This window comes from Syngnathus scovelli, chromosome 9 (genome assembly GCF_024217435.2).
Source record: "Syngnathus scovelli strain Florida chromosome 9, RoL_Ssco_1.2, whole genome shotgun sequence".
NCBI classification, from domain to species: domain Eukaryota; kingdom Metazoa; phylum Chordata; class Actinopteri; order Syngnathiformes; family Syngnathidae; genus Syngnathus; species Syngnathus scovelli.
This window is the reverse complement of record NC_090855.1, coordinates 16,652,600-16,769,909: the sequence shown is the minus strand read 5'-3', so window position 1 is coordinate 16,769,909 and position 117,310 is coordinate 16,652,600. Positions and strand designations below refer to the sequence as shown.

The window sequence follows — 117,310 nt, the reverse complement described above, 5'->3', positions numbered from 1 at the left end:
TCACTTATTTCAACACATTCAAATCACATTGGGGACATTCCCAAACTTGCCAAATTCAAAAATTTCACGTTTTCACTTTTAAAATTTGCACAAAATTTTGCAAAATTTCACAAAATTTAGTTTTTCACTTCTAGTTTCTACATTTTTCCACCGATTCAACTCGTTCCAACTTTCAACTGTTCATCTTTTGCCTACCTATTCCACACCTTCCCACTTAGCAAAATTTCCAAATTTTCAATTTTGAAATTCACACCAAATTTTCCCAAAATTTAGTTTTTCCCTTCTAATTTCTACATTTTTCAACCGATTCAACCCATTCCAACTTTATTCACTTTGTTCACCTTATGCTTACCATATTCACCCCCTTCACCCCCACTTCCACAATTCAACCCTTGACCCCCACTTCCAGAGTGGCGGCCATCTTGGATTGACCCTGAAGTGCCCCTATGAACCCGGAATGAACTGGAAGTGCCCCAAATCAAACCGGAATTGACCCCAAATGAACCGGAAGTGACCTCAGGTAAACCGGAAGTGACCCCAAATCAAACCGGAAGTGACCCCAAATCAAACCGGAAGTGACCTTTTTAAACCGGAAGTGACCCCAAATAAACCAGAAGTGACCTCAGCTAGACCGGAAGTGCCTCTAATCAAACCGGAAGTGACCCAAATAGACCGGAAGTGACCCAAATCAAACCGGAAGTGACCATATTTCAACATTAAGTGCCCTAAATACCTACATTTGCGCTAACTTTTGCAAATTTTGCCCGATTAAACCCATTTCAACATTTTAACCCCAAAAGTGAACCTCCTAAAGCTGTTTTTTTCCTTTTGTTCCAAATTTCAAAAAATTTTGGTGCAATTTTTTTTCTTTTAATTCCCATTCATTCTCTATTAGGATTCAAGATTTGCTCTAACTTCTACATTTTTTAACCGATTCAACTTGTTCCAACTTTGAACTGTTCATCTTTTGCCTACCTATTCCACACCTTCCCACTTACCAAAATTTCCAAATTTTCAATTTTGAAATTCACACCAAATTTTCCAAAAATTTAGTTTTTCCCTTCTAATTTCTACATTTTTCAACCGATTCAACCCATTCCAACTTTATTCACTTTGTTCACCTTATGCTTACCATATTCACCCCCTTCACCCCCACTTCCACAATTCAACCCTTGACCCCCACTTCCAGAGTGGCGGCCATCTTGGATTGACCCTGAAGTGCCCCAATGAACTCGGAATGAACCGGAAGTGCCCCAAATCAAACCGGAATTGACCCAAAATGAACCGGAAGTGACCTAAGGTAAACCGGAAGTGACCCCAAATCAAACCGGAAGTGACCCCAAATCAAACCGGAAGTGACCTTTTTAAACCGGAAGTGACCCAAAATAAACCGGAAGTGATCTCAGGTAGACCGGAAGTGCCTCTAATCAAACCGGAAGTGACCCAAATAGACCGGAAGTGACCCAAATCAAACCGGAAGTGACCATATTTCAACATTAAGTGCCCTAAATACCTATATTTGCGCTAACTTTTGCAAATTTTGGCCGATTAAACCCGTTTCAACATTTTAACCCCAAAAGTGAACCTCCTGAAGCCGTTTTTTTTCCTTTTGTTCCGAATTTCAAAAAATTTTGGCGCAATTTTTTGTCTTTTAATTCCCATTCATTCTTTATTAGGATTCAAGATTTGCTCTAACTTCTACATTTTTTTAACCAATTCAACTCGTTCCAACTTTCAACTGTTCATCTTTTGCCTTCCTATTCCACAACTTCCCACTTACCAAAAATTTTCTGCAATTTTGTTTTTCTACTCTAATTTCTACATTTTTGAACTGATTCAACCCATTCCAACTTTATTCACTTTGTTCACCTTATGCTTACCATATTCACCCCCTTGACCCCCACTTCCAGTGTGGCGGCCATCTTGGATTGACCCTGAAGTGCCCCCAATGAACCCAGAATGAACCAGAAGTATCTCAAATCAAACCGGAAGTGACCTTAGGTAAACCGGAAGTGACCCCAAATCAAACCGGAAGTGACCCCAAATCAAACCGGAAGTGACCTTTTTAAACCGGAAGTGACCCCAAATAAACCGGAAGTGACCTCAGCTAGACCGGAAGTGCCTCTAATCAAACCGGAAGTGACCCAAATCAAACCGGAAGTGACCCAAATCAAACCGGAAGTGACCATATTTCAACATTAAGTGCCCTAAATACATACATTTGCACTAACTCTTGCAATTTTTGCCCGATTAAACCCGTTTCAACATTTTAACCCCAAAAGTCAACCTCCTGAAGCCGTTTTTTTCCTTTTGTTGCAAATTTCAAAAAATTTTGGCGCATTTTTTTTTCTTTTAATTCCCATTCATTCTCTATTAGGATTCAAGATTTGCTCTAACTTCTACAGTTTTTAACCCATTCAACTCGTTCCAACTTTCAACTGTTCATCTTTTGCCTTCCTATTCCACAGCTTCCCACTTACCAAAAATTCTCGACAACGTTTTTGTTCTACTCTAATTTCTACATTTTTCAACCAATTCAACGAATTCCAACTTTATTCAGTTTGTTCACCTTATGCTTACCATATTCACCCCCTTGACCCCCACTTCCAGTGTGGCGGCCATCTTGGATTGACCCTGAAGTGCCCCAATGAACCCAGAATGAACCGGAAGTATCTCAAATCAAACCGGAAGTGACCTTAGGTAAACCGGAAGTGGCCCCACATCAAACCGGAAGTGACCCAAAATAAACCGGAAGTGACCCTTTTAAACCGGAAGTGACACCAAATAAACAGGAAATGACCTCAGTTAAACCGGAAGTGACCCAAATAAACCGGAAGTGACCTTATTTCAACACAAAGTGCCTCAAATACCTAAATTTGCGCATTTTTTTGCAATTTTTGTCTGATTAAACCCGTTTCAACATTTTAACCCCAAAAGTGAACCTCCTGAACCCATATATTTTGTTTCGTTCCAAATTTCAAAACAATTTGCCGCAATTTTTTTTTTTTTTTTTAATTCCCATTCATCCTCTATGGGCATTCAACATTTGCTCTAACTTTTCCAATTTTTGTCCGATTCAACCCGTTTCAACATTTGAACCCCAAATGTGAACCTCCTGAAGCCGTATATTTCGTCGGAACCCGTATATTTCATTTTGTTCCAAATTTCCATATTTTCTCAGTGAAGCATCGCTGCTAGCTAGCATTAGCGAAACGTCCAATAGCAACTACCTTGGTTGCAGTTCGGCGGGTACCGACAGAGACTGTTGCTGTGATCGTGTGCGTATTTGCCAAAAAGTGAGTATAGACATTTAAGTGTTACTCCTGTTTAGTGTTGTGCTGTTTGTCTGATCCCAGATTGTTTTGTGTGTGCGCCGTTTGTTTGGTAGCTTCGGCGATGCTTCACATAAGAAGTCGTTCTCATTACAATCGTTTGAGAATCAAGAAAGCCATGGTTTATTTTCTCAGCGAAGCATCGCCGCTAGCTAGCATTAGCGAAACGTCCAATAGCAACTACCTTGGATGCAGCTCGGCTCCGGAGTTCAATAGACGTAAAGAGATTCAACATAAGAGGCGGTTGGTGTGTCGGATTGAATTTTTACGGTGGCGCACGGCGACCGGATATGACGTCATATTGTCGTTTTCTTTTCTCTCGCGTTTACTTGGATGCCACACTTATATCGAACACAATGGTTTTCATTATTCTTAAGCATACTGTAAAATAAATTCATTTTGATGTTTAGTAGACAAACAACGCATCTTGACAACAGGTTGTGTTTCAGTGTCCTATGTTGAAAAATCAATGTACATTTTGGGGTTGATTGTTGCGTTGGAAAGTCAAGTCACTACGCCAAGTCTCGCGTGAGTTATATCCGCGTATCGCGATTGTAGCAGCCCGCGCGCAGTGGTAAGTCACAGACGGCGGGTATCGACAGAGACTTGCTGTGATCGTGTACGTATTTGCCAAAAAGTGAGTATAGACATTTAAGTGTTACTCCAGTTTACTGTTGTGCTGTTTGTCTGATCCCAGATTGTTTCGTGTGTGCGCCGTTTGGTTGGTAGCTTCGGCGCGCTCCTTTAAGTTTTCTTCGCATCACACGAGTAGCCGTTACGTAGCTCCACTGCGGCTAACGGTCGCCAACAAGTATGTTTTCATGTCTCGATGACTTATGTTTGGTGTGTTGTCTCGAGTACTTCATTTATGTTTATTTAGTATGGCGGAACCGTTACGTGCAGTAATGTGATGTGTGCCGTCTATTAGTGTTGTGTGACGTCAGAAGTCGCGCGTTGACTTGTGTTTGTTGCAGAACCACACACACACACACACACACACACACACACACACACACACACACACACCACCCACCCACCCCCACACACACATACATAAAACACATCCCACACACCTTTTACACGCTTCATACCATAATTGTACACAAGAGTCACATTCACACACCCAAAGACTCACCCATGAACACTACTATATGAACACCTGCTCTCATATTATTATGACAAAACGTGTGCCTTTGCCAATTTGCCTGTATGCCCTTATGATTCAGTAAAGCAATCAAAACCAAACCACGTCTTCCCTCCTGTGTTCTGACCGACACCTGGGGCTGAATAGAGCATAGACATCCCAGCCCCGGCCGAACACAGTCCTCAGGCTCCCTAACATAGCCAATGGCTTATTATTCTATATTTTTCCAATATTTTATTTTTATTGCTGCAGTTAACATAGTATTTGTAACTACAATGTATTTGTTCACAGCATTGTACAAATGTCAATGAAATGTATGCATAGAACATTTTTTCTGTTGTCGTTGCTGTTTATGAATGAATAACACAACTCGCCATCCAAACGTGAGGTGAGATTATAAATCATGAAGGGATTAAAAGTAATCATATGGCATCATGCTGACATTTGAGGCTGTCATGAGATTAAAAATCATGTCTAAATTTAGATATAAAGTAGACATGTACTGGCTTTGAAAAATACTGTGGTCATATAACAATGATTCAGTCAATCAATTTTATATGTTATAATCATGATAAAGCAATTCTATTTCAGGTTCCTGTGATGATAGTTTTGAAACGGTGATTAATTTTGGTCACTCAATGTCACTCTTTCTGTATTTAGTCAATGGCTTGTTTAATTATGATTACTCTGCTTATGTATTTTGTATTGTGCTTTTGGTTAAGTACTGAGCACTGAAGTTCAAAATGCAGGTGTCTTCTCTCATGCCAGATGACAAAATTACTTATACCTGATCTCATACAAAAGAACCATCCAGGAGCACATGATTTGTGTCGTGCACACCCATTCTCAATTGTGCGTTCTTTGTAGTGTTGAAGTTTAGTATAAAGTTAAATAACATTAAAAATATTATGATCAATTGTCATTAGTACTACAGTTGTGCATTGTGACTACTGTATAATTAAACGCTGTTTTTGACTAGTTAGGAAATATTGACTTTCAATCTCGACACCGTGACTTAATCTGGTCGTGATGATGTTGAAATCTCATCCCAGTCTTGTCATTTTTTTCCTTCTTGCTCGATTATCCTAGGAAGTCATTGTAAAAGTATGAACCAATTACATTTGTATATTGAGCTACCACTGTCTCCCTGTATGTTAGCAATGCTAACACCTTGATCAATGCTTCGTTTTTTCCATCTTGGTATTTTCAACTCAGTATTTGTAATCATAAAATACAATTCAAAGCATTGTGGAAATGTCACTTAATTATTTTTTTCCCCTTTGTTTTTTCTTCCCCTGCAGGACACAACTCAACTTTCAAGGTTAGGCATGATTCAGTCAGTCAATTTTATGTTATCATCATTATAAAGCGATTGTATTTCTAGTTCCTGTGATGATAGTTTTGAAACCGTGATTAAATTTGGCCACTGTTCCTGTATTTTAGTCAATGGTTTGTTTAATTTTGATGACTATGCTTATGTATTGTTATTGTGCTTTTGGTTAAGTAGTGAGCACTGAAGTTCAAAACCTAGGTGTCTTTTCCCATGCTGGATGACAAAATTACTTATACCTGATCAGATACAAAAGAAGCATCCAGGAGCAAATTATTAGTTTAGCATTCTTTTATGTTATGTTTGGGGGTCACTGTACCATTTACACTGGTACATTGAGGTAACATTCTATACTGTAAGTTAGACATGCTTACGCCATAATCAAAGTTTCATTTTCTCCATCTCATAAACTCTAGTGCGACAGAAACCATCACTGTACATCATTAGATTGTGCCATAATATTTTCAAGATGTGCTATACCACCCACAAATTCATTTGTAACACATTCTTCTCACTAATAAGCCTCTTGTATAAAAGTTAAAACTACAGTTAAAACAGTTTTGCGTCTGATTTTTCCAATGTTTATGTAATGTCTTCTTTTAATAAATAAATTACTCAATTAAAATGTACTTTTGCTTTGAGTTAGTTGTAAATTGAAAGCATGACTAATTACATAGTAGATTATTGATATATATTTTTTTTTTCCTGCAGAGCTCCGTGACCTGTGGTTCTGCGACGCTCCGTGGACCTGTATTTCTGCGACGGTCCAGTGACCTGTGGCTGACCCCCTATACCCTCTCTTGTGGCTGCTCTATCTTTTGTCTTCTGTCTTCCTTCTATCTCACATCCTTGAGAACCTGACATGCCGAGGAAAGGAAGGCGATCCCAGGCTGTAAAGTTGAGCTGGGAGCGACGTGCCAAACGCCGTTGCTCCCCTTCACCAGTTACATGCAGTGATCCAACCTTACCTACCTGGCATAATGACTACGAACGTGCAAATACTGCACTTTTTGAAACTCCTGACACATGTGCCAATACTGCACTTTTTGAAACTGAACATGGCCTTGAGCCACATTTTGAAACTGAACGTGGTCATGATCCACACTCTGAAACTGACAAACGTGGCTATGATCCACTTTGTCAAACTGAACGTGGTCATGATCCACACTTTGAAACTGACAAACGTGGCCATGATCCACTTTGTCAAACTGCTGAACGTGCCCTTGATGCACATTTTGAGATTGATCATCAACGTGCCTATATTGCACAATTTGAGACTGATTCCTGTGACACTGGGCCTGACATTCCCGCTGCAGCCATGGCTTCTGTGCAACCTCATTTGGTAACGTATGTGTTGGCATCTCACAGCCAAGCTCATCCGAGATATGGAGAATTCAGAAACAGTCAATGTGTGGCTAACTCTGTTACATTTCTGGCTTTCTTACAGGAGTTCAATCACCTAACCAGCTCTGACCTTGATGCTGTTCTTAATGTTGGCAATGAACTGTATACATGTACTGTTGCTGCATTGAAAGCCCAAGGATGCTTCTTAGACAGATTTCTCACGGCTGATGAACTTCCAGGGATTGTGCGTGGTTTTTCTAAGCAACATGTCTTAATAAAGAGTCAGTCAATGGGTGGTTTGTTCACCTCTTTCTACGGAGATGAGCTGTTTCTGAACCTTCGTGACAGACTCCAGTGCTTGACCTCAGAGGTCAGTTATGCGCTTCTGATTATGCGGTTAACGTGTATTGCTGTTTTCCGAGACCACCAAGGCAGGTATGGATTTTTTGATCCCCACTCTAGAGGACGAGATGGCCTCCATGCTGACAATGGCACAGCGGTCATGATGCTCTTCACATGTTTGTCCGACCTGATCGATAAGTTGACGGAGGTTTATACAAGCTTGAGATGCTTTGGTAATGAGCCTTATGAGCTTGTACCGATTTGCTTTGAACCTGTTGAAGTTCCCGTAAGTAACCATGAGATGGCGCCATGTACACAGTTACCTCCCGTGATGAACATCGATGACGCTGCCGCAAGCAAACCTGTTGCTGAGATTGTCTCATGTGTTGAGACGAGCGAGACTACACCGTGTTCAGGTGAACGTCACTACCAAGAATTTATCGATAACGACAGTGAAGTGGTTTTCCCAACAACAGGTAAACAGCTGCCAAATGTGTCAAAAATTACGAAATCTAGTAGGAGAAAGTTCCAACGACAAATAAAAGCACAGGAAAAGTTAAAAGAAAAATCTGAAGTCAGACGTAAAAAACAGGAACTAAAGAGAATGATGAAGAACTCTAAAGAGAAGGAACAGTACAGTCAAAATGCAGAGGTAAGACAAAGGAAATTGGGTTATATTACAACCCGTTATCAACAGGACAAGCGTTTTTGTTCCAAACAAAAGTCCTATTTTACACAACGTTGTCAGACGGATCATGAGTTTAAGAAGAAAAACCGTTCCCGTTTCTCACGTCGTTATAGGACAGATGAGTGTTTTACGATGAGACGACGCGCTTATATTACAGAACGTTACCGTGACGATGTTGGGTTTAAGAACAGACAGCGTTCTTACATCACAGAACGTTACCGTGACGATGTTGGGTTTAAGAACAGACAGCGTTCTTACATCACAGAACGTTACCGTGACGATGTTGGGTTTAAGAACAGACAGCGTTCTTACATCACAGAACGTTACCGTGACGATGTTGGGTTTAAGAACAGACAGCGTTCTTACATCACAGAACGTTACCGTGACGATGTTGGGTTTAAGAACAGACAGCGTTCTTACATCACAGAACGTTACCGTGACGATGTTGGGTTTAAGAACAGACAGCGTTCTTACATCACAGAATGTTACCGTGACGATGTTGGGTTTAAGAACAGACAGCGTTCTTACATCACAGAACGTTACCGTGACGATGTTGGGTTTAAGAACAGACAGCGGTCTTACATCACAGAACGTTACCGTGACGATGTTGGGTTTCGAAACAGGCAGCGCTATTACATTACACGCCGTTATTTAAACAACCCTGAATTCCGATTCAAACATCAGGAAATCATGAGGCGCATAATGAAAACAAAATCTGATTCACTGAGGACTAAAACAATACGCAGAGTAAGTACGATTTTACAAAAATACAAAGTCATAAACCAACTATGTAGGGAGCGAAATGACTGTGTGATTATGAAAGCTGTTGAGCTATTCAAAGCCCAAATTAAGAATGGCCCCACATTTGTCTGCACTGTTTGCCACAGAGCATTGTTTCCGAACCAAATACGCCCTTGTCGACGTAGCTTTTATAAGAAAAACAGACACGTTGTTGCAGGTTGTCTCACGGGACAATTTGTCCATATTTGTGATGATGAATGTCAGGCCTCGTGCAGCGTACCAGCTGAAAGAAAACTGGAGTGGATATGTCACACTTGCTTTAGTCACCTCAAAGATGGTAAAATGCCTGCACTTGCTGTTGCCAACAATCTCACACTCTCTGATATTCCAAAGGAACTGTGTGGATTGAACATACTGGAGAGACACCTCATTTCAAAATGCATATCATTTGCCAAAATCGTACCTCTTCCCAAAGGTCAACAACGAGCCATTCGTGGAAATGTGGTGTGCGTGCCATCAGAAGTACAAGAGACGGTCAATGTCTTGCCGAGACTAAGAAGTAAGTCACAGATGTTGAGAGTGAAACTGAAGAGACGGCTTTGCTACAAAGGTCATCAGTTTTTTCAAACTGTCACTTGGTCCAAGCTAATGAGTGCTCTGATGAAACTGAAACAAGTTCATCCACAGTACAGAAACATAACTATTCGCGACGATGCGGACCTTTGCGACCCAACCCTCACTGATGATGAGAGCAGCTCCGATGAAGCGGAAATGAGCGACAGTGAATACAATGAGGAAGCTCTGGAGGAGATATACAGATTTGAGAGTGATGCTCTGTGTGGGATGAACAGTGACTCACAAGATAACAACAGTGGTAACAAACAGCAACAAGAAAATGCGGAAGACGGTGATCAACCAAATGGTGGAGTGATACTTGAATCATGTCTCCAACCAAATGATGTGTCAGAGGAAATTATGAGTTTTACAGAGGGCATTTACTGTGTTGCTCCCGCAGAAAGAAACAACCCAGTAAGCTTTTTCAAGACTCCCAAACTTGAGGCCATGTCTTTTCCAGTGCAGTTTCCCACTGGTCAAAACACCCTTGATGAAGAGAGAGCAATAAAACTCACACCAAGCAAATATTTCAAAACGCGTCTGTGTTGTGTGGATGAACGTTTTGCTCGAGATACAAACTACTTGTTCTTTGCCCAGTTTGTGACTGAAATTTACCAGGCAACGTCGAGCATGACAATACAGCTACGCAAAGGTAAGCCTTTTACCAGGGATGGTCGAAGGATAAACAATGCCATGCTTCAGGACAAACGTGAAGTTGAGAAATTGGTGCGCAGCAAAGATGCTGTCCGGTTCATGACACCACTGAGAGGTACGCCAGCCTATTGGGAGAGAACCACCAAAGATCTTTTTGCAATGATCCGACAGCTGGGCACACCCACATTCTTTTGCACATTTTCTGCTGCCGAAATGCGTTGGGAAGAGGTCATCACTGCCATCAAAGCACAACAAGGTGAAGTAGTGAATTTCGCTCAACTTGACTGGGCAACCAAGTGTGAGATTCTACGCAGCAATCCTGTGACAACGATGCGCATGTTTGACAAACGTGTGGAAGCTCTGTTCAGAGATTTGATCCTCTCTCCGGCGCAACCGATTGGTAAGGTCGTCGACTACTTTTACCGATTAGAGTTTCAACACAGAGGAAGTCCTCACATTCATTGCCTCATATGGGTTCAAGGTGCCCCTGTATTTGAGGAAGCCTCAGATGGAGCCATCTGTCATTTTGTGTCTCGCTACATCTCGGCTGAGCTGCCGGACCCACAGAAGGAACCGGAATTGTACAAAAAGGTCACAGAGGTTCAGATGCACAGCAAAAGTCACTCCAAAACGTGTGTCAAACACCAAGGTGCAAATTGCCGCTTTGGATTCCCCAAACAACCGTGCGATGAAACAATGATCATCAGACCTGCGCCCGTCGACGACGACAATCGAGATCAACACAAGGAGAATCGGTTGGCGTCAAATGCCAAGCTTGTTCCCGTGCTAAGTCTGCTGAATGAGCCTGAAACGTCATCCCTGACTTTGCCTCAGCTACTAGCGAAATGTAAGCTCACCACTGACGAGTACATGAACTGTTTGCACATGACGGCCTCGTCGAGTTCTGTTGTGCTTAAGCGAGAACCAAAAGACTGCTGGGTCAACAACTACAACCGCCATTTGCTTCTTGCCTGGGATGGAAACCTGGACATCCAATACATCCTGAATGCCTACTCTTGCATCGCATACATCTGCAGCTACATCAGCAAAGCTGAACACGGTTTGAGCCAATACCTGAAATCGGTTATCGAAAACTCCCGCAGCGCAAATGTCAATGAGAGCGATGAAATGAAGCAAATTATGCAAGCGTACTCCAAGAAAAGAGAAGTGAGTGCTCAGGAATGTGTCGCACGTGCATGCGGCTTGCATATGAAACAGTCCTCCCGCAGTGTGGTATTTGTACAAACGAGTGACAATGCGCTGAAAATGAGTTATCCTCTCTCACTCCTTGAGGGCAAAACGCAGGAATCTCATGAAGTGTGGATGACTGGCCTGCCGGACAAATACAAATGCAGACCTCAAACAGAGGAATTTGAAGTAATGTGCTTGGCTGATTTTGCATCAACGTGCAGAATTGTTTATGGCAAACAAGTCAAAGGTAAGAATGTTTTGCCTCTGCTGAACGACATGGGGTTTGTCCAGAAAAGAACAGAAAAACCTGCGGTCATCAAATACTGCAAATACTCAGAACAAAAGAATCCGGAGGAATATTACTGCGCCTTGCTCAAGCTGTACCTGCCTCATCGTGCTGATTGCCAGTTAAAATCTGAACGCTGTCCCGCATATCAGTTGTTTCATGATCACGCCTGTGTACAGTTACCATATAACGACTCTGTGGAGCGTGTGTGCGAAATTGTCAAAAGGAACAGAGAAAGGTATGAGAAACACAGTCGAGACATTGACAATGCCATCCAAGAGGTGGAGGACAGTGGGCTCGTCATAAACGAATGGTGCCACCTGGCTCCCGAGAGTGAGTTGCAAAGACTCGAAAGCGTTGAGGAAATCAACGCAAGAGAGGACCCAAATGACAACGTGGAGGAAAATGTCCCGGACTATAACGTCAGGTCCGAAACAACACAAATGTCCATCGTGACAGAGGCTGCTGCCATCGATCCCGCAGTGTTACGCGACATGTATCGTAACCTGAACCAAAAGCAAGCGTCTGTCTTCTACAAGGTCAGAGATTGGTGCATAAAACGTGTGTGTAGCTCAAAGCCAATTGAGCAGTTCTTCTACCACATCAACGGTGGCGCCGGGACCGGCAAATCGCATCTGATCAAATGTATCCACGCAGAGGCTACCAAAATACTGCAGAGACTACCACGACTGGCTGAGGAGGCCGACATTTCCAAGCAAACGGTTGTTCTCGCAGCTTTCACTGGCACGGCGGCATTCAACATTTCTGGGACAACTTTGCATTGTCTACTCAAACTGCCGAGAAGTCTCAAACCCCCGTACCACGGCCTGGGCAATAAACTGGACGAAGTCAGAGCCGAGCTGTCGATCGCCGAAATACTCATCATCGATGAGATTTCCATGGTGTCAAAAGACCTCTTTGCCTACGTGAATGCCAGGTTGAAACAAATCAAAGGCATCAATTTACCTTTTGGTGGCATGTCTGTTCTTGCTGTTGGAGATTTCTTTCAGCTCCCTCCCGTGAGACAGTCCAAACCTCTATGCGTGTACGATCCCACTCGGCTGGACCACTGGCGTGACAACTTCAAAAAGATCACGCTCACCACCATCATGAGGCAGAAAGATGATGTTGCCTTTGCTGAACTGCTGAACCGACTCCGGGTCAAAGAAAAGTCTGATGAACTGTCGGAACTGGACAGAGCTCTCCTTGCGACGAGGTACACTTCCCCAGAAATGTGTCCAAAGCATATTCTGCATGTTTTTGCCACCAATAAACAGGTGGATGGCCATAACTCCGCCATGCTGAATCTGCTTCATAAGGACATTGTGCAAATTGACGCAGATGACTACAAGAAAGACAAAGGAAGTGGCAGAATGGCAAGGCAAGCTTCCCCTGTGCAAGGCGCTAAGAATGAGCTCCCGGACTCAATCAAAGTTGCCTCCGGTGCTCGTGTTATGATCACACGCAATATTGATGTTCAAGCAGGTCTGTGCAATGGAATGTTTGCAAAAGTTGTCAAATTGGTGAACTATCCAAATGAAGCACGTGTCCAGAAACTTGGGTTGGAACTTGATCATGTGAGTAAGACAGCACGGGCTGCTAACCCTGTGTACATTGACAGACAGGAGGAGAAGCTGAAGAAGGCTGGAGTGGTGCGCCGACAGTTTCCCATTAAGCTTGCTTTTGCCTGCACGATCCATAAGGTACAAGGCATGACAACATCAGAGGCTGCAGTTTCGCTGAAAGGTGTTTTCGAACACGGCATGGGGTACGTAGCTCTGAGTAGAGTGACTTCGCTCAGTGGTCTGCATATTCTGCATATGGATGAGAGAAAACTTCATGCAAATCCAGAAATCACTGCTGCTCTTGCTGAGATGGCAGAGGATTCTTTGGAGAACGTAATGCCCCTCCTTCACGTGATGCCGTCGGTAGATCGGGCAAATCACCTGGTTGTCATCCATCATAACACCGAAGGGCTGTCTTGTCACGTGCAAGATGTCGTGTCTCATCACGAACTGCTTTTTGCTGATGTTTTGTGCTTCACAGAGACACACCTCCAAGGATCAGTGGCCGATGGATGTGCTTGCTTGGAAGGCTTCACAATGTTTCACAGGAACCGAAGTGATTCTTACACAAACTGTCCTGACTTAGCAACAAAACGTGGTGGTGGCGTAGGTATTTGTGTCAAAAGTCACATCGCAGCCCAGGAAAAGAAATACATTCAGGGTGTGACCGACATTGAATTTGTTGTGGTGAAACTTGAAGGTCCCCTCAATGTGTTGATCGCTGCCGTTTACAGGCCTCCAGGCAACAGTCTGCGCACTTTTCTGCCAAGCTTGGGAAATCTGTTGCGGTACCTTGAAGTAATGGACCATCATCAGATCTTGGTATGTGGAGATTTTAATGAAGATATGCTATCTGCCTCATTCAAGCCCATTCTTGATTTGTTTCGCTCAAAAGGTTACACGCAACTCATAACCACTGCTACCACTGACAAAAACACATTGCTTGACCTCATTTTTGTCTCTCGACCTCAGTGTGCTCTTTATTCAGGTGTCCTGCAAACGTACTACAGCTATCACAATCCTGTTTTCTGTGTTTTGACCACTGAAAGGTAAGTCTCAGCTAAATCACGCGGTTCAGCATTTTCGAAAACAACAAGGATGGAAATCGAAATGTGAATGGTGTCGTAAGTGTATAATAATAGTGGTGGGATGCGGTGGGTAATTTGTTGACTTGAGGAGAGTTGGGATCCGGAGTGGAGGTGTCTCATTACTTGACCTCTTTTTCTTTCTCTCGACCTCTGTGCTCTTTATTCAGGTATCGTGCAAACATACAGCAGCTATCACAATCGTGTTTTCTGTGTTTTGACCAGTGAAAGGTAAGTCAAATCTAATTCATGTGTTTCAGTATTTGGAAAAACGAGTACAGAAATCAAATGGCGTAAGTGTATATAATATTAGTGGTGGGATGTGGTGGGTGATTTGTTGACTTGAGGTGAAATGGGATATGGGGCCAAGGTGGCTCAGAATGGTAAACGTAATGTTGGCATTAGGCAGAAAGCCTCACAATTTCCACATGGAAAATAACTACCGACCCATGTGGACAGAGATAGCTGCGAAAACAGCTTTATACTGATAATATAAATTGGTGGCAAACAAAATGAAATCCACCCCAATTTTGTACACTGAGGTTTCTGCTTGATGCTAGCAATAAACCTGTTGCCTGGCTAGCATTACAAATTGAGAAAACATTGAATTGGAAAGTAGTTATCGATGGCAAAGGTTTGCTTGACACGAGAAGCATGCTGCAGAGTGAGTGAAGGGGAGACGGAGAGGAGTGGTCTTTTTAACTTGGATTAACTATTATCATTTTTAAATGGTCCCAGGTAAATCATGTAAGAGTGATAAATGGAAACAAACAGTGAGTAAAGCCATACATGAAACTGTGATTAAAAAGTATCATGAGTAAAGGTGGTCATACATGTAAAGACAAGGAGAGTTGATGTAGCTGAACTCATGTCTTTGGTGGTAAGTTGAGGATGGGCCTGTATGTTGAGATGGAATGGGGGTTGGTGTTGACTCAAGTTCAGTTAAGGGAAGGCCAAGGCTTTTTAAAATTTCTACAAGCCTTCCCTTAACTCGATGTAACTTCTTAAAATTGTACACTTTTTAAATTTTTTAATTAGCTTTCAAAAAGCCTTCCCTTAACTCAAGTTGATTTAAGTTTTAACTTGTAACATTTTTAACTTCTTAAAGTTTTAACTTCTTAAATTTTTAACTTTCTAAATTTTTAAATGTGGAAACTTTTACTTTTACTTTTTTAAAATAACTTATAGATGAGTTAAGGGGAGACTTTTTAACGTTTTACATTTTTTGATTTCTGATTTTACGATCACATTTTAAAGATGAGTTCTAGATGAGATCTAGGAAGGCCTTTTAAACTTTATTTATTTTTAATTTTTTCACATTTATTTATTTATTTATTTATTTATTTATTTATTATAATTTTTCTGCGTCATAATCATGAGGCGAGAACAGAAAACAGACGAGGTAAGTTTCTCATCATTAGACATGTTTTATCTTTCTTTCAAAAGACAGTAAATGCTGATATTTCACTCTTCTGTATTTTAACAGTTCCTTTTATCTGGCGAAAGCAGTTCATCCCAGAATTGAGGCCAGAGGTCGGCATGACACATTACTGTTTGTAATGTAAGTGTAGAAAGTCAATGTTTGTTTTGTTTTTTTAGTTTTTCATGTCGCCTGTGGCTCCACGTGCTCCATTTGTCTAGACAGGAGCTCGGCCACCCTGGGAATCAACCTTGATGAGAACCGACCTCTCGCCAGAGAAATGAATGACATTTTAAGAAGATTCATGTTCTTCTTAACGTTCTATTGACTGAAAGCAAAACGTAAGTAAGCGTCATTCCAAACTTCTACATTTGTAAAGCCAAAAAAAAAAAGGTTGTGCTCGAAAATAGGACACGGGTATGTGAATGTTTTCATGTCATTCACTCTATAGTACAAAGATACTCGTTGTACATGTGCTAGAAGTATGACTTCATTGTAATGTGATTTTCAAAAATGAATTGATTATGATATTATGTTGTAGGACAGCGAGAGCCAAGCATTTCAAGAAGACTTGTACAAGGGAGGCCTGCATCATGGAACACAAACTCCCAAACATACATGACTTCTCCTGATTCTTCTGTGAGTAGCCAAGAAGGAAAATTGTCAGGAAGCACGCTTTAATTTTACTGCTTCTCCTCAACATGAATTGATTATGATATTATGTTGTAGCACAGCGAGAGCCAAGCATTTTAAGAAGACTTGTACAAGGGAGGCCTGCATCATGGAACAGAAACTCCCAAACACACGTCTTCTCTTGATTCTTCTGTGAGTAGCCAACAAGGAAAATTGTCAGGAAGCACTCTTTAATTTTACCGCTTCTCCTCAAACATCTCCTTCATGTTTTTCTAGTATGTTCTTGGGTCTTGCCTGTGGTTCTACATGCATCCAGTCATGCAGACAAAGAACACCTTAGCCTTTAACTGTCGGAAGCTGTCCCTCTACGAAGCCTTATAGTATACAGTCTGTTTTCTGTTCTCATTTATTTATTTATTTATTTATTTATTATTGATTTATTTGTTGTTGATTTATTTATTTGTCTATTTATGACACTGCTTTGAACTTAGACGTTTTAACCGTTTTGAGTTGCTCAATTGTTGGCCTTTCTATATTTTTTTGCCTTAAATTATGTTTACATTATCTTTTGTATATCATATGTACCCCCCAGTCTGACTCGCAGCATCTACAATCATGCTACACTTAAACTTTTTAATAAAAAGAGTTTGATTCAGTTGGGGGGAAAAACCATTATCACATTAAATTATCGATTCAGTGAAACATTTTTTTTTTTTAATTTCTGTTATTTCTTCAGAGCTTCTAAAAGTTATTTATAAAATTTCAAGCATTACATCTTTGATTCAGAAAAAACAATCATACTGTATTTTTGTCCCAAAAAGCACCAACTGTTGTTTATTTTCTTGTGATCGGTTTATCATGTTTTGTGTCGCCAATATTTACACATACATTTGTACACATACAAGTCAAGTCCAATTGATTTATTCTTGTTTGTTTGTTTGTTTGTTTATTTCGAACATTAAAAGAAATACAAGAAAAAAAGTAAAAAATACAGAAAATTATAACTCCATAGTACAAGAGAACATAAAAAAATGATATTGCTTTACAATTTTTCCCTTTATAGTAAATTAATATTTGTTCAAAAGGGAGTAGAAGGAAGCCTAAGCTTATCTCACTCTACCCCTTGTAACTACACATGTTTCCCTTTGATTCTGTCAAGATTTGACCATAATCAAATAGATAAAAATAAATAAATAATTAAATAAATACATTAAAAAAAATATTTAAAATAAATACAAAAGCAACTTAAACAACTTCACAGCATATTACGGTATACCGTCAATATTTTCTCCTTATACATGTTTTTAAACTTAGGTCATTTGTTATGTTTATTATTTATTGAAACAGTAAAACATTTGTGTTTTTTTTTATTTCTGTTATTTCTTCAGTGTTTCTAAAAGTTATTTATATTTCAAGCATTACATATTTGATTTGGGAAAAAAATCTTACTGTATTTTTGTCCCAAAACGCACCAACTGTTTTTTATTTTCTTGTATTTGGTTTATTATGTTTTGTGTTTCCAACATTTACATGTTAATTTCAACACATATAAGTCAAGTCCAATGTATACATTCTTGTTTGTCATTTTTTATGTTTAGTATTTATTGAGTCAGTAAAACATTTTATATTTTTTTTTTATTATTTTTTTCGTTTTGAAGAGTTATTTATAATATTTCAAGCATTATATATTAGATTCTGCCCAAAACAACAAAAATCATGCTGTATTTTTGTTCCAAAAACCACCATGCAACTGTTTTTTTCATTCTTGTTTACAAAGAAAAGTGTAAAGTGTATGTTGACAACTTATGTGATTTGTTGTATAAAAGAACCTGTTTTGAATGACATTACTCATAATTTACATTTATTGAATTCCTTCTTTAAAAGAAAATAGGTCTTTTCCGTGTTGATATGAAACTGTAACTAAATGCTTATGTTTTATTTAAAGTCTGCATGTTCATTCATTACTTTCACACTACTCACTAAATATTTTAATGTCATGTTATCATTATTCATCAGCCAATGCATGCATCAGGGCTGAAGTGGGTTGGGATAGTCGGAGGTTTGTTTTTGGGGAAATGAGAAAATTATAGAATGTTGACTATTATATTGTCTTGTGATCATAGTTTATTGTTATGTTGTCTTGTATGTACATTCTATAACTTCATATACTGTATATTGTTTTATCTTCACGACTGCACTAATCCAGTTGCATTGAAATACTTTGAAAAAAATTCGGAAATCCCATAAACTCATAAATCCCATTATAGTTATTACCATTACTGTACAACTATTTTATTACTATCATGACCATATTCTAAAAGATGCTGAAACATGGTCACTCAATCGTATCGTCACGTATCGCGTGATTTTACAGGGACGTGTTTGTCGACGCTACCATTTTTCACGTTTTAAGGGGGGGGGGATCTAAAAGCATTGAGTTCACGTAAATATAAACATGCACATGTTCACTCAAATGTGTAATCATATTTCACACGAATTTAGAGCGATGTGTTCCGCTCTCAGTGTTTTTCTTCTGTGTGTAATAAAGTTTTGACGCTACGACAAAAAGTTACCCTCCCTTTTAAGACTTCGCACAGACCTTTCGCGCCGCCGAAAAGTGGGTGGAGAATAATTGATGCATACGCTCTCATTATCAGCTTGAAGACGAGAAAGGTAAGTGGCCTTTTCAGACGTCTCACCCCCAACCCAAGATTTTCTCACAACTTTATTAAAAACCCTGAGTATATGCTTAATTTTTAACCAGGATTGTTGCGATAGTGCGGAAAGTAGCACTTCCTCACTTCAAACTGAAGTTAATTAAGATCGTCACAGTTCAATTACTGTACTATTACATCTTATTACGCATTAACTGTACATATACATCGACGCAAAATTCATTTAATTCAGTCAACATCTCGTAGTACGCGATGCATAAATGGATAACAACAAATTCCGACCATTCGTGCATTCACATCTTTGGTTTCCGTCGAGCAAAAAAAAAAAAAAAACCCGGCCGCCATTACGAAATGCACATTTAGCAAATGAACTTGTAATTAATTAGTCAGCCAAAAATACACGTTTGTTGTGCGTTCCAATTACTTACGGAGGATTCCTCTTTTTATTGCTCTTGGGTATGACTATTTGCACCTATCGTCCGCCGTTTGCATCTGCCACAATCACAAAATGGACGTGCCACGCCCATGATGCATGCACTTTGCGTTACGGAGTAAGGACATTTCTGGCAAGATACACGACGCGTAATTCATTTAATTTAGTCAACATCTCGTAGTACGCGATGCATAAATGGATAATAACAAATTCCGACCATTCGTGCATTCACATCTTTGGTTTCCGTCGAGCAAAAAAAAAAAAAAAAAACACCCGGCCGCCATTACGTAATGCACATATAGCAAATGAACTTGTAATTAATTAGTCAGTCAAAAATACACGTTAGTTTTGCGTTCCAATTAATTACGGAGGATTCCCCTTTTTATTGCTCTTGGGTATGACTATTTGCACCTATCGTCCGCCGTTTGCATCTGCCACAATCACAAAATGGACGTGCCACGCCCATGATGCATGCACTTTGTGTTACGGAGTAAGGACATTTCTGGCAAGATAAACGACGCGTAATTCATTTAATTCAGTCAACATCTCGTAGTACGCAATGCATAAATGGACAATAACAAATTCCGACCATTCGTGCATTCACATCTTTGGTTTCCGTCGAGCAAAAAAAAAAAAACCCGGCCGCCATTACGAAATGCCCGTATAGCAAATGAACTTGTAATTAATTAGTCAAAAATACATGTTTGTTTTGCGTTCCAATTAATTACGGAGGATTCCCCTTTTTTATTGCTCTTGGGTATGACTATTTGCACCTATCGTCCGCCGTTTGCATCTGCCACAATCACAAAATGGACGTGCCACGCCAATGATGCATGCACTTTGCGTCACGGAGTAAGGACATTTCTGGAAAGATACACGACGCGTAATTCATTTATTTCAGACGACATCTCGTAGTCCGCCACACATAAATGGATAAAAACACGTTTTACAGTGTTCTTTTATTAAAATCTTTGATTTCGGTTGTCCCCTCAAAAAATGCACAGGCACCATTATGAAATGTGCTTCCAAAATTATATAGCAGATGACATTGTAACTGAAAGCACTGATATGTACTGACTGAGTAAGATCAGTAGTATTGAATCTTTGCCCAGTGTTAATTTGTAGCAGTCTTGATATGCTACACACTCATGAACTATTGACTTTGTCACTCTGCACTGACATCTGGTGGATGTTAAAAATCATTGCTGGCAAACTCTTTCTTTTCAGTATAACATTTAAATGATTCTGTGTTGTTTTTATTGTACGTGGTATTCATTTATTTTTATCCAATTTGAATATGGTAATGACATCATGTGTAGTTAATAAATTAATCGCAAAGTCAGTCAGATGTATTATAATAGTAATTATTAAATGAATAATTTGCCATTTGTCATCTACAAACTAAACAAGTCAATTTCTCTTTTTTTTTTTCTCTTTCAGAATGGCGACAAAAATGATTCGAGCTAAAGTTGTTGCAATCAGGAATGCTGTTCGAGCGCGGAGCTGGATTTGTGCTGCTGATGGCACCTTGTCCATGCAAGGCCAGCATAATAATGTAACTGTTGCCCTCTGTGACGGCACGAAAGCCTATCGAGTAGTTCTGTTTGAACACTTGGCAGCCGTCGTCACAGAGGGCAACAGTTACATTTTTTTAAACTTTGGTGTCGACGAACGGGGCCTTTTGCTCCTCACTAAACCTGGCTCCAAAATCTTCATCGGGGCGGAGGTGCAGACCAGCCCACAGTTGGAAGAAGAGGCCAGGGCCCTGGTCTACCCCAACTCAGTGGCATCATCTCCTCAGGAAGTAGTGAATAAACTACCTGAGGAGATGGTGTCACTGGATGGCATAATAACCGATGTAAGTTACCTGCACCCACAAATGTACATATACACACATGTATTTGTGTACACCTGTGAAGACATGATGCATGTGCAATAATGTACATGCATCCGCATGCAATGCCCCCCCCCCCACACACACACACACAAAATCATTGAGATCCTCTGTTTAGTACTAAGGTACCAAAAGTTATTATTTTTTTGTCATCGTTAAGGTTGTGTACACAGACACATGACACGTTCATTGTCAAACATAATTATTGTAATTGGGATATCAATTTGGTCCACTTTAGATGCGTCCAATCCGCATGGTGCACCAGAGAGGGAACCAGCTTGCGCCATTTCGGAGTTTGACACTTAAAAAAGTAAGTAGCCATTTGTACTTCCCCTGTTGTAGCACTTTGCATACATACTTATACGCATTTTTAAACTACGCAGGATAAAGCCACTGTCAAAATTGGCCTTTGGCGGGAGGCTAATCTTGTCGAGTTGAAGGTAGGGGGTTCCTTCTTATTCACCCACCTGAGTGCCCGGGCGACCGAGTCGGGAGTAATGCTCCACTCTACAACTTACACAGATGTAAAGGTTAGTAAATGGCTTCAGAGCAGTGGAATTGAAAAGGTGCTTGCTTATTGCTTATTATTCCCTTTTCCAAGAACAACTGGGATCAGGTTCCCAATCTATTTTTCCCATTACAAACAATGGGAATTTTTTTTTTATCCGTTCCAAGACTAAAAAAAAACCGCCTTTTTTAAGAATTTTTTTTTTTTTTAAATTTGCTCATTTTTGTCCCATCGCGCAATTGCAGCGCGCAACCGTAGCGCGCCGCCGACTGCGCTGGTCGCATTATTGTGACAGAGCCTTCGCTGAAATTCAGAAAATATTTTTAACGTCCTGATGTACTTTCCAAAATTGAAGTGTACCTCAGTGCGCAGGGAGCTTAATTTGGCCCGATTGCGCAACCACCCGCAGCATGCCGGGCGCTCACTGTCGCATTGCTTTAAGAACCTCTTTGTGTTTTAGGATGGCTTTAGTGCTCCCACTTGCTTTCTTTGGAGGCATGATTAGGGGTTAATACTATCCTCAAAGTAACAAAAATACAATAACAACTATCAGTCGGCATCTGGGCTGCGCGGTCGGCTTTTCTCTGGTCCTTTCGGCTCACCTCGCGAGGTTCGACCTCCAAATTTTGTTCGACAACCAAAGCAAAAAAAATCCCAAATTTTTCGTTCGAATTCCGATTTGTTCGAGAACTGGGACGTTCCAAAACCGAGGCTCCACTGTACTTGTTTGTACTTAAAAAGATGACTCTTGTGTCCAACCTAATTTATTTGTGATTTCTCACTGGGCTATTTTCTGTTTAACACATTTATTGAAGTCAGTTTCATTTCAGAGTGTTCTTAAGTTTTTATTAAACGCATGTGCATGTTAAATATAGTGTATCTGTAATCTATAATTTCCTTTCCTGAAGCAGAGAGAACTTTTCTCCCATGGTAAAATACTCTCCCACACTGCATTGTAGCCAAGCTTAGTATCCCACATTTAACCAAGCTTAGTATCCCACATTTCACAATGCACTATAATCAACATTTAAACCTCATTAACTGGCAAATTTACCACTAAATGCCTTTTCTGTTAACATTTAACGTATCTGTACTTTATTTTTCACCTTTGGTAAACGTTGTTTTCCATTCATAAAAAATAATTAGATTTTTGTTTTTATTCAACAGGCCTGCAACTCCAGCCTCATCGTCACCGTGTTTGGTATCCTCTATGGGGAAGAGGTGGTGGAGGTTGTATCTGATTCGGGAGAAGTGACAAGCATCAAGCTTGATATCTGGAAACAGACATTCAGCCAGCCCCCCCATATCCCACAAGATGGGATGCCCATATCCGTCACTCGTGTGCAGGGTGACGTGACAAAGATTGCATGTGTGAATGAAGGAATGAATTAATTAATGTTGATGCATAATTGAATGAATTGTTGAAATTAATTGAATCGTGGAAATTAATTGAATGTGTGAAGGAATGGTGACAAATAAGTGTTAAATGTTAAATTTTCTAACTATAAAGGACACTGATGTGTTCCATGTATTGATTTGTTAACACTGAGTATCTCTTTTATTTATTGCGTATTCCACAACTTCACACTTTCCAAAAATTCCAAATTTGCAAATTTGAAATTCAATGAAACTCTCTACAATTTTGTTTTTCTACTCTAATTTCTACATTTTCAACCGATTCAACCATTCCAACTTTAAACTGTTCATCTTTTGCCTACCTATTCCACAACTTCCCACTTACCAAATATTCCAAATTTGAAATTCAACCAAATTCTCCAAAAATTCATTTTTCTATTCTAATTTCTAAAATTTCCAACCGAGTCAACTTGTTTCAACATCATTCTGCAGCATTCCCCAAGTATTTATTCAACTTCTTCACCTTCACACGCAATTTCTTCAGGAATTGCATTTTCTAGTTATTATTATTCTACTTATTCCGCTCACTTTTTTGACGCTTAACTCCTTCCACATACTTCAACCGATTCACTCCGTTCCACTTTTCACTTATTCCAAATATTCATGACACGGCTGCTTACATTTTTTTTGTTCGAAAAATTTTCCGTTTTCACAAAATTCACGATTTTGTGGCATTTTTTTCCCCATTCATTCTTAATGGCAGATTCAACATTTCACATTTTTGTTGTTCCAGTTTGAAATTCACTTATTTCAACACATTCAAATCACATTGGGGACATTCCCAAACTTGCCAAATTCAAAAATTTCACGTTTTCACTTTTAAAATTTGCACAAAATTTTGCAAAATTTCACAAAATTTAGTTTTTCACTTCTAGTTTCTACATTTTTCCACCGATTCAACTCGTTCCAACTTTCAACTGTTCATCTTTTGCCTACCTATTCCACACCTTCCCACTTAGCAAAATTTGCAAATTTTCAATTTTGAAATTCACACCAAATTTTCCCAAAATTTAGTTTTTCCCTTCTAATTTCTACATTTTTCAACCGATTCAACCCATTCCAACTTTATTCACTTTGTTCACCTTATGCTTACCATATTCACCCCCTTCACCCCCACTTCCACAATTCAACCCTTGACCCCCACTTCCAGAGTGGCGGCCATCTTGGATTGACCCTGAAGTGCCCCAATGAACCCGGAATGAACTGGAAGTGCCCCAAATCAAACCGGAATTGACCCTAAATGAACCGGAAGTGACCTCAGGTAAACCGGAAGTGACCCCAAATCAAACCGGAAGTGACCCCAAATCAAACCGGAAGTGACCTTTTTAAACCGGAAGTGACCCCAAATAAACCGGAAGTGACCTCAGCTAGACCGGAAGTGACCTAAATAGACCGGAAGTGCCTCTAATCAAACCGGAAGTGACCTAAATAGACCGGAAGTGACCCAAATCAAACCGGAAGTGACCCCAAATGAACCGGAAGTGACCTCAGGTAAACCGGAAGTGACCCCAAATCAAACCGGAAGTGACCTTTTTAAACCGGAAGTGACCTTTTTAAACCGGAAGTGACCCCAAATAAACCTGAAGTGACCTCAGCTAGACCGGAAGTGCCTCTAATCAAACCGGAAAAGACCCAAATCAAACCGGAAATGACCATACTTCAACATTAAGTGCCCTAAATACCTACATTTGCGCTAACTTTTGCAAATTTTGCCCGATTAAACCCATTTCAACATTTTAACCCCAAAAGTGAACCTCCTGAAGCCGTTTTTTTCCTTTTGTTCCAAATTTCAGAAACTTTTGGTGCAATTTTTTTTTCTTTTAATTCCCATTCATTCTCTATTAGGATTCAAGATTTGCTCTAACTTCTACATTTTTTAACCGATTCAACTCGTTCCAACTTTCAACTGTTCCTCTTTTGCCTTCCTATTCCACAACTTCCCACTTACCAAAAATTCTCTACAATTTTGTTTTTCTACTCTAATTTCTACATTTTCAACTTATTCAACCCATTCCACCTTTCAACTGTTCATCATTTTCCTACCTATTCCACAACTTCCCACTTACCCAAAATTCCAAATTTTCAATTTGGAAATTCACACCCAATTTTCCCAAATTTCCTTTTTCCCTTGTAATTTCTACATTTTTCAACCGATTCAACTCTTTTCAACATCATTCTGCAACATTCCCCAAGTATTTATTCAACCTCTTCACCTTCACACGCAATTTCTTCAGGAATTGCAAATTCTAGTTATTATTATTATTCTACTTATTCCGCTCACTTTTTTGACGCTTAACTCCTTCCACATACTTCAACCGATTCACTCCGTTCCACTTTTCACTTATTCCAAATATTCATGACACGGCTGCCTACATTTTTTTTGTTCGAAAAATTTTCCGTTTTCACAAAATTCACGATTTTGTGGCATTTTTTTCCCCATTCATTCTTAATGGCAGATTCAACATTTCACATTTTTGTTGTTCCAGTTTGAAATTCACTTATTTCAACACATTCAAATCACATTGGGGACATTCCCAAACTTGCCAAATTCAAAAATTTCACGTTTTCACTTTTAAAATGTGCACAAAATTTTGCAAAATTTCACAAAATTTAGTTTTTCACTTCTAGTTTCTACATTTTTCCACCGATTCAACTCGTTCCAACTTTCAACTGTTCATCTTTTGCCTACCTATTCCACACCTTCCCACTTAGCAAAATTTCCAAATTTTCAATTTTGAAATTCACACCAAATTTTCCCAAAATTTAGTTTTTCCCTTCTAATTTCTACATTTTTCAACCGATTCAACCCATTCCAACTTTATTCACTTTGTTCACCTTATGCTTACCATATTCACCCCCTTCACCCCCACTTCCACAATTCAACCCTTGACCCCCACTTCCAGAGTGGCGGCCATCTTGGATTGACCCTGAAGTGCCCCAATGAACCCGGAATGAACTGGAAGTGCCCCAAATCAAACCGGAATTGACCCCAAATGAACCGGAAGTGACCTCAGGTAAACCGGAAGTGACCCCAAATCAAACCGGAAGTGACCCCAAATCAAACCGGAAGTGACCTTTTAAAACCGAAAGTGACCCCAAATAAACCGGAAGTGACCTCAGCTAGACCGGAAGTGCCTCTAATCAAACCGGAAGTGACCCAAATAGACCGGAAGTGACCCAAATCAAACCGGAAGTGACCATATTTCAACATTAAGTGCCCTAAATACCTACATTTGCGCTAACTTTTGCAAATTTTGCCCGATTAAACCCATTTCAACATTTTAACCCCAAAAGTGAACCTCCTAAAGCTGTTTTTTTTCCTTTTGTTCCAAATTTCAAAAAATTTTGGTGCAATTTTTTTTCTTTTAATTCCCATTCATTCTCTATTAGGATTCAAGATTTGCTCTAACTTCTACATTTTTTAACCGATTCAACTTGTTCCAACTTTGAACTGTTCTTCTTTTGCCTTCCTATTCCACAACTACCCACTTACCAAAAATTCTCTACAATTTTGTTTTTCTAATCTAATTTCTACATTTTTCAACTTATTCAACCCATTCGACCTTTCAACTGTTCATCATTTTCCTACCTATTCCACAACTTCCCACTTACCCAAAATTCCAAATTTTCAATTTTGTAACTCACACCCAATTTTCCCAAATTTCCTTTTTCCCTTGTAATTTCTACATTTTTCAACCGATTCAACTCTTTTCAACATCATTCTGCAACATTCCCCAAGTATTTATTCAACCTCTTCACCTTCACACGCAATTTCTTCAGGAATTGCAAATTCTAGTTATTATTATTATTCAACTTATTCCTCCCACTTTTTTGGCACCTAACTCGTCCTACATGCTTCAACCGATTCACCCCGTTCAAACTTTCACACATTCCAAAAATTCATGGCATGCTTGCTACCATTTTTTTTTGTTGATAACATTTACCGTTTTGTGTAATTAGCAAATTTGTGACTTTTAAATCCCCATTCATTCTTAATGGGGATTTCAACACGAGCCATTTTCCCGCGTGGGTTCGAATTTTACAGTGGGCGGAATTTATTTTCGAAAAAAGTAGAATAACAATAGTGTGAAGGTCTTCGCCTTCACACACGCAATTTCTCCAGGAAGAACCAGGACGTTTGAAAACCACACAACTCATTGCACCGTCCCCCAGCTTCAGAACCTCAAAGTGTTTGGTCAAATTAAATTTTTCAAGCAGTGCTCCCATGTCTGTAGGCAAAGTCCTGCTTGATCAAGGACGAGTGTTTCAGTAATCTTTTGTCAGTATGGAGAAGGATTCGCCGAAAGACCTTGTTTTGTTGATGGTTCAGTTCCCTCAATCTATGGAAACGACGGACACAGTAAAGCGATGACACAAAAATGGTGGTGGCTCCTTTCGGCGAATTATCCGTTTTTGTCCAGATGGTTGGCATGAGAAGTTTTTTTTAACCACTCTTCAGGGATGAGATGACACAAAAATAATAAACTGTATTTCATCCATCCATTTTCTGTACCGCTTTATCCCCACGGGGGTCACGGGCGTGCTGGAACCTATCCCAGCTTTTATCGGGGAGTGCTCAATTGGCCTACCAAGCATGTTTTTGGGATGTGGGAGGAAACCAGAGTGCCCGGAGAAAATTCTATAGGTAGGGTGCTCCCTGATCCTCATCTTCATTTTGGTTTTAAATATGGCTATGAGGATGATGTCATGCGTTGTGACTCACATTCTTTCAGCATTCCAGAAAGAGGGCGTAAGGACGCACATCCGAGGTCACTCACTTCCTGTAGAAATCCCCCAACACAAAACACAAGAGCGCCCGTGCACGTGCGCACGCACGCACGCACACACACATGCTCAAACACACACGCACGTACACGAACTTTTTGTCAAGCGGGAAGTAGTTTTATGTCAAAGAAGAGGAAAAGCCGCTGATGGACTGGATGAACATCTGTTTAGTGCTGGTCCCGCTGGCTCGTGGTGTTGGCGATCCCGGCCGATTGGGCTCGTGATGAATAGTGGTCCCAACCGATCCTGCTCCTGTCGCTTTGGTTGATTTGTGGTCCCAGGTGCTTGCGGTCCCAGCTGCAGCTGAAGGAGCTGATGCTGTTGTCAGGACGGTCACCCGGAGCATCTGCAGTGTGTTCTGAAGATCCGCGATGAGGTCCTGGTCCTGGACCTGCAGAAGAACCGGTGAGTGAGCACAGTGGGCTCTACATCATCAGAAAACAAGTTTGGTCCCGTCCTCAGGGACCTCTTGCCCAAGGCGCCAGACGTCTTCATCTATTTGCCCAACGGCACCGGAGTGTCCGTGACGGACGAGCCTGTGGTGAGTGCTGAGGCGCGGTTCTTCTCTATCCGTCCGACTGATGGGGTGACTGGCCTTTTTGTTTGTACCCACAGACGCATTATTATTATCACGGCAATGTAAGAGGATTCCCGAGCTCCGGAGTGGCAGTCAGCACCTGCTCCGGTCCCCAGTGAGTCTTGTGAGTGCTTTGCGCTGAACCCCGATCAAATTTGCTCCAGCGTCAGCGCAGCACAATTGCTCATTGTTCATTCTTCATCGCCGCCCGCCGTCAAGCTGTTACCTTGGCTGCCTTGGCCTTCAGTGGCCACATTGGCCTACAGTGGCCCGCCTTGGCCTTCAGTGGCCCGCCTTGGCCTTCAGTGGCCCGCCTTGGCCTTCAGTGGCCGCCTTTGGGTTTCACAACAGCGCGATTCAAAGCATCCATTTTAGACGCAGCTTCCGGATGGAGAATTGTGATGGGTCGCAGCCCGAGTCTCATTGTTAGCAGAGCGGAACCAAAGTCATCATTGTCACTATGGAACCTCTTCTTCCTCTCCAGCGGCGTGATCGCCAGCAACTCCTGGTTGAGTTTTGAGGTTCAGCCGCAGGAGCTCCAAGGGGCGGAAGATGCAGAGCACTTGATCTTCTCCAGGGCTGGCGCAAACAATGAAGTCACACCGGGCTGCGGCGTTCCGCACGGCCACATGGACACGCATGAGCACACCGGCGCACATGCACACCGCCGGGTGAACAAGGCCCACCGCCATGTGAGCCCGTCAGAGCCGCTCAACACGCTTTGCGCAAGGCAAGAGGGACGTCCTGTCTGAGACCAAATACATTAAGCTGGTGCTGGTGGCGGATCACCAGGAGGCGGGTGAACATTTGGTTGGCCAGTGCGGAGGCAGTGGCGTGCGTCTCATGCTCACCAATCCCCTCCTTGTCTTGCAGTTCTTGAACTATGAGAAGAACAACAAGACCATCATCTACCGCTTGCTGGATGTGGCCAACCAAGTGGACTGGGTGAGGGAGACCTTTGAGTTCGTAACCAGGTCACTGGGACCCCAAAAACACTGTGTGTGTGCGTCAGTACTACCGGCCTCTGAAGGTGCGCGTGGCACTGACAGGTCTGGAGGTGTGGAGCGACCGGGACAAGATCCGCGTGGAGAAGAACCCCAGCGCCACGCTCAACTTTTTACTGTGGCGGAGAAGGGAGCTCCTGCTGCGCCTTTGCTACGACAACGCTGAGCTGCTCATGTACGCCCCCCACCTCAACCTCGCTCCAACTTGCCTCTTGATGATGTCCCGTTGCCTCTCTGCCGGTCGGGCGCAGGGGCGGTGCCTTGGACGGCACCACGGTGGGCATGGCGGCACAGGCGTCCCTGTGCTCCACAGACCGCTCGGGTGGCATCAACGTGGTGAGTTGGGCAACTGACTACCATGTCATGGTCATCATCTTCATCCGCCCGCCCGCCATGCGCAGGACCACCTGGTGAGCGTCCTGGGCGTGGCGTCCACGGTGGCTCATGAGCTGGGTCACAATCTGGGGATGAGCCACGACAGCGACAAACGGCGATGCCGCTGCAACAACGGGCCCCGCGTGGGTGGCTGCATCATGGAACCCTCCACCGGGTTGGCTACTTGCTGCTGACTTGCTCCTGATTTCTGATTTGTTGGCTTGCTTCTGCCGTCTTCCCGCTAACCTTAAACTCCTCCACACACACACGCCAGTTTCCTGCCGGGTCAACAGTTCAGCAGCTGCAGTGTGTCGGACCTGGCGCTCAGTCTGCTGCGCGGGGGCGGCATGTGCCTGTTCAGCAGCAAGTCACTGAGCTGACCAACAGAAGACCAGATATGAAGTTGGGTTTTTTGGTGGGAACAAACATCAAAAGATGCAGGCAGGTATGACATGATGTCATTGCTTGCTCTGTCACTTTTTGTAGCTGCCTGACAAAATAAAAGTCATGTCAAATCTGTTCGAGTAGCTTGCAGTCTTTCAAAGAAACAACCTCTGCCATGGTGGTGGACATCACTAAAGCTGCGGAGATAATAAAAAGTGCAATGAAATTGTAACCCAGGTTGTGTTAAACATTGAGGGTATTTAGTGTGAAGGCGAAGGCCTTCACACTTGTGTTATTCTACACCAGGGGTGGGCAATTCCGGTACTCGAGGGCCAGTGTCCTGCATGTTTTATAGGTCTCCCTGCTGCAACACACCTGACTCAAATGATCAGGATTGTTATCCAGCTTCTGCAGACCTTGCTAATAATCTGACCATTTGAATCAGGTGTGTTGCAACAGGGTGACATAGAAAACATGCAGGACACCGGCCCTCGAGGACCGAAATTGCCCACCCCTGTTCTACACCATAAACTTTATTAGTGTGAAGGCCTTCTACACCAGGGGTGGCCAACCAGTCAGAGACTAAAAGCTACATAAAAAAAAGGTGCCAAAATATTTTGAAATTTGGAACGAAACGAAGACTATGGGTTTAAAAGTTTCACTTTGGAATTCTAAAGTTGAAACGTGTTGAATCTGACAAAAAATGTAAACGTTAGAGCAAATGTTGAATTTGGGTCACTTCAAAGTCAAAGTCAAAGTCAGCTTTATTGTCAATTTCTCCACATGCCAAAGACACACAAAGAAACCGAAATTTTGTTCCCCCCTATCCCACGGTGACAAGACATGGCTCACAACAGACAAACAAGTAAACAAGTATAACAAAAGTGTGCTGAATAAATAATGAATAAATAACACAACAATAAATAAATAAATAAGAGGAGCAGAAAAAAAAAGGAGCAAGTATAACAAAAGTGTGCTGAATAAATAATGAATAAATAACACAACAATAAATAAATAAATAAGAGGAGCAGAAAAAAAAGGAGCAAGTGCGCGTACAGAATCAGAATCAGAAAACCTTTATTGTCATTCTACATAGTACAATGAAATTGGAGACCTCCATCCAGTGCATGAGGTAGATACGAGTAACATAGTCAAGTAATCGACTAGTAGAAAAGTAGATGAATAATCAGAAACAGTAGTGTGGACAAAGTGCAGTAGTAGTGCAGGAGGAAAGTGTCATCAGTGTCGGCTGGAGTTGAGGGCGGCTATGGCTTGGGGAAAGAAACTGTTTTTGAGTCTGTTTGTCCTGGTCTTCATTTGCCTGTAGCGTCTTCCAGAGGGCAACAGGTCAAACAGGGCGGAGCCAGGGTGGGAGCTGTCCGCTGAGATGGCCTTAGCCCTGCTGAGGCAGCGGGTAGTGTAGATGTTCGTAAGGGAGGGGAGAGGGCGGCCGATGATCCTCTGGGCTGCCTTCACCACTCTCTGCAGCTTCTCCCTGTCAGCGGCGGTGGAGCTGCCGAACCATACTACGATGCAGTAGGTCAGTAGACTCTCGATGGAAGATCGGTAGAAGGTCAGCAACAGGTCGGTGTTGAGGTTGTACCTCCTGAGGACTCTCAGGAAGTGTAACCGCTGCTGAGCCTTCTTGACGATGGTGGTGATGTTCTCTGACCAGGAGATCCGGCCAGAGATGTGGACGCCCAGGTACTTGGTGCTGTGGACCCTCTCCACCTGCTCGCCGTTGATGAAGAGGGGAGTTGGCTCAGGGCTGTGTCTTCTGAAGTCTATGATGAGCTCGTTGGTCTTCTTGGTGTTCAGAGCGAGATTGTTCTCAGAGCACCAGTCGACCAGCTCCAGGACCTCCTCTCTGTAGGCTACCTCATCGCCATTGGAGATGAGACCGACCACAGTGGTATCGTCGGCGAACTTGACAATCCGGTTGTGGTTGTGAGCCGGTCTGCAATCATGAGTGTAGAGGCAGAAGAGGAGGGGGCTCAACACACAGCCCTGTGGGGAGCCGATGCTCAGCGTACGGGTGGAGGAGAGGCGGGAGCCAACTCTCACAGCCTGGAGTCGGTTGGTCAGAAAGTCATTAATCCAGGCACATGTGAGAGAGGGGAGTCCGAGAGTGTCCAGCTTTGTGGTGAGTCTGTCCGGGAGGATGGTGTTGAATGCCGAACTGTAATCCACAAAGAGCATCCGGACATAGCTCTGCTGCTGCTCCAGGTGGTTCACCGCACAATGGAGGGCTACGGCGATGGCGTCCTCTGTGGATCTGTTGGTCCGGTATGCAAACTGGTGGGGGTCGAGGTGTGGGGGAAGATAATCCTTGATGTGCTGAAGAACCAGCCTCTCAAAGCACTTCATGATCACCGGAGTGAGGGCCACTGGTCGGTAATCATTCAGGCTAGAGATGGCCGACTTCTTCGGCACTGGGATGATGGTTGAGGTTTTCAGGCAGGGCGGGACGGTTGCTAGGGCCAGGGAGCGGTTGAAGATCGTGGTGAAGGTGGGGGCGAGCTCCTCAGCGCATGCCCTCAGCACCTTGCCGGGGACCCCATCCGGGCCTGCGGCCTTTCTGGGATTCACTGTAAGGAGCACCTTTCTGACCTTGTGCTCCTGAACAGTGAGTGGAGTGATGTCAGAGCTGGGTGGGGGAGGGGGCAGGGCAGGGACAGGGGAGTGCTGCTGGGATGTTCCAAACCGAGCAAAGAAGCTGTTTAGCTCCTCTGCCAGCTGTGCGCCTTGGTCTTCGACTTGAGCGGCACTGCCCCTGAAGTTGGTGATCTCCTGGATGCCCTGCCACACCTTGCGGCCGTTGTTGCTGGACAGGTGGGACTCGATGCGTTGTCTGTGGTCCGCTTTCGCCCGTTTGACTCCTCTCCTCAGCTCAGCTCTGGCAGCGCTGTACAGAGCTCTGTCTCCTGACCTGAAGGCGGTGTCGCGGGCTCTGAGGAGAGAGCGGACCTGGCTGCACATCCAGGGTTTCTGGTTAGGGAAGACACGGATGGTTTTGGTCACAGTCACATTGCTGGCGCAGAACTGGATGTAGCCCAGAACTGTGTCTGTGTGTGTCCCCAGCTCCTGGTGGTCGAACAGGTCCCAGTCTGTCCGTTGAAAACAGTCTTTGAGTTTGTGGAGTGCATCCTCAGGCCAGGAGGTGATGGTCCTTAAGGTGGGTCTGAGTTTGCGTCTGAGGGGGGTGTAGGCAGGGAAGAGCAGGAGGGACAGATGGTCTGATTGCCCGAGGTGGGGGAGGGGGATAGCTCTGTATGCATGTTTGATGTTGGTGTAGACATGGTCCAGGGTGTTCTCACCCCGTGAAGCACACTTTACGTGCTGGTGGAAATTCGGCAGTACAGTCTTTAAGTTGGCCTTGTTAAAATCCCCCGCTACAATGTGGAAGCCATCAGGGTGAGCCCGTTGTTGTTCACTCACAGCTCTCAGCAGGAGAGAGAGTGCCGTGCTTACGTCAGCGTCTGGTGGAATGTAAACAGCAATGACGATAACAACAGCTAGCTCCCTCGGAGGAAAAAAGGCCGGCACCTGACTGCCATGTACTCGAGGTCCGGACAGCAGTGGCTGCCTACGATGGTCGCATTGTTGCACCAGTTTTCGTGCACATACATACAAAGCCCCCCACCTCTGCGTTTACCGGAGTCCAATGTTCTGTCCGCGCGTAGCAGGGAGCGGCTTGCTAGCTGCATGCTAGCATCGGGGATATCCGGGCGCAGCCAGGTTTCGGTTATAATAATCACACAACAGTCCCGGACGTAGTGGTTTCCCGTGAGCTGTAGATCCAGGTCATCCATTTTATGCAGCAGGGATCTGGCGTTGGAGAGAAACAGGCTCGGGAGAGGCGGCTTGTGCGGTTGTTTACGTAGCCTTAGCATTAGGCCAGACCGACGGCCTCGCTTTTGCTTCCTCTCTCTTCTTCGCCTGCGTCGCCTCCCAGACCCGACAACAATCCACGGAGACCCCGGCGGTCTCGCAATCTCGTCTGGGATGTTGTGCTTGCGGTGAAAGTCACTTGAAATAGGTATCCGTGCTTGGTATCCAATGTCCGTGAGCGAGTGGAAAGTGTACAGTACAGAGTGTGCCAAAGAGTGAAAATAAAAAAATATAGGCAAGGAAAAAAGAGCACTGGCGTGGAGAGCCGTAAGCCGCTGCGTCCGTGCGCGCCGCCATCTTGACTCAAGGCAGACATTCCCGAAAATAGCGCAACAGTGCCGCACGCTACGCAGAAGGGGGTAGCGAGTTCAGGGCCCTAACAGCCTGGAGAAAGAAGCTGTTGGCGAGTCTGGTGGTGCGGGAGCGCAGGCTCCTGTACCTCTTCCCAGAGGGCAGAAGGTCAAAGGTTTATTTGGGGCACTTCCTGTTTGTTTGGAGTCACTTGCGGTTTAATTTAGGTCACTTCTGGTTTATTTGCGCTCACTTCTGGTTAAAAAATGTCACTTCTGGTTTATTTGGGGCACTTTCGGTTCTTTTTGAGTCACTTCTGGTTAATTTGGGCACTACCGGTTTGTTTGGGGCCACTTCCAGTTTGTTTCATTCGTCCGTAGGAGCGCTACGTATGCTTCGTCATATTTCCTTGTCTTAGCTTTCGTGTGACTCTCATTTCTCTCATCTCCGTCTCTCTCCGCAACCTTGTTAAATACATATCGCCTGCTCTGTACAGTGTGTGCGTATGTTCCGTGCGCTCTACACTAAAGCGACTACTCCCTGCGCACACTCTTACAATGATACCGCCACTTCCACTTTAATCTAGTACAGCCAAAAAAAAGCATGTTCCCCCCCCCCAGGCATCGCACCTCGATTTGAGAAAGACTGCCTTACACCATCAGCTACTCCTAAGTGTGGATTTCGGGAAATGATTTGGGGGTGCCTTCACGTGGCTTCCGGGAAATGATTTGGGATGCCTTCACGTGACCTCGGGAACTCTTGCAATGGGCTTCAAATGTGACTTCCGTGTATTGGCACTCATATTTTGACGTTTTGGCCAACAAAATTATTGCTCCGTATTAGTTCTGGATTATTACTTCAAACTATCTATGTCCTACCAGTACATAATGACGCAGTCAAGTGTTTGTTCTCGTCGAGTACGTGAGGCGGTGTGGTTCACTCCTTTTAACGGATGGCCTTAAACGCATTAACGAATTTGCCTGGCGTGGCCACTTGACAAGACTGCGCACTTACCTTCTTAACCACCAATTATTGAACTTATTTGCGATATTAGAAAGTGTAGTGTGACTTTGAAGGGCCACCGAGCATCGGGTGAGTTTGCTTTCCTTCGTCTTTAGGAGACGTTCTCGTCACGTTACTTGTCTTTTTTCCTGCTTTCCACTCGTCACAAACTTGTGAACACATTTCTGAAGCTATTTTAAATGTGCATGCCAATAACACGTTTTCATTTTGAAAAAGGACGAAAAAATACGACATGGTGAGGCATATTACAAATTACATTTTTTATTTTGAAAACCGGATGTCTTTACATGATATCGCACTGCGATGTTTTCTCTCTGCGGGCTGAGGCTATTGTAAATGTGTATGTCAACAGCACATTTTTAACTTACAAAATGACAAAAATACAACATGGTGAGGCGCAGGGGCAGATCTAGGGTTCTAGGAGATCAGAGGCTTAACCCAGATTTATTTATTTATTTATTATTCATTTCTTCTTATATACATCCATCCATCCATTTTCTGAACCGCTTAGTCCCCACGGGGGTCGCGGGCGTGCTGGAGCCTATCCCAGCCGTCATCGGGCAGTAGGCGGGGGACACCCTGAACCGGTTGCCAGCCAATCGCAGGGCACACAGAGACAAACAACCATTCGCACTCGCACTCACACCTAGGGACAATTTGGAGTGATCAATCGGCCTACCAAGCATGTTTTTGGGATGTGGGAGGAAACCGGAGTGCCCGGAGAAAACCCACGCGGGCTCGGGGAGAACATGCAAACTCCGCACAGGGAGGGCCGGAGGTGGAATCGAACCCGCACCCTCCTAACTGTGAGGCGGACGTGCTACCCAGTGCGCCACCGAGCCGTTCTTATATACATTTATTTTCAATTTAGTTTTAGTCTAATGTTCTTGTTAGTTCTTTATTCTCAGATGGGTTGTTGCAGCAGATAGAACCCTTTTAGTCTTAAAAAGACTAAACTAAGGCCAACTTAAACTACTATTTAAGTTGTATTTTACAATTTTACACACTATACATGTTTCACAGCAGATTGCGATTACTATACTGTTATTTGTTTCTGCAATGTCAGTTGACACTGAAATGCATTAAATGTTACAAACCGGATTCGGATGAAGTTGGGAAATTGTGTAAAATGTAAATAAAAACAAAATACAATAATTTAAAAATCCTTTTCAACCTACCTTAATTTCCGGTGTATAAGCCGCACCGGTGTATAAGCCGCACCAGCTAAAATTCGGGAATTTAAAAAAAAAATTCTTACATAAGCCGCTCCGGACTATAAGCCGCACGTGCACATACGTTTTTTACAACGAAAGTGTCATGCTGTCATGTGTCGTCCGGATCACTTCCTGTTTTATTGTGTAATTTTTACATCGCTATCTTGTTATAGTATTTCCCTCGGTTCGAGGCGCTTTGATTTCCCCTTTTTTCTCCCTCGGTTCGAGGCGCTTTGATTTCCCCTTTTTCCCCTCATATTGAGGCGTTTTTTGTTACTACTACCAGTGGAGGCAATAAACACATCTTTTGACATTGGAATCTCTGCATTCGAGTCCTCTCCCTGCTCCGCGCCTGACAGAAAGACAGTACACAGAAAATTTTTTAATAACATACATGTCTTTCTAAACATTGCCTGTGACGCAGCAGTAGTACCGCAGCAACACGGAAGTGTGCACGCGAGTTATTAACAAAGAAATACTGGACACAGAAAGCTTTTTTAAAGTTTTAATAACATACCTTAACATTTCTTTCCAAACACTGCCTGTGACGCGGCAGTAATACCGCAGCAACACGGAAGTAACACTGCACTAATAGGGTTTGATTAAACCCAACACAATGTCATCAACATCAACTGCCTTTAGCTTAAAAGCGGCATCATATGCATTTCTTTTGTCCCCCATAATGACGGTTTGTGTATAAAAGCTTCCTTTCAGTAATGTCGGTCTTGATCGCGTTCTGCGTGATGCACGAAATGTTGTAAACACAAACTTGCACGTCTTCTTCGGCGCATTATCTCTCCTTCGTCTGTCTCGCTCTTGCTTCCTGCTAGAGTGCCCCCTGGAGCTCCAGAGTAGAAGGGACCACAAAATAAAGAAAAGGGTGCCGCAACACAATGTCATCAACATCGACTGCCTTTAGCTTAAAAGCGGCATCATATGCATTTCTTTTGTGCCCCATAATGACGGTTTGTGTATAAAAGCTTCCTTTCAGTAATGTCCGTCTTGATTGCGTTCTGTGTGATGCGCGAAATGTTGTAAACACAAACTAGCACGTCTTCTTCGGCGCATTATCTCTTCTTCGTCGGTCTCGCGCTTGCTTCCTGCTAGAGCGCCCCCTGGAGGCCGGAGGCCATAAAAATCCATAAGTACGCCGCGCCGCCATTTAAGCCTCAGGGTTCAAAGTAACCTTCTGAATAAAATGCATTAAAAGTTCACATTCATTACAACTTGTTTTTGGTGAGCAAAATGTCAGAAGAATTGAATTTAAATGCTGATTGATTAGGTTTTAATACAATGCAGATGGTCCAAACAGCGCCACTGCTTTGTGTAATCTCTGAGTCACATGGCAGAGTAAGAGAAAGGGTTTAGAGCACAGGTGTCAAACTCAAGGCCCGGGGACCAGATACGGCCCGCCACATCATTCTATGTGGCCCGCGAAGACAAATTGTGCATCAAATTCGTGTGTCATTACTAGAATTGCAAATTGTCTTCACTTTTAATATCTTTTTTTTAAATATTTGACCAGTTTTTACTCGTCTGATTTGAAAACGAATTATTTGTCAGTTTGTTTTGTAGCTTTTACTGTATATAATAGTGTTAGGAGTAAAAGTGATCAAGTCATCGCAAAAATCACGAAAAAAAATCTTATATAAGCTGACTATAAGCCACAGGGTTCAAAATTTTGGAAAAAAGTCGCGGCTTATACACCGGAAATTACGGTATATTCAATTGAATACACTACAAAGGAAACATATTTAATGCTCAAACTCAAACTTTATTTAATTTTAATTAATTAATTAAATAATAATTAACTTGGAATTTCATGGCTACAACACGTGCAGTAGATGTTGGGAAAGGACATGTTTACCACTTCGTTACATCATCTTTCCTTTTAATAACACTCAATAAACGTTTTGGAAGAGAGGAGACTAATTTTCTTAGCTTCTCATGTGGAATTCTTTCCCATTCATGCTTAATGTACCGCTTCAGTTGTTCAACAGTCCGGGGTCTTCCCTGTCGTATTTTACGTTTCATAACGCGCCACACATTTTCAATGGGAGACCGGTCTGGACTGCAAGCGGGCCAGGGGAGAACCTGGACTCTTTTACTTTGAAGCCACGCTGTTGTAACACGTGCAGAATGTGGCTTGGCATTATCTTGCTGAAATAAGCAGCAGCGTCCATGAAAAAGACGTCACTTGGATGGCAGCATATGTTGCTCCAAAATCTGTATGTACTTTTCAGCATTTATGTTGCCTTCACAAAAATATAAATCACCCATGCCATGGGAACGAATGCACCCCCATACCATCACAGATGCTGGCTTTTGAACTTTGCGTTGATAACAGTCCGGATGGTCCGCTTCCTCTTTGGTCCGGAGGACACGCCGTCCAGTGTTTCAAAAAACAATTTGAAAAGTGGACTCATCAGATCACAAAACACTTTTCCATTGTGCATCAGTCCATTTTACATGAGCTTGGGCCCAGAGAACCCGGCAGCGTTTCTTGATGTTGTTCATTAACGGCTTTTGCTTTGCATGGTAGAGTTTTAACCCGCACTTACTGATGTAGTGACAAACTGTATTTACTGACAGTGGTTTTCCTGAGCCCATTTGGTGATATCCTTTACACACTCATGTTGGTTTATAAGGCAGTGCTGTCTGAGGGATCGAAGTTCACGGTCATTCAGTCTTGGTTTCCGGCCGTGGCGCTTACGTGCAGTGATTTCACCAGATTCTCTGAACCTTTTGATGATATTATGGACCGTAGATGTTGAAATCCCTAAATTCCTTGCAATTTTGCTTTGAGAAATGTTCTTAAACTGTTCAACTATTTTCTCACGCAGTTGTGGACAAAGTGGTGAACCTCGCTCCATCCTTGCTTGTGAATGACTGAGCATGTTTGGGGCGGCTCCTTTTTTACCCAATCATGGTACCCACCTGTTCCCAATTAGCCTGATCACATGTGGGATGTTCCAAATAGGTGTTTGATGAGCTTTTCTCAGCTTTCTCAGTATTTTTTGCCACCTTTCGCAACTTCTACTGGACGTGTTGCAGCCATGAAATTCTAAGTTAATTATTATTTGGCAAAAAACAATTAAGTTTATCACTTTGAACGTTAAATATGTTGTCTTTGTCGTGTATTCAATCGAATATGGGTTGAAATGGATTTTCAAATCGTTGTACAGTCAAACCTCGGTTTTCAACCACAATACGTTCCAGAAGGCGGTTCGAGAAGCGAATCGGTCGAATTCCGAATCTATATTACCCATTACAAATAATGGAAAAAAAATTTAATCCGTTCCAAGACTAAAATAAACACCTTTTTTAAGCATATTTTCATTTGCGCATTTTTGTCCGATCGAGCACCTGCAGTGCACCGTCGAACGCGCAACAGTAGCGCGTCGCCGACCGCGCAACTGCACCGTTCTGGTCGCATTATTGTGACAGAGCCGTCGCTAAAATTTAGAAAATATTTTTAAAGTCCTGATGTACTTTCCAAAATTTAAGTGGGCCTCAGTGTGCAGGGAGCTTAATTTGGTCCGATCGCGCAACCGCAGCGCGGCGGTCGTTCACTGTCGCATTGCTTTAAGAGCGTTTTTGTGTTTTCAGATGGCTTTATTGCTCCCACTTGCTCTCTTTGGAGGCATGATTAGGGGTTAATACAATCCTCAAAGTAACGAAAATACAATAACAACGGAGTCAGTCGGTATCCGGGCCGAGCGTTCGGGTTTTCTCAGGTCCTCCCAGCTCATCTCGCGAGGTTCGACCTCTGAATTCTGTTCGACAACCGAAGTAAAAAAATCTAGAAATGTTTGTTCGAATTCCGATTTGTTTGAGAACCGGGACGTCCGAAAACTGAGATTTGACTGTATTTTGCTTTTATTTACATTATACACAATTTCCCAACTTAAACCGAATCCGGTTTGTATTAATAGACAATCACATTATTGGTAGCCAGCGACCAAAATCAGTCAAAACTTGGCGCATCAGTCTGTTTAGCAGCAGCTGGTGGTGGTGGTGTAGCTGTCCGCTTTTTGAAAAAGCTTCTGATATCCATAATCCCTTGATTGGTAGTTTTATCAGTTTAAAACTTGCCGCAGGGGCACTCGAGTCCTCGACGCTGGCAGGCAGCTGCAACGAGAGGACGGGGGTGGGGAAAACCTTCTATTCTGGGCAGGCAGGCGATAGGATGCTTTCCAACGCATGCTGCCACCCAGTGGTGAATTTTGCCACCGCTCATTATACGCTCTATACCTTGCTCAGAAGCGAGATCCGGGGCTTTTGAGAAAACATCCGGGGTTTAAGCAGCCACCCCCTGTATTCGCCTATGGTGAGGCATTTTAGAAATGGCTATCTTTTATTTTGATAACTGGATGGGTTTACATCAGGGGTCACCAGCCTTTCTTAAACCAAGATCTACTTCCTGGGTACTGATTAAGGCAAAGGGCTACCAGTTTGACACACACTTCTGAAATAGACAATTTGTTCAATTTAGCTTTCACTATGTGTTATTATTGTCATTTCCAGTTCACATGAAAGTGTGATTTTAACAAGAATAGCAAAAATACAGTCAAACCTTGGTTTTTGACTCTGTTCCAGAAGGCGGTTCGAGAAGCGAATCAGTCGAATTCCGAATCTATTTTTCCCATTACAATTACAGTGGAGCTTCGTTTTTTGACCACAATCCGTTCCAGAAGGCTGTTCGAGAAGTGAATCGTTCGAATTGCGAATCATGTTTTCCCCTTACAAATAATGGAATAAAAATGAATCCGTTCCAAGCACAAAAAAAAAAAAAAAAACCACAAAAAAAACCCGTCTTTTTAAAGCATTTGTTCATTTGCGCATTTTTGTCCGATCGTGCAACTGCAGCGCACGCCGGTCGCGCAACCGTAGCGCGTCGCCGACCGCGCAACTGCACCGCGCTGGTCGCATTATTGTGACAGAGCCATCGCTGAAATTTAAAAAATATTTTTAAAGTCCTGATGTACTTTCCGAAATTTAAGTGGACCTCAGTGCGCAGGGAGCTTAATTTTGTCCGATCGCGCAACTGCAGCGCACCGCCGAACGCGCAACCGTAGCGCGCCGCCGACCACGCAACTGCACTGCGCTGGTCGCATTATTGTGACAGAGCGGTCGCTAAAATTTAGAAAATATTTTTGAAGTACTAATGGACTTTCCAAAATTTAAGTGGACCTCAGTGTGCAGGGAGCTTAATTTGGTCCGATCGCGCAACGGCAGCCCGCAGGGCGCTCACAGTCGCATTGCTTTAGGAGCGTCTTTGTGCTTTAGTGCTGCCGCTGGCTTCCTTTGGAGGCATGATTAGAGTTGATGCACTCCTCAGAGTAACGAGAATGTAATAACGAACGGAGTCAATTGGCATGCGGGTCCTCTCGGCTCATCTCGCGAGGTTCGACAACGGAATTTCGTCCGACATCCGAAGCAAAAAAATCTCGAATTTTTATTTCGAATACCGATTTGTTCGAGAACGGGGACATTCGAAAACCGAGGCGCCACTGTAATCGACATTTTATTAAATCCATTTTAAGACAATAAAAACCCTGCCTTTTTTAAGCATTTTTTCATTTGCGCATATTTGTCCGATCGCGCAACTGCAGCGCACCGCCAAACGCGCACCCGTAGCGCGTCGCCCACCGCACAACTGCACCGCGCTGGTCGCATTATTGTGACAGAGATGTCGCTGAAATTTAGAAAATATTTTTAAAGTCCTGATGTACTTTAAAAAATGTAAGTGGACCTAAATGCGCAGGGAGCTTAATTTAGTCCGATCGGGCAACTGCAGCGCACCGTCGAACGCGGAACCGTAGCGCGTCGCCTACCGAGCAACTGCACCGCGCTGGTCGCATTATTGTGACAGAGCCGTCGCTAAAATTTAGAAAATATAGCGTAGCGCGCCGGGCTCTCACTGTCGCATTGCTTTAAGCGCGTCTTTGTGTTTTAGGATGGCTTTACTGCTCCCACTTGCTTTCTTTGGAGGCATGATTAGGGGTTAATACAATCCTCAAAGTAACGAAAATACAATAACGAGTTAGTCGGCATCCGGGCCGCGCGGTCGGGTTTTCTCGGGTCCTCCCGGCTCATCTCGCGAGGTTTGACCTCCGGATTTTGTTCGACAACCGAAGCAAAAAAATCTCGAATTTTTTGTTCGAATTCCGATTATTTCGAGAACCAGGACGTTCGAAAACTGAGGTTTGACTGTAAAATAAATAGATGCAGCTCACTGACAAGTGCCGCTATTTGAGCTAATTTTAGAACAGTCCTGCGGGCGACTCATGCGGTCCTCACGGGCGACCTGGTGCCCGCGGGCACCGTGTTGGTGACCCCTGCTTTACTTGCTATCATGTGGATAGGTACTATTATTTTTATGAATGAAATACAATTTATTTGAAAGCAGTTGTGTGGCCATGGAATCCGCTGTTCATGCCACATGTCCAAAAAAATCGTATGCCCAAAACAATGTACAATGGGCTCGCAGTGCCAATGTTGCTCAAAAGGACAAGCGTGTGTTGCCGCTTTTCTAACGTAAGGGGCTTGTTTCGGACCAGGCCCTCTTGCGGGACTCGCTTGTATTGCGCCCGTGTTGTTGCATTTCAGCATGGCAGCGTCTTCGTCCGTCACGAGTGTGGGTGGCACGCTGATCATCACGCGGGTCGTACGGCAAGATGGTGGAGACGCGTTACAGAGGGACGCGGTGCCAGCTCCGCCTGCTCATGCGGCTCCCGCCGAGAAGGACCCGGGGGATGCTGACCACCAGCGAAGGGAGCTCCAGGGCCTCGGGGTGAGTGCACGCCTTCTGCGAAGCGCCGGGATGCTGTGCCAAACTGAGGCGTGCCTGCGTGCGTGCGTGCGTGCGTGCGTGCGTGCGTGCGTGCGTGCGTGCGAGAGAGAATATTTCAATGCACTAGGCTTTGATGTCTATTCATATGCAAATGAGTTAGGGGTCATAAAATTTTATGACCTTTTTATGACTTGTTATGGTATCATAAATCACCCTCTTTTGAATTGTGGCGGGGTTGGGGGCATCAAGATGGCGCCAGTCGTGACGGCGCCATCTTTGACTGTCGCCATTTTGGTTTGCTGGCGCCATTTTTTAAGATGTGGATATGTACGGGCATGTATTTTTATGAATCAAGACAGGTGTAGCATCTGAGCTAGCTTTGCTACCAGCCCTCTGAGCTACCTTTGCTTCCGGCCCGCACGTGTGAGATTGAAGGGACCCTTTTTGTTGAGAACCCGAAGGGGAGGGGGTGTTTGTGACAGAGTGGGGTGTCACGAGAGGGAGGGGGTGTTTGTGACAGAGGCGGCATTACAGGTGCCAAAGTTGTCTGGAAGAGAGTCGCATATAATTTGAGAAACAATAGCTCAGCCAAAGTTATCTGAAAGCGAGACGCATGTAATTTGACAAACATTACTTTAGAGGATCAAGGGGGTTTTGTTGAGAAAATCACATTGTTACAAGTCACAAGTTATCTGTAATGTAATTTGACAAACAATAGTGGAGTCGGCATTACTGGGGCCAAGGATATGAGGTAGACCCTTTGATGCGTCATCAACATACGGCCAAAGTTATCTGATTTCCCGCGACACGTGAGCCCATAGGCGTGGTCTTATCCCCGCCGAATTTAAAGTTTGGTGTGGACGAGCATCATTTTGGAGAAGACAAGACAAGACAAGCCATCGCTCTGAGCAACGGAGTCGAAGCGCGTCAAAAAGCTGTTTTCGAGAATGGTTAAAGGTAAGTCATTTTACTACATTTCTCACAATAATAATGACAATAATAATAATAACAAATAATAATAATACACTGCGGTTATTTTATAAAACAAGATGTATTGTTTATATAATATTTGCAGACAACATCGTTTTTGCCGATGTCCACGCATCTTTTGACGACGTTTTAGCGCTCAGAGGGCTGGTAGCAAAGCTAGCTCAGATGCTACACCTGTCTTGATTCATAAAAATACATGCCCGTACATATCCACATCTTAAAAAATGGCGCCAGCAAACCAAAATGGCGACAGTCAAAGATGGCGCCGTCACGACTGGCGCCATCTTGATGCCCCCAACCCCGCCACAATTCAAAAGAGGGTGATTTATGATACCATAACAAGTCATAAAAAGGTCATAAAATTTTATGACCCCTAACTCATTTGCATATGAATAGATATCAAAGCCTAGTGCATTGAAATATTCTCTCGTGCGTGCGTGCATGCCTGCGTGCGTCCCTGCGTGCAGGTGGTCCAAGTGGCGGTGGGGCTGCTGTGTGTCCTCTTCAGCCTGACGGCCATCTCGCGCTTCCTGGTTGCGCACGTGGTCTTCTGCGGCGGCGTCTGGGTGAGTTGACGTGTCACCCAACATGTGAAATGTTTAAGCGGCGGAAGAAGGATGGACGGAATTCTACGAGCCAACAGCATAGTCTCGTATTAATTGCAATGCATTTAATTGGCTATGATATGGAGCGTGAATTAAGGAAAACAAAAACGACGTATCCGCGTTCCCGGTTCGAAAGGTAGGACGTAACAGTGCGCTAGTGGTTGAAACGGGGTATTGTGCTCCCAGTTTCAGTGGGTTAAGAAAATAGGCAGACGCTGATAATGGCCATCATTGGTCTCTGACCAGTGAGATGCAACGTGATTGGTCTCGGACCAACGAGATGGAACGTGATTGTAGTACACGCGTCATGTGATGAGACAAAGCCGCGGCCTGTCACATGTTTGCCGTCACGTCACGTGTTGGACTTGCTCCGTCTGCAGTTTGTGGCGTGCGGTTGGGTGACGATGGTGGCTCGCAGGCGGACCTCAGCCACGCTGGTGAGTCTCCATTTGATGATGTGGCGCCGCCTTGCCTGCCGCCATCGCATAGCCTGTTTGCTATGTGGCGCAGATGTGGGCGTGTCTGTGCTCCAATGCTGTCGCCATCCTGCTGAACCTGGGAGGCGTGGCCTACCTGAGCTGGCTGCTGGCAACCCGCTGGCCCTCAACGGACGTCTGCGGCTTGCGCCCGGACAACCAATACGAAGCGTGGAGCCACTGCGTTGCCAGCCTGCGCTTGTTGAATGCAAGTTTGTCGGCGTGTGCGCCAGCTTGACGGCAGATCACGAGGATTCAAGTTCTTGAGCCTTGTTCCAGATCCTGGTGCAGGGCCTGCGCAGCCTCTTCCTGGTTCTGCTGCTCCTGCAGGCCGCCGTCTGCGCGGCAATCTGCGTCTTAACCGCCAAGGCCATCAAGACAGGCTCCCGCTACGCGCCCATCACGGTAAGGTGTTGCCCATCGGCTTTCACCCGCCGAGTTGCCCGAGTTAAAGCGGCCGATGGACAAGTCTCGCATTTGACTTTTCCCAGTCGAAGCAATGAAGCGGCCGCTTCCTGCCCAAAGTCGCCGTGGCCACCCGACCTCACACACCATTGGAACGTCGGATTCCAAGGCCAGTGGACGAGGAGTAACGGCAACGCCGTTGGTTTTCTTAAGACCATAGCCATAGACGTTCCAACATTCCAGCAACATTGCTGCATTCCTACTGCGGCTTTTTTGTTGAAATAAACCAGCATAGTAAAGGAAAATGTGCTTTCGGCAGTTTGCAAACATATTTTTTAAGGTTGTGTTAAACTTATAATCATATTAATATCTAGTATTAGAGTGCTCGTGTGGATTGGTGGGGGGCGAAGAATGTGCAGGCAAACTGCATGAACTTGTTTTCTTGGAAGTGTTGTGTATAGGCCCAGACAGGGAGTACCGGACGAGATAATCTCAAGGTCGGGAATGAGAACAACAGCACGTCTATGTGTCTCGGACTTCGCGGGAAATTCCAACCACCTGACCTCCGCGATAGCACCGACACGGGGAGGAGATGGCCATCCACCAATCATCTCACAATATTTTGCATGCTTTAATATTCATATTGTGTTTCTTTAAAACTGGGCAACCCGGAAGAATGTGTCGTCTTTTGGTGGTCACAAAAACGCACGAGTTTTAGTGTGAAGGACCCGGGACCCAGGCCTGTATTAGTGCGCTTTGTCAGGAATAAATAATTGGTAAATTTGGTCTGATTGATCTACTGGTCTTCTCTTTGACAGAACGAACTCGCAAAATTAGGTGCGCCAGTGTGTGGATTAGGACATAGCAATTTATGTGTTAAGTGTTGATCGCAATTTGGAGTCAGATCAATAACTAGAATCCGTAACCTAACAATAGGCAACTGTCAACCGGCCTCTTTGAGCTTTTTCAAGCCAGGCGCTGCTTGTGTGACCAGCAAGCTTGCTCAAAGAACGCACGCAAACACACTGAATACATTTATGCACATCATATACGCTCGTCAATTGGTGGAAAGTTTGAACGCGGGTCCTAATCTGATGTGCACACAGATTTGCGTTCTCTTGTGACGTGCACGTGCTTTGCCTCTTATACAGCTCTTTATCTTTCATTGACGGATGTGCAAAATGTCCTAAGTATGGAGCGTTTTGAGCTTTGCTCAAAAACCCACAATCCTATGCGGCAGAACATTCCGGAGTGCAACTCTGGCGATGTCCTGTCGGGCAGATTTGTTTACGCCACGACAACTTTTTCCATCCATCCATTTTCTGAACCGCTTAGTCCCCATGGGGGTCGCGGGCGTGCTGGAGCCTATCCCAGCCGTCATCGGGCAGTAGACGGGGGACACCCTGAACCGGTTGCCAGCCAATCGCAGGGCACACAGAGACAGACAACCAATCGCACTCACACTCACACCTAGGGACAATTTGGAGTCTTCAATCGGCCTACCAAACATGTTTTTGGAATGTGGGAGGAAACCGGAGCGCCCGGAGAAAACCCACGCAGGCCCGGGGAGAACATGCAAACTCCACACAGGGAGGGCCGGAGGTGGAATCGAACCCGCACCCTCCTAACTGTGAGGCGGACGTGCTACCCAGTGCGCCACCGAGCCGCCCACGACAACTTTTTAATGGACGCAAATGTCCAGAGCGATGGAGAAGTACACGGCGATCGTTACGCCACCTGCCAACAAATTGCCTTCCGATTTGGACTGGGAAAACAAATTGCCTTCCGATGTGGACTGTCCAAACTTGGACCTAGAGACGCTGATCCATCCGGCGTGCTTTCATGCATCCTGTCAACTATCCAGAGGCGGTCCTGGCTACTTTTGCGCACTGGGCGAACCAGCCATCGCGGCACCCCAAAAAACAAAAACAAACTTTTGGCAAACACCATCCGGTCCGTCAAACAAGTTTAACTTAACATTGATCGCGTCACATATGCGTGCGTCAGGTAATGCGTCCATAACGTAGTGCGTGCACTGTCCCGTTTTTTTTTTTCATTTTTTTCGCGTGTAAATTTTTCACATAACCCAATTGATTACATGTGGATAGGTATTGTTATTTTTATGAATGAAATACAATTTATTTGGAAGCAGTTGTGTGGCCATGGAATCCCTCGCCTCTTGCCTGCTCAGAGCAGGCGAAAAGAGAGGGCTGCTCTTCTGACACGCACGCACGAAGAACGAAAGAACCCCAACACAACACGACTCTCAGCAGAAAATTGACATCACGTGACAATAAGGCCGCCCCAGTGACCACTGGACAGATTTGAAATGGAACTGACTGAGCAAGAAAGCTGGCGATAATTTTTTCTTGAGAGCGCTCGTGCTCACGTGGATTGCGCCCTGGGCGGTCGCCCATATTGCCCATAGCAAAAACCGGCCCTGCAACTCTCATTTTTCACTGAGCCTGTTGTGAATCAAAGGACTTTCAGAATGACCAAAGTATTTGGACTTTCTTCCTTAGTCATAAAGTTCGTCATTACCAGATTTACCCGATTGTGTTCCTTTTTATTTTGTATTTATTTGATCAACCTATAGCTTTGTTTTCAATATTGTATGTCTCATCAACAAATAAAGTCAACACAAACTGGCAAACAAAACGTTGCCAAACAGGACACAAAACGCGATCGATCAATCTACGTTGACAGTGACGATACACTCGTCACTTCCTGCGGTGGGCAAGATGGCGGCGCACGAAGAGCTGTTCGTGTGGGAAGGAGACTGGGGGCTGCCGTCCGTCAACAGCGATTGTTTGGTAGTTTTGGTCGGTTGCCTTTTGTCTCGTTTTATGTATGAGGTTAGTTGCGTTTAGCGGCGTTCACGATGAGAGCTCAGCATGCTTGCGAGTAGATGCAAAATCAAAGCGCCAGTGCGATCGGGAACAAACAAGTGACGATCACGTCAGGATCTTGCTTCAGAGGTGTACCTGAAATCATCCACAGTTTACTAGAGCTGCTAATTTTTTTTAATGAGCCTTTATTTATTATTATTATTATTATTATTATTATTATTATTATTATTATTATTATTATTATTAAGGGCATCAACAAATTCAAATTTGCAATGGCGACCTGGCTGCAAACAGCAGAGTGAACCAAATCAAAACAATCTTCTGTACAACAGTGTTTCCGAAGCAGGCGCACGTAAGCATTGCTGAGCGGGCGTAGTAACATTTCATAATTGACTTCCCGTGTCGTGTGTCAGTTCAAGCAAGTGTCCCCCAAAAGCGTAGATGCCAATGTATTTCTGGGATTTCATGTTTAAACGCCCGTGTGGTGTCCTCGCTAAAACGTCACAATTGTCTGAGACGTCCTGACACTTGTTTGGAGCTTTTAATGTCAATGTTTGGCTTTAGTGTTCGGCAGAGCGGAGTCAAAGCTACCTTTAGTTCTTGTTCTCAACTTCTTCGTCGCGCAGCGCATATATCACTCGAGCCCCAACCATACTTCCCGCTTTGAATTGCTCGCACCAAAATAAAAGCATGGTTTTCAAAATAAGCCCTACCCGTTTGTGGTTTCAAAGTGGGGTCCCCACACGGCAGTAAAGCGAGCCAAAATTGGAACGTACCCGAAAGTGATTACTCGTCTCTGTTGTCTTCCCTCTGCTCTTTTTGATTCCAATGTACGTCACCGTGTCTGCTTTTATCTTTAATGAAATTTAAAAAACGCTGCTTGCGGAGGCTGACAGAAGCTCATACAACTTAGGAGTGCCAGCAGTCTGTGTTCGGAGGCAGCAAACAAAACGAAAACGCCTTTCAATGTTTGCCAAACATGTGTTCGTGGCAGGCGTACGCTCAATTTTCCGGCGCTCCTCTCAAAGTCCACAAGTTAAGCAACCCGTGGAGATGTCCTGGAGGTGAGGAAAACCCTTCGCAACTCCCGCACCCGCCTTCAGAGGGCGCCTCCTCACCTCTCCTTTGCATTCAGGTACCATTCCCGCACTGAGGACTGCCCACAAGGAGGCGCTGTGGCGACCCTCTGACATCATCGTCCACCTCCAAAAACAGGCAAGCAACACAAGGCTTGGTCAGATGCGCCGCGTCGACGGTCAGCAGCAAGTTGACCGTCATTTGTCAATAGCTCAAGGCTGTGGCCAACGACGCGCCGCATGTGCAGAAGCAAAACGAGAAGCATATCGTTGCATTCAAAAGACATCAGTGCCATGGCTTGCCATATCGCGTGCTCTGAAAAAGGATTTGCCACCTTCCAAACCTTTTTTACTTTCAAAAACTTTCCCCGCTTGTCACATCATCGAACACAGTAAATATAGAAAGCAAGAAGTTGCGAGGACTTTGTTGTCGCCATTTTATTATCGGAAAGAATTTCTCCCAACGGCAAATGAGATTTGTCCAAAATGGCTAAGGAGCATTTTTTTTCTTTCAAGAATGTTTTGCAAGAGGATTGCTGAGATTTTCCTGTCTCCTCTCTGCTTCGCTGTGGTTCTGACCCACATTTTCCGCATCAGAACCCTGACCCTTTCCCGACAGCTGGAAGTCATTAACTCGCATGCTGTGCGGACTGAGGCTGGTCATAGCCATGGGGTGCAGGCGGGGGTTTGTTCGTCTGGCAGAAGCGCACGTGGGCGGGTGGTCGTAGTGCCAAGGAGCTGCTTGTGTATTTCTTGTTGCCGGCGTTGTCATGACAACCCAATTTCTTCCTGTTCCAGAAGTACAACGCCGACTTTGACCTGTCGCCGAAGGAGGCCGCAGACAGCCTGGCCTTCGTCGCGCTGGTCCAAGAGAAACTCTCGCCGGCCGTGGTGTGTATGCACGTGCGCCTGTGTCCGTCTGCACGTGTCAATGCGTGTACCCGCTCGCTGGTGCCATTTTCCACTTGTAGCTGTACGCGCTGTGGGTGGAGCCCAAGAACTTTGCGGAGGTAACGCGGCGTTGGTACGCCGAGCATGTGTCCTTCCCACTTGGCCTGGTCTTGCCGGGCCGCATGCGGCGCCAAGTGCTGGACAAATTGCGCCTGCTGCGAGGAGACGCCAGCCTGGATCCCGGGGACGAGCTGGAGAAGGAGGTGAGCGGCCGGCGCTTTTCAGCTTCTTGGCTTTTTTTGGGGAAACATCATTACATCCTCCTCACCAAGAGCCCGGGCTGGCCTGTTAGCATGTATCGCAGCGCCACTTCAAGTCAAGAGGCTCAAAGGGGTTCAGAAAAAAAGGTATTGAGTCATTCTCCCTGCGCAATTTGATGAAGGCTTTGCTAATGGATGAAGCGTTGCGAGTCGATGCGCTCGTTTGCAAATCGTTCCCAGGCTCTCCAAGCAAACTGGTAGAAGCGCTTTTGAAAACTGACCCTGATGATGAAGGCGGCCCTACTTGCCTTCCAGTTGTACGACGACGCCACCAACTGCATGGACCTGCTGGCGCAGCGACTCGGAATGCAAAAGTTCTTCTTTGGAGACTCGTGAGTCCTTCGCCCTTCGGCGCGTCGCTCTCCATGTCGCTGTCCGTGTCGCTCGCTGTGTTGCTCGGGCTTGGTCGTCAGTGATCGACGTCTGGTCAGGCCTTCGTCTCTGGATGCGGTCGTGTTTGGCTGGCTGGCACCTATCCTCAAGTGCGAGCTCCCCAGCGGGAAGTTGCAGCAACATCTCAAGTCACTGGACAACCTGCACGCCTTCTGCGCCAACATTCTGCTGGTCTATTTCCCCCGTCAGGATGCCGCCGTCTGCGTACGTTCCACACCAACCGGGCGCTGTGCTGACCACCGTGCCCGTTTTGCTTTTTGTGTGTCCACAGAGAACAGCGGTCCCCGATTGGGGTGTTCGGCCAAGAGCTATGATGTGGAGCACGTGCCCAACCGGCGCGTCAAGCAGTTCCTGTCGGCGCTGGCGGCAGTGGGCGCCATGCTGTCCTATGCCTTGCTCACCGGCATGGTGTCCGTCCAGCGCGGCCACAAGGGGGCGCTGGAGGGCCGACGACATTCGGCTGGCCCTGAGGACGACGAAGATGAGGACTGACTGTCTTTAGAAGATGAGGACTGACGTTGGCAGACGAGGACTGAAGTTGGAAGACAAGGACTGACGTTGCAGACCGCTTTCGTTGGAGGACGAGGACTGACGTTGCAGACTGCTTCCGTTGGAAAACAAGGACTTCTTCTTTGGAATTTCCCCTGCGTTTCCTTCACGTTTCTTAGCCCCCTTTCTTCCCTGTCTGACATCATCCACCTTTCTTGTTTCCTCTCTTTTGTTGCTCTGATGTTTCCTCTGAGCTCCTGTCACGTTTCCTTCCTGCTTCCTCCATGTTGACATGTGAAGTCATAAGTATAAATTCTTTTTTTTTCCCTTTTTGAGAAATAGTGTCAGTAACGCTCATGGGAGCAGTCTGTACTCAGCTGCACGCCTGACGCCAAAGCTCAGGAATGTCTGCGTGTGCGTGCTGACGAGCTTATATGGAAGCAGTTTGCGTTGAGCTTCATCATCGGAGACAAAATAAAAGCCCTGTATCCATGGCAACTGTGTTGTGTTAATGTTGGAAAGCTGAACAGCCAGCGTTACAGCGTCCTCACCTACGACCCTATGCTGGGCTGATTTAAATTGTATTCATTCTATTTTTTTAATTTTGTTTGTTTCGGCAAGGACAAGACTTGTCGATAAGGTAAGCGAGTTGAAGCAATTCTACTCATCTCGTCCCGACTACAACCAAGGTTTCACTGCCCATGTACAATCAGTCAATCGCGTCACGTGTGGTCCCGCCCCCTTCTCCCACCCCATCACTTTCGGCGGCTGCGCGTTCTCGCAGTCGTGGTCTGTGCGCCCGCGGCTCGTCTTCCAGTGAGTTTGAGAGGATGAAGATGGAAATGATGACTTTTATGCTGTTAATCTCCTTGCTCAGAACGGCGGCACAAGTCCCGGAGCAGCAAGGTAAGACGGCTTTCGTTCTTCGTCGTCATCATTTCTAGAGTGACAGCGGAGTGCACACTTTTACAGTCGTCATGAACTTTGGGTTGTTCGAGAACAAGCCGGCCGGCATCTAGTCGGGCTTTCGCAATCGTTTGGCATCAAGTTGCGCCGCCAACAATGACGAACATTCATAGAGTAACATTGTACTGTAGACCGAAGTGTTCAACAAAATGCTTTCTGGCTCGTAACATCCAAGTTGTGCTTAAAACCAGAGAAACTGCTAAAATGATTCAACGGGGAGTCGCTGATGGAAGCAGGTCGTTTGAGATCGCGTGACGTCATGAAGTTCACGTTGAATGTGAAAAATTCTCACGTTAAAATTTGACTTGCCGACCATCGTGGTCTCTGACGGACGACTTTTCAAAGTCAATTTGCTGCTGCGTAACTCCGCTGCTTTTGGCTATTGCCTCTTAAAAATGAGGCCAGCTGTTTTAAACGAAGACACGCGCGTACCCTCCCTCCGCCGGCGGTCACTGAAGCCGAAGGAATTGCTGCCTTAGTTTGCCAGATGCTGACGTCAAATTTGACGTTAAGTAAACTTAACAATGTGATCACGTCACTCATCATCATGTCAAGTGTACCACCGCGCGATTGGCAAGGCTGGCTGGGCAGTTGCGTCCTCTAGGGCCTTGTTTCGCGGAACAAATTTGGTGATTCTTTTCATACCACAAGTAGCCCACTTTGACTATTGCTGCATTGCAAGTTCACCTCGTCAGGCTCTACTCCAGAGTGCCAATAAGTCCATCCGAAGAAACCACGCACCCCCCCGACGGCATCACCGAGCATTGTTACGGTAACCGTTCTGTCTCCCCGCCAGTGATGGATGTGCTGAGCGCTCAAGACTCCAAGTGGGCGGGTGAATTTTGGGGCAGCACCAGTGCGCCAGCCGATGTCTACGTGGCGGCAGCCATTCGCCTGCCGCCCAAGGTGGGCGGCGGCGTTCTCCTTGGTGTGTATGGGAAGCATGACAACAAGAAGTACCTGGAGGTTGCCGTCATGGCCAAGATCAACAAAGGTGCCCAACTACTTGCTCCTTCTTCCTCTTTGTTTGGTCCACATTTGACTTTCTCTTTGGACAATTCCAATTTGACTTGCTGTTTGGCTATGAGCTGTTCCTGATGGCTGCCTGTGTGCGTGTGCGCAGTGTCGCTCCGCTTCTTGCGTCCGTCCGATGGGAAGGTTCACACGGTGAACCTGGCGAATGCCAACGTGTCAGATGGGCGCCGCCATTCGCTGGTGGTGCGTCTGAGTGAGCTGCGACGCGCCAGCATGAGGGCGGAGCTCTACGTAGACTGCCGATTAGCCGACGCGGCGGAGGGCGCGCCCCACCTGCCTCCCCTCCCTCGGGAGCCGCATGCCGTGGAGATCCGACACGGACAGAAGGCGTACACGCGCATGCAGGTACACCTGGCCCCGGCCCTTAGTGACTCCCTCTTGCATATTTGTGACTAAAGCTCACCATATCGTCATTCATATCCATATTTGTGACGAAAGCTCCGTGATGGTCACCACATCGTGTGTATATTTGTGAAAAAAGCTCCCTGTCCATAATGGTCACCATATCACCATTCGCTTTATGTGGTTTTACTCTCGTCGGCTGAAAGTTTCTGTTTGCCACCAGTGCCGATACTAGTGCTAATTATACCCACACTAGGCCGCCACAAATTGCCCCCGGTCGTCTCGCAATGGAGGAGACTAGAATGAGCAAACGATTCCCAAGGAAATGACAGCGGCGTTTGGAATCCTTCGCTCAGTGCACATTCCCCATTTTCAGCAACAGAATCGCAATCCCTACAGCGCGGTTTCCCGGGGTTCGGACCCCGTGAGCCCCGTTTCGGATGGGACCCCAGTCCCAAATGCCCGATTCAAATGATGGGGACACTCCCACTGCAAAGTTTGACGATGGTTTGAATCGGGCACGCAGGAGCCGGATGGGGAGGGGAGAGCCCCGGCCGCGGTTTGCACCGTTGCGTTTGAGTGATGCCGACTGGTTGTTTGCCACTCAGGGCGCCGTGGAAATCCTGCGCGTGGCGCTTGGGGGCAGTGTGGTTCAAGCCGGCGCCCTGGTGGACTGTCCTTTTCTAGGCGACTCCGCCCACAACCTAGGTGAGTGACACACCCGTGGCAGTACACGTGACTTCGCCATTCTTGAAGCGTAACGCTTTGTGCGAGCGGCTACCTGCACGCTATCCTCGGTGAGTGCGTCCGATCCTCGGTAAACGAAGACGCTGTCATCTGGTGACTGAGCTTTGCTTCCTGTCAGTTGATCACGCCAAAGCGCTGATTGGTCAGATGCTCCTCTTCAATCAGATGCTGGCGGAACTCCGACAGGATGTCAAGGAACAGGTGAGGTACCCTTCACACCAGGGTGACTTGCAACAGAGACCACATTATTGCTTATTCTGGAACAGCCAAGAGTTGAACGGAAGAAGGCCACTGCTACCTACTGTCGTGGGTGTGCAGTTACACGCCAAAAAAATGGCGAGACATGTGTGCGCGTGCGTGCAGGTAAAGGAGATGTCTTTGCTGAGGAACGCCATCCTGGAGTGTCAAGTTTGCGGTGAGTGGGGTTGCCACTCGCACGCTTCGTGGCAGGATGCCACTGAAGCCACGTGTGTGTGCACCCGACCGCAGGTTTTCACAAGGTGCGTTCTCACTGCTGGCCCAACCCATGCCACCGGGGCGTGGCGTGTGCCGAAAGCCTGCACTTCCCTGGCTTCACCTGCGGACCGTGCCCGCCCGGCACCCTGGGAAATGGGACGACCTGTCGTGACGTGGACGAGGTCAGCGCACGCACACGCGCGCGCGCAGGACGATGGCAGCGAGTGACGATGCCGTCCCCGCCAGTGCGAGGCGCAGCCGTGCTTCCGATCGTCGGCCTGCATCAACACGGAAGGTGGCTTCCGATGTGGCCCGTGTCCTCCCGGCCTGCGGGGGCCGCCGGTCTCCGGGACCGGACTGCACTACGCCAAGACGCACAAGCAGGTCACACGCGCACACACACGCATGTCCAAAGGCTTCTGCTGCACGTGTGACTTTCCGGCTTGTGTGTTTCTGTTGGATGTTTGTTTTGTATGTTTGTACATATGTCTCATGTTTGTATTTTGTCTGTGTGCATGTCATTGTGTATTTAAATGCGTACTTAGGTGTTTTTGTGTGTTGCTGTTTTTGTTAGTGCATATTTGTATGCACGCACACGTACGTGTTTGTTTGTGTTGTTTATCAGGTGTGTGTAGACATGGACGAGTGTGTGGAGCTTCCCGACGCTTGTGTGCAAAACTCGGTTTGCACCAACACAGAGGTGAGTCGCCGGCAAGCCACGCCCCCTACCGCCCCCAGCGTTGTTATCGTTGTTGTCTTTGGAATCAGGGCTCCTTCCGCTGTGGCGGCTGTAAAGCTGGATACCTTGGCAACCAAACAATAGGCTGCTTCTTCCGCAGTTCTTGCGCCTCCTTGACCTTCAACCCTTGCGACGGCCATGCCCGCTGCAATATGGAGAGGAACGGCGTGCCATCTTGCACGGTGACATGTGCCTGCACGCGCCCACCACCAAGATGTGCTGCATGTGCCGCTTCTCGCTAACGTGCTAGCGTGTTTGTGTGCGTGAAGTGCAATGTGGGTTGGGCGGGCAATGGAAACACGTGCAGCGTGGACACCGACCTGGACGGCTACCCGGACCGGTCACTGCCCTGCCTGGATAATAACAAACACTGCAGACAGGTCAGCATCCTCCTCGCCGTCCTCTTCATCATCCTGGCATCAGATGACTAACGTTGTGTCCGTCAGGACAATTGTGTCTCAACTCCAAACTCGGGTCAGGAGGACGCCGACAATGACGGCGTCGGAGATCAATGTGACGACGACGCCGATGGAGACGGGATAAAAAATGTGGAGGTGCGTGTGCGCTTTGGACGTGGCTTGTGGTCATGTGACATGCGTCCACATGCCACATGGTCACTTGGGCTCGGTCCGATGACAAGTGTGTCGCCTCGCGTGTGGAGCAGGACAACTGTCGCTTGGTTCCCAACAAGGACCAGCAGAATTCCGACAGCGACTCCTTCGGAGATGCGTGCGACAACTGTCCCAACGTGTCTAACAGCGAGCAGACAGACACGGACGGAAATGCCAGAGGGGATGCCTGCGACCTGGACATTGACGGAGATGGTACCCAAGGGCAATCGGCGAGCCGGGGTTGGGCTCGTATTTTACTTGGCTCGTGCGTGTTTCTGTGCGCGTGCAGGCATTCCAAACGTGCTTGACAATTGTCCCAAGGTTCCTAATCCCATGCAGACAGATAGAGATCATGATGGCATCGGAGACGCCTGCGACAGTTGCCCTGAACTCAGCAACCCGACTCAGGTGCACGCACGCATGCAGCAAGCTTTTCTACGCTGTTGGGGTTTTCATTGAGCATGTTTTTGTTTTTCAGACGGACGTGGACAATGATTTAGTGGGAGATATTTGTGACAACAACCATGACATGTACGACACACGCACACATGCACACACCTTGGCTAAGAGAAGGTGATGACACGGTGCGCTGCATTCAGGGATGGCGACGGCCACCAGGACAACCGGGACAACTGTCCCAACATCGCCAACGGTTCTCAGTTGGACTCGGACAACGACGGCCTCGGAGACGACTGCGACCAGGATGACGACAACGACGGCATCCCGGATCACAGGGACAACTGCAGACTCATCCCAAACCCTCACCAGCAAGACTCGGACAGTAAAAAAAATTGAATGCCACCCCCGAACGTGTGTGCGTGTGCATATTCACGCGTGTTGATGTGCCTTCATGTGAATGTGTAAAGTGAACGGCATCGGCGACGTGTGCGAGCTGGACTTTGATGACGACACGGTCTGGGATGCCCTGGACGCCTGTCCTGAGAGCGCTGAGGTGACGCTGACCGACTTCCGAGCTTATCAAACGGTGGTTTTGGACCCCGAAGGCGACGCCCAGATCGACCCCAACTGGGTGGTCCTCAATCAGGTCAGCCGGCAGCGCCCCACGGCGGTCAGCTTCATCTGTGAGATTCTAGGCCATCGCTAATCTCCTCCTCTTGCACCTCCTCCTCTGTCTTCTTCCCACTCTCTAGGGGATGGAGATTGTGCAAACAATGAACAGCGACCCGGGCCTGGCCATCGGTGCGTTGGTCGCACAAGCATGGAACTCCATTGTTGCCATATTGCAAGCCAATGACCTCTGCGTGCGTGCATGCGTGCAGGCTACACGTGGTTCAACGGGGTGGACTTTGAGGGAACGTTCCACGTGAACACGGTGACGGATGACGACTACGTCGGCTTCGTGTTCTCGTATCAAGACTCGTCAAGTTTCTACGTCGTCATGTGGAAGCAAACGCAGCAAATCTACTGGCAGACGCAACCGTTTAGTGCTGTGGCGAGCCCCGCCTTGCACCTTAAGGTACTCCCACTGCACTCCACTTTGACACAACTTTGTACGCTGGTCTTTCTACCCTGACGGCTCTGCTCTCTCCGCCTATACTCTGTTCGGATTCGACATGAGTTTAAAAGGATTCTGCACGGACTCTTTATTCTAGCCAACTCGTTAGTCTCTGCTGCCGAAAACGGTCCTGGTTGCATGATCCATATGTGCATGTGCCGGTCAGGCAATGAAGTCGAGCACGGGCCCTGGCGAGTATTTGAGGAACGCGCTGTGGCACACGGGCGACACAAGCGGTGAAGCCACACTCCTGTGGAAAGATCCCAGGAATGTGGGCTGGAAGGACAAAACGTCATATCGGTGGCAGCTCAGCCACCGCCCGCAGGCCGGATACATCAGGTCAGTCCAACAACATCAAGATGTTTATCTTGTCATTCACTCATGCTAAGCTAGCGCACTCATCATTAGTCATGGGATACACTGATGTTAAGCTTGGACTCAAAACAAATACCCTAATGCTAAGCTGGCGCGCGGGCGTTGCACTCCACTCCAGGGTTCGTCTGTTCGAGGGCTCTGACATGGTGGCTGACTCGGGCGTTGTGATTGACAGCACTTTGAGGGGGGGCAGACTGGGGGTCCTCTGCTTCTCCCAGGAAAACATCATCTGGTCCAACCTGCGCTACCGCTGCAACGGTAACAATGCTCGCGCCCACGGTTGCAATGTATCGCTAGCACTGGCCTTAGTAGCCAAAGCCTGCGGCAGCCTATTTTGATACCCTCCAAAAATAACGACTGACCTGGGGGGCGTGCCCACAGAGCGTTTTCCAAGCTTTCCCCATCGATTACAGCAGGATGCCCTAGTCTACCATCAGCCATTGCAGGAGGGAGGGGGGTGGCAGTAGCAAGAATTTGACCCAGCAGATGACACAAGCCAAAACCTGACTTGCGTTGGCAGGAATAGCGGCAATGGAAGAGGGCTTTCCTCCTCTCGCTCAGTCCAGGTTACTCTAACAAATATTCCACGCCTGGTTCAGTCTGACTGGGGAAGCAAAATTGGCTGAATGCAAATTCCCACACCTGCTGCAATCCCGTTCGGACCTCCAATTAGCATGAGCTCTGCTGTCGTGCTTCCAGACACGCTTCCTGAAGACTTCCACAACCACGGCCAACAGGTGGTGATGCACGTGCAAGTGTGAGCGGAGATGGGGGACGTAGCCAAAGGTGGTTGGCGAAGCCAGATGCAGGGCCACACCTGAGCCATCGGCTGTCAATCAAAGGACACTCTTGAAGACAAAAAAGTGGAGTGAATGGTGTCAAAACTCCCTTCAAAGAATAAAGCCACAGATCATGTTTGTCAGTCTTTTATTACAAACATCATTTGTGACATGAAAGAACTGAGTGAAATGGCACACACATTGATGGACATATGTGAAGAGCTCACGAGACAACTTTTGAGGTTAAAATAAGCACCCGATTTGATTGACATCTGGTCCAGACAAACACGTAAGATGGGCACCTGCGTGAAGCTAGCCCCCCACCCCACGCAAAATTTAAGGAAAATAGTCTGTTTCGTTTGTGCTGGTTTGTGCAGCAAAAATTTTCGTTTGTGCTGCTATGGTTTTTTAGTTATGAAAGATTTTATAGGTCATCCAGAGTTCACCCAGCCCCCCATCTGCTCAAAATGAACCCAAAATGGTACCGTTCGTTTGTGCTTCATTAATGCTGGTTTGTGCCGCTAAAACCTTCGTTTGTGCTGCTTCGGTTTCGTAGATATTACACATTTATTTTATAGCGATGTCACCCAGCCCCCCATTTTACTCCAAATGGACCCAAAATGGAACGGTTCGTTTGTGCTTGGTTTGTGCTGGTTTGTGCAGCAAAAATCTTCAACTCATGCAAATTTAAGGTATTTCATACAGTTTGTTCTATGTTATCGGACTCTTCTGATATGAATGAAAGGCAGAATTTGTGTTTTTAGTTGTTCACATCTGCCTGAGCGGCTTATATTTGGTTATTTTGTCATTTAAAAAATAAAGACAATTGGGAGAATGAAATTTGTTTTATAACAGTGTGTACTTGCATGAAATTTTTGTAGTTAAAAAATGTCTGAAAAAACTATTGGCCCCCGGGCCCCTTCACTTTATCAAATTTGGCCCTCCTTGCAAAAAGTTTGGACACCCCTGTGGTAGGCTTTCCGTGATTAAGTGAGCATGGAGCACAACCTTGATCGGTTGTGTTTTGAATTAATTTGAAGTCTGCCATACACAGACATCGGGTAATCTCACTGTGGTAGCAAAATAGTGCTTATGACTGTGTGTGCGTGTGTGTGTGTGTGTGTGTGCGCGCGCGCGTGTGTGTGTGTGCGTGTGTTTGTGCGCACTGTCATTTTCAAAATGAGCTTGCGCGTCCGTGCATGTTACGTTTGTTTAGAATTGTGATTGGATAGTGATACAGTGATCCCTCGCTACATCACGGTTCGTTTATCGCGGTTTTACTATATCGCAATTTTTTTTTCAAATTTTTTTTTTTTTTTTCAACATAAAACGTCTAAATTGAGGAATTATGGCACGAAACTTGCCCACACTCGAGCAGAAGGCAGGGAGTGCCCACACAATGCAGTGCGTACACTTGTACCTTTTTATAAAAAAAAGTTATAGTAATAAGAGTTCTAAAAACAGATTTACAGTGTTGTACCTTGTTATAGAAAGTTTTTTTATAATAATAAATGAGTTCTAAAAACATATTTATGTGTGTTGTACCTTGTTATAAAAAAGTTATAATAATAAAAGCTGTTCTAAAAACATATTCGCAGTATGTGTCGAGAATTCTCCATGATATTTATGTTATTCAGCCGTGCTTTGATTTGAGGTAGGGTGATTTATTTTGAAGGCCGATTTCAGGCGATAACTTCCTGTTTTTCGTTCGTGTACATCAGGGGTCACCAACACGGGGCCCGCGGGCACCAGGTCGCCCGTGAGGACCGCATGAGTCGCCCGCAGGACTGTTCCAAAATTAGCTCAAATAGCGGCACTTGTCAGTGAGCTACATCCTTTTATTTTACAGTCAAACCTCGGTTTTCGAACGTCCTGGTTCTTGAATAAATCGGAATTCGGACATAAAAATTTGAGATTTTTTTGCTTCGGTCGTCCAAAAAAATTCGGAGGTCGAACCTCGCGAGATGAGCCGGGAGGATCCGAGAAAACCCGACCGCGCGGCCCAGATGCCGACTGACTCCGTTGTTATTGTATTTTCGTTACTTTGAGGATTGTATCATGCCTCCAAAGAAAGCAAGTGGGAGCAGTAAAGCCATCCTAAAACACAAAGACGTTCTTAAAGCAATGCGACAGTGAGCGCCCGGCGCGCTACGGTTGCGCGATCGGACCAAATTAAGCTCCCTGCGCACTGAGGTCCACTTAAATTTTGGAAAGTACATCAGGACTTTAAAAATACTTTCTAAATTCTAGTGACGGCTCTGTCACAATAATGCTACCAGCGCGGTGCAGTTGCGCGGTCGGCAACGAGCTACTGTTGCACGTTCGGCGGTGCGCTGCAGTTGCGCGATCGAACAAAATTAAGCTCCCTGCGCACTTAGGTCCACTTAAATTTTGGAAAGTACATCAGGACTTTAAAAAGATTTTCTAAATTTCAGCGACGGCTCTGTCACAATAATGCGATCAGTGCGGTGCAGTTGCGCGGTGGGCGACGCGCTACGGTTGCGCGTTCGGTGGTGCGCTGCAGTTGCGCGATCAGACAAATATGCTCAAATGAAAAAATGCTTAAAAGAGGCGGGGGTTTTTTTTGTCTTGAAACGGATTAAAATGTTTTCCATTATTTGTAATGGGAAAAATAGATTCGGAATTCAGCCGATTTGCTTCTCGAACCGCCTTCTGAAACGGATTGTGGTCTAAAACCAAGGTTTGACTGTATTTTTGCTATTCTTGTTAAAATCACACATCTGAACTGCACATGACAATAATAACCCATAGTGAAAGCCAAATTGGCTATTTCAGAAGTGTATGTCAAACTGGTAGCCCTTTTTGCCTTAATCAGTACCCAGGAAGTAGCTCTCGGTTTAAGAAAGGTCGGTGACCCCTGGTCTACACTTAGACGAGACGTCTAACAGACGTCTATGGCTCAGTGGGATAATATATATTCTTCATTAGGAAGGCAGTTTTCATCCTGGAGGTGTGTTTGGTGTCGTTATCCTCCAAGACGACCACTGCCTTCCTAAAGAACCTGAGGGTGAAGGTGATGGACTGGCCAAGCATATCCCCAGACCTAAACCATATTGAACATCTGGGGAGCATCCTCAAACGGAAGGTGGAGGAGTGCAAGGTCTCCAACATCCACCAGCTCTGTGATGTCATCGCGGAAGAGGATTCCAGCGGCGACTTGTGAAGCTCTGGTGAACTCCATGCCTAAAAGGGTTATGGCGGTGCTGGAAAATAATGGTGGCCACACAAAATATTGACATTTGTGTCCAATTTTGACATTTTCAGTTGGGGTGTACGCACTTTTGTTGCCAGCATTTTACACATTAATTGTTGTATTTTGAGATACTTTGAAGTAACTGTTAGAGATTTGCTCACTCCAACTTATTTTGCAAGAACCACACGGGAGACAAGTAAGCCCTTTTAGACACCTGCAGGTGGAGAGTCCATTCGTCGCTGTGTGTGCAGCGATGATCGAATGGAGGTCTGAAACTCTCCCTCCTGTAAGGGCATATTTATTAGGAGAAGCAGAGTGGGGGTGAGAGTGGACAGGTTTGGTGAACCCCCCGGCCTCTGGTCAAATCAGAGCAGGGGCTGTTTTACGATGTTGTGGGAAACAGAACAACTTTGATTGCTTCCTCTGCAGCTGGTCAATCAAGCAGAGGAAGCAACCACTTCATTTTACTGCGTTGTGAGAGCAAGACAAGATTGGTTAATCATTATAGTCTACATTCCAACATAATCCTACGATAAAGATAACCTGGAAAACCCTAACATCAACAATAAATTTACTTTGCTAGCCAAGCTCTACAGTGACTACTTAACATTGGATCAAAGTGTCATTTCTTCAGTGTTGTCCCATGACAAGTTATAATTAAAACATTGTAGAAATGAGAGGGGTGTACTCACTTTTGTGAGATACTGTATGTGTGTGTGAAGATAACGACCATAAATATCTATCGGATGATAACAACAGCCACATTGCATCCACAATCTGGTGATGACATTGTTAGAAGAACCAATCAGAAGCAGAATAACTGGTGCGGCGAGAGCAGCTTCATACGCATGCTTAGCTGCCCGTCAAACAGAAATACACTAATGGGAATGCACTCATGGAAATCCCACCCACGTGTCACGTTTGTGTCAAAACCGCAATCTGGGAGCAAAAGCTAAGAAACGCGGAGCAGAAGCAAAGAATCACGGAGCAGAAGCAAAATGTCAGGGAGAAGAAGCAAATTGTCAGGGAGCGCAATCAAATATTTTACACCATTTCACAATTTTTTTTGCAATGTTGCATTTTTCGGGCGGCTCGGTGGGGCACTGGGTAGCACGTCCGCCTCACAGTTAGGAGGGTGCGGGTTCGATTCCACCTCCGGCCCTCCCTGTGTGGAGTTTGCATGTTCTCCCCGGGCCCGCGTGGGTTTTCTCCGGGCACTCCGGTTTCCTCCCACATTCCAAAAACATGCTTGGTAGGCCGATTGAAGACTCCAAATTGTCCCTAGGTGTGAGTGTGAGTGCGATTGGTTGTCTGTCTCTGTGTGCCCTGCGATTGGCTGGCAACCAGTTCAGGGTGTCCCCCGCCTACTGCCCGATGACGGCTGGGATAGGCTCCAGCACGCCCGCGACCCCCGTGGGGACTAAGCGGTTCAGAAAATGGATGGATGGATGGATGTTGCATTTTTCATGTGATTTTTTTTGCGTTTAGTAATTTGAATTGATATTTTTTGCTTGCGTTTTAAAAAGTTTTCTTTCAATATATTGACACAAAATAAACACCATATGTGCAGAGATCACAGCGGCGCTCCAGCGCGGTCCTCATCTCAGCGAGGTTGTTTTGCTCGTTTTGCTCTGACGGACGTCGCCATTGCTGACACTCACCACGACAGCTCCAGCATGCAGAGTTTAGAGACGCTCGGGCATCCTTCTCAACTGTCACAAAAAAAGCAAATCGATTAACGTGTCAGGATTTGTTGATTCGAGGCTTGACATTCTTGAGTATTGTATTCATAAAGGTGCACGCGCACGCACGCACTCACACACCGTCATATGTAGGAATCGAACTCACGGTATCGCCACACAAGACAGGCAAGCGAACCCCTACACCATCACCGACTGCCTCCACACACATGCAGCGTGCGTGTGCACATTTAGGATTTGTTCTTGAGAACTCGCGTGGAGGATCGCATGACTTTTTCAGTGAGCGTGTGCGATGGCGGCGGCCCTGCACTTATTGTTGTGCGTGCTGGTGACGTGGCCCCGCTCGGGAAGACGAGTCGCCGGCGTGCCGAGAGGTCAAAGGTCATTTCCCTTTATCACCTTGTTGGTCATCATCCCAGCAGGAAGTCCAGAAGCGAGTCACTGGGAGGACGACCTCATGACCCCCACAGCCGACTACGATTACGCGACCACCTCTGACTACGGTAAGGACCCCCCACCATTGACCCTTTCCAGTTTGCGTACCGTGCCAAGCGGTCCTCTGAGGACGCCATCTGCTCTGCCCTCCACTCGGCCCTCACCCACCTGGAGAGAAAGGACTCATATGTGAGGTTGCTGTTCGTGGACTTCAGCTCTGCCTTCAACACCATTGTGCCGCAGCGACTCATCTGCAAACTCGACGAGCTGGGCCTCAGTACCTCCCTCTGCAACTGGATACTGGACTTCCTCTGTCAGAGGCCTCAGGTGGTGCGTGTTGGCGACAAAATCTCCGCCAGCATCACGCTGAGCACGGGAGCCCCCCAGGGCTGCGTGCTCAGTCCATTGCCCTTCACCCTGCTGACGCATGACTGCACTGCGACCTACAGCGACAACCGCATAGTGAAGTTTGCTGACGACACGACTCTGGTGGGTCTCATCACGAAGGGCGACGAGACTCGGTACAGGTCGGAAGTTGACCTTCTGACCACGTGGTGCAGGGACAACAACCTCCTGCTGAACGTCGATAAGACCAAGGAAATGATTGTTGACTTCCGGAAGGGTCACACAACACACCTGCCGCTGATCATCGACGGTGCTGTGGTGGAGAGGGTGAGCTGCACCAAGTTCCTGGGGGTGCACATCAGTGAGGACCTCTCCTGGTCCGAAAACACCTCGTCACTGGCAAAGAAAGCTCAGCGCCGCTTGTACTTCCTGCGGAAACTCAGGCGTGCATGTGCTCCTCAGGCAGTCCTGTCTACATTTTACCGTGGCACCATTGAGAGCGTCCTCACCAGTTGCATCGCTGTCTGGGGTGGTAACTGCACTGAACAGAACTTGAAGGCCCTGCAGCGCATTGTGAATACGGCTGGTAAGATTATTGGTGCTTCGCTACCCTCCCTGAAGGACATTTACACCTCCCATGTCGCCCGCAAGGCAACCTCGATTGCCAGAGATGTGAGTCACCCGGCTCACTCTTTGTTTGACCTTCTGCCCTCTGGGAAGAGGTACAGGAGCCTGCGCTCCCGCACCACCAGACTCGCAAACAGCTTCTTTCTCCAGGCTGTTAGGGCCCTGAACTCGCTACCCCCTTCTGCGTAGCGTGCGGCACTGTTGCGCTACTTTCGGGAATGTCTGCTGTACGCGCACTTCCTCCTTTTTTTTTCTGCTCCTCCTATTTATTTATTGTTGTTTATTATTGTTGTTGTTGCGTTATTTATTCATTATTTATTCAGCACGCTTTTGTTATACTTGTTGTCTGTTGTGAGCCATGTCTTGTCACCGTGGGATAGGGGGGAACGAAATTTCGGTTTCTTTGTGTGTCTTTGGCATGTGGAGAAATTGACAATAAAGCTGACTTTGACTTTGACTTTGACACACAACACACGCCGGTCGCCAAGTTTCTACTTGCATGGCGAGATCCTTTTTTTTTTTTTTTTAAATCATTTTCATTATGTTGATGGATAAAAAAGATAAATGGAAGATGGCGATGCAATACAGACCCTTGCAGCTAGTTAGCGCCGGCATCATTCGCTACATCTGCCCACAAGCGGCAGTCCAAACCCATCTGGCAGCACAAATGCACCATTTTTTGCCAACCGAACCAAAAAATAAAGCAAACGTCAGGGAGTAGAAGCAAATTGTCAGGGAGCGCAATCAAATATTTTACACCATTTCACAATTTTTTTTGCAATGTTGCATTTTTCGGGCTGCTCGGTGGCGCACTGGGTAGCACGTCCGCCTCACAGTTAGGAGGGTGCGGGTTCGATTCCACCTCCGGCCCTCCCTGTGTGGAGTTTGCATGTTCTCCCCGGGCCCGCGTGGGTTTTCTCCGGGCACTCCGGTTTCCTCCCACATTCCAAAAACATGCTTGGTAGGCCGATTGAAGACTCCAAATTGTCCCTAGGTGTGAGTGTGAGTGCGATTGGTTGTCTGTCTCTGTGTGCCCTGCGATTGGCTGGCAACCAGTTCAGGGTGTCCCCCGCCTACTGCCCGATGACGGCTGGGATAGGCTCCAGCACGCCCGCGACCCCCGTGGGGACTAAGCGGTTCAGAAAATGGATGGATGGATGTTGCATTTTTCATGTGATTTTTTTTGCGTTTAGTAATTTGAATTGATATTTTTTGCTTGCGTTTTAAAAAGTTTTCTTTCAATATATTGACACAAAATAAACACCATATGTGCAGAGATCACAGCGGCGCTCCAGCGCGGTCCTCATCTCAGCGAGGTTGTTTTGCTCGTTTTGCTCTGACGGACGTCGCCATTGCTGACACTCACCACGACAGCTCCAGCATGCAGAGTTTGGAGACGCTCGGGCATCCTTCTCAACTGTCACGAAAAAAGCAAATCGATTAACGTGTCAGGATTTGTTGATTCGAGGCTTGACATTCTTGAGTATTGTATTCATAAAGGTGCACGCGCATGCACGCACTCACACACCGTCATATGCAGGAATCAAACTCACGGTATCGCCACACAAGACAGGCAAGCGAACCCCTACACCATCAGCGACTGCCTCCACACACATGCAGCGTGCGTGTGCACATTTAGGATTTGTTCTTGAGAACTCGCGTGGAGGATCGCATGACTTTTTCAGTGAGCATGTGCGATGGCGGCGGCCCTGCACTTATTGTTGTGCGTGCTGGTGACGTGGCCCCGCTCGGGAAGACGAGTCGCCGGCGTGCCGAGAGGTCAAAGGTCATTTTCCTTTATCACCTTGTTGGTCATCATCCCAGCAGGAAGTCCAGAAGTGAGCCACTGGGAGGACGACCTCATGACCCCCACAGCCGACTACGATTACGCGGCCACCTCTGACTACGGTAAGGACACACAACACACGCCGGTCGGCAAGTTTCTACTTGCATGGCGAGATCCTTTTTTTTTTTTTTTTTTTTTTAATTCATTTTCTACTGCCCGATGACGGCTGGGATAGGCTCCAGCACGCCCGCGACCCCCGTGGGGACTAAGCGGTTCAGAAGATGGATGGATGGATAATTCATTTTCATTATGTTGATGGATAAAAAAGATAAATGGAAGATGGCGATGCAATACAGACCCTTGCAGCTAGTTAGCGCCGGCATCATTCGCTACATCTGCCCACAAGCGGCAGTCCAAACCCATCTGGCAGCACAAATGCACCATTGTTTGCCAACCGAACCAAAAAATAAAGCAAATCACATTAAGAACAGCAGGGGATTGTGCGTGTTTTCATGTTTTGCTGAGCACAAATGTTACAACTGTGACTTTTTTGCCACTCCAATAACATTGAGTGCAAATTTTCATGCTAGAAAAAAACATACACACTGTGGTGTTTTGTGGGGGGGGTCTGGAATTGACTGATAACATTAGCATTGAATTCTATCAACTTGAGATGCAAGTGTTTCGAGTTACATGCGCAGTCACAGAACTAATTTAGCTCAAATGCCAAGGCACCAAACGATTCTTTAATCAAAGAACAGGTCACACACACAAACCCACTAAAAAGCTTTACACAAAGTTATTTTGAGATCGATGCGCTTCATATATTGTCATCACTGACTGCCACAAAGTGTGAAGACCAATTTTCTGCTTGTTTTCACAATCAAGCCATGATTGGAATGTAAGGAACCAACATAGCCACAAATGCCTGATTTGGCGCTGCTGTGACTTTGTGTCTAGTTACAGCAACATCTCCAAAGGTCCGAATGCCAAACTCTGTCGAGGAAGTGTGTACACATGTGACCTTTGACCTGTTTAGGCTTCAGGGGCAGGACCCAGTTTAGTGCTCTTGCTGATGTTGGTGACTGTTCAGCTGAGGGTATGAAGAAAAACCTCCCAGTCTTCATTCCAGAACGCAAAGTAAAACTTGTGCACCCGTTGGTCCCTCTCACCTCTCTATCTCACCTATCTAACAGGCCGGCAAGCTAAATAAGTCTATGCGAAAGGATAGGCAAAACGAAAAAAAAAAAAAAAAAAAGCTTGGAGGTGGCAAAGCGCGCAGCGCTCATTCCCACGACCGGCGACTGTCCGGTGAGCGCTATGTAGGCGTCCAGATCGGCGTCCAGTTGCTTCTTGGCCATATACGCGTCTAGGTCGGCATCCAGTCGCTTCTTGGACATGGCCATGTAGCCATCCAGCTGCGCGTCCAGCTCTCTTTTAGTAGGCACTTTGATGCTCCGCCCCCTCGAACAAACAGAGAACTCCAGGGCTCCACGAGCCACTTTTTGGCAGCGACGTCCAGCCAGCCTTCCACTCCCTCCTGTGGAGGGACAGCCACATGTGACTCAGTGTGTGAAGGCTCGGCTCGTCGAGAAGCCTTCACGGACTGCTGTCGTTCATCAACACACGAGAGACAAAAGGCAGAACAAAAATCTGGCGTGCGAGTTGTTGTCTTGGACCTTAGTCTGTTTGCCGCGGCAAAAAGGATCACTTATTCATGAGGTCTGCTTGTTCTTTTGTTTTTTATTTTTTTTAACTGTCCCCAAGTATTAGGCCACTTCGAGGCACTCTCTTCAATTGCGAAATCCTGCATGACATTCTAAGACTAGCACCACAGGTCGGAACGGCTCGTCTCAACGGTGACGGTATATCCGACTACATTTTCCAAGTTTTTTTCATTGCAAGTTTTGGGTTGTTCTTCAGTTTTTGGGTGAGCTCAAGCTCATTTTCCTCTCAGGCAACAAACAAGCCAACAAAATTGGGTAGTACGAGTTTAAATTGGAGAACATGAGAAGAAAATTGCCGAAAAAAACAAACAAGCCGTGCCGTGACTATCGACAATGGAGCTTTTGTCCAGGTGTGTGTGGGGGCGGGGATTAGGATTTTTGTTGCAGAGGCGACACCTATCACTCACTTGGTTTGGTGAGGGCGGCGCGGCACCTGGCTCTCCATCCGTACTTGTTCGGGAAAGTCCAGAAGCCGACCCGCCGCCAGCCCAGCCGGGTCCACACGCTCGCTCGTCTGGCGGGGGATGAAGTCGTGGGCACCGGCAAGAATCGCATTTGCCCCTTCTGGAAGATGCAAACATAGACATAGCTGCTAGCACGGCGTGTCAGCCGGGCCCTCGCTACGATCACACGTCTCTAGTTGACATCCCGAGCTGACCGCCACTTGTTTCAAGCAAAGGAAACAGCTGCTGGTACTCTGTCGATTGCTTTGGTAGACATTCGCTAACAGAATCCCATAATCCAAAACTGACAGCTAGCAGCTAATGCTAGCACCAGGAAAGAGCTGGCCCAGATTGGCCTCTTGGATAACCGCGCGCTTGAGCTCCGCCTGGATGCATGGATGGATGAACAGCAGATCACTGCGCTTGCCATTGTCAAATTGCCTTGTTTTCTGGCCATGTCAGCTCCCGTACCACCCGGCAATGGCTTGGTTTACATTACCACGACAACCAGACACGCCCCCCTCCTCCTCCTCTCCAACTCGTGGAGCTGAGGTGCGAAATGATTGACTGTCACTTTCTGGGTGGTTAATTACACTGAAAGACTCACTCAGGCACATGTCACAAAGAGACACATTTCACTTGTTTTGGTGCAAACTTGATGTGTGGGCGAAAACTCGCCAAATTATTTGTACGCAACACATTCAAATGTCACCCTGAGGAAAAAAGTGGCAGAGAACTCACCGGACTGACTGAAGATGAGGATGCTACCAATAGAAGCACAGACTCGGAAGCGGTTACCACACGGGGCCGCATCAGTTGCCCAGTCAGCACCTGAGAGAAACTAAATCCAAAAATCATGAATTAGGGGGAAGAAGGAAAAAATAATAATTCAAAAAGTTAATACTTCAAAATACACGTGTAACTCACTATTTTTAAATAAATTTATACAATTTATTGTTATTATTGCAATATTTCTCTTATTTTTCTCAGCGTATTCTCCAGGACGTATGGGAACCAAATTCATGTCTTCTCTTTTCGGACCGATTAGTTTGTTTGCTACGTCAAGTTGTCTTTCATCCCTGACTAGATCCTCGACTTGTAAAATCTCTGCATGCGGTTCCAGGGCGGGTCGACAAACTATTAGCAAACAAACGCTGCCCTCGACAAAGCCAGTTTGACATTAACCATCATGCTACACATCCAAGCGCTTACGTACTTTTATTTGCTGAGAGAATTGGGGATCAGATATCACTTACAAAAACAATATTTACAAATAGAGAGGTGCTGTTCAACCCCGATATATATATATATATATATATATATATATATATATATATATATATATATATATATATATATATAATAATATAATTTACGATTTTATGATATATCCTTTGTATAAGTCGAGCTCAATTGTTGCATTATATTAAACTTCAAAATTCAATATGCGAAATTTATTGACGAAATGTGTTCAAATTCCGGGAGGCCGTGCGCATGCGGCTGTTTATAAGCACCGCGGAGGAGATCGCGGCCGGCGAGCTCGCGCACGCCGCCCGGCACCAACGGGAGGCCGGAAATAGCTCCAAGCCGAGCGGATCGGCACTTTATAAGCACCGCGGAGGAGATCGCGGCGCCTCATTCGACTTCCAGCGGCCGGCGAGCTCGCGCACCCGCCCGGCACATCCGGGAGGCCGTGCGCACGCGCCAAGTGGCCGAAAATAGCCCCCGCCGAGCGGATCGGCTGTTTATAAGCACCGCGGAGGAGATCGCGGCGCCTCATTCGACTTCGAGCGGCCGGCGAGCTCGCGCACCCGCCCGGCACATCCGGGAGGCCGTGCGCACGCGCCAAGTGGCCGAAAATAGCCCCCGCCGAGCGGATCGGCTGTTTATAAGCACCGCGGAGGAGATCGCTGAGCCTCATTCGACTTCCAGCGGGCCACGCACTCGCGCACTCGCGCACGCCGCCCGGCACATCCGGGAGCCCGTGCGCACGCGCCGAGTGGCCAAAAATAGCCCCCGCCGAGCGGATCGGCTGTTTATAAGCACCGCGGAGGAGATCGCGGCGCCTCATTCGACTTCCAGCGGCCGGCGAGCTCGCGCACCCGCCCGGCACATCCGGGAGGCCGTGCGCACGCGCCAAGTGGCCGAAAATAGCCCCCGCCGAGCGGATCGGCTGTTTATAAGCACCGCGGAGGAGATCGCGGCGCCTCATTCGACTTCCAGCGGGCCGCGCACTCGCGCACGGCGCCCGGTTCAAATTTTCTAAGTGCAACGCACAATGAGATGCATGAGAAACGGCCTTGGTTACCATCACATTTGAAGCGATGAATACGAAGTTAAATTTTATGACTCGGTGTATAAGTCGAGGTCGATTTTTTTCGGTCGATTTTGGATCGAAAAAGGTCGACCAATACACCGGCAAATACGGTATATATATATATATATATATATATATATATATACACATATATATATATACATGTATATGAAAAATGGGCTACTGGAACAAGACACAAATGGGCGAGATGCGAGAATAAAGGATCTGTTGGAATGCTGCTACTCCAGCAACCCGAGCGAGAGGGGTTACATGCGGAGAATGCGGGAACAATGGCAACTCCGATACCCACAGTCAACACTATCGGCCAAGCAACTAGTAGCTCAATGTTCCAATATCCATGAACGGCACCTACTATCACAGCTCGAGATTGATGAGATACAACACAAATGCCATAGCGAAGATCAACCACAGCACCAGGTCAGAGACGAGTTAAATCCATGTACAAGTCCAGAGGTTGGGTACGAAACCCCAATAAGCACAATCGAGCTGAACGAGGCAGCAACTGACCTGAAGAACAAGATCACGGTGAGAATGAATGCTTGGGAACCTAGATACACACTGCAGAGGCTGAGTGAAGTACCCTCAGAAAGTCTCCTAGAAGATGTGAATGCAGCACTGACAACAATTCGTACGGCTACCATCACTGAAACCAATGAGCTGATATACACCTCAGCAGCAGTGAACCTAGAAATGCTTGGCTACAAGAAGAATGACCATATGCGACCACAATAGTGCCCACCATGGAAGAGAAGGCCGGAGGCCAAAATCAAGATAGCACGGAGAGAAGTGAGCCAAATGACAGAGGCCCAGAAAGGTGCAATGAAAAAGCAAGTTCCCAAGAAATACAGCCAGATGCCCATACCTGAAGCACTCGAAACTGCCAAACAAAGACTCCAAGCCTTGGCCAGCTGCCTAAAGAGGTACACAAGAGAGAATAAAGCCAGACGAATAAACAGGTTGTTCACAACACAACCAGCGAAAGTGTACGCTCAGTGGCAGGGGAATAATAGCAGAGCAGACCCACCAAGGCTGGAAACTGAACAGTACTGGAAGGATATAAGGGAGCGGGAGGCATCACATAAGAAGGATGCACAGTGGCTGGTGGCTCTGAGAAAGGACCACAGCAAGCTCCCTGAACAGAACCCAGTAACCATCACAGCGGCAGACATCCAGAGAAGAGTCTCAGGAATGAAAAACTGGACAGCACCAGGCCCTGACATGATCCACAGCTACTGGCTCAAGAAACTTACAACTCTCCATGAGCGCCTGGCAGCACAAATGAACCAGCTGTTAAGGGATGGGACTCACCCGGAATGGCTAACCCAAGGGCGTACGATCCTGATCCAGAGGGATCCTTCAAAGGGTACAGTCCCATCCAACTACCGGCCAATCACCTGCCTCTCCACAACATGGAAACTGATGTCGGGCATAATATCAGATAAGATCAGCAGGCACATGGATCAATACATGAGCACTGCTCAGAAAGGGATTGGTAAAAATACCAGAGGAGCAAAACATCAACTCCTGGTGGATAGAACAGTCACCCAAGACTGCAGAACCAGACGTACCAAACTGAGCACTGCCTGGATTGATTACAAGAAAGCATATGACTCAATGTCACATACTTGGATCACTGAATGCTTGAGGCTGTACAACATCAATGGGACTCTGAGAACCTTCATCGCCAACTCGATGAAACAGTGGAAAACCACACTTGAAGCCAATGGCAAGCCACTTGCACACGTGACCATCAAATGTGGTATATACCAAGGAGACGCTCTGTCCCCAATGCTGTTCTGTATAGGACTGAACCCCCTCAGCCAAATAATCAACAAGACGGGTTATGGATACCAACTCAGGAATGGGGCCACCATCAACCACCTCCTCTACATGGATGACATAAAGCTGTACGCTAAGAACGAGCGGGACATTGACTCCCTGATCCACACTAGCAGGATCTACAGCTCTAACATTGGAATGTCATTCGTACTTGAGAAATGTGGCCGCATGGTGACTAAAAGAGGAAAGGTAATCCGCACAGAGGGGGTCTCACTCCCAGAAGGAACAATAGCAGACATTGAGGACAGCTACAAATACCTTGGAATTCCACAGGCAAATGGCAAACTTGACGAGGAAACAAGGAAAGCAGCCACAGCCAAATACCTCCATCGAGTAAGGCAAGTCCTAAGAAGTCAGCTCAACGGCAAGAACAAGTCCCTAGCCATTAACAGCTACGACCTACCAATAATCAGATACCCTGCAGGAATCATACAGTGGCCAAAGGAAGATATACAGACCACAGATATCAAGACACAGAAGCTCCTAACCATGCATGGAGGGTTCCATCCCAAGTCCAGCACCCTGAGACTGTACACTAGCCGTAAAGAAGGAGGCCGAGGACTAGCGAGCGTGAGAGCCACTATCCAAGATGAAACATCCAATATCCATAAGTACATCAGGGATAAGGCCCCAACGGATCACGTGCTCAGTGAATGTCTCTGACAATGGGCATCAAAGGAAGATGAGGTGCTGGAGGGACCATCATGGGAGGACAAGCCCCTACATGGGATGTACCACCGAAACATAGCTGAAGTGGCTGATATCCAGAAATCCTACCAATGGCTAGAAAGAGCTGGTCTGAAGGACAGCACAGAGGCACTGATCCTGGCTGCACAAGAACAGGCCTTGAGCACCAGAGCAATAGGGGCCCAAATCTACCACACCAGACAAGACCCCAGGTGTAGATTGTGCAAAGAAGGTCCTGAGACAATCCAGCACATAACTGCAGGGTGTAAGATGCTGGCAGATAAAGCATACATGGAGCGCCATAACCAAGTAGCTGGAATAGTGTACAGGAACATCTGTGCAGAGTATGGACTGGAAGTCCCAAGATCCAAGTGGGAAACACCTCCAAAGGTGGTAGAGAATGACCAAGCCAAGATCCTCTGGGACTTCCAGATCCAGACAGACAGAATGGTAATGGCGAACCAACCGGACATTGTGGTGGTGGACAAAGAGCAGAGGAAAGCCGTTGTGGTTGACATAGCCATCCGAAATGATGGTAACATTAGGAAAAAGGAACATGAGAAACTTGACAAATATCAAGGGCTCAGAGAAGAGCTGGAGAAGGCCTGGAGAGTGAAGACTTCAGTGGTACCTGTGGTCATTGGAGCACTAGGGGCAGTAACCCCCAAACTAGAGGAGTGGCTGAAACAGATCCCAGGAAAAACATCTGACATCTCAGTCCAGAAAAGTGCAGTACTAGGAACAGCAAAGATACTGCGTAGAACCCTCAAGCTCCCAGGCCTCTGGTAGAGGACCCGAGCTTGAAGGGAAAAAGAGAACACCCACGGGGGGTGAGGAAAAGTTTTTTTTTTTGTATATATGCTATATATATATATGTGTGTATATATATATATATATATATATATATATATATATATATATATATATATATATATATATATATAGCATATATATATATATATATATATATATTTATATATATGTCCTGCCACGTGCTGGTAACACCTGCAACAGGACCACGCCCCCCTGTCAGCGGAATCACCGTCACCTGCCACGGGTTCATGGACAGCGCTATATCAGCGCCGCCAGCGCAGACCCGAGTGTCAGTCTGTCCCTTGATGCTGCTTCGCTCATCAGTCCCGAAGATACTGACTTGCTTGACTATTTGAAACCCCCGCAGAATCGTTTGTCCTCTCCAGCCCGATCGCCGCTCCAGCGCCAGCCGTTCCCATCATCCCCTTCTCCAATAAAGTCCGTCGCTACGCACTTGGCTGTACTGTCCGATCCTTAACAGTACAGACTGACCAACGCTATGCAGCCAGCGAACGACGAGGCGGCATTGAGCCGACTGGAGCGAGCCGAGACCGTCATCAGCAGCCTGTCCGCCGACATCCGGCACCTGATCGAGGTTGGTCAGCAACAACAGCTACAGCAGCAGGAGATGGCCCAAGCCCTCCAGAGACTGTCGGTGGCTGCGTCCCCGGCTGTCACGACACCCCCGCACCGCCCGTCTGCCGAGGCCAGGAGGCTCGTGGACGTCCCGGAGCCCCGCCTCGGCAACATCGAGAAGTTCAACGGCGATCCCAAGCACGTGAGGGCATTCGTGACCAATTGTCGCATAATGTTCAGCCTCCAGCCCGTCACGTTTGCGTCAGAAGCAGCCAAGGTCGGGTTCGTTCTAACCCACCTCACAGGCGAGGCGCGGCTGTGGGGTCTGGCCGAATATGAAAGGATGGCCCCAGCTTGCGATTCCTTCGACGCCTTCGCGGAGGAATTGCTCTGCCTGTTCGACCTGGGATCCGCCGCCGAAGACGCCGCCGAGGAACTGGCGACGCTGCGTCAAGGTAGCTGATCGGTCACGGAGTACGCCCTTAAGTTCCAGACGTTGGCCGGCAGCAGCGGATGGAACACGCCGGCGCTCGTTAGCACATTCCTAAACGGCCTTGCTGAGTATATGAAAGACGAACTGGTGTCTTACGATCGCCCGCGAACCCTGAAGGGCGCGATGGACTTGGCGGCCCGAGTAGACCGGCGGATCCGGACGCGGCGGCGCGATCGGGAGAGGAGGTCCCCGCGGAACCCGCGTGGTCTCATTCCTCCGTCTGCTGGGGACCCGTCAACCACACCACCCACCGCCGAGCCCATGGATCTGGGAGGGGCTCGGGTTCCCTCGGAGGAGCACCGTCGACGCCTCTCACTGGGCTTGTGTTTTTACTGTGGGGAGGGGGGTCATCGGGTGGCGGGGTGCCCGTTAAAAGGCCGGAGCTCACGCGGCGTCGGGGGATCCGCGTGAGCTCGACCAGCACCGGCTCTCCCAGTCCCAGCACGCTCACGCTACAGGCACGTGTCCAGCTTGCGGCGGGCGACCAGAACGTGGCGGCCTTGGTGGATTCCGGCGCGGAGGGGAACATCATGGACATTAGCCTGGCGCGTCAGTGGAGTGTCGGCTTCCTCCCTCTGAGCCCGTCCATTCCCGCGCGTGCCATTGATGGCCGTCTGATTGGCGAGGTGGCTTTCGTGACGGAACCAGTTAAGTTACTGCTCTCCGGCAATCACCACGAGATCATCCAGTTTTTTCTTTTTTCCCTCCCAGGACAACAGCTCATACTGGGGCACCCTTGGTTGCGGCAGCACAACCCGGTGCTGGACTGGGAGGTGGGGGTTGTTCGGCAGTGGAGCGAACGCTGCCATCGAGCGTGCCTGAAGGCGGCCACCAGCCCACTCGGCAGAGCCCCGCCCAGGTACAGTCCCGACATCTCCAATGTCCCAGCATTTTATCACGAACTCAAGGAGGTTTTTAGTAAAGCCAGGGCCGCTTCTCTTCCTCCACACCGGTCCTACGATTGCGCCATCGACCTGTTGCCCGGCACCTTCCCTCCCAAGGGACGCGTCTACTCCCTGTCCGCTCCTGAGCGCCGGTCTATGGAGGAATACATCCGGGAGTCCCTGGCAGCCGGTATCATACGGCCGTCCTCTTCACCTGCGGGAGCGGGGTTTTTCTTCATGAAGAAGAAGGAGGGCACGCTCCGCCCGTGTATCGACTACCGGGGAATAAACGAGATCACAGTAAAGAACCGATACCCTCTGCCTCTTCTTTCTTCTGCCTTTGAGAGCCTTCAGGGTGCCACCATCTTCACAAAGCTGGATCTTCGCAACGCCTACCACCTGATCCGCATCTGGGAGGGAGACGAGTGGAAGACGGCTTTCAACACCCCGAGCGGACACTACGAGTACTTGGTGGTTCCGTTTGGGCTCACCAACGCCCCAGCGGTTTTCCAGTCCCTGATAAACGACGTGTTACGAGACATGCTGGACAAATTCGTGTTCGTTTATTTGGACGACATCCTTCTTCTCCCGCTCGCTCCCTGAGCACATCAAGCATGTTCGGGCGGTGTTGCGACGCCTCCTAGAGAATTCGCTCTACGTGAAGGCAGAGAAGTGCGAGTTCCACGCCTCCTCTGTCAAATTCCTCGGCTACGTGGTGCGTGAGGGATCCATCGAAATGGACCCTGGGAAGGTGGAGGCAGTAACGTCATGGCCTGTTCCCGAGACACGCAAGCGGCTGCAACAATTCTTAGGATTCGCGAACTTTTATCGCCGTTTTATCCGTGGATACAGCACGGCGGCCGCGCCACTCACCGCCCTTACCAGCCCCGCCTCCCCGTCCAAATGGACAGAACGGGCGGAACAGGCATTTCAGGAGCTTAAGAGGAGGTTCACATCCGCTCCCATCCTCAGAGTTCCCGATCCCGACAGACAGTTCGTGGTCGAAGTGGACGCCTCGAACGTGGGTGTCAGGGCGGTGTTGTCTCAACGTAGCCGCCAAGACGATCGTCTCCACCCGTGCGCCTTCTTTTCTCGCCGTTTGTCAGCCTCAGAACGGAACTATGACATCGGTAATCGGGAGCTCCTCGCCGTCAAGTTGGCTTTGGAGGAGTGGCGGCATTGGCTGGAGGGCGCCACCACCCCGTTCATTGTCTGGACCGACCACCGCAACTTGGAGTATCTGAGGTCGTCCAAGAGACTGAACGCGAGACAAGCATGGTGGGCTCTGTTCTTTGACCGGTTTGAGTTCTCTCTTTCCTACAGACCGGGTTCCCGTAATGCGAAGGCGGACGCCCTGTCGCCTTTGTTTCCTGGTGGGGAGGAGGGACAGGGTCCGCCTCCGACTATCCTCCCGAGCTCAGTTCGGGTGGCGGCTCTTACATGGGAGATCGAACGCCAAGTGGAAGCCGCATCACGCGATCAACCCGGCCCCAGCAACTGCCCGGAGGGTCGCCTGTTCATCCCTGAAGGCCTGCGATCGTCCGTGCTGCAATGGGCGCACGACTCACGCACGAGGTACGTGGTGGCACAGCGTTTCTGGTGGCCCACCTGGCAAGTGGACACCAGCGATTACGTCAGAGCCTGCTCAATTTGTAACCGCTACAAGACGTCTACTCGTCCTCCGGCCGGGCTGCTTCAACCCTTGCCGGTTCCCCAGCGTCCCTGGTCTCACCTGTCAATCGACTTTGTCACGGGCCTCCCCCCCTCTGAGGGAAACACGGTGGTCCTCACGGTGGTGGACCGTTTCAGCAAGATGACGCATTTCATCCCTCTGCCTAAGCTCCCATCTGCGAAGCAGACTGCGTCCATCATGGTACGGGAGGTGTTTCGTCACCACGGTCTCCCACAGGACATCGTGTCGGACCGAGGTCCTCAATTCGCCTCCACCTTCTGGACGGAGTTCTGCCGACTCCTCGGCGCCACGGCCAGCCTCTCATCGGGGTTTCACCCTCAGTCCAATGGTCAAGCGGAGCGCCTGAACCAGGAACTGGGCAGGTCTCTCCGATGCATGGCCGCCGGGGACCAGCGCGGGTGGGTCCAACAGCTTCCCTGGGTGGAGTATGCTCACAATTCCCTCCCCAGCTCGGCCACGGGACTTTCGCCTTTCCACTGCGTCTTCGGGTACCAGCCACCCTTGTTCGCCCACCAGGAGCGTGGTGCGGCGTGCCCGTCGGCCCAGGCTTGTGTCCGCCGTTGTCATCGTGCCTGGGCGAGGGCCCGGGTCACTCTTTTCCGCTCTGTTTCAGGCTACGCCCGCCAGGCGAACAAGCACCGGACGCCGGCTCCGGAGTACAGAGTGGGGCAGCGTGTGTGGCTCTCGACGCGGGATTTGCCGCTGCGAGCGGGATCCCGCAAACTGGCGCCCCGCTTTGTTGGACCGTTCCCTATTCAGAAGGTGATTGGCCCGGCCGCAGTCCGTCTGCTCCTTCCGGACTCCATGAAGGTCCATCCCACGTTCCACGTGTCCCGTGTGCGGCCCATCCATGAGAGCGCGTTGGCGCCGGCGGCTGTTCCGCCGCCGCCGCCGCCCCAGCTCGTCGATGGGGGTCCGGCTTACGCTGTCCGCTCCCTGCTCCGATCGCGGCGGCGTGGTCGTGGCCTACAATACCTCGTGGATTGGGAGGGTTATGACGACGCGCACCGCTCCTGGGTTCCGAGCCGCTGGATACTCGACCGTTCGCTCATCACGGAGTTCCATCGCTGTCATCCGGACCAACCGGGTCCTCGGCGCGGGCGCCCGAGGAGGGACGAGGGGACCAGGGGTGAGGGTCCGGGGAGGTCTTGTCCGCCGGTACCGGGGTCTTCTGCCCCCGCGTCCGTCGATCCTGCGTCTGGCGAGGTGTCGGACGTTTCGGCGGTGTGCTGACCCCTCCACCTGGCCGCCCGAGGTATCGCCTTCCTTTTTTTTTGTTTTGTTGTTTTCAGTTCCTGGGGACGTCGGGAGCCGTCCCTTGTGGGGGGGGGGGGTTCTGTCACGTGCTGGTGCCACCTGCGACAGGACCACGCCCCCCTGTCAGCGGAATCACCGTCACCTGCCACGGGTTCATGGACAGTGCTATATCAGCGCCGCCAGCGCAGACCCGAGTATCAGTCTGTCCCTTGATGCTGCTTCTCTCATCAGTCCCGAAGATACTGACTCGCTTGACTATTTGAAACCCCCGCAGAATCGTTTGTCCTCTCCAGCCCGATCGCCGCTCCAGCGCCAGCCATTCCCATCATCCCCTTCTCCAATAAAGTCCGTCGCTACGCACTTGGCTGTACTGTCCGATCCTTAACATGTCCACGTCTGCCAAGTGACTTTGCCGCCACCACGCTCGTGTTCCGACGTCAAAGATCAAGAGGCGATACGTGCAAAGAGAAGGCGGGCATCACCTTGTCCTTGGAGTCGAGCACGACGGCCTGCGTATGCGGCACGCGCACCACGTGGTGCTCGAAGGCGGCGGTGGGCAGCCAGACGCGGGCGGCCAGCTTGCGGTTGAGCAGCGATAGCTCCGAGATGAGCCGCTGCGTCTTCTGCTCTTTGGTGGACAGCGTAGCCAAACGCTTACCGATGCCCATCAAAGACTTGATGAAGTGGCGCTGCGGCGAAAGGCGCAGCGGCTGCCGGCCCGTGGGCCAAAACAACACAAGGCGGCGTGCGTTAGGTTTGGCCCCATTGCGGTTTGACGCAGCAGCAGGTGGGACTTGCCCAAGCCAGCTAATGGGCGGCCTTTTCTCAATCGATTAAGGGTGCCCGTGTACCTCGTCATGGCTGCTCTTCACTTTGGGGTTGCTGGCCGTCCTCTTGAGGTCGCCACTGAGGCTGACGGCCACGGCGGCGTCCGACTTGGACCGCTGGTGTGTGCGTTTGGAGGGCGACAGGCCTGTCTCGGTGGGCGCGGCACAGAAGGGCGCCAGCGTCAGGGGGTCCGGTCCCGGCGGGCCCGGCTGGCGGCCAGCTTGAGCTGGTCAGACAGGATGAGCTTGCGCAACTTGGCACCTCGCGAGTGACGCTGCGTTGAGATGTGCATATCGGACGAGTACGCCGCCAGTAGCCATGCACACTGCAGGCTGAATGAAATGCTCTGCCTGCAGCAATGCACCTGAGGGAGGGACAGACAGACACACACAGACACACAGACAGACACACAGACACAGACACAGACACACACACACACACACACACACACACACACAGACACAGACACAGACACACACACACACACCTTTGGCAGCTAAGAAAACACTGCTGGTTCCTGATGGCATTTGGCAAAGCTTCCCCCACAACTTCACGCAAATATAAAATCCAACCCAACTGTCCTGTGTGTGTTTGCATCAACTGCGTGTGTGTGCATACGTTGTGCGCGCGTGTGTTTGCCACGTGCGCGCCCGCACCCACCACGTAAGGCTTGATGGCGTCGCCAACGTGCTCATCCATGTGCACGTACATGTTGAGGAGCTGCGGCAGGAAGAAGTCGACGTCGTCGTGCGGAAAGCTGAAGAGTCGCTTGCCAATGCAGGCCTGCACGCCGGGCTCCTTGGAGTTATGCAGATAAGAGATGGCCATGGACACGTCAAAGAGTTTGGACTCAAACAGGTGCAGGAGCCACAACTGCTTGGACGGGTTGGGCCGCCGCCGCAGGCCACCCTCCACCCGCCCGTCCTCGTCCCCGTCGCATGCAGGGTCGGTGTGTCTCAGCTTGAGCTTGTGCAGGACTTCCCGACACGCCCTCTCTGCCGCCGCCGCCGCGTCGATCAGCGGCCCCGCTCCTTCGCTGCCCGCCCCCTCACCCGTCCCCTCACTGATGACGCCCAGTGGGTGAGTGACGGCGGAAGCGGGACTCGGGCGCGGGGAGGGGGCGTCGTGTTCCAATTGGACGGGAGAGGGCTCCGCATACTTTTCCTCCATTGAGACCACCAGGAGGGAAGGAGGCTCCGCCTACCTTCACTGCAGCAGACACACGCATGCACACAGATGAGAATGCTTGTTGTCACTGCGTACTTCTTGGCCCCATTTGGGGTTGGAAACTATGTTCTAACTGTTTTTTTGTTTTGCGACCGAAATTGCACATCATGCCAACAGGGCAGCGCTACAGTTGCGGGTGGCTCCAAAACCCACAAAGGAGACGGAACGTCGCACAGCTAAGATTTACGTGTCGACTACAGAAGTGTCCGATCTCAGATGTTCAACAATAGACAATCCAAGAACAAAGAACAAGACCTGGCTGCAGTTCTGATTCCATACTTGAAAAGCGGGATGAATGGTGAGGGCTCTGTGACAGAATAATGGATAATGAATAATCACAAGGTAGCCAAATTGACGGCAGGTTTTCAAGCCTAACTTTGGCTTGAGGCTTTTTGCGATTCAACTTTTTATCCTCTACAGCAGGGGTCACCAACACGGTGCCCGCGGGCACCAGGTCGCCCGTGAGGACTGCATGAGTCGCCCTCAGAACTGTTCCAAAATTAGCTCAAATAGCGGCACTTGACAGTGAGCTGCATCTACTTAGTTTACAGTCAAATCTCGGTTTTCGAACGTCCTGGTTCTTGAACAAATCGGAATTCGAACAAAAAAATTCGAGATTTTTTTTGCTTCGGTTGTCCAACAAAATTCGGAGGTCGAACCTCGCGAGATGAGCCAGGAGGAACCGAGAAAACCCGACCGCGCGACCCAGATGCCGACTGACTCCGTTGTTATTGAATTTTCGTTACTCTGAGGATTGTATTAACCCCTAATCATGCCTCCAAAGAAAGCAAGTGGGAGCAGTAAAGCCATCCTAAAACACAAAGACGCTCTTAAAGCAATGCGACAGTGAGCGCCCGGCGCGCTACGGTTGCGCGATCGGACCAAATTAAGCTCCCTGCGCACTGAGGTCCACTTAAATTTTGGAAACTACATCAGGACTTTAAAAATATTTTCTAAATTCTAGCGACGGCTCTGTCACAATAATGCGACTAGCGCGGTGCAGTTGCGCGGTCGGCAACGCGCTACTGTTGCGCGTTCGACTGTGCGCTGCAGTTGCGCGATCGAACAAAAATTAAGCTCCCTGCGCACTTAGGTCCACTTAAATTTTGGAAAGTACATCAGGAATTTAAAAATATTTTCTAAATTTCAGCGACGGCTCTGTCACAATAATGCGACCAGCGCTGTGCAGTTGCGCAGTCGGCAACGAGCTACTGTTGCACGTTCGGCGGTGCGCTGCAGTTGCGCGATGGAACAAAATTAAGCTCCCTGGACATACATCAGGACTTTAAAAATATTTTGTAAATTTCAGCGACGGCTCTGTCACAATAATGCGATCAGCGCGGTGCAGTTGCGCGGTGGGCGACGCGCTACGGTTGCGCGTTCCGCGGTGCGCTGCAGTTGCGCGATCAGACAAATATGCGCAAATGAAAAAATGCTTAAAAAGGGCGGTTTTTTTTTTTGTCTTGAAACGGATTAAAAAATATTCCATTATTCGTAATGGGAAAAATAGATTCCAAATTCAACCGATTCGCTTCTCGAACCGCCTTCTGAAACGGATCTTGGTCAAAAACCAAGGTTTGACTGTATTTTTGCTATTCTTGTTAAAATCACACTTACATGTGAACTGCAAATGACAATAATAACACATAGTGAAATCCAAATTGAGCAAATTGGCTATTTCAGAAGTGTATGACAAACTGGTAGCCCTTTGCCTTAATCAGTACCCAGAAAGTAGCTCTCGGTTTAAGAAAGGTTGGTGACCCCTGGTGTACATATGTCGGTTACAGTGGTACAGCAGTCATTGACGATGTAAGCGGGTCTCCTAACAAGAGAAATGAACGATCACAGGTGTCTAACCTTTAGGACAATGTAGTATTGCGCCAAATGTTCGTTTACATTCCTTGAGAGGTTTGTGTTCGCTCGTTAGCACGATCACGAATTAGCATCTTTCCGCTAACTCGTTAGCCTGCCCAATACTTCTTGTTAACAATATACACGCACACACGTATAATATTTATATTTTCAATATTGGTATGTTATTTACACTATTAATGCATTATTTACGTGTTTGAAACAATTATTTAATGTTCTAATAAAATGTGCACTTAAATGGTTTCGTATTGACACACTAAAAATGTACAGATGAGAGGGTGACCATACTTCGCAGATTTCACTTATCGCGTGTGTTTTTTTGAACCAATTATCCGCGATAAACGAGGGATTACTGTAATTCTGTTTCTGTGCTCCATGGACTCGATATCAATGCTCCAGACCCATCAAGCACGTGTTCTGTCATGTCGTCAGTTGTATTTGGATTCTTTGGTGCCGCTCACGAGTCGGCGCTCATGGACTCACTGATTTTGACATTTCAGCTATGAACTTCTGACCACCTCTATTTGAGCAATGGGTTCACCTGGGCTACTCTAATGACCAATTTCTGCTTAGGCCACACTTCTTTTTCCTCCGTTTTTTGCTGGCATTTGAAGTTTTGAAGATGACAGATGAAGATTTACAATTTGCTGGTTTTATTGTCTTCAGTCAAACCGTATTTTCACTTCGGTTGAAGTAACGTGAGGATAAATGAGAAACGTTTGCAGTCTTTCAACCAGGTCACAATATGTAACTACTCCGCGCGACTGTAAAAATGCCTGTAAAATCACTCGTTCGGGAAGAACGGGATCAGTTGGCGGATAAACCAATGGGACGGGTAGGGGCGTGGTTTGGCAACCAGTATTCAACATGGCGATCTAGCTGAACGTCTATGGCCGTCTTCGAGCTGCGGGCGTAACTTTTACGTTAAATTTCCTTTCTTTTGCTCTCGGTAGGTAGCTTTACGGCATTGAATATGGACATGAAGAAGAGAGTCCACTTGGAGCTGAAAAACAGAAGTCCGGCTCAGGTGCGTTTATAGCGACGACTCACCTAAAATCTCCTTCTGTGGGCTTCTTCTTTGCACAATCATTTGGAATGTGCGCTAGCGCTACCATGGAGTCCGTGTTGTGATTGTGGACCGAGACGTCGACGTTTCTGGTCTTTCGCTTCGCCGCCATTGTTCAAGCTTCACGTTCCCGCTTTGCAGTCTTTGTCACGTGACTGAAAGGCATAACTTGGCTAGTCTTTGGCGCGAAAACGTCGTGCTCGCTCGGCCGCTTCGGGTTGGAATGGCTCCTCCGTTTTCGGGTTTTGTTACCATGGTGACCGTTTCCTGGACTCTGTCCATGCAGCCCTCGAAAATTAGCCATTGTTAAGCAGGACACACACGACACACACACACACCACGCACACACACACATTGCTCAAGCGTGAGTTGCTGTGTTGTCGTGCAGGTTTGCGTGTTGGCTTTGGACTCGTGTCGTTCGGGCGATGGCGAGGTGGACGGTGTGACGGAGGAGTTCTCGGGTCTGGAGGTTCTGCGTATGGCCAACGTGGGCCTCAAGTCGCTCTCCAAACTACCTTCGCTGCCCAAGCTACACAAGGTTGGCCAACATGGAGCTCACTTGTGCAACCAGGAAAGCCCTCCTTTCAATCTTTGACACACCAACACAAACGTCTTTCACCTTAACACCTTAAACTGTATTGCTTGTACGACCGGTGTGTAGGCCGCGGCCATTCACTGAGTCGCCCCCATTCATGTTCCCACAGTTTCCATTTCCAAAAAAACTTTCATGTTTCTTCAGGTTGTACTAAAAGTGTTATGTTGTGTTTTTCACCCAAAAAAAGGGGTAAATAAGACAAAAAAAGTCAATTGAAAATCCCCCAAATATTTTTAAAAAAAATTGGAAAAACCATGATGCCAATGAAATAGCCCAGTGTGCGGTTAGTTTGTTGATTGGCTCGCAACCCTTTGCTGTTGTTGAGCATGAATAGTGAGAAATGTGATGTGAAAAATGAAATTTATTCATTGCGCATATTTTGTCTTCATCTAAATTAGCATTTTTGCACCATGTGGCCCCACGGGAGCACCAGTGATAAATTGCGGCCCCATCCAATGTTGAAGTTGTCATTTCCAATCAAATCAACCATCATCCTTTTTGGCACGCCTTCAGAATCAAATGCCGGCCCAATGGGAACTGAGAAAATCGAAGTTACTGGATTGCAGCACGTACAACGCTCGCGCGTGACATTTGCTGTCCCACCGCCGCCGACCTCGCGTGTCGTCCCTTTATCAGCTGGACTTGAGTGGCAACGCCATCTGCGGCGGTTTGGAGGCGCTCGCCCAAAAGTGTCCCAACTTGACGCACCTCAACATCCACGGCAACAAGATCGGCGACATGGCCGCCCTGGAGGCTCTGGTGAGTAGCCGTCGATGTCGTGTAACGGGCGTTCTGCTAACGCAAACAGCCCCCTTCCGCGCGCAGGAGCCCCTGAAGAAGCTGAAGACTTTGGACATATCGAGTTGTGAGGTGAGTGCTCGGGATGACTACCGCGATGCCGTCTTCCGCCTCCTGCCCAACGTCACCTATCTGGACGGATACGATCGCCACAACAACGAGGCTCCGGACTCTGACGACGGTAACGCTCAAAAGGGGGGTGGGGGGGGGGTGGTTGGGGGCTCTGCATTTTGGGACGAAAGTTGCCGTTGTTACAATGTTTTTCCACTGAGGGCGCACTGACCGGCACCTGCGGAATTCGCTGCCACTTGCCTGATATTGATGCCAAAAGGTCAAAGTTGTCCCTGCAAACGACTCAAGAGAAACGCTTTGGAGCAGTCGTCAGCGATGACGGTGGGCTGCAGTGGCCGCTTGAGCTCAAATGAGGGACGCTTCCACTTCCCGTAATTGCCGGACTATAAGCTGCACCGGATTATTAGCCGCAACAGCTAAAATTTAGGGATATTTCATTTTTTTTCTTACATAAGCCGCACCGGACTATAAGCCGCACGTGCACACGAGTTTTTTACAAAGAAAGACAGTACATAGAAAGCCTTTTTAACGTTTTAATAACATACTTGAACATGTCTTTCTTAACATTGCCTGTGATGCAGCAGTAGTACCGCAGCAACGCAGAAGTGTGCACGCAAGTTATTAGCGAAGAAAGACTGGACACAGAAAGTTTTTTTTAAAGCTTTAATAACATACCTTAACATTTCTTTCCAAACACTGCCTGTGACGCGGCAGTAATACCGCAGCAACACGGAAGTAACACAGCACCAACACAGCAGCAATGCGGTAGCACAGGACGAACAGGGCTTCATCTTCCTCCTGTGCACTGAAACTATCGAAGTCTTCCTCCTTAGTGTCCGATTGGAATAGCGTTAGATATCCTTCGCCTCGCACTTTCTCAGTCTATTCTGTCCTCACGCTGGCGTGACGTCTGCCAAGGCTAGACAGATAGCGAACAACTGAAGAAAAAGGACGCTGCGGCCGCGTAGTTTGTAGCTGCTTTACTTGGCACACAGGCAGTTATTTCTTGTACAGGTATTTGTAAAACTGTAATTCACACAACAACCGTGCATCAGTAGAATGTACATCAAAATCACAGAAGATGTAGAAATGAAAACATATAAACTTAAATGGAGACGATTAGCCTACCTAACCGTTACATGCGCAAACCTAGCATAGCATTGTAGCCAAAAGTAGCGCTAAACAATCACATTTGCAATACTAGCGTAGCATTCACAGGCAAATGGAGCTTAGGATGTTAGCATACATTTTATAAACACACATATACAGAAAGTCAACTAGAATGTATAACTTACAGACTAAGATACCCCAAGGCTGAGCCACGAACCCGCTGCGACGATTTGCACTGTCTGGTAGCTGCGTACGAACTGCGTAGTGGCTGAGTGGGGGTCGAGTAACCGGAAATGAATGAACGAATGAAACCTAACCTAAATTCGGTCACTAGGGGGCAGTGTTAGAGCGTTTAACGAAAGAATAAACGGGATAACAGTACACAGTCTCTCTTTCGTCATCGGTTTTATACATTTCTTCGAGTGTGAAGAGGTTCTGTTCATGGTAATCTTATTCATGCACAAAGCGCTAAATTATATTAAACTAGCGAGCGACACGTATTGCTTAAAAGCGGCATCATATGCATTTGTTTTATCCCCCATAATGACGGTTTGTGTATAAAAGCTTCCTGTCTTTGTGTGAATGCGGGTGTGTGCGTGATGCGCGAGACGATCAAAACACAAACTGGCACGTCTTCTTCGGCGTATTATCTCTTCTTCGTCTGTCTCGCTCTTGCTTCCTGCTAGAGCGCCCCCTGGAGACTGGAGGCCGTAAAAATCCATAAGTACGCTCCAGAGTAGACACAAGATAATGTCAGCAACATCGACTGCCTTTGGCTTAAAAGCGGCATGATATGCATTTCTTTTGTCCCCCATGATGATGGTTTGTGTATAAAGGCTTCCTTTCAGTAATGTTGATCGCGTTCTGCGTGATGCGCGAAATGTAAACACAAACTAGCACGTCTTCTTCGGCGCATTATCTCTTCTTCGCCTGTCTCGCTCTTGCTTCCTGCTAGAACGCCCCCTGGAGGCCGGAGGCCGTAAAAATCCATAAGTACGCCACGCCGCCGTTTAAGGTTCAAAGTAACCTGAATAAAATGCATTAAAAGTTCACATTCATTACAACTTGTTTTTGGTGAGCAAAATGTCAGAAGAATTGAATTTAAATGCTGATTGATTGGGTTTTAATACAATGCAGATTACTTCACTGGTTTCTTTTATATCAAACAAGTTGTTATAAAACAACTTGTTTGATTTAAAAGAAACCAGTGAAGTGATTAAAAAAAGGAAAAACAAGATGAACTTAGTACAATTACAATGCAGATTGTCCAAACAGCGCCACTGCTTTGTGTAATCTCTGAGTGATATGGCAGAGTAAGAGAGAGGCATAAGTCATCACAAAAATCTCGAAAAAAATCTTATATAAGCCGCACCTGACTATAAGCCGCAGGGTCCAAAATTTTGGAAAAAAGTCGCGGCTTATAGTCCGGAAATTACGGTAAATAACTCAGACATCAACAAAAACTCTGTATTTACACTGGACTGTAAGGAGTGGACATCCCAGGCGATTTCTGACAGGTTCTCTGGGCCGTTGGGTTACAGACAAGCGCGACGGCGCCGGTCCACACAGTGGCGAAGACGAGGAAGAGGTGGGGCTGTCGTACCTGATGAAGGAGGGTATCCAGGTGGGTGACTTGAATTTGATAGCACAACAAAATAATCCACTTAATTTTTTTTTTAAAACTTATTTTGTTCCCAATTAATTTCTAGGGCATTTTTATAGAATAGGTATTACATTTATTTCAATGGCGGACCCGTACCATCCTTCCCTCACAATCCTTTTGTAGTGACTGGAGAGGAGGAAAGTGAGCATAATTTATTGTTCCCTCCTTTGCAAAAAAATCAGAAAAGAAAATGCTTTGAATCTGTTTCAGCCTCTCAAAAATCCAATCAAAACCTTCATTTAGTAAAAATGAATCCAAAAGCACATCTCATGTTTCAGTCATGACTGAAATCAGTCAAATATAAACAAGTGTTTGCGAGATTGACCTGGCCTATGTCACATGCGCACCTTGGCCACTTAGGGGCAGTCTGAGCTATCTTACCCATAAAGGTTGAAGTGCGTTGTGCACTGCGCTTTGCGGCACTGCGCAGCAGCCATGCTTGTTTTTTTTTTGTTTGTTTTTTTTTGCCAATCACACACACTCACACCGTCATATGTGGGAATCGAACTCACAGTGTCGGCACACAAGACAAGCAAGTGCACCCCTACACCATCAGCCACTCCCAGCAGCCGTGCTCTTTGTTGCCATCATATGTTGACTTTGGGCAAAATGGCTTTTCCTGAGTAAGGCGAAGCTTTCTCTTTGTTACCATCATATGTTGGCTTTTGGGCAAAATGGCTTTTCCTGAGTAAGGCGACACTTTGTGTTGCTTCTCCAGACGCAAGCTCCAGTTGGCTGACTGTTGCCTTTTGGAGACACCCTGAGCTCACATTGGCAGCTGGAAGCTTCTCTTTGGGGCGGTTTGCTAAAGCGCCGCTCGAGTTGACTGCCATTACACAGCACGTGCTGGCATGCAGCAGTGGCCCGTCTTGCACTTTGGGAACCGTTCCCTCGGAAACGCTTGGCAAAAAATGGATTGTGGCAGCTAAATTGTCAACTCTGACTGCCATTGTAATCAGCGGAGATGCGCTTTCCACCACACAAGCCACTGCCCAAAAAACAAACCATCCCAAGCAGTACACAGAAAGGAAGGATCTGTCCAATGTGCGCAGCCTACTTTTGAGTAATTCCCACTTGTCTTTAGGACGAGGATGACGATGGTGAATATGTGGAGGAAGAGGAAGAGGAGGACGAGGACGAAGATGGAGGTTAGTTTACACGAGCAAAAGCAAATTCCGACTGAGGCTGACATTTCGTTGGCTTCTCAGACAACGAGGTGCTCCGAGGCGACAAGAGGAAGAGAGACGAGGAGGAGGACGAAGACGCGGACGAAGACGACAAATAGTCGAGCGGGGCTGGGCAGTGCCCCTCTTGTTTGCTGAACTTGGAGCCACGGGAAACATGGTTGGTGATCAGCTGGTCCTGGTCTTGTCTTGGTCCCGCTTCTGGTGTGTAAATACAAGTGAACTTTGAAAGTCCCGTCAGTTTGTCCTTATCCCCCTCCCCCTTTTATCGTTGGTTTTGTTGTGGTCTGACATTACCATGGATCACATGACTCACTGTTTTTCAATAAAACCGCCACCAGCAACATGACTTGTCACACTGATTGACTGGAGCGGTTTTCAGAGCATTTGGATGTTGGAGTTGTCAAGATTATTGTGCGTCCAAACGAAACAAAAAGCTGGCTGTCTTTGTGAAAACAGCAAAAACAACACCTACTCTAAGTCCAGACAAGAAGGTGCACAGATTGACGCTGGCATCATCCTCCGTCGTATTTTGTTACAAAGACACACTTGTGCTCACTGCCTTTAGCCAAACTGCCCTAACTGCCACTCAGCGCCACCTACTGGCAGCTCCGCATTAGTCACGTCCGAGCCGTCGCGACCGCCGAGCGAACGTATTGCGCTGACATTAGATTGCTCCCAGTTAGCAAAGCGCAGATGATGTTTCCCTTTATTGATCCCGTCGTTTGGTTTGATCGATGGTGGACATTTGAGCGCGAGGTTCAGGTTGAGGAATGGTGCTGGTCTTGGAGATGGTATTGGGACTGATCCAGCTGGCATTGGAGGTTCCTGAGCTCTTTCACTTCATGCAGGACCTGGAGGGCCTGCTCCAGTGCCTCCAGCGCCTCCTTTAGGAGGCAGGAGGCTTCCGCTCTTAATTCCTCCACCGATTGCGTCCCATTTTTTTTTTTGGGCCTTCTGGTAGGTCCCGTGCGGGCGGATCCTGCGCGACCGCCAGCAGCCGCTCCATCTGCACCAACTTGAGGCTGATGAGGTGGCGCAGGTAGCCGACGGACGCTGAAGTGTTGGAGCGCGGTGGCGTGGCCTGGTTCTTATCCGAATGGCGGGAAATCTCGTCCGCAGAGGAGCAGCGGTGCTTTTGGGATGTCCCGCCTTTTTTACCCGATCCGGAAGTCCAGCTGTGACCCGTCTGTTGCCGAGCTACCGTCTCATGAGGGAAACTGCCATTTATGAGACGCTTCTGCAGTCTTGGCGAAGAGCGCACCATCGGGGCCGGAGCCGGGACGGTCCGAGGTGGTCGGGGAGTCTTCTGGATGGCGGCTGTCAGGTTCGCATGGTGCTGGAACGTCTTCCTTGTGAATCAGACCAAAACTCACGGTCCTGTTTGATGAGGACGCCTTGAAAAAAGGAGCCAGGACAACTTAAGAGGGACCAACATGGCCTACACAACATAAAGTTTCACAACTCGAAAGTGGTGACCGACCATAGCCAGTATGAGAATGGCCTCACTCCTTCTAACCAAGCGTTCGGCCGCTCGCACGCGATCAAATGAATTTTCTCTCACTTTTGTGCAAGTTAGCTTGGTCCAGTCCTTCTCAAATAATGGGGCGCTCTCCCAAAGGGTGGGGTGGGGTGCGCGATGCCAGAGGGGTGCGTGTGACCCCGGGGAACATGCTTTACTTAGGTGTACTAGATTAAAGGGTAACTAGAACATGCAATTTCTGGAGAAATTGCGTGTGAAGGCAAAGACTATGACTGGGAATTTTAAAAAAAATTGCGCCCAAAATTTTTGAAATTTGGAACAAAACAAACTACACGTTCAAGTGGGTCACTTTGGCGTGCAAAAGTTGAAAAGGGTTGAATCAGACAAAAATTGTAAAAGTTGGAGCAAATGATATTTAAGTCACTTCTGGTTTCATTAAGGGCACTTCTTGTTGAAATAAGGTAACTTCCGGTTTATTTGGAGCACTTCCGGTTTAATTTATTGCACTTCCGGTTTATCTGAGAACACTTCCGGATTATTTGGGGTCACTTCCGGTTTCAAAAAGGTCACTTCCGGTTTATTTGGGCCACTTCCGGTTTGAGTAGGGTCACTTCCGGTTTATTCGGGTCACTTCCGGTTTATTTTGGGTCACTTCCGGTTTGATAAGGGGCACTTCCGTTTTACCTGAGGTCACTTCCAGTTTATTTGGGGTCACTTCCGGTTTGATTTGGGGTCACTTGCAGTTCATTCAGGGTTCATAGGGGGCACTTCAGGGTCAATCCAAGATAGCCGCCACACTGGAAGTGGGCGTCAAGGGTTGAATTGTGTAAGCATAGAGGTAGTGGGGATGAAGGGGGTGAATATGGTAAGCATAAGGTGAACAAAGTGGATAACTTTGGAATGGGTTGAATCAGTACAGAAATGTAGAAATTAGAGTAGAAAAATGAAATTTTGGAGGATTTGGTTGAATTTCAAATTTGAAAATTTGGAATTATTGGTAAGTGGGAAGTTGTGAAATAGGTAGGCAAATATGAACAGTTGAAAGTTGGAATGGGTTGAATCGGTTGAAAAATGTAGAAATTAGAGTAGAAAAACCAAATTTTGGAGAATTTGGTTGAATTTGAAAATTTGGAATTTTTGGTAAGTGGGAAGTTGTGTAATAGGTAGGCAAAAGATGAACAGTTGAAAGTTGGAATTAGTTGAATCGGTTGAAAAAATTTGAAATTAGAGGTGAAAAACAAAATTTTGTGAAATTGGTGGAGAATAACGTGTGAAGGCCATCGCCTTCACACAATAATAATAATAGAGAATGGTGTAGAATAACATATGGGTGAACGCCATCGCCTTCACACAATAATACTAAAGTGAATGGTGTAGAATAACATATGTGTGAAGGCCATCGCCTTCACACAATAATAATAATAATAACAATAATAATAACTAGAATTGCAATTTCTGGAGAAATTGCGTGTGAAGGCGAAGGCAAATGTTAAAAATTATAAGCGGAAAAAATAAAAAGGAAAATAAATTATGATAAAATTAATGGGAAAAATGACGAGTTACAAATGAGTTTAATTTAGGTCACTCCCGGTTTAGCTGAGGTCACATCCGGTTGAAAAATTTAGAAATTAGAAGAAAAAAAAAACCTAAATTTTTGGAATATTTGGTGTGAATTTCAAAATTGAAAATTGGTAAGTGGGAAGGTGTGGAATAGGTAGTCAAAAATGAACAGTTGAAAGTTGGAACGAGTTGAATGGGTGGAAAAATGTAGAAATTAGAAGTGAAAAACTAAATTTAGTGAAATTTTGCAAAAGTTAGTGCAAATTTTAAAAGTGAAAACGTGAAATTTTTTAATTTGGCAAGTTTGGGAATGTCCCCAATGTGATTTGAATGTGTTGAATTACCGTATTTGCCGGTGTACAGGTCGACTCACTTCCGGTTTAAAAAGGTCACTTCCGGTATATTTTGGGTCACTTCCAGTATGATTTGGGGTCACTTCCGGTTCATTTGGGGTCACTTCCGGTTTGATTTGGGTCACTTCCGGTCTATTTGGGTCACTTCCGGTTTGAATAGAGGCACTTCCGGTCTAGCTCAGGTCACTTTCGGTTTATTTGGGGTCACTTACGGTGTAAAAAGGTTACTTCTGGTTTATTTGGGGTCACTTCCGGTTTAAAAAGTGCACTTCCGGTTTATTTTGGGTCACTTCCGGTTTGATTTAGGGTCACTTCCGGTTCACCTAAGGTCACTTCCGGTTCATTTGGGGTCACTTCGGGTTTGATTTGGGTCACTTCCGGTCTATTTGGCTCACTTCCAGTTTGAATAGAGGCACTTCTGGTCTAGCTGAGGTCACTTCCGGTTTATTGGGGTCACTTCCGGTTTAAAAAGGTCAATTCCGGTTTTATTTGGGGTCACTTCCGGTTTTATTTGGGGTCACTTCCGGTTAACCTGAAGTCACTTCCGGTTCATTTGGGGTCACGTCCGGTTTGATTTGGGTCACTTCCGGTCCACCTGAGGTCACTTCCGGTTTATTTGGGGTCATTTCCGGTTTAAAAAGGTCACTTCCGGTTTAATTTGGGTCACTTCCGGTTTGATTTGCGGTCACTTCCGGTTCACCTAAGGTCACTTCCGGTTCATTTGGGGTCCTTTCCGGTTTCCATTTGGGTCACTTCCGGTCTATTTGGGTCACTGCCAGTTTGCATAGAGGCACTTCCGGTCTAGCTGAGGTCACTGCCGGTTTATTAGGGGTAACTTCCGGTTTAAAAAGGTAACTTCGGGTTTACCTAAGGTCACTTCTGGTTCATTTGAGGTCACTTCCGGTTTGATTTGGGTCACTTCCGGTCTATTTGGGTCACTTCCGGTTTGATTAGAGGCACTCTGGTCTAGCTGAGGTCACTTCCGGTTTATTTGGGGTCACTTCCGGTTTAAAAAAGGTCACTTCTGGTTTAAAAAGGTCACTTCCGGTTTGATTTGGAGTCACTTCCGGTTTGATTTGGGGTCACTTCCGGTTTACTTAAGGTCACTTCCTGTTTACCTAAGGTCACTTCCGGTTTGATTTGGGGCACTTCCGGTTCATTCTGGGTTCATCGGGGCACTTCGGGGTCAATCCAAGATGGCCGCCACACACTGGAAGTGGGGGTCAAGGGTTGAATTGTGAAAGCATAGTGGAAGTGGGGGTGAAGGGGGTGAATATGGTAAGCATAAGGTGAACAAAGTGAATAATGTTGGAATGGGTTGAATCGGTTGAAAAATGTAGAAATTAGAAGGGAAAAACTAAATTTTTGGAAAATTTGGTGTGAATTCCAAAATTGAAAATTTGGAAATTTTGGTAAGTGGGAAGGTGTGGAATAGGTAGGCAAAAGATGAACAGTTGAAAGTTGGAACGGGTTGAATCGGTGGAAAAATGTAGAAATTAGAAGTGAAAAACTGAATTTAGTAAAATTTTGCAAAATTTTGTGCAAATTTTAAAGGTGAAAACGTGAAATTTTTGAATTTGACAAGTTCGGGAATGTCCCCAATGTGATTTGAATGTGTTGAATTAAGTGAATCTCAAACTGGAACAACGTAAATGTGAAATGTTGAATCTGCCATTAAGAATGAATGGGGAACAATTTGCCGGAATTTTGTGAATTTTGTGAAAACGGAAAATTTTTTGAAACCATGACAACCTACATATAAAACAACCAGGGACGAGTCATGACAATTTTATTGGTTATGTGTGGTTTGCCTGTTTGAAACGAATGAATTCAATTCAAATTTCAGATTGGTTTTAATATTTCATATTTGATGCATTTAATTTTGTCGCCTATTTTAGGTCTATGTATGGACCTAAAATAGACGTCTAATTTAGGTTACCGTATTTGCCGGTGTATAAGTCGACTCGGTGTATAAGTCGACCCCCTAAAATTCGACGGAAATTTACGATTTTATGATATATCCTTTGTATAAGTCGAGCTCAATTGTTGCATTATATTAAACTTCAAAATTCAATATGCGAAATTTATTGACGAAATGTGTTCAAATTCCGGGAGGCCGTGCGCATGCGGCTGTTTATAAGCACCGCGGAGGAGATCGCGGAGCCTCATTCGACTTCCAGCGGCCGGCGAGCTCGCGCACGCCGCCCGGCACCACCGGGAGGCCGGAAATAGCTCTAAGCCGAGCGGATCGGCACTTTATAAGCACCGCGGAGGAGATCGCGGAGCCTCATTTGACTTCCAGCGGCCAGCGCACTCGCGCACGCCGCCCGGCACCACCGGGAGGCCGTGCACACGCGCCAAGTGGCCGGAAATAGCTCCCGCCGAGCGGACCGGCTCTTAATAAGCACCGCGGAGGAGATCGCAGAGCCTCATTCGACTTCCAGCAGCCGGCGAGCTCGCGCACGCCGCCCGGCACATCCGGGAGGCCATGCGCACGCGCCAAGTTGCCAGGAATACCTCCCGCGGAGCGGATCGGCTGTTTATAAGCACCGCGGAGGAGATCGCGGAGCCTCATTCGACTTCCAGCAGCCGGCGAGCTCGCGCACGCCGCCCGGCACAGCCGGGAGGCCGTGCACACGCGCCGGGTGGCCGAAAATAGCTCCGGCCGAGCGGATCGGCACTTTATAAGCACCGCGGATGAAATCGCGGAGCCTCATTCGACTTCCAGCGGGCCGCGCACTCGCGCACGCCGCCCGGTTCTAAAGTGTTCGCCTCGGCTGGTTCCCCATGTCGGCCACCACAAGTGAAAATTCAGCCTCTTCCCCTGGAAGTCCGGCCAAGTTTGGCGAATATTTTCTAAGTGCCAACGACTCAACCGCCGTAAAGTGTCCGCCTCGGCTGGTTCCTCCGGTCGGCCAGAACAAGTGAAAATTCGGCCTCTTCCCCTGGAAGTCTGGCCAAGTTTGGCGAATATTTTGTAAGTGCCAACGACATTCATTTAGACATGGCGATTGAATGTTTACGTACCGGTAGTTATTGTCGTTGCTTGACGCGCGATGACTCGCACATTCGCTCAATACCCAGTACTTCCCCCTAGCAGTCATCGTCGCTGCCTGGCTTTCGATGTCCGTTATTGAGGTGAGAATATTTGAAATTGTTGCTGAGGATGCGTGTTAATGCGACGAACGCTTTATAATGATTCAGTTTCTCGCTGTTTGATGAGCCTGACGGACGCACACCCACGCACAATGAGATGCATGAGAAACAGCCTTGGTTACCATCACATTTGAAGCGATAAATACGAAGTTAAATTTTATGACTCGGTGTATAAGTCGAGGTCGATTTTTTTCGGTCGATTTTGGATCGAAAAAGGTCGACCAATACACCGGCAAATACGGTATTCTATAGACCTATTATAGACGTCTACATTAGGTCTACAGATAAACTTAATATAGACGTCTATTTTAGGCCTATATATATAGACGTAATTTAGACGTCTATAAAATAACCTAAAATAACCTAATATAGACGTCTAGTTTAGGTCTATACATAGACGTAATTTAGACGTCTATAAAATAACCTAAAATAACCTAATATAGACTTTATTTCAGGTCTACATACAGACGTAATTTAGACGTCTATAAAATAACCTAAAAGGTTACAGAAATAACCAATTCACATGTACGGATCAATATGCATGTTAAACACAAATCCAAACAACTTCTGTACATTATTTATACAACTTACAGCTGGTTCAGACATTAAAATTTCGAAATATGATCATATTCAATGTTTTTAATTTAGATGTCTACTATAGGTCTATACCGTAACCAATTTTAGACGTCTAAATTAGGTCTTTACGAGACCAGACATCTAATTGACGTCTATGGCTGACTCAGCTGAATTTGACCAATTAGTTTTTAACAGATGCCACATGACACAATTGTTCTTCAAATGTTTTTTATTACCTCTGCAGGTTTTAACTTCATTTTGGATCTTAGCTTGCAAACTTAACCTGAGTTCTAACCTTCATTTATGATCTTGCAATCGACACGTGCATTAGCGACATGGGCTAGCTTGCTTGCTCGAGGTGACACCATTTCGACGAGGGTCAGCTCAGCACGTCTCTTTGATTCCAACCAATCGCGCGCTCTCCCTCCACAACCTGCCGGCCGCCACATCGTCCCGTCCCTCTGGCGCCGCCTTCTTCACGGCGCAGTCGCTGAACACAAAGTAATCAAAACAAAATGGCACTCGTGGGTTTGGCTTGGCTCCGATATGGCGGACGGAATGCATCTCGAAGACTGGGAGCAGGTAACCTTGACTTTATATTTATATTTGAGATACGAGGAGTTTTTTTTAGCGTTTTTTTTTTTTGTAAGACACGACCCGTCATTCAGCCTATTTTGTTGCTTTGACGCATGAAATGAGTGCAGTATGGTGGCAGGGACTCAACTCGGTTTGCTACAGGTGGCAGTGATTCTTTAAAAAAAAAAAAAAGGCTTCATTGTGTTTTCCTCACCATTTGTGCCCGTCTATGGCGTTTCCCAATCAGCTTTTAGCATGAAGCTAGCAAACAGCTGTGTGCTTGTTTGAAAAGCACTGTAATTCTCTTTGAGTAAACTTCTGCTGGGAGTGGTGAGAAAGGGACGAAGGCGCATTGGTAACTTGAAAAATTACCGGCAGGACTCCATGTCGCCGCGTCAGTAAACCTGACCAAAGTTGTTCGGTTAATAGTACAGTCAAACCTCGGTTTTCAAACGTCCCGGTTCTCGAAAAAATCGGAATTCTAACGAAAAATTCGAGATTTTTATGCTTAGGTTGTCGAACAAATTTTGGAGGTTGAGCCTCGCGAGATGAGCCAAGAGGACCCGAGAAAACCCGGCCGCGCGGCCCGGATGCCGACTGACTCCGTTGTTATTGTATTTTCGTTACATTGAGGATTGTATTAACCCTTAATCATGCCTCCAATGAAAGCACGTGGGAGCAGTAAAGCCATCCGAAAACACAAAGACGCTCTTAAAGCAATGTGACAGTGAACGCCCGGCGCGCTGCGGTTGCGCGATCGGACCAAATTAAGCTCCCTGCGCACTGAGGTCCACTTAAATTTTGGAAAGTACATCAGGACTTTAAAAATATTTTCTAAATTTCAGCGACGGCTCTGTCACCATAATGCGACCAGTGTGGTGCAGTTGCGCGGTCAGCGGCACACTACGGTTGCGCGGTCAGCGGTGCGCTGCAGTTGTGCGATCGGACAAAAATGCGCAAATGAAAAACATGCTTAAAAAAGGTGTTGTTTTTTTTTGTCTGGGAACGTATACATTTTTTTTCCATTATTTAGTATAATGGGAAAAATAGATTCGGAATTCGACCGATTCACTTCTCGAACCGCCTTCTGGAACGGATTGTGGTCGAAAACCGAGGTTTGACTGTATAACGTGATGGGGCAAGCAGAACCGACTAATTAATGTTCGGTTGTTACACCTTCAAATGGAGTCCATCATTGCCCTCTCTATGAAGAAATTTATGTTATTCCTGCGATGTTGAACTAACAAAATTCGTGCCATAATTTTCGAAGTAGCCTAAGTTACAGTAACCGACAAGAGCACCACTTAGGACAGCAAAGGGGGTTATCCGAAAGTTAGGACAATTTATTTCAGAATTTTCGAAGTTAGGATGCTTCTGTAATACACGTTTTATTTTGAGATAGGATGCGCAAACCAATTTAGGAAGTGCTGTTCTGTAATATGCTTTTCCTAAATACAGTCCTAAAGTGCCGTTGCCACGGCAACTAGACAGCTAAAATAAAATTCTCAAGTTAGGACGTTTCTCTAATATGACCCCAGATCCACAATCCCCTTACGGTGACTATTGCTATTCCCAACTACAGCCAAAGCATTTTGACATTGCTGATGACGGACATTCACAAGCCCCTCGCCCCGTACCTGAAGTAGCTCCCTGACTGATCCTCGAGCCCCGGGGTGACGGCACAGTACAAACTGGTCTGGCTTCCTTGCCGTGGCGTCTTCATGAGCAGCATCGCCGGCAGCCTCAGCAGCGCCCCCATCAGGGGGAACCGACCCTCCACGTGACGGCCCAGCTCGGTCCGAATGACACCGGGGTGCACGCAGAACGAACTCACTCCCGAACCTGAGCAGCAAACGCATAGCGTCACCCCAAATAAACAGCGTGCCAGCTAACGTGGCGCTAAGCCGTCTAGTCCGGTAGGCGTGCTTGAAACATTTTGATGTCACGTGTGCTATTTTTTAGCCTCTTAACGCCAATTGCCTGTTAGCTTCTCTTCAAGTTGAAGTGAAAATAGAAATGCCATTTAAATTTGGACACAGCACAGAGAGGTGCCTTGTCAATAATTGCACCAAATTTGAATGTATTAAGAAACAAATCTCTGACGAAATAAAATGAGGCTCCAAAATCTTGAAGCATTTGTCCAGGAGTTGCTCCAGCAGAAATGTTGTCAGAAAGGGCATCCAAACTGCATTGGACAAATGCTGAGGTGGCAAAGCCAAAGTGGCGCACACCCGTGGGCTTGACTTTTCCCAGTTCAGCCGTGACATTTGCTGGCTGCTAGCTTCTGAAACCATTGCTCAGCACCCATTAGCTTCTGCTGGTTGCGTGGAGCTGACGGCTTTGGCCTTCTTTGAGTTGCCAAACACTGATACTATTCTGCAGGTGCGGAAAGCCATAAGAAAGTGCACGTGTGTGACCTCTGAGGCGCCGTGCTAGCTCTCTGCTAAATAGCACATTGGCAAGCTTGCTCTGCCGGTAGCTCTGCAGTGGACTGTACGGGCGAGAGCTGAAGAACAGATCGGAAAAGTCGATGTGACCTGAACACAAACATGCGGAACAAACATGGGCTCAAACGGCAGCAATACGACTCGGGAAACTAAGCGCTCAAAGATCGTACCTCCCCGGTGGGCGACGGACGACACGGTGACCACGCGGCTGGGGGCGGAGCTCTTCAGTTTTGGCAGAAGCAAATTGGTCAGAAGGAAGTGGGACAGATGATTGACAGCAAATTGAGTCTCAAAGCCGTCCTCTGTCAGCCATTTGGGACACATCATCACACCTGGACATGCGCACAGACAATGGGGTAGACGGACAGACTGCGGGGCAGACGTCCAGGTGTACAGACAACCAGCCAGACACCGTGAGCCAGGCGGCCGTACCGGCGTTGTTGACGAGAACGTCCAATCTGTCCTCGCTATCCAGGAAGTCTTTAGCAAAGCTTCGGACAGAGTGGAGGGAGGCCAGGTCCACGTGGCGGATCACCACGTTGCCATTGCCCGTGGACTTGCGGATGTCCTCGGCCGCCCGCTCGGCCCGAGAGAGGTCCCTGCATGCCATCACCATGCGGGCACCTACGGAGACCCGCATCATGGCATAACGCTAACAGCCCGAGTCTTCACTCGTGCAGCGCCGTAGCTGAAGCTTGCTTGGAACTCAAACGAGACAAAGCAAAGAAGAGCCTAGGCGAAAGGATGGGGCAGCCATGAATCTAGGCGCCGCCGTATATGTCACCGGCACAGGGAGAGGAAGTAATCAATTTCACAAGGACTGTTAAAGGCTACAAGAGGAAGTCTTCATCTACATCACCGGTGTCAAACTCTAGGCCCGGGGGCCAGATACGGCCCACCACATCATTTTATGTGGCCCGCGAAGACAAATTGTGCATCAAATTCACGTGGCATTACTACAATTGCAAATTGTCTTCACTTTTAATATGTTTTTTTTAAATATTTGACCAGTTTTTACTCGTCTGATTTGAAAACGAGTTATTTGTCAGTTTGTTTTGTAGCTTTAACTGTATATACTAATATGAGGTGCTCAAACATTTATTTGGGTTGACAGTCATAATGGCCCTCTGAAAGAAGCTATGACTACAATGCGGCCCGCAAAAAAAAAAGAGTTTGACACCCCTGATCTACATTATCAGCCTACGCAGCTTTGCAACCTCAGCAACCTCTGACCTATGCTGCTTTAAGAACATATATGTGTGTGTGTGTGTCCACCTTGCATCACTGTGATGCGTCAAGTTCCCGCTAGCGGCTAGACCTTCGCAAGTTGTCCAGGCGCCCCGCCTGCTCACCTCGCCTTGCCAACTCTCGGCATGTCTCCTTGCCAATGCCCGTGTTGGCGCCTGTCACCAGCACCGTCTTGCCGTCCAGACGCTCACCACTGCGGCAAACGCCACCACCGATCCACTTGCGCATCGCCGCCATGCCTGGGCGCGCCGCACACACGCAGATTGTGAATAAGGAGATGAAGTAAGGTTATTTGTAATGTAGAGGCAACGTGTGATCTTCTCACAGATAACCAGGACTGCTCCAAGTAGGGCGCCGCACCGGAGAAGCATGCCCCCCCGGGCCTCCGAAACCTCTGCGTCTGACCCAACACCGGGCCATGGCAGAACCAGGAAACCAGGCCCGGCTGTCATGACACTGTTCTGCTCCACAGAGTGTTCTTGTCAACAAAGTGTTTCAGTCCACACGTTCTGCTTTCCAGACTGGTCAGCTACACTACTGTGTTCTTGGCTCCACAGTATTCTGATCCACAAAGTGTTCCAATCAACAGAGTGTGACGGTATACAAAATGATCCGGAGCTCCACAGTATTCAGATCCACACAGAGTGTTCCAGTCCACAGGACAATGTTGTCCACAAAGTGTAGGGGTCTACAAAGAGTTCAGGTCCTCGGAGTGTTCGGGCCGACACTGTGTTTAGGTCTATAGAATGTTCCGGTCCATAGAAGGTTCTACTTTTTAAAATTCTGGTGTGCAGGACATAAAACGGAGGGGGTGGGGCCAGATTAAATCGGATTGGAAAGGATTAAAAACCGCACATGCCGACGCTAAACACAACTTCCTGTTAAATAGGACAGCATGTGTGTACTCTCTACTGTACATAAATTCTTTCATATACATATTCAAATTGCTCTTACTCTGTTGTTTACCTGGAGCATGTAAGGAATTTAATTTTCAATAAAATAAAATAATGTCATGTCAGTTAGTTGAATGCCAAACTTTAATTGAGTGATTTCCTGTCAATTCGAATTTCGTTTTTATTTTTGGTCACACACACGCACACACACATACACACACACAGTCATATGCGGGTATCGAACTCATGGTGTTGGCACACAAGACAGGCAAGTGTACCCCTGCCTACACCATCAGCATAAAATTTATTTTTTTGGTCACATACATGCACACCGTCATGCGGGAAGCGAATTCACGGTGTCAGCACACAACACAGGTGAGTGTACCCCCCACAGGTGTCAAACTCAAAGCCCGGGGGCCAGATACGGCCCGCCACATCATTTTATGTGGCCCGCGAAGACGTATTTGCATCAAATTCGTGTCATTACTAAAATTGCAAATTGTCTTCCCTTTAAAAAAAAAAATCTTTTTAAGATATAAGTTTTCACTCGTCTGATTTGAAAATGAATTATTTTTCAGTTTGCCTTGTTGCTAACACTATACAGTGTTAGCAACAAGACTGTACATATACAGGACTGTCTCATAAAATTAGAATATTGTGATAAAGTTCTTTATTTTCTGTAATGCAATTAAAAAAAACAAAAATGTCATACATTCTGGATTCATCACAAATCAACTGAAATTTTGCAAGCCTTTTATTATTGTAATATTGCTGATTATGGCATACAGCTTAAGAAAACTCAAATATCCTATCTCAAAATATTAGAATATCATGGAAAAGTATACTAATAGGGTATTCAACTAATCACTTGAATCGTCTAATGAACTCGAAACACCTGCAAGGGTTTCCTGAGCCTTGAAAAACACTCAGCTTGGTTCAGTAAACTAAATCACAAGTATGGGGAAGACTGCTGATCTGACTGCTGTCCAGAGGACCATCATTGACACAAAAAGAAATTCCTCAAAGAGCAAGCTGTTCACAGAGTGCAGTTTCAAAGCACATCCACAAAAAGTCTGTTGAAGGGGGAAATGTGGCATGAAACGCTGCACAACCAAGAGAGATGACTGCAGTCTTAACAGCATTGTGAAGAAGAGTCGCCTCCAGAATTTGGGGGAGCTTCAAAGACAGTGGACTGAACCTGGAGTCCAGGTATCAAAAGCCACTGTTCACAGACGTGTCCGGGAAATGGGCTACAATAGCCGTATTCCCATGATCAAGCCACTTCTGAACTCAAGACAACGGAAGTGTCTGACTTGGGCTATGTAAATGAAGCACTGGACAGTTGCAGAGTGGTCCAAAGTCCTCTTTTCATACGAAAGCAAGTTTTGTATTTCATTTGGAAGTCAAGGCACCAGAGTCTGGAGAAAGGCTGGAGAGGAGCAAAATCGAAATTGCTTGAAATTCAGTGTGAAGTTCCCACAGTCAGCGATGGTTTGGGGAGCCATTTCAGCTGCTGGTGTTGGTCCACTGTGTTTCATCAAGTCCAGAGTAAATGCAGATTTTAGAGCACTACATGCTTCCGTCTGCTGAAAAGCTCCATGGAGATGATTTCATTTTCTAGCATGATCTGGCACCTTCCCTACAGTGCCAAAACCACCAGTAAATGATGTATTGACCATGGCATTACTGTCCTCAATTGGCCTGCCAATTCCCCTGACCTGAACCCCATAGAGAATTTGTGGGGTATTGTGAAGAAGAAGCTAAAAGACACCAGACCCAACAATGCAAATGAGCTAAAGGCTGCTATTGAAGCATCCTGGGCATCCATAATAGTAATTAGTATTGGCAAGATGGCGGCGCGTGCACACGCAGCGGCCACTCTCTGTCCCGTTCGGTGTTTTGTGAGTGTTTACTGAGTGTTTGTTCGGCAGTTTTTTGTGTGTTCGTCTCGTGTGATACGTCGTGCTACTAGTGCGGCGGGCATGTTCTGCTCAACATCGGCGGAAGTGGGTTTTATGGCGTTCTGGACTTTGGTGCGGAGAGATTAAGGGCACTCGGACTGCTTCGTCATGGAGCGACGCCGGACTGGCCTGCTCTTCCTCCCCCGGTTGGACTGCGTCGTGAGCTCGGACTGCTCTGTCCTGGAGCATTGTTGGGATGCGTCGGCAGCGGGGCTGCGAGGCAGCGGAAGAGGTGCCAGCGCGGAGATGTCGGGCCAGGCTTGCGGCCAACCCAGCTCGCCCAGCCGTGCCTTCCATTCTCCTGGCGTACGTTCGTTCGCGGGACGACAAGATGGGTTGCGTTCGCCTGATAGGATCCACGAACCGGACAGTGCGTGCCTGCTGTGTGCTCGTGTTCACAGTGGCCTGGTTGACTGTCATCTTACCGGACTCTGCTGTGCATCGCAAACGGCTAGCGTGCTATCACGCTTATTGTTCATTGATGTTGACTTCTTGTGTTATTTTTCCTGTGTTGTTTACTTGCATGTGCGTTGTGAACTCTGTCTTGTCACCCTGGGATAGTGAGAAACGTAATTTCGATCTCTTTGTGTGTCTTGACATGCGGAGGAATTGACAATAAAGGAGACTTTGACTTTGACTTTGACTTTGATAACATCTCAGCAATGCCACAGGCTGATTGCCTCCATGCCACGCCGCATGGGTTGCAGTAATCCGTACAAAAGGATTCCCAACTAAGTACTGAGTGCATTAATGGACATTTTCAAATGTTTGATTTTGTTTTGTTGTTATAATTTTTTTTTTACTTGGTCTGAGGAAATATTCAAATATTTTGAGATAGGATATTTGAGTTTTCTTAAGCTGTATGCCATAATTAGCAATATTACAATAATGAAAGGCTTGCAATATTTCAGTTGATTAGTAATGAATCCAGAATGTATGACATTTTTGTCATTTTGTTGTTACAGAAAATAAAGAACTTCATCACAATATTCTTATTTTCTGAGACAGTCCTCTATGTACAGTGAATAAAGAGCATGGCTCCCTGTGAACTCAAAGCAGCAGTCTTTCCTTGTAATAGAACCCAACACAACACATTGCGCTTCCATGTGTTTTTACCTTTTTCATGATATTTATTTTGATACAGCAAAATGCAGGTTGGAACGGCAAATTCGTGCTACCACATAAAAAGCTGTCAATAACTTTTCATGATCGCCATGTTTCCAAGAAACACCAAAAGTCTTGGAAGAAAGCCTGTTTCGGACCTGGTTGTAAAAAAGGAAGGGAGACCGTCAGGAAATAGCAGGTGCTGAAAGCCTTTTTTCCCCCACATCAACTGTGAAAGGAAACTTTTACAACAGCCATCAAGTACCATTGCTACTTGGCAGGGTTTCAGGGGCGATTGTGTCTATATAATGCAAAATTTTGAGTTTTCTCACAGCTTATGGCCATACTACCCTGAGAGTGCCCGATCTCGAAAGCCAAGCAGGGTCGTGCCTGGTTAGTACTTGGATGGGAGACCGCCTGTGAATACCTGGTGCCGTAAGCTTTTTTTTTTCTTTTGTGCACTTCAAAGTCAAAGTCAAAGTCAGCTTTATTGTCAATTTCTCCACATGCCAAAGACACACAAAGAAACCGAAATTTCGTTCCCCCCTATCCCACGGTGACAAGACATGGCTCACAACAGACAAACAAGTAACAAGTATAACAAAAGCGTGCTGAATAAATAATGAATAAATAACACATCAATAAATAAATAAGAGGAGCAGAAAAAAAAGGAGCAAGTGCGCGTACAGCAGACATTCCCGAAAATACCGCAACAGTGCCACACGCTACGCAGAAGGGGGTAGCGAGTTCAGGGCCCTAACAGCCTGGGGAAAGAAGCTGTTGGCAAGTCTGGTGGTGCGGGAGCGCAGGCTCCTGTACCTCTTCCCAGAGGGCAGAAGGTCAAACAAAGAGTGAGCCGGGTGACTCACATCTCTGGCAATCGAGGTTGCCTTGCGGGCGAGATGGGAGGTGTAAATGTCCTTCAGGGAGGGGAGCGAAGCACCAATAATCTTACCAGCCGTATTCACTATGCGCTGCAGGGCCTTCAAGTTCTGTTCAGTGCAGTTACCACCCCAGACAGCGATGCAACTGGTGATGACGCTCTCAATAGTGCCACGGTAGAATGTAGACAGGACTGCCTGAGGAGCACATGCACGCCTAAGCTTCTGCAGGAAGTACAGGCGGCGCTGAGCTTTCTTTGCCAGTGACGAGGTGTTTGCGGACCAGGAGAGGTCCTCACTGATGTGCACCCCCAGGAACTTGGTGCAGCTCACCCTCTCCACCACAGCACCATCGATGATCAGGTGTGTTGTGTGACCCTTCCGGAAGTCAACAATGATTTCCTTGGTCTTATTAACGTTCAGCAGGAGGTTGTTGTCCCTGCACCACGTGGTCAGAAGGTCAACCTCCGACCTGTACCGAGTCTCGTCGCCCTTTGTGATGAGACCCACCAGAGTTGTGTCGTCAGCAAACTTCACTATGCGGTTGTCGCTGTAGGTCGCAGTGCAGTCATGCGTCAGCAGGGTGAAGAGTAATGGACTGAGCACGCAGCCCTGGGGGGCCCCCGTGCTCAGCGTGATGCTGGCGGAGATTTTGTCGCCAACACGCACCACCTGAGGCCTCTGACAGAGGAAGTCCAGTATCCAGTTGCAGAGGGAGGTACTGAGGGCCAGCTCGTCGAGTTTGCAGATGAGTCGCTGCGGCACAATGGTGTTGAAGGCAGAGCTGAAGTCCACGAACAGCAACCTCACATATGAGTCCTTTCTCTCCAGATGGGTGAGGGCTGAGTGGAGGGCAGAGCAGATGGCATCCTCAGAGGACCGCTTGGCACGGTACGCAAACTGGAAAGGGTCAATGGTGGGGGGGAGAACGGACTTGATGTGCTCCATGACCAGCCGCTCAAAGCACTTCATGATGATGGGCGTCAGTGCCACAGGGCGGTAGTCATTGAAGCAGGACGGTGCAGGTTTCTTCGGCACAGGAACGATGGTGGCAGCCTTGAAACACGAGGGGACGATGGCCTGCTGCAGGGAAACGTTAAAGATGTCCGTGAAGACACCCGACAGCTCCCCAGCGCAGTCCTTCAGCGCTCGACCCGGGATGTTGTCAGGGCCCGCCGCCTTACGGGTGTCAATAGCGGCAAGCGCCCTCCTCACACCGTCGGCAGAGAGGCGCAGGGGCTGCTCGTGTGGGGGGGGGAGTGGTCTTCAGCGGGCAAGTGCTGTTCTGGGCGTCGAAGCGAGCAAAGAAGCGGTTCAGATCGTTCAGCAGACGGACGTCGCCCTCACAGCTCCTCGGCGCGGGCTTGTAGTCCGTGATGGTCTGAATGCCCCGCCAAAGGCTACGTGCGTCCTTGCTGTCCTTGAAGTGGGTGGAGACCTTGCACGAGAACGCCTTCTTCGCTTCTTTGATGCCTCGGGACAGGTCGGCCCTCGCTGTCCTCAAGCCAGCCTCATCCCCCACTCTGAAAGCCTTGTCTCTGGCCCTCAACAGTCTGAGGACAGCCCCCGTCAGCCACGGCTTCCAGTTCGCGCGAGTGACGACGGATTTCGAGCAAGTCACATCATCGATGCACTTCGTGATGTAAGAGGTAACAGAGTCAGTATACTCCTCTATGTCCGTCCAATCGTTGTAGGTGGCTGCCTGCTTAAACAAGTCCCAGTCAGTGGTGTCGAAGCAGTCACGAAGTGCATCGTGCCATTTTAGTCCGGTTACATGCAAGAGAGCTTGGAGCATTTCTCGCCCATTTAAATGATAACTTTGTTGTAGGTCAATTATGCCTTGGATACACCCTTCTATGTCATCTATAGGTTTTGGGATGTGCTCCAGGACTCTAATCATTTGTTCCTTAGTCCACGGCCTATGTACCAAAACGTAATGTGTCTGGTGGTCTTCTCCGGCACGTGGATTTGTGACCTGAATGAGTCCAAGTACCTCGCTTGGATCAGCTACTTCTGGATTTTCCACAAGCACTGGTGATGCTCCCATTACTTTATTCCATGACAACCCGGGTCCTTGGCCCCTAAGCGTCATTCTATGTGCATTTATAACGGACGGCACAGATTGTGGAGGGTCAGCGTTATCATAATTTGGCGGTGGCAGTGTTGGATAAAGTTGTTCTTGTCTAGGCGTGAGTGTTACATTGTCATCTTGCAAAGGCTGTTTCTCTTTTTATGCAATGTTTGAGTTTTGCCCAATACTCAGCCCCCGTAATATTAGCTTGCATTTGACTCTAATCACCCGCTTGCGCCCCTTTATTTGTGTTTCGTCATCTTCTGCATGAGCAATGTTAATTCTAATCTTGTTCTCCCCCTCCCTTTTGCACTCTTCCTCGTGCCGCACTCTGGCCTGACGCAATTGTTTTCCCGGCTCATGTTGAGTTTGCTTCTTTTGGCGGTCATGAATCGAAAGTTTCTGCAATAATTCTCCTGTTTATTTTACCCCTGCCGTACTGGTTTAAAATTTATAACGCTTTTTCCATTTGTTTCGGATATCTGGTACTCGCCGGGAACTTGTGTTCCATTTCCTTTTCTCTCTCGTTGAGCGATTTTGACCTATCAGGTCTGTCTCCCCGCTTACTCTTCCCTTTTTTCATTATTCTTGAGGTTAGTAATTACAAAAGGTGGGATCTGTTGGAGAAATGCACGTGCCTGCTCACAATCCCTGATGTTAAGATTCTACCTTTTTATCTATTGTCTTAGGCGGGCATCAGCTAGGCCAGGGGTCACTAACCTTCCTTAAACCGAGAGCTACTTCCTGGGTACTGATTAAGGCAAAGGGCTACCAGTTTGACATACACTTCTGAAATAGCCAATTTGCTCAATTTTGCTTTCACAATGTGTTATTATTGTCATTTGCAGTTCACATGTAAGTGTGATTTTAACAAGAATAGCACAAATACAGCCAAACCTTGGTTTTTGACCACAATCCGTTTCAAAAGGCGGTTCGAGAAGCGAATCGTTCGAATTCCGAATCTATTTTTCCCATTACAAATTATGGAAAAAAATTTAATCCGTTTCAAGACAAAAAAAACATGCCCTTTTAAAGCAATTTTTCATTTGCTCACATTTGTCTGATCACGCAACTGCAGCGCACCGCCGAACGCGCAACCGTAGCGCGTCGCCCACCGTGCTGGACGCATTATTGTGACAGAGCCGTCGCTGAAATTTAGAAAATGTTTTTAAAGTCCTGATGTACTTTCTAAAATTTAAGTGGACCTAAGTGCGCAGGGAGCTTAATTTTGTCCGATTGCGCAACTGCAGCGCACCGCCGAACGCACAACAGTAGCGCGTCACCGGCCGCGCAACTGCACCGCGCTGGTCACATTATTGTGACAGAGCCGTTGCTAGAATTTGTAGTATTAGGTGAACTACGGAGGGGCGGCTCGGTGGCGCACTGGGTAGCACGTCCGCCTCACAGTTAGGAGGGTGCGGGTTCGATTCCACCTCCGGCCCTCCCTGTGTGGAGTTTGCATGTTCTCCCTGGGCCCGCGTGGGTTTTCTCCGGGCGCTCCGGTTTCCTCCCACATTCCAAAAACATGCTTGGTAGTCCGATTGAAGACTCCAAATTGTCCCTAGGTGTGAGTGTGAGTGTGAATGGTTGTCTGTCTCTGTGTGCCCTGCGATTGGCTGGCAACCGGTTCAGGGTGTCCCCCGCCTACTGCCCGATGACGGCTGGGATAGGCTCCAGCACGCCCGCGAGCCCCGTGGGGACTAAGCGGTTCAGAAAATGGATGGATGGATGGAGGTGAACTACGGTAGGATTAGCGCGGTATTCCTGAGGGGTGAATAAACGAGGGGGGACCCTTTTGGCTGTTCAATCATACTACCGTCTCACGTCTGGTTCTTCAACGTATTACTATTAATTATAAGTTAATAGATAACCCAACATGGTGTCAGAAGTGGTGCTAAAAGGAAGATACCACGGAGTTGGAGGTCCCGGACATTGAAAGCCTCACAACAGGGAGAGCAGGTGCAGTCCATGTGCGTGACGGTGAGGAGACGCAAGCATTGAGAGGTTCCATGTGCCGCCACCGGAGAAATTCACGTTCAAGCCAGAGGAATGGCCGAAGTGGATAAAGCGCTTTGAAAGGTTCAGAGTAGTGAAGTGAATTTTGAACTTTATGCGTATCTGTATGTTGCACTAGATGATCCACTTGTAGCAGTAAGACTATCAAACTATTTTTGCTGTACAGAGGAGCTTTAGTTTCAGTAATGTATAAGTACTTAGTAGAAGATAGAAGGGCCAGTTGTCCGTGACCAGGGAGAATTCAGTTGCAGCAATGTGTGCAATCCTATAATAAGGTAAAGTGGCTGTTGTCGTCCATCACCAACAGCGCTGGTCAAGATCTCCTTTTTAGGACTGAAGTAAACTAGTAGATTGAAAACTACAGCTGTTACCCAAAGCCGTGACATCAGCTTCTTGTCAGGTATAAAAGCTACGGGCCTGACAAGAAGGGGGGTTCGTTCTAGCGGGGGCTGGTTCCAGGGGGTGCTCGCTCTAGCGCGGGCTCGCTCGCTCTAGCGCGGGCTCGCTCGCTCTAGCGCGGGCTCGCTCGCTCTAGCGCGGGCTCGCTCGCTCTAGCGCGGGCTCGCTCGCTCTAGCGCGGGCTCGCTCGCTCTAGCGCGGGCTCGCTCGCTCTCGCTCGCTCTCTCTTTTGGCGGGGGGGGGCTTTTTTACATCCATGCCCGGGGCCACTCAACTTTTTGGAAAGACTTCACTCTGACATCGGTTGAATAAAATCTTTTCCCAATCAGCCGTGGGTCTCTGAAGTGCTCATTCGTCGGGAAACAGCCACCGATCACGGAGTGTTTTTTGGAGACCAGCGAAGCAGCAAAAACCATATACCACAGTAGCATCCGGACTGGAAACACAACCTGAGGGAAACCAGGTAAATGCCTTAATCTACACAATGGGAGAAGAGGCCGAGGATATCCTCACGTCATTAAGATTGACTGACAGAGAGATGACCGCCTATGCAACGGTGAGGGAAAGGCTAAATGGACACTTTATTTCAAGAAGAAATGTCATTTTTGAACGAGACAAATGCGACAGCAAGAGGCGGGAGAAACTGTGGACAGTTTTATTACTGCACTTCACTGTCTATCGGAGCACTGTGGCTACGGTGCGTTCCATGAAGAAATGATCCGAGACAGATTGGTGGTCGGATTAAAAGACAAAAAACTCTCAGAACAATTGCAGCTAGACCCGGACTTGACTCTAGAGCGGGCCATGACAAAGTGCCGTCAGAGTGAGCAAGTAAAGAAACAAGAAATGTTGAAAAGTAATTTTAACATGGAAGCAGCAAGCGCTGAATTTAACAGCGTCAGCCTGAAACAGCGTCAGCGTCAGGACGGGGTGTGATTCTCGTTTCTCACCGACCTTGAGATGTTCTCGTCAGGTGCCCTCCCTGTTCTCGCCGGGCTGATGATCAATCCTGTTGCACAACACTTCGAAGAAAACAACTTCATGCAGTTGCCTGCACATTTCCTTACCACCCACCATGCGACCACACAAGCACAGCCACTACTGGAAATTATATTGATGTGATTATATATAAGTCTAACGCAGCCTCAATAAAACATGTTTGCAGACTGCCGAAAGCACATTTCCCTTTAAGAGTGACTGACGGACTAACTAACTAACTAACTAACTAACTAACTAACTAACTAACTAACTAACTAACTAACTAACTAACTGGTAGGGAGGTAGGTCGGTAGGTAGATAGATCGGTACATATGTTATTGATCCCGGGGGGAAATTCAGTTGCCAGCAGTTAAGTACATAAATAACAGATATACAATATAAAATCGGAAGCTACTGAAGCTACTCCTCCGCCCAGTGACGGTGCTGTAGAGTAGGTGGACAGGGTTGTCTTTGATGGACAGCAGCCTAGCCAACACCTGCTGTTCTGCTACAGATGCCAGATCAGGCAGCTCTGTGTCCACAACAGAACCCGCCTTCCTCACTAGTTTGTCTAGGCATGAGGCATCTCTCTTCTTGATGCTGCCCCCCAGGGCGCCACCGCAAAGAAGAGGGCGCTCACCAAACAGAACGATAAAACATCCGCAGCATCACATTGCAGACATTGAAGGACGCCAACCTCCTGAGGAAGTACATCGTCCTTTCTTACACAAAGCGTCCACATGCGCAGAGCAGTCGAATTTGTCGTCCAGCAACACACCAAGATCCTTACAGGTATGCACACAGTCTCTATTGATAGTCACTGGCTCAGGATGAGGACTGGGCCTCCTGAAGTCCACCACCATTTCCCTAGACCTGGCGGTGTTTAGGTGCTTGTAGTTGGAGCCACACCAACCGACGAACCACTGAACCAGGCCCCTGTAGTCCTCCTCCTGTCCATTTCTAATACAGCCAACAATAGCAGTGTTATCCCCAAACTTCTACACATGGCAGAATTCAGTTGTATGGAAGTCAGAGGTGTATATGGTGAATTGGAGTCATGGAGACAGATCATACAATAATGTTCACAGGCATTTATTCTTGAGACAAAAAAACTAACATTGCAAAGTCTATATATATATATATATATATATATATATATATATATATACACACACATATATATATATATATCCAGGGCCTGATCGCCGCCCGCAAGCACATGGAGCGTGTGCTGCAAATTGTGGAGATCATGCAACAAGGTCAGCAGCGCATGCCAAGAACATGCTAAGATGGGGCGCGAGGCCGTGAGCTGACGGCAGGCCTGCGTTTGGCGTGCCACAGGGTCGCAGCTACCCTGCTTCCACGGCTCGAGCACCATGCGAAGCCTGAAGGAGCGCTTCCACATGAGCCTGACCAAGGAGCAGCTGCAACTTCTAGTTGAACAAATGATGGTGGGCTCCATGCGCTCGCTTACCACCAAACTGTACGACGGCTTCCAGTATATCACCAACGGCATCATGTGACCGCTGGAGCGCAACCGCTGTGATGACGATTGCATTCTCAGGTGTTTTGGGTCACTGGTGTCTTGGTCATCCTTCCGTGGAGAAAAGTTGGTGTGACATTCCTGACATGTTTTGCTCCATTTAGTTCTTTTTGTTGGGTGTGACGGAAACACCCTGACCTGTCAACATTGCCACTCCTAACAAGGCCCCGTCCACATTGTACAGCGTCGCTTGGAAGTGTCAGTTCACATTTAATGGCAGCGATGATTTATTTGACGGCGTACTGCTTCATGGACGCACCGAAATAAAAGTGTGACAAAGTTTCACTGTAAACTCTTTCTGCTCCTGAAACAAGAGGCTGGTCATTAAGCAAAACATTTTTAAGCTCGACTCTTCCTTGGCTGTAAAATAGAAAGAAAGAAAGAAAGAAAGAAAGAAAGAAAGAAAGAAAGAAAGAAAGAAAGAAACTAAAGCTGCCAAAGAGCCCCCTGCAAATGCACAGATAGGTGAACTAAATACCAAGGAACCGACAAAGATTACGCCAAAATACTTTAAAGTGCTCAGGTTAGCGCGCTGAAATGACGTTTGAAGTAGAAAGGAATCAGGTGCGTGCGGGCTAACGCTAGGTTAGCCAACGTGCGCCGTTCCTATGAAATAGCCTCGAGCTCACGTCGTCCTGTCCGTTTGGCTGACGCTATAGGACTCGATGGCCGGGTGCTTCCAAGCCAGCAGGAGTTGCAGCGCGCTTGCTTGTGAGCCACCGAGACAGGTAGGCACAACCGTCGGCGCTGCGTTCAACCCTTGCGGGTGTGCGCTAATGTTGTCCTGCTCTTTTTCGTCAAGACGAAGAAACGAATGCCAGCCCGCGTTCGCCTGAAACGTTCTTCGGACGTATCCCTTCATCAACGGGGACTAGAAACTGAGAAACGTGCTCATGTTTACCAACCATTTAATTTCAATTTTATTTTTAGTCCAAATTAATTCTGCTGTTGAACGAATTAATCCCGGTTTTCTGTCCTCTTGGAAGCTTGGCGTGAACTACCCACTTTTAATTGGTTCAGGGTTATTTTGAATGATGGAACTTTGTTTGTTTGAAATATTAGACAGTCTTTAAGAGATTAACCGGGGGGACGGGGTTGAACAACACCTCTCTATTTGTAAATATTGTTTTTGTAATTGATATCTGATCCCCAATTCTCTCAGCAAATAAAAGTACGTAAGAGCTTGGATGTGTAGCATGGTGGTTATTGTCAAACTGGCTTTGTCGAGGGCAGCGTTTGTTTGCTAATAGTTTGTCGACCCGCCCTGGAACCGCATGCAGAGATTTTACAAGTCGAGGAACTAGTCAGGGATGAAAGACAACTTGACGTAGCAAACAAACTAATCGGTCCGAAAAGAGAAGACATGAATTTGATTCCCATACGTCCTGGAGAATACGCTGAGAAAAATAGGATACATATTGCAATAAAAATGATGAGTTACATGTGTATTTTGAAGTATTAACTTTTCGAATTATTATTTTTTCCTTCTTCCCCCTAATTCATGATTTTGGGATTTAGCTTCTCTCAGGTGCTGGCTGGGCAACTGATGCGGCCCCATGTGGCAACCGCTCCTGAGTCAGTGGCATCCTCAGCTTCAGTCAGTCCGGTGAGTTCTCAGCCACTTTTTTCCTCAGGGTGACATTTGAATGTGTTGCGTACAAATAATTTGGCGGGTTTTCGCCCACACATCAACTTTGCACCAAAACAAGTGAAATGTGTCTCTTTGTGACATGTGCCTGAGTGAGTCTTTCAGTGTAATTAACCACCCAGAAAGTGACAGCCAATAATTTCGCAGCTCATCTCCACGAGTTGGAGAGGAGGAGGAGGAGGGGGGGGGACTGGTTGTCGTGGTAATGTAAGCCAAGCCATTGCCGGGCGGTACGGGAGCTGACATGGCTAGAAAACAAGGCAATTTGACAATGGCAAGCGCAGTGATCTGCTGTTCATCCATCCATCCATCCATCCATCCATCCAGGCAGAGCTCAAGCGTGCGGTTATCCAAGAGGCCAATCTGGGCCAGCTCTTTCCTGGTGCTAGCATTAGCTGCTCGCTGTCAGTTTTGGATTATGGGATTCTGTTAGCGAATGTCTACCAAAGCAATTGACAGAGTATCAGCAGCTGTTTTCGCCACTCTTACGGCTTCCCTTTGCTTGAAACAAGCGGCGGTCAGCTCGGGATGTCAACTAGAGACGTGTGATCGTAGCGAGGGCCCGGCTGACACGCCGTGCTAGCAGCTATGTCTATGTTTGCGTCTTCCAGAAGGGGCAAATGTGCTTCTCGCCGGTGCCCGCGACTTCATCCCCCGCCAGACGAGCGAGCGTGTGGACCCGGCTGGGCTGGCGGCGGGTCGGCTTCTGGACTTTCCAGAACAAGTACGGATGGAGAGCCAGGTGCCGCGTCACCCTTGCCAAACCAAGTGAGTGATAAGTGTCGCCTCTGCAACAAAAATCCTAATCCCCGCCCCCACACACAACTGCACAAAAGCTCAATTGTCAATAGTCACGGCACGGCTTGTTTGTTTTTTTTCGGCAATTTTCTTCCCATGTTCTTCAATTTGAACTCGTACTACCCAATTTTGTTGGCTTGTTTGTTGCCTGAGAGGGAAATTAGCTTGAGCCCACCCAAAAACTGAAGAACAACCCAAAACTTGCAATGAAAAAAACTTGGAAAATGTAGTCGGATATACCGTCACCGTTGATGCGAACCGTTCCGACCTGTGATGCTAGTCTTAGAATGTCATGCAGGATTTCGCAATTGAAGAGACTGCCTCGAAGCGGCCTAATACTTGGGGACAGTTAAAAAAAAAAAAAAAGAAAATAACAAGCAGACCTCATGAATAAGGGATCCTTTTTGCCACAGCAAACAGACTAAGGTCCAAGACGACAACTCGCACGCCAGATTTTTGTTCTGCCTTTTGTCTCTCGCGTGTTGATGAACGACAGCAGTCCGTGAAGGCTTCTCGACGATCCGAGCCTTCACACACTGAGTCACATGTGGCTGTCCCTCCACAGGAGGGAGTGGAAGGCTGGCTGGACGTCGCTGCCAAAAAGTGGATCGTGGAGCCCTGGAGTCCTCTGTTTGTTCGAGGGGGCGGAAC

The 117,310-nt window shown here is 47.1% G+C and overlaps 9 protein-coding genes, 1 long non-coding RNA gene and 1 pseudogene across 54 annotated transcripts in view; 7 read left to right on the top strand and 4 right to left on the bottom strand.

The window, feature by feature from the left end:
• Nucleotides 1-3,024: 3,024 nt before the first annotated feature.
• LOC125975202 (uncharacterized) lies at nt 3,025-23,423 on the top strand. Of its 31 annotated transcripts, none has more exons than XM_068651856.1 (15): nt 3,025-3,969; nt 5,778-5,797; nt 6,518-7,148; nt 7,254-7,968; nt 9,397-14,281; nt 14,488-14,548; nt 15,698-15,719; nt 15,804-15,878; nt 15,959-16,078; nt 16,279-16,376; nt 16,467-16,562; nt 16,647-21,336; nt 21,611-21,682; nt 21,756-21,902; nt 23,048-23,423. In XM_068651856.1, the coding sequence occupies exons 3-6, from the start codon at nt 6,669-6,671 to the stop codon at nt 14,543-14,545; spliced, it is 6,138 nt and encodes a 2,045-aa protein (XP_068507957.1). In that variant the 5' UTR covers nt 3,025-3,969; nt 5,778-5,797; nt 6,518-6,668; the 3' UTR covers nt 14,546-14,548; nt 15,698-15,719; nt 15,804-15,878; nt 15,959-16,078; nt 16,279-16,376; nt 16,467-16,562; nt 16,647-21,336; nt 21,611-21,682; nt 21,756-21,902; nt 23,048-23,423. The 31 variants fall into 31 exon arrangements, with proteins under 31 accessions (XP_068507957.1, XP_068507961.1, XP_068507962.1 ...); XM_068651860.1 differs by having other exon boundaries at nt 6,518-7,968; nt 9,397-13,893; nt 13,967-14,054; nt 14,221-14,548; XM_068651861.1 differs by having other exon boundaries at nt 6,518-7,968; nt 9,397-13,893; nt 13,967-14,054; nt 14,205-14,548.
• Nucleotides 23,424-26,623: 3,200 nt separating this feature from the next.
• On the top strand, nt 26,624-30,682 carry LOC125975203 (snake venom metalloproteinase rhomb-I-like). 5 transcript variants are annotated; one of them, XR_011087381.1, is made up of 7 exons: nt 26,624-28,486; nt 28,544-28,622; nt 28,697-28,782; nt 29,143-29,603; nt 29,671-29,998; nt 30,064-30,212; nt 30,312-30,682. XR_011087381.1 is itself a non-coding variant. In XM_068651870.1 (6 exons), exons 4-6 carry the CDS (start codon nt 29,502-29,504, stop codon nt 30,108-30,110), a joined length of 477 nt encoding a protein of 158 aa, XP_068507971.1. In that variant the 5' UTR covers nt 26,624-28,486; nt 28,544-28,622; nt 28,697-28,773; nt 29,143-29,501; the 3' UTR covers nt 30,111-30,682. The 5 variants fall into 5 exon arrangements, 3 of the variants coding, with proteins under 3 accessions (XP_068507971.1, XP_068507970.1, XP_068507972.1); XR_007483901.2 differs by having other exon boundaries at nt 29,708-29,998; nt 30,064-30,682; XM_068651870.1 differs by having other exon boundaries at nt 28,697-28,773; nt 30,064-30,682.
• Nucleotides 30,683-35,338: 4,656 nt separating this feature from the next.
• On the top strand, nt 35,339-46,898 carry LOC125975078 (high affinity immunoglobulin epsilon receptor subunit beta-like). Of its 2 annotated transcripts, none has more exons than XM_049730209.1 (7): nt 35,339-35,695; nt 43,453-43,636; nt 45,094-45,192; nt 45,612-45,668; nt 45,742-45,915; nt 45,987-46,112; nt 46,199-46,898. In XM_049730209.1, the coding sequence occupies exons 2-7, from the start codon at nt 43,454-43,456 to the stop codon at nt 46,208-46,210; spliced, it is 651 nt and encodes a 216-aa protein (XP_049586166.1). In that variant the 5' UTR covers nt 35,339-35,695; nt 43,453; the 3' UTR covers nt 46,211-46,898. The 2 variants fall into 2 exon arrangements, with proteins under 2 accessions (XP_049586166.1, XP_049586168.1); XM_049730211.1 differs by having other exon boundaries at nt 43,404-43,636.
• Nucleotides 46,899-48,780: 1,882 nt separating this feature from the next.
• LOC125975074 (metaxin-1) lies at nt 48,781-52,628 on the top strand. 6 transcript variants are annotated; one of them, XM_049730195.1, is made up of 9 exons: nt 48,781-48,934; nt 49,956-50,025; nt 50,097-50,176; nt 50,836-50,928; nt 51,009-51,191; nt 51,261-51,335; nt 51,504-51,580; nt 51,680-51,825; nt 51,913-52,628. In XM_049730195.1, the coding sequence occupies exons 1-9, from the start codon at nt 48,854-48,856 to the stop codon at nt 52,131-52,133; spliced, it is 1,026 nt and encodes a 341-aa protein (XP_049586152.1). In that variant the 5' UTR covers nt 48,781-48,853; the 3' UTR covers nt 52,134-52,628. The 6 variants fall into 6 exon arrangements, with proteins under 6 accessions (XP_049586152.1, XP_049586154.1, XP_049586155.1 ...); XM_049730198.2 differs by having other exon boundaries at nt 48,827-48,967; nt 51,281-51,335; nt 51,429-51,580; nt 51,913-52,112; XM_049730199.2 differs by having other exon boundaries at nt 48,828-48,967; nt 51,281-51,335; nt 51,913-52,112.
• A 161-nt stretch (nt 52,629-52,789) lies between these two features.
• thbs3a (thrombospondin 3a) lies at nt 52,790-59,834 on the top strand. Its single transcript, XM_049730182.2, has 22 exons — nt 52,790-53,036; nt 53,893-54,090; nt 54,220-54,476; nt 55,082-55,181; nt 55,339-55,421; nt 55,584-55,635; nt 55,710-55,858; nt 55,923-56,060; nt 56,302-56,376; nt 56,445-56,597; nt 56,685-56,795; nt 56,862-56,969; nt 57,080-57,239; nt 57,316-57,434; nt 57,505-57,557; nt 57,626-57,807; nt 57,893-58,071; nt 58,178-58,226; nt 58,307-58,503; nt 58,709-58,881; nt 59,036-59,175; nt 59,617-59,834. Exons 1-22 carry the CDS (start codon nt 52,832-52,834, stop codon nt 59,676-59,678), a joined length of 2,943 nt encoding a protein of 980 aa, XP_049586139.2. The 5' UTR covers nt 52,790-52,831; the 3' UTR covers nt 59,679-59,834.
• A 3,278-nt stretch (nt 59,835-63,112) lies between these two features.
• LOC125975073 (phosphatidylinositol 4-kinase beta) lies at nt 63,113-85,935 on the bottom strand. Of its 5 annotated transcripts, XR_007483852.1 has the most exons (6): nt 85,531-85,935; nt 82,042-82,590; nt 70,715-70,814; nt 69,938-70,094; nt 67,282-67,434; nt 63,113-64,622 (listed from the first exon to the last, which is right to left on the bottom strand). XR_007483852.1 is itself a non-coding variant. In XM_049730193.2 (5 exons), exons 2-5 carry the CDS (start codon nt 82,549-82,551, stop codon nt 67,431-67,433), a joined length of 771 nt encoding a protein of 256 aa, XP_049586150.1. In that variant the 5' UTR covers nt 82,552-82,590; nt 85,531-85,935; the 3' UTR covers nt 63,113-67,430. The 5 variants fall into 5 exon arrangements, 2 of the variants coding, with proteins under 2 accessions (XP_049586150.1, XP_049586148.1); XM_049730193.2 differs by having other exon boundaries at nt 63,113-67,434; XM_049730191.1 differs by lacking the exons at nt 63,113-64,622; nt 67,282-67,434 and adding an exon at nt 68,514-69,343.
• Nucleotides 85,320-91,312, top strand: LOC125975077 (acidic leucine-rich nuclear phosphoprotein 32 family member E). The gene is made up of 7 exons (XM_049730208.2): nt 85,320-85,507; nt 85,935-86,084; nt 86,778-86,900; nt 86,967-87,120; nt 89,663-89,745; nt 90,869-90,932; nt 90,993-91,312. Exons 1-7 carry the CDS (start codon nt 85,454-85,456, stop codon nt 91,067-91,069), a joined length of 705 nt encoding a protein of 234 aa, XP_049586165.1. The 5' UTR covers nt 85,320-85,453; the 3' UTR covers nt 91,070-91,312.
• A 395-nt stretch (nt 91,313-91,707) lies between these two features.
• plekho1b (pleckstrin homology domain containing, family O member 1b) lies at nt 91,708-92,454 on the bottom strand. Its single transcript, XM_068651845.1, is given in 4 exon segments — nt 91,708-91,930; nt 91,933-92,194; nt 92,196-92,388; nt 92,448-92,454. Coding segments are annotated over 4 exon segments (663 nt in total). The 3' UTR covers nt 91,708-91,729.
• Nucleotides 92,455-98,185: 5,731 nt separating this feature from the next.
• Nucleotides 98,186-103,305, bottom strand: si:dkey-23o4.6 (retinol dehydrogenase 13). The gene is made up of 7 exons (XM_049730200.2): nt 102,693-103,305; nt 102,472-102,606; nt 101,552-101,743; nt 101,290-101,451; nt 101,090-101,209; nt 100,310-100,514; nt 98,186-98,586 (listed from the first exon to the last, which is right to left on the bottom strand). Exons 1-7 carry the CDS (start codon nt 102,817-102,819, stop codon nt 98,481-98,483), a joined length of 1,047 nt encoding a protein of 348 aa, XP_049586157.1. The 5' UTR covers nt 102,820-103,305; the 3' UTR covers nt 98,186-98,480.
• Nucleotides 103,306-106,658: 3,353 nt separating this feature from the next.
• Nucleotides 106,659-106,767, top strand: LOC125975906 (5S ribosomal RNA; annotated as a pseudogene).
• A 7,055-nt stretch (nt 106,768-113,822) lies between these two features.
• The window catches only part of LOC137840595 (uncharacterized), a 6,368-nt gene continuing 2,880 nt past the window's right edge, over nt 113,823-117,310 (bottom strand). The window contains exon 2 of the long non-coding RNA XR_011087346.1: nt 113,823-117,310. This exon is cut by the window's right edge and continues 520 nt beyond it. This is a non-coding gene — a long non-coding RNA (uncharacterized lncRNA).

What these genes read in the sequence shown, in the direction of transcription:
- LOC125975202 (XM_049730451.2), top strand. Translation starts at nt 6,669, where the DNA reads ATGCCGAGGAAAGGAAGGCGATCCCAGGCTGTAAAGTTGAGCTGGGAG. An exon ending in AGTGGTTTTCCCAACAACAG is followed by an intron (nt 7,969 to 9,396) that starts GTAAACAGCTGC and finishes CTCTTCCCAAAG; the next exon opens with GTCAACAACGAGCCATTCGT. An exon ending in TGTGTTTTGACCACTGAAAG is followed by an intron (nt 14,282 to 14,487) that starts GTAAGTCTCAGC and finishes CTCTTTATTCAG; the next exon opens with GTATCGTGCAAACATACAGC.
- LOC125975203 (XM_068651870.1), top strand. Translation starts at nt 29,502, where the DNA reads ATGCTCACCAATCCCCTCCTTGTCTTGCAGTTCTTGAACTATGAGAAG. An exon ending in TGGCCAACCAAGTGGACTGG is followed by an intron (nt 29,604 to 29,670) that starts GTGAGGGAGACC and finishes TGTGTGCGTCAG; the next exon opens with TACTACCGGCCTCTGAAGGT. An exon ending in GCTCGGGTGGCATCAACGTG is followed by an intron (nt 29,999 to 30,063) that starts GTGAGTTGGGCA and finishes CGCCATGCGCAG; the next exon opens with GACCACCTGGTGAGCGTCCT.
- LOC125975078 (XM_049730209.1), top strand. Translation starts at nt 43,454, where the DNA reads ATGGCAGCGTCTTCGTCCGTCACGAGTGTGGGTGGCACGCTGATCATC. An exon ending in GGGAGCTCCAGGGCCTCGGG is followed by an intron (nt 43,637 to 45,093) that starts GTGAGTGCACGC and finishes CCCTGCGTGCAG; the next exon opens with GTGGTCCAAGTGGCGGTGGG. An exon ending in GGCGGACCTCAGCCACGCTG is followed by an intron (nt 45,669 to 45,741) that starts GTGAGTCTCCAT and finishes TATGTGGCGCAG; the next exon opens with ATGTGGGCGTGTCTGTGCTC.
- LOC125975074 (XM_049730194.2), top strand. Translation starts at nt 48,854, where the DNA reads ATGGCGGCGCACGAAGAGCTGTTCGTGTGGGAAGGAGACTGGGGGCTG. An exon ending in TCGTCCACCTCCAAAAACAG is followed by an intron (nt 50,177 to 50,835) that starts GCAAGCAACACA and finishes TTCCTGTTCCAG; the next exon opens with AAGTACAACGCCGACTTTGA. An exon ending in AAAGGGGTTCAGAAAAAAAG is followed by an intron (nt 51,336 to 51,503) that starts GTATTGAGTCAT and finishes CTTGCCTTCCAG; the next exon opens with TTGTACGACGACGCCACCAA.
- thbs3a (XM_049730182.2), top strand. Translation starts at nt 52,832, where the DNA reads ATGTACAATCAGTCAATCGCGTCACGTGTGGTCCCGCCCCCTTCTCCC. An exon ending in TCACCAGCAAGACTCGGACA is followed by an intron (nt 57,808 to 57,892) that starts GTAAAAAAAATT and finishes GAATGTGTAAAG; the next exon opens with TGAACGGCATCGGCGACGTG. An exon ending in CGACCCGGGCCTGGCCATCG is followed by an intron (nt 58,227 to 58,306) that starts GTGCGTTGGTCG and finishes GCATGCGTGCAG; the next exon opens with GCTACACGTGGTTCAACGGG.
- LOC125975073 (XM_049730191.1), bottom strand. Translation starts at nt 82,551, where the DNA reads ATGGAGGAAAAGTATGCGGAGCCCTCTCCCGTCCAATTGGAACACGAC. An exon ending in ACGCCATCAAGCCTTACGTG is followed by an intron (nt 70,815 to 82,041) that starts GTGGGTGCGGGC and finishes TTTTGGATTTAG; the next exon opens with TTTCTCTCAGGTGCTGACTG. An exon ending in CGCCGCCCTCACCAAACCAA is followed by an intron (nt 69,344 to 69,937) that starts GTGAGTGATAGG and finishes GTCCCTCCACAG; the next exon opens with GAGGGAGTGGAAGGCTGGCT.
- LOC125975077 (XM_049730208.2), top strand. Translation starts at nt 85,454, where the DNA reads ATGGACATGAAGAAGAGAGTCCACTTGGAGCTGAAAAACAGAAGTCCG. An exon ending in TGGCCGCCCTGGAGGCTCTG is followed by an intron (nt 86,901 to 86,966) that starts GTGAGTAGCCGT and finishes TTCCGCGCGCAG; the next exon opens with GAGCCCCTGAAGAAGCTGAA. An exon ending in TGATGAAGGAGGGTATCCAG is followed by an intron (nt 89,746 to 90,868) that starts GTGGGTGACTTG and finishes ACTTGTCTTTAG; the next exon opens with GACGAGGATGACGATGGTGA.
- si:dkey-23o4.6 (XM_049730200.2), bottom strand. Translation starts at nt 102,819, where the DNA reads ATGACAGCCGGGCCTGGTTTCCTGGTTCTGCCATGGCCCGGTGTTGGG. An exon ending in TGGAGCAGTCCTGGTTATCT is followed by an intron (nt 102,607 to 102,692) that starts GTGAGAAGATCA and finishes CGGCGCGCCCAG; the next exon opens with GCATGGCGGCGATGCGCAAG. An exon ending in CAGTCAGGGAGCTACTTCAG is followed by an intron (nt 98,587 to 100,309) that starts GTACGGGGCGAG and finishes CTTTGTGTTCAG; the next exon opens with CGACTGCGCCGTGAAGAAGG.